Source organism: Sinohyriopsis cumingii, chromosome 6 (assembly GCF_028554795.1).
Source record: "Sinohyriopsis cumingii isolate HCF-2022 chromosome 6, ASM2855479v2, whole genome shotgun sequence".
In the NCBI taxonomy this organism is placed as follows: Eukaryota; Metazoa; Mollusca; class Bivalvia; order Unionida; family Unionidae; genus Sinohyriopsis; species Sinohyriopsis cumingii.
The window spans coordinates 33460515-33604693 of NC_142966.1; the positions used below are offsets into that span (position 1 = coordinate 33460515).

Consider the following 144179-nt stretch of genomic DNA (forward strand, 5'->3'; position numbering starts at 1 on the left):
GTGGAGCCAAGAGGACATCGAACGTTACGGAGATTGTCATCGTCATGCCACGGTGATGGCTCACAATTTCTCCGGATACGATGGACAGTTTCTTCTCAGATACTATACGGAACATGGCACCGAACGTCCTAAAGTGACTTTGAACGGAGCCAAAATCATTTTCATGCAAGTGGGACAAGTACAGTTTAAAGATTCGATGAGCTATTTGGCCATGCCTTTGAGTCGAATGCCTAAAACGTTTGGAATGACAGAAATGGCTAAAGGGTACTTTCCACACTTTTTCAATACGGAAGCCAATCAACATGCCGTTCTACCCCATTTGCCTGAGGCTCACTATTACGACCCCGACAACATGCGTACCGAACAACGAGAAGCTTTCTACGCTTGGTACCAGGCTCATGCCTCTGACCCCTTCGACTTTCAGGAAGAAATGCTAAAGTATTGTCGTTCCGACGTGGACATTTTACGGCGTTGCTGTGGAAAATTTCGAGAACTGTTCATGGAACACGGAGGGGTCGATCCTTTGAAAGAAGCTTGCACCATTGCCAAAGCGTGTTCCTTAGTGTACCGCCAACGATTCATGCTTGAAAACACCGTGGCTGTCATCAGTCCTCAAACGACCCACTATGTCAAGCGTCAATACTCGGTCAAAGCCCTACGTTGGTTACATTACTTGTGCGACAAGGAAGACAAGTGGATTCAGCATGCCCGCAACGGAGGGGGCGAAAAGACCATCGGAACGTATTCGGTCGATGGCTGGGACTTAGAAAACCCCAAGATCGTGTACGAGTTTAACGGTTGCTTATTTCACGGATGTCCCGTTTGTTATCCTGACCGTGGCACTAAAAATCAGTTTTTGCAACGAACCATGGAAGACTTGTACCAGGACACTTGTCAGCGACGCCTAAAGTTAGAACAGCAAGGATACCAAGTGGTGGAAATGTGGGAACACGAGTACGATCACCGTATGAAAACCGATCCCGAGTTTAAACGCATCGTGGAAAGTTACCAGTTCATGGACCCGCTGAACCCGAGGGATAGTTTGTACGGAGGAAGGACCAATGCCACCTGTTTGCTGTACCAAGCCGACGAAGAGAACGGAGAAGAAATCAAATACTTGGACGTGTGTTCGCTGTATCCCTACGTGTGCAAATATTGTCGCTTTCCTGTAGGGCACCCGCAATTGTTCACGGAACACATCGACCTGGTCAACATTCGACAATACGAAGGCTTGATCAAGTGTAAAGTTTTGCCTCCCACGAACCTATACCATCCCGTCTTACCTCACCATTGTCAAGGCAAACTGATGTTTCCCTTGTGCCGTACTTGTGCCGAAACGTGCAACCAAGACCAGCCTTGTCATCACAGCCAGGAAGAACGGGCCTTGACGGGAACCTGGGTCAGCGTAGAATTGTTCAAAGCTATGGACATGGGATACCAACTGTTAGAAGTGTACGAAATTTGCCACTTTCCCAAGACACAACAATACCACAAGGGTGACCCCACTCAGAAAGGCATTTTCGCAGACTACGTGGATGCCTTTTTGAAACTGAAGCAAGAAGCCAGTGGCTATCCTTCCTGGTGTCACACTCCCGAAGACCAAATACAATTCAAAGAGAAATACTACGAACAAGAAGGCATCACTTTAGACCACATCGAGAAAAACGAAGGCAGGCGATCGTTTGCCAAAGTGATGTTAAATTGCTTGTGGGGTAAAATGGCACAACGCCCGTGTTTACCCAAGACGGAATATTTGACAGAACCTTCCCGCTACTTTCAGATGATTCACGACAAAACCAAATTCATGAAACACGTGGACGTCGTTCGCGAGGATTTGATCTTAGTCAATTACGAAGAAGATCTGAACTTTGTACAAGACGACCCCTTTGGAAATGTCATCATTGCGGCTTACGTGACAGCCCATGCTCGCTTAAAATTGTACGAAGCTTTAGAACTGTTAGAAGAACGCGTCCTGTACTTTGACACGGACAGTTGCATTTACATCCATCACCCGATTCAACATCACCCTGACATCGAAGGAGACCGTTTAGGAGCCTGGACAGACGAGCATCCCGACGACAAGATTCTAAGTTTCGTCAGTGGCGGCCCCAAAAATTACGGCTACGAATACCGGGACAAACAAGGAGAAGTGCACACGACGTGCAAAGTGAAAGGACTGACTCTGAATTATCGTACCAGTCGAGTGGTCAACTTTGGGGTATTGAAAGAAGCCTTGCAATCGGGAGAGGATGGAAACTTTAAAGTGACCACCTATCAACCGAACAAGATTGTACGTTTACCCACTCACCACATCGTCAGTCGACCCTTGGAAAAAGTCTATCAAATTGTATACCAGAAGCGAGTGCGACTTCCCAATCACTTTACGTTGCCGTACGGTCACGTCGGTATTGGTCTGTATATAAAAAGGAACCCTAGGCAAGATCGATAGTTCATTGTGACTACCAAGACCGAGCGAACAAGATGAATACTTTGAAAGAGACATCGTTCCAGTTTGGGGATTGTAAAAAAGTTGTATCTTCCTCTAGTGTGACTAATATTGGATGGATAAGACCCAGGCATTGCGACGGAAAATGTCCGGAAGGAAACTGCGATTGTCCATGTGGTTACCATTGTAATTGCGTAACGGAGTTTGCAGACGAGTGCGATTGTGAGCCTTGCGATGGATACGAAGCTGTACGTTGTGACCTGAGCGATGCCGTAAAGCATCATGGGAACTTTAGTGCCCCTACCCCTATCATGGAAAGTGATGCTGTGCGTGTCAAACCTGTCGGATGCGAAAGTGATGCCGCTCGTCCTCCTGGACATTTTACTGGGTTTCGTTTTAAAGGGGAATGTTCACCTTCACGTCTACCCCCTTACGGATGTCATCCAGCCTTGAGCAAACTCCTACCCATGTCACTCAACCCTCATCGAAACGAACCTGTGAAAAACGAATATTCGTTTCCTGTGCGTTTGTCGGAATACTGCGACTTTGAAAATCGTCTTCAATCGTTCAAAGGAAAATGGCCAAAGTATCTGGGAGGACCGACCCCCGAAGAATTAGCCAGAGCCGGATTTTTCTACTTGGGCGAAGGAGATAAAGTCAGGTGCTTCAGTTGCGATGTGACACTTCACCACTGGGAACCGCAAGATTCGGCCTACGTAGAACATGCTCGATGGTCACCGAATTGTCATTACTTACCCTTAGTGGGACCGAGACATTGAAGTAACTTCTTACCATAATAATCTGTTCATGGATACTTTACAAGAGAACATTCGTGCTTTGCCTGTGGAGTTGAGAGAACGCATTTACCAAGAGCTGGTCAAAATACAAGTGAAACGTAAAGAACAATTGCATCCGTTACGTCACCGGTGTTTGAACCACTGGTACCTGAAGGCTATACAAGGATTGATTCAATTGAAAGTGTTCCATCGGACAGACATTGATCAACGATCCTCTAGTTTTAAAAAGGATTGGTTTGGTATGGACGATTCTACCTACATCATTGTAAACGTACTGCATCGAATTCCAGAGGAAGAGTTAACGAATTACCAACATCTTGAACACAATGTCAACTTAGTGAAAGAGGAAACTTCTGAACGAATTGTAATGTGTAGATTAGTGACTCAACGATTTAAATTTGACACTGAAGTGAAACCATGTTTGTGCAAAGAGTACATTTCTTGTGTCAGACCAAAGAGGATTTAGTATGACCTATTCATGGATACTTTGCTAGAGAACATTCGTGCTTTGCCTGTGGAGTTGAGAGAACGCATTTACCGAGAGCTGGTGAAAATACAAGTCAAACGTAAAGAACAATTGCATCCGTTACGTCACCAGATCTTTAACCACTGGTACCTGAATGGTATAAGAGAACTGATTCGTCAGAAATTCTTTCAGTGGTCAGACCTTGTTCAACACTTTGAGTTAGTGAATGATCGAAATGTTCATTATTTTGGTTACTTCGAGATTCACCTACAGCAATACATTGAGGAAGACAAGTTAAAGGATTATCAACATATTTTACGTGGAATCTACTTAGAGGAAGAGGAAACTTCTAAACGAACTCTGAAGTTTCGGTTACAGTATGCAAGATTTAGATTCCCTACTGGAGAACGAAGATCTCTGGCTAGAAAGTACGTGTATTGTTTCCGAAACAAAGAGACTATAAAAACAGGCTGCCATGCCACGACTTATGTCACATGTCATCCAACAGATTCCGTGGAAGGAACTCAATGACCATATTCAAACCGTGGATCATTACCATCGATTATTACAAGAACTGTATCCATTCAATTTGGGACGACAAGTGGTGTGTGTCTTAGTGACTTGTTTTTTGGGATTTCGTTTACCAGCCGATTCTTTGTGGACTCTTTACGATCAGTACTTACCACCTCCATGGCCTTAAATGGTCACGAAAAACTCCTTTTGCTCAAAGCCTTGCGTTTTCATCTGGATACTTCTCGACCTCTACGGGAAAAAAAGATTCGTCAACTTTTAGCTACCCAAGACGTGTATGACGATGTGTGTGTAGCTTGTGACTTACATCCCCATTGGACAGATGTCCGTGCCTGGAAAGAATGGGATTTTGAGGCTTGGACCCAAGAAGTGGCCCAGTATGCACGAGAGTTGTTCAAGGAAAAAAGTTACTTTTCAACCCGTGTTAGTGACGGTGCCAGAAGAACCCGTCACCCAGGACAGGACTGTCGTGGACAGACCTGAAAGACCCTTTCGGGAGGACACTTGTGTGACCTTACCCCCTGTTGAACTGGTTAGAACATTACCCAAAAGATGTGATTGTTGTACAGACACTTGTGTTTATTCCACGTTCATCGTTATCATGTGCCTTTTATCCTTGTACTTAAGCCTTTGGCTTTTATGTATTTTTGTCTTTCGTATTCATGTTTGATAAAAAAACATTCAATAAACGTGTTCTGAAAAAGTATATAAACTCTTGTCTTGTTCGTTTTCGTGTCACAAGTGACATTTCTCACACCATGGCTACCTCTGCTGTCTCTGCTCCCTCTTCCTCTACTGTCAAAGTCATCGACGAACACTTAGATCGTGCCAGTTGGGAGGCTTTGTATCTTCGCCATCCCTTTAACATGCTCATTGCTGGACCTAGCGGTTCAGGCAAAACCGAATTCGTCAAACGTTTGATCGAACATACACATCATTTGATCGATCGGCCACCTCAACGGATCGTGTGGTGTTACAAAGAGTGGCAATCGGCGTACAGCCTCTTGCGAGAAAGTCAAGGCGATTCCATCGTGTTTGTGGAAGGCATTCCTAAAGAAGACGACGGCATCGTCTCTGACTCCCGTCAAACCCATTTGGTCATTTTCGACGACATGTTAGGAGAAGACGAAGAAGAAATTAAATTGTGGTTCACGCGCAAAGGGCATCACCGTAATGCCAGTGTCATTTACATCACCCAAAATTTGTTTCAACAAAGTAAAGCCCATCGCACCATCAGTCTCAATGCGCATTACGTGGTCTTGTTTAAAAGCCCTCGAGATAAATCGCAAGTGCAAGTCTTAGCCAAACAGTTAGGAACGCCTTGGCTGACTCAGGCGTACGACGATGCCACTCAAGCGCCACACGCCTATTTACTCGTCGATTTGAAACCTACAACCCCCGAGGATTTGCGATTTCGTACCCACTTGTTTCACCACTGGTGCCAAGACGGAGGGCCTGTCCTGTACACGTCTCCGTCCTCGACTTCATTTCACTCCCCATCAAAAAATCTATAAAAACCTCAGACCCTTTTTCGTCTGTCTCACACAGTGTGAACATGACGTCCCTTCAGTCGCATCTTCCCGTCAAATTGATTCGTGCCTTGTATGGCATCAGTCGAGAAAAAGATCCACAAACACGAGCCCGTGTCTTAGAAGCTAGTCTCAAAGAAGTCTTACGATGGTTCACGGTGACGGCACGTCAATTACTCCAAGGAATCATTCAGATTCCTCATCAAACCCAACGCTTTTTCGATCGAAACAAAGTCGCTTTGGTCCAACTGGCCGATCCCCGCATCGACACTCAAACCAAAAAACAAATCATTTTGAAACCTGGAGGGAGCGGTACTCTAGGAGGGGTCATCATTCGCTCACTCTTAAGATGGGATCCTAATGCCCCCAAAGTTATCCCCAAGACAAAAGTCCAACGAAGCCCCAAGAAGAAAAAGAAAAAGACCAGGTCCCCAAGAAGAATAACTTCTCCAGTGGCAGGACCCTCCTCTTACCAGACACCACCCCGGAAAAAGAAAAGAAGCCCCCAGAAAAAGAAACAGAGAAAAAGTCCCCAGAAAAAGAAAAGTCCACAGAAGAAAACTAGTCGCAAGAGAGGCACTTCGGCCAGGACGCAACCTTACACTCGCAAACCACGACCTGCCACGGCAGTGACTGCGTCTCCGGCATCCTCACGTTCATCCACTTCTCCGTTGATGACACCCAGAACTGAAGAGTACTTGGAGACGTTGATCACACCAAGAACATCTCCGTTGATGACCCCCAAAAGAACTTCCCCAGTGGCAGGACCCTCCAATTTAGTGGCAGTGGCTGCTGCTCACAAAGTACCTTCTCCCAAAATCAAAGTCCAAGAAAGATCGGGCATGTTACAAAGTTTACTGGATTTGTCCAAGCAAGAACTGGCTCGATTTAGTCCGTTGCGTACCCCTGCACGACGTGTCATGCCTGTCCTCAAACTGATAAAACGTAAAGACAATCAGTGGCGACGCGTTCCAGTATAAAAAGAGCCTGTGACCAAGTCGGGGTATCAGTGAACTTGTAAAAAAGATGTCACCTCCAAGAAGCCACAAAAGAAAGAGACAAAGGCAGACGCGTCATCCGACAAAGCGCTTAGCCAAGCATCGACATTACCCTAAGAAAAGACACAGTCGTTCCAAGAAAAAGAGGCGTCAACAAAGGGGAGGATTCCTTGGCGATTTTGGGAAAAACATTGTCACCTTTATGACAAAGCGATAGTCCCAAAAAAAAGATAAAAGGGTGTGCGTTAAGTCATCGACGTTAGTGTCTGTTCGGTGAATGTCCCGGAACCCACAAGCAAAAATGTCACCCTCCAGAAAACCCCAAGGAAAGAAAAGGAAAGGACTGCCACCACGTTTAGCTAAACATGGGGACATGTTATCTGTCCTGTCCAAAGCTTCTTCGCCCCTACGAAAAAAACTCATTCAAACGGCCTCCAAAGAGGTCATCGATACCGTGTGCGAATGTTGTTTTAACGTTTTGAAAGGCACGATCCCTTTGTCCAAACACCAGAAACAATGCTTAGGAAAACATCGTCACGTTCTTCGCCAAATGGTTCGAAAGAAAATTCCCATTCGTCAAAAAAGAAGATGTTGGTCCAACGTGGAGGCATTTTACCTCTCTTGTTAGGCCCCATACTGAAAGGAGTCTTGGGAACCATGTTGGGAGGACTGGTGGGAGCAAGATAAAAAGGCCCTCGGAAGTCCCAAGATCTCAGAATCGACCCCTGACAACCCCATGGAAGGACGAAAACTAGCTTTAGTGCCTTACAAACGATGGATGGAATACCATCGGTGGCAAGAACAACGCACCCCGCATTTACCTCCCAATCCCAATTTGAGCGAGATGTCCCAGTTACAACACGAATTGCAATCCTTGATGGATCGCCAAGATTTGTCCGAAACAGAAAAATCGCAAAAGTACGGTCAACTCTTGCAAAGACTGCAACTCTTTCACCAGAAAGCTTTAGACGAAACAGCTTTACCCACTCTGAAAGATTTTAAGACCTTGATGAAAAGTCCAGCACCATCATCATCATTACCCCCACCACCACCACTACCATCCCCAAGAGTCACCAGAGATGCTACCCCACAAAGACCTGAGGAAGAAGAGATGCGCGAAGTGTTTCAAACACCGTCAACAGCTCCCATTTCGAGTAAGATTGCAGCATCCTTGTTGACCCCGTCCCCCACACCCCAACGAGAAGAAATGAAAGCTTGGGTTAAAAAGATGATGTCCACGCCTCCTTCGACAGAAGTGAAAAAGAAAGAAGGGAAACCAGAAGCGAAAAAAGAAAAGAAAACCAAAGCCATTCCATTGCCACCTCCACCTCCATCACCACTACCTTCGACTTCTACCCCCGTAGCCCATCGGACACGTAAATCCGTTTCCAAACCACCCTTTCGTCCCACCCAAAGTAGCATCACCGAAGAGTGGGTGACTTATTAACACACAAAAAAATGGAAAAAGTCTTAGCCAGCATTTACTACGATCCCTCGCATCCTGCAGGTTACGCAGGAGTTCAAAAATTGTATCGTGCTGCCAAAACTCGACTGAAAAGTCTCCGTTTACCTCAAGTGCAACGATGGTTACAAGAACAAGCTACCTACACTTTACACAAACCCATTCGACGCAAGTTTGCCAGAAGTCGCACCCGAGTGGAAGGCATCGATCATCAATGGCAAGCCGATTTAGCCGATGTCTCTCATTTGGCCAGCTACAATCGTGGCTACAAATATTTGTTTTGTGTCATCGACGTCTTTTCCAAATTTGCCTGGGTCGTGCCCTTGACTTCCAAATCCAGCAGCGAGTTAGTGCGAGCCCTGCAACGAGTGTTGAAACAAAGTGGCCGTCACCCTCTTCGATGGCAAACGGACAAAGGCACCGAATTTCTGAACCAAGCTTTCCAAAAAGAATTAAAGAAACGTGACATTCATTTTTTTACCACCGAGAATCCCGAAACCAAAGCCAGCATCGTGGAGCGTTTTCAACGCACTTTGAAAGAACGCATGTGAAAATATTTTACGCATCACCACACTCTGAAGTACATCGACATCTTACCGCACCTGGTGCAAGCGTACAACCAATCTTACCGTCGAAGCATCGGACGTGCCCCGCAAGACGTGACTCCCGACAATGAAGTGTTGGTGTTTGAGCGTCTGTTCGGTACGTCCCCGACGAGGGCTGTCCCCAAGAAAAGTGGAGAGTTGACCGTAGGAGATTGGGTGCGCATTGGCAAAACCAAACGCACTTTCGACAAAGGTTACTTACCTAACTGGACAACCGAATTGTTTCGCGTCACTGGACGAGTGCATGGCCGTCATCCTGCCGTCTATAAATTGGAAGACATGAACGGAGAAGTACTCAAAGGAACGTTTTATTTGCCCGAGTTACAACGTGTCACCAAAAAAGAAGACGACGTGTACGACATCGAAAGCATTCTCGAACGCAGAACCCGTAAAGTGGGCAAATGACGTGTCAAAGAAGTCAAAGTACGTTGGAAAGGATATCCACCCAGTTTCGATTCTTGGATCGACGCTTCGCAAGTCATCGACTATAAAAAGAAGTGACCATCATGCCCTTTCACACAGCAGACGCAGCTACGTCGACCACTCCTCCTTCACCCAGTTCTTCTGTGCAAGATTTACAAAAACAACCCTTGTGGGTGTGGTGTGGAGAACGTGTGCCTAAAACGCAAATCGTCTTTTTCTGCCAAATCTTCGTGGTGTATTGTGTCATCGGGGCAGCCATCGCCAATTTGAGTTTGCAACAAGGAGACAAACAATTGTGGACCAAAAGCAGTTGCATTGGTTACCTGCTTCCCAATCCCTCCCTGAAATTCTCCTCGAACGGGAACGTTGTGTCCAGTGCCAGTGCCAGTCACCACTCCATCAACCACAACCAGAACCCCATTTTGGGCGGAGACACACCTCTGACGTCCAGTAATATCCCCTCGGACAGCCACAGAACTCTGGAATTATGAGTCACCAAAACCAATTTTACTTGACCTTACCCAGTGACAGTTCCATGGAGGTGTTTCCCAATAACACGTTGTGCTGTTACACGGCTAAATTACCTCAGGCCATCCCCTTAGATCACGAAGCCCATTGGGAAGTGGCTTTAGTAGAAATGATTCACCCTACACAAATCCAAAACATCACCGAAAAACAAAACTTTTTTGAGGTCGAAATCCTGAACGAACAATTACAAAAGACCATAAATGAAATCGGCGGGTTTTCAGGGATCACAACACAAGCCAGCAATCCAGCCTTCAAAATCTACACCTTGAAAATTCCACCAGGGTTTTATTTTAGTGGCCAACATTTGGTGGACACTATTGCGGACAGGTTCGAGTTAGCCTTTGGCAAAGCCCTGAACAAAGTAAATAAACGTGTCATCCTGGAGTACCATAAAGTGGCTCGTCGCTTACTGATGAAATTTCAGGACACCCAAATATTGTCCCTCAGGTTCAATGGCAGTATGTTTGAAATTTTGGGTGGACATCCAACAATGGTCGCAAACAATTGGAGCCCCAAGATCAACAGTAATATGGATTTTTACAGAGCTTTTGGAAACCCGGTAGAACTGAACCAAGGACTGAATTTAATGTTCGTGTACTCCGATGTGGTGGAGTACAACGTGGTGGGACACACCTATGTGCCATTACTGCGTGTCATTCCTTTCAAAGTGGATTCTACTACGAACACTGACGAGGAAGGTGGAAACACTTACCACGTCCACCGCGAATTTGTACATCCTCATTATTTACCCGTCAGCAAGTCGTATTTGGACACGGTCAACATTACTATAAAAGGAGATTTGGGACAAAATATTCCATTCACCAAAGGAAAAGTCACGGTGAAACTCCATTTTCGAAAACGGTTCTCTCACGACTCGTAAGCAAGTCATGTATCCAGTGTACCAAGGGGTGGCTCGACAGCGAGGACACGGTTTAGGAGACATGTTGAAATCGGCCTTTCGTTCGGTGGTCCTGGTGTTGAAACCGATGGTGACACGCGGATTGCACGCCTTGAAAGATGCGGCACTGACGCAAGGCAAAGAATTTCTCCAAAATGTCATCATCGACAAACAAAACCCTAAAGAAGCCTTCATGAGGGCAGGCAAAAATGTCTTGCTGCAAACGGGCAAAGACATTTTGGGCCGACGAGACACACCTATAAATGCCCTGCACGCTACCGAATCAGGCATTCAGCAAGGACAAGGCAGAAAGAGACGACGACGAAGAAAACACCCTTTCACCAGACTTCAAGCTAGAAAGGCCAAGAAAAGAAGAACCGTTCGAGACTTAGACGTTTTCGATTATTGAGAAAGAACAGAACAAAAAATGATGCACCGAGAGTCTTGCGCTTGTTCCAAGACGGAACTGGATATGTTTGCCATGCCCCCCACCATGATGACCATGCAAGAATCCCAGTGGGTGGAATTTCATCCCGTCTCCTCATTGACCGATTCCGCTCCCATCGAGTTTGAAATCAAAGGACAGCCCGAAGATTACATCGATCTGAATAGCAGTTATTTGTACTTGAAAGTCAAAGTAACCGAAGTGGACGGTGACCCTCTCATTGATACGTCCAGAGTAGCTCCCGTCAACAATTTCATGCATTCCTTGTTCAGTGGAGTGGACTTGTATTTAAATAACAAACTTGTCAGCAGCAGCATGGATACTTACCCTTACCGAGCGTACCTGGAAAATCTCTTGACGTACGGAAAAGAAGCCAAAAACACTCATCTGGATGCTTGCGTAGTATGGAAGCCTGACGCATTAGGTGCAAAGTTCGACAGCAATACAATTGATGGGGATACTCAAAATTTATCGGGATTCATAGAACGAAGAAAGAAAATTGCACTAAGTCGTAGTTTAGAACTGATGGATCGTTTACATTTGGACATGTGGTTGCAAGAAAAGTATTTGCTGAACGGAGTGGATGTCCGCTTGAGACTGAATCGCAGCAGTGCCGCTTTCCATCTGTTGTCTAATACTAACGATTACAAAACTGTCATCCAAGAAGCCAGACTCTACGTGCGACGTGTGGAAGTGTTACCTAAAGTAGGTAACGACATCAGTCAGACGTTGAGCAGAACGACCGCCAAGTATCCGATCCGACGAGTGGAAGTGAAAACCTTCACCATTCCTAGGGGACAGCGATCTATGATCGAAGATCATCTGTTCCAAGGACAGCTACCCAAACGTTTGATCCTTGGTATCGTGGAGAATACAGCCTTCAACGGAGCTGTCGATAAAAATCCTTTCAACTTTCGACACTTTGGCGTGTCCAAGATCGAAGTCAGTCGCGATGGCAAGACCTTGTGTACCCGACCTTTCGAGCCTAACTTTACCCAGAACAATTACTTGAGATCGTACTTGTCCCTGTACGAAGCCACGGGACAGTTAGGAACCAACACCAGTCACGGTATTACGTACGAGGATTATGACGGAGGCTATGCTTTGTGGGCTTTCGATTTCACTCCAGACCAAGGCAGCGACGAGGGACATTTCCACCCTATAAAATCCGGCCAGATTCGTGTGGAAATTCAGTTTGCAAACCGAGACCCTGATGTAACGGTGAACGTCCTCCTGTATGCAGAATTCGATAATACCATAGAAATCAACAGTTTGAGAGAAGTCATTCTAGATTACTAGAAGCCATGGAAGACTGTTATCCCTCTTTACCTAGTGGAGAAACTTTGGACATGAAATGTGAGGAGACCATGGAAGGAGAATCTCAAGACAAAGACGAAGAAGTTGTCATAATGAAATCGAGATGGCCAGAACAAGAAGCCCATTTAGTCTCCTGTTTTGCCAAACACTTGATCGACAAAATGACGGAATTGATCAAGAAAAATTGTTATGGATGTCAAAACGATCATCCCAGTCAAATTCAACACGATAAATGCCTGATGTTGAGTCAAGAAGAAAAATTGGACGAGTATCTGGACGAAGCTTGGAGTCTCATCTCGAACAAAGACGTGTTGCACCAGTGGTATAAAGACTTGCGTGAACATTCTTGTCCACCATTAACCACTCAAGAGATCCATCGTATCGAAGCTCTCCTGAATCAGAGTGAGGAAACAGAACGAATAACCGTTTATTCGTCAGACATTTTCAAGCAAAAAGTCAGGATCGAATTGACGACTTATTATTACCTGTGAAGAAGAAAAAAACACAAATCAATGGATACCTGGGAACTTTATTACCTTTTGAACCACAGTTCGTATACGGCTTCTTGGAATCCTGTCGTCTGTGCTAAAGATGAACTCCCTCATCGCAAACCTAAAGACCATCAAGCTTACGTGATCAACACGGACGACAGTCATCTCCCAGGAACCCACTGGGTAGCCGTCTACTTTCCTCAAGAAGGATGTGTGGAATATTTCGATTCGTACGGATTGCCCCCTTTGGAAGACGATATCATCGACTTTATGAGAAGAAATGCTCAAACCACCCGATTCAATAATGTGAAATTACAAGGCACAGATTCCTTGGTGTGTGGACAGTACTGTGTGTATTTTCTGCATCATCGCAGCCTGGGCTATTCCTTAGAACATTTAGTGACTCATTTCGATCCTCGTTCTTCTGCTAGAAACGATGTGAAAGTAGATCGATGGTTTTGTGACCATTATGCTTATCTTTTGTCTCAAGCTAGGAAACGTAGTGTCCATCAATGGCCTAATGATTTCCAACAGTGGAAATCACAATTTCATTCACAACGTTGTCAGCCTTGTTTAAAGTAGATTGTCCATTGAGAAAAAAATGTTAGTGATTTGAAAAAATTGTTTGATGTTATAGTGTTGGATTTTTGTTAAAAATGTTAGAGTTGTTGTTTAGTGTTAAGTGATTTTTGAATAAAAAATGTTGTGTTTTGAAAAAATGCTTTTGTCTTTTGTTTAGCTATAAGAATGTTGAATTGATGCTCTTTCATTTCTTACTATCCCTCTCATGACAATCACTGAACGTTGCGAATCGAAAATCGTGTGGGGATGTTTTCCTTCACGTCCGCGCTTTCACTATAATAACCGGGGTTGTTTCCAGTCTAGCCATCCATTGTCGACTCATCCTCCTGAGAAGATGTGCTCCAAACTAGCTAAGCTCAACGAAGCCTACGTGAATTTGCATAGGGTCAGACACAGTCTGATACCGAAGCCAGAAGAAATAGAGAATGTGAGAATGTTAAAAATCACTGAAGACCTGATAGAAGAGCTCTTCAGAGAAGAAGTGAACAGGGAAAAAGAAGAATGGACGGAGAAGTACAGACTTCAGAGACAGCAGCAACAGCAGCAACAACAGCAACAGCAGCAACAACCTGAAGCTGACAGAGGCTTTGTCGATTGTCGTATCGACACCAAAGAGTTCTTCTTCTCTTTCCGAAGAAGCAGACCTATCGCCAGAAAGTCTATCCTCAGAGGACATCGCATTCTTAGAAACTAAAAAAGAATGCCATAGCAAACAAAAAAAACAGCCCTTTTCAGGGCTACCCCAATACTCTAGAAAAGAAGTAACGATCGATTTGCCAATGTGTGTAGGTAGAGTAGTGTGAAAATAAACACTAACTCTTTTTAAAAATGTGAGGGTATGTGTTGGTGTGTTTGTGTTTGTAAGAGCTCAAGTAAGTTGGTGTGGATAGTAGATTAAAATGATATCTTTTCTTAGTGTTTGAGGTGTATATTTGGAGTGAGATTGAATTGCTTTGTGTATGTGGATAGTCTATTGAAGTGATTTATAAAAAAATTTTAAAATAGTGATGGGTAGCATAAAAAGTGAGTGAGTGTTTCTTTTAGGTCCGCGCGTTGTTGTTTTTTTTGGTCATGATCTAGGTTTTTAACAACTGCCATACACTTGAAAAAGAAAGGGCTAAGTTTAAAGTTAAACAGCAGAAAATTGGATCCCCTACAACATACCCAGAATTCTTGATGAACACAAACCCCAATATTAATCTAACATTCAAAAATATCATAAGTTTTATACACGAATCCAATCTACTCAAAAAAATCTAAGAAAGTAAATCAAAGACCAGTTAAAAATATAACAAATCACTGTTTGGGAATTATGACGGCCGGCTCGGTCTCGTGGGTTCACAGACTGACACAGCCGTTCATAGCCCGAATAATAAAAACCAGTTAAGGACGAATATTACAAAATCACTGTTTGGGAATTATGACGGCCTGCTAGGTCTCGTAGGTTCACAAACTGACACAGCCGTTCATACCCCGAATAATAAAAACCAATTAAGGCCACAAAAAATTAAAATAGGAAAATAGGAATTAATTAAAACAGGACTCCATAATAACATACAAACAACCATAAAACAAGTTTTCATTCCAAACCAATAAGATAGGGAATCAAAATAAATAAGGAATTCATGAATTAAAAAAAAAAAAGAAAACGAAAAAAAAAAAAAAAAAAAAAAAAAAAATACTCCTAACCGTCTCCTTGTCTCTTAAACAACATCTGGCTGAACTTTTAAATCAAGCTTCCACAGCTATTTCTACTAACATACTCAGCCAAATCCAGGCAATGTTGGCAGACGACACTGAAGAATTTGAAACTTCCACGCTGGCAGCGGCCCTGGAAGTATCATCATCCAGCGGCGATGAAGCTGATGAACCTGCACCACCTAAACAGAGTGGAAAAAAGGAAGGCTCTGTCTACCGGAATATCGGACTGGGAAAGGCAATTGATGATATCAAAAAAGCGGGCCACTTCGTCAATGCCACAAGACCGGGTGTCCTAATGTGACGTCATCGCTGCCGACCAATCGTGGCGGGAGTCACATACTGCTTGGTTTGACACCTGGGGCATTTCAATCCAACTAAGAAACACGAGTGTGTGGTGTGACTATTCCCACTCATGTCTATTAGCCTTTCAGTCAGGTTGTTAAGGACTAGTTAGTCCTACACCTGAGTGGCTAAATTAAAAAGTACTCTTTGAGTACATAAAAGCCTGGGGGATGAGGCTCCTTTTCCTTCCCCCAGGAGTAATTAAAAATCACGCAGTGCGTGAATAAAAAAGTGGTACATGTTCAAAAGAACGAAAACCACTATAATCCAACTAACTAACTAACTAAGGTAAGATGAATTTTATGTTATTAGGGGGATGTTTTCCTTCACGTCCGCGCTTTCATTATAAATTGAAACTCGTTCGGCAGTCCAGCTACCCTTGTTGATTGATCAACACCAAAAAATGAACACGAGACTTGAGAAACTGTTGGAGCTTCATGTGCATCTGGAATATGCCAGGCGCATATTAAATGAACTGGCCGCGGAAGCCATTGTCGAGGAGGGAAGGATAAGAGAGGAGGAAAGAAGAAACAAAGAAGAGGAGGAGAGAAGATATAAAGAAGAAGAAGAAAGAAGATATAAAGAGGAAAGAAGAAACAAAGAAGAGAAGGAGGAAAAGGAGAGAAGAAATTTCAAAATCCCAGAGAGCGAAAATTGGGATTCTGAAGCGACATATCCTGTCTCTGCTCTCTCCCCCCAAAAGGTAAAAAGTAACTGGGGGATAAGATGTGTATGTGGCGCCAGGCCTGGAAGGTGCCACCATTAACCAGGTGTCCATGAAGTTCCAAACAAAACAGCCCTTTTCAGGGCTACCCAATACTCTAGAAAAGAAATAACGATCGATTTGCCAATGTGTGTAGGTAGAGTAGTGTGAAAATAAACACTAACTCTTTATTAATAGTGGGAGTGTATGTGATTGTGTGTTTGTGTTTGTAAATGATGAAGTAAGTTTGTGTGAATAGTAGATTATGGGTTTATTTATTGATTTTTAGCGTATGTGGAGAGTATAGTTTGGGTTATATTATATGAAATGAGAAAAGTGGGGATGTTTTCCTTAACGTTCGCGCGTTGTTGGGTCATGATCTAGGTAAGATCCATTTTATGTTTTTTAGGGGGATGTTTTCCATCACGTCCGCGCTTTCACTATAATAACCCACCACGTTCGTCGTTCGAACCATTCTACGGAATAATAAAAACGAAGATGGTGGTTGCAAGTGACTTGTTCAACAATTTGGTACATATATACAACTGGATAATAGATGGTATCTATGTAGTGGAGAGACTGGAAAAAGAATGGAAGATAGCAGAGTACCTGGACTACGCTAAATGTCTAAACATAGCCAAAGAAGCGATAGCAGGAATGATTGAAGAGGAGGAAAAAAGATTGAGAGGTATGATAAATCCCACCTATGTCAGAGTGGGAAGCCTAAAGGAAGCACTTGACAATGCAAGCAAAGTCAGGTGCTTTCTTGAAAAAATGTCACATGGGACAGAGTGCTCTTATGTGGAGAGAGGCCAGGAAAGACTGAGGAAAGGAGAGGAGTTGATGAGAAAAGTGATGGAGGTAGAAGTCAAGAAGATTAAAGAGAGATGGTATAAAGAAAGAAAAGAAGAAGAAAATAGAAAAAAAGGGATGAATTTGAAAAACTGAACACAAACTGGATGAAAATCCAAGAGAAGTTCAGGGCCATGGGCCACCCGGACTGGCTGCCGGAAACAGAAAAGAAAATGAAGAAAGGAATGATGGACAAAATAAGAGGATGGTGGAAGAAGTTAAGAAGTTAAAAAGAAGAAGAAAAAACCCAAAGGCCCTTTTCAGGGCCAGCCATATTTCTCGAAAAGAGATAGTCTTTGAATTGCCTACCCCTATTTTTATTTTATTTTTTATTTTTTTTTTAAAAAAAATAGAGACCCTCCCTGTTTCAATTTTACATAGACCCTATACAGTCCCAAGGGTTTTTGGCCATGTTAAATATACATAGACCCTATACAGTCCCATAGGTTTTTGGCCATGTTAATTCCCATAGACCCTATATGTTCCCACGATTTTTCTCCATGTTAAATTTACATAGACCCTATATGTTCCCAAGGGTATTTGTAATGATAAGTCCCATTGACCCTATAAGATCCCCATATACTACTAATGCTGTACTAAATTTTGGTCGCGTAAAATAGTCGGACATCTCATAGTTTGGAAAGGAATGCACAGCTGTGATTAGTGTGAAAGATAAAAACCATGAAAGCAGGTGATGTTATCAGAAGTGTGGAAGAAACGACGGGAGATATGACTGTCTATGCAATTGTGCCCAAAGGTGAGATTACTTTACCAAAAAAGGAATCAGCATATAACAGCATGGGCTGTATTGATATTGGCAGTGATTGCTATGACTGTACTCTCTTATATTCTCATACTGTTATTGTGTCTATACTTCACTTGGCCTGCACACATTTGCATCGAAGAGATAGGTATGAAGCTAAGATAATACAGAGTGGAATTCCTCTTTTATATTCAACGTAGATACTACCCTGGTAATGGCAGATAGGAAGCGTTATGTCAAATGTAGGTTTCCACAACAGATACGACCCTTGCCCTACAGTTTGATGTTTCAGACTGTAAATGGCCAGCAGTACATTAGACTAATGCAAGATTATCAGATAAAGGTGTGTTATAATTGTCTTAATCCGGGACATGTTATGAAAGATTGCCCATATTTCGAGTGCCTTAAGTGTGGGGTATAGGGCCATGTAGCTAAGAAATGCAAACGGCAACGATGTGACAATTGTAGAGATTTTCCTTTGATTTATTCTTGTGAAAAATGTGACACATGTCACAAAGAAACCCACTCATGTACATGTTACAGAGAGGACATTGAGGAACATAACACGGCCTGGAATATGGATATTAAATAATAATGAACTTTGTGAGCAAGAATATGTACGGAGGGTGAAATATATTCTTGCTGAGGGAGATGCTGACGAAATGCATTTAAGTGAACCATTAATTTGGCGGGATAATGTAAAATACAAAATTAAAACATTCTCGCAGGTACACTGTGGAAGAAGGAAATATTACACGAACTGCAAAAGAAATGAAAATCCTTCGACAAAAATGTTGCCAATAAAGCATTAAATAAGATTACAAAACATGAAGAACTCAAACAACAGTTAAGTGACTACGAAGCCGAATTTTGTCGAGATGCTATATCAATGGCGAAATGGGCTATTAAAATCGATCAACATTCCAAGTACTTTCTCAATCTTTAAAAGTATCGATAAAAGAAAAATGTAATCAATGAATTGATTGATGAAAATTGCAACGATTCACCTTTAACTTTCGTAAACTGTTCTGTACCTGATGAGGATAAAGAAATGTGTGATGCCATTATACCAATCGATAAAATATATGCATCTATAAAATGAATGGCTAAAAATGAAAGCCCCAGCCCAGAGGAACTGTTATTAGAGTGGTATTGTATATTTTATGATTTTATATATGATATTCTGTTGCAAGGAGGGTTGAAATGAATTAGTTCCTTATATGGGTACATACAGTATAAACACTATAGAGCCATGCTGACGGGACGGATGTAAATTCTAATAATGGGTAACTCGTGTGAACGTATTAAATAGCACTTAGGTATTTAGAGGGTGTAGTTACCGATTTGACGGGTTAGAACACTTTGATGAATGGAAAAGCAGCTTAAGATTTACATTTACATCAGTAAGTCAGCTTTGATATTTTTATTCTGTCCGTCAATTACACATCTGAATAAAGCATCACAAAGCTAGTAATTGTTTATCTCTACGTAAATCCAAGATCCTGATTGTCTGTGCAAGTGCAAACTTGCTGTCTATTTATTAACGAACGACGTACAGTTTAATATCATAGATACTTTTTCTGTAACTCCAATGATCTATTCAATTCTGATTACTAAAAACTGACATCCTCAAGTGAAATCACCAGAGCTGCACAATATTCCTCACTCTATGTGAGAATAAACAATTCTTCCTCTAAACTAGACTCGGTAATTTCTTAATACAGGCGATCAAATGGACAAAATTCGGATTGTTAGTCTTTGTTAAAACGTTGTATTAAGGACCTTATCCGATCTCGCTGTATACCTTGACCTGGATGCAGATCGGCATTACGTATTAAGGTTGCTTCAGAAATACATGAAAATAATTTGACATAAATGGGGAAATATCCCTTCTTGTGCATATTTATTTTGATGATTTGGATAAACTTCAGTCTATTTATTTGATGCTTCTTTGTGTGGCTTCGAGAGAAGAATGATTGAAGTATTTTGTATTTATCGCCTTTTCATTCCAATTCATGTTCCAATTTCATGTTCCAATTATCAGGTTCCAATTATAGGAAGATAACGGCATCTTCAGTAATTATTTTCTTTGTAAGTAAATTAATGGAGCATGATGCATTTAAAACACATTTTAGATTAGATTATGTGAAGTGCCATGGAAGCTATGTTCGATTCAAATAGATGAAACAGTGTTATCATACAGTTAGTTTTGAATTTCTCCATGAATGAGATATAAAATGGTTTCTAAAATATCAAACAGCAAGATCGTTTAAATGGATACTATCTCATTGTATAATATTGATAGTTTAGCTTTCTTTGGAGATAGTAGTTAGGATGCAACTGAAAGAAAAAAGTGAATTAATATATTCATTAATATAATGATTGTTAAAGTCTAAGCTTAAGACTGTATTTTAAGAGAATATTGCGTTATTCTCAATTTATATTTTATCAGCTGCAGAAAATAGTGTATTATTACTTCACTAGATAAGTGTTACCCATGTCAGGCACAGCTTGCTGCTTAGTTCACGGTAAAGTTAATACGTCAATAAAACGCTTTATGACACGTAGGTTAAGGTGGCTACATAGCTCAGTTGGTTAGAGCATCAGTCTCGTAAACTGGAAGTCGAGACCTAGAATCCCTCTGGATCCATTGTTTTAGGCGTTTGAAGGATCAAATCATCTTAATTTAGGGAGATTCTCGAGGGTTTGCCGAATCCACACATTAAATAACGGCACGAATCTCGTCTTGTAAACTGTGTGAATCAGGAAAGGAAACGGAATCCACTGAAATGCCGACTATCCGATGACGCACCTTGACTTGCAACCTTGAACGAACTTAATTGTATGTTATTTAATGCTGTTTCTGTTTAATGTCATTCAAAACACTGCCGAGTAAACATATTCTCTTTTTATTGAATTACCTTTCCTTAACATCTAAGAAATGAACGCGAATCAACTATCAGAACTAAATTGTCAATGTTGAAATTAACAAAATACAGGGAAGAAGTATAGTTTACCTAAGTTAAGAAATAATATTTTTTAGAAAGATACGAACAAACTTTCGCTGTCAGCTGGTTCATCGGAATTCAAGGAGCCTTTTATGATCAATACGAATCCTGGTAAAGATTCAATCATGGTTCACATTCAAACCAAGACCGTGTCCCGGATGTAACTTTAGAGAACTGATTTTCTCCGATAAAACATTAGATCACCTGCATGTAAATCATTTGATCGACCGTCTATACGGAAATAGCTATTTCGATTTGTTTTCACAAATGATCTGGTTATCCTTAAAGTCATTAGTAGATTGTGTCTGACGGAGTACATGTCTTTGGGTTTGAAGCTACCGTTGAAGCACCACAAAGTCCTTGGCATAGTTTATCCGGGATATTCGCTCAATTTCATAATATTGAGACACCATGAAAAATATATTCAAATAACGGTATTTAAGGCAATGTGTGTCAAGATATTATCTGGATTTTCTAGCAAAGATAATTGGTTATTCCGGTGGGGGTTTTAAGGGATTGGTAGAATCATGGCAATACCTAACTATCGAAAACAAGAATAAGCAGAGATATGATCAAACCATAACGAAAATAATTCCAACTGAAACATATACTTATTAGATTAGGCACAAAATAACAATAAAACATTATGACATTAACTCCGTCGTTTGCTCAACTCAATGCATTTTACCTTGAATACATTCAAGAATATTAAAATGAGACCAATCGTTTCTTCCCAAAGGAATGTTTGCGCAAGCTGTGAGTTGTATATTTAATTCATTATGGAGGAAAGGATTTATCTGTACATATTAAATGTGAGTTATCAAGGCAAAGTAAGAAAGGATACGAATGAGTCTGGATACATAATCTATAAATAATACAGCCATGCAGACGGGTGTAAATTCTAATTATGGGTAACTTCTATTAACTTAAAACTACTCAGGTATTGTGGGGGTAATTGCGGAGTTAGTTAGTACAGTTCACGAACGAAGAAGCTAACTTAAAGTTATATTTAAACAGATTATAACTTGCACATAAAACCCTATGCCAGTGGTTTGAACTTTCGGGATGGGTTCACTATAATAATACTGCACAAGCATCACTTGGGTATATTTTACTGCATGTCAGCCATATGTGCGGGCGTCATAACCTACGTACGTCATAGAGGTAACACGTTCGAACATATTTGAAACCTTTGGATGGCTTGGTAATGTCCTGAATAATGACTTTTAAAGGAAGATCATTATTTTCTGTACATTTCTTGTGTGCTTTTCTTCAGCAGCTTCCATTTACCGTATCTGAGATTTTTAGCACATTTCTAGCATAATGTCTCCATGTCATTCTTTTATCGTAATGCATTAAGTAATCTTATGCTCATTTGTTTCTGCGTTAACTTTACATTGTCAGAATCGTGCAGTATTGTACAATATTGCACTAGCGCTCAACTTCATTTTGAACTCACGTGTGCCCACTATGTTATTAATAGCTACTTTGTAAACTAATCATGTACACTCTCGTAGTCGACGCTTTTCTGAATGAGCTAAACGATATGTTTCGTGGAGTGCCACATATCAGATGATTTATCACATTCCGGGTTTACTTTTTTTTTTGATACAATGTTTCGGATTTAGGCTAGCGATATACGCCTGAAGGGTCCTTACAAATAACATGCAAGTGATAAAGCATAAACGGTCTTCCTTAGGCGGTAATAAGAATGGCACAAAAATACACTTACAGTTTTACATCCTGAGTTTCCTCAAAATGTACTTTCTTAGTTCTGTAAATCCGAATTACGTAAGCCATGTCATGGGTTCTCAAACTTGATTACACATTGCGAAATTGTATTGTAATTTCGACTATATTCCAAGTGCAATTACATACTCCTTACTGCACTCAAAATAAAATAAACATTAAACTCCATAGCGTCTGTTTGATAATTGCAATTGAAAGACTTCATATTTTCCCCACATTATGATTTCAAACATTCAATGAAGGAACAGAAACACACTTGCATAAGTGAACACGCTTCTCCCCTGCTACTTGAATCCAATGTATTTCATGTAGAATCGGCACAGATAAATCCAGTCCATAATCACAAATTTCGAAGAATCGACAAAGATACAAAAATCTATTCATTTCCAGATCAAATGGAAATATTGTTGCAATGCGCATTCATTCTCAGTATGGCTCCAGATTTCAATTTTAAAAAGACCATAACGCCATTTTGAATTGAAAGTTGTGTCTTGCGCGTGACTAAATTCAAATTTATCTGGACGGAGTTATGTGGGCATTAATAATGTTGTTGCTGTGTAATGATGAATCTGCGGTTGTGTCTTTATTTTTTAAATACGGAATACATTCAGTTACTTTGTTTCTCGTAGTGTAGTTTTGTTTATATAGAGAAACCTTAGGTAAAATAAGAAAATGTGCATAGGAGAAAAAAGTTGCCGCATTTGTATGGGAAAATGTGGACTCCTGTTGTCGGATGGATATGCTGCGCTCCCATGGTCATGCAGTATTCCATCCGAAAACTCGTTTATATCTTCCCATACAAATGCAGTAACCTATAAATATCGATGAATTTGATGTATCAGTTAACGTGATGTGTTAAATATAACATGGTTTTTAAAAGTGTTGGTCTAAAGCAGTTTGATATACCAGTATTATTGATATATAAAACTGTAATCCGCCCATTGTGCAATAATACGTGTATATTAGTATTCTTGGAACTGTATCCCGTCGGTTCAATTCCTTTAGATCAATGATGAATTTTCACTCATTAATTATTTTTGACGTATGAAAATAACGATAAAAAGTAATAGTAATCCCAATTTTCTAAACGAATTTTACGTTACACAGTTTCATCACAATCCTTTCTGCTTTCCGTTCGCACCTATTCTCTCATGCATGAGGACAAAAGAAACGGAAATCTGGAGTGATAGATAAAACGAGTTCGGGCTGTATGATAACCTTGAAACAACTTCCACCAAGTGTCCAACAAGAACAATTCATCGTAGCGGTATGTGTGCACTTTTCTTGGGATCTATCTACATTGTTTATATAATCAATATTACAAAGCTGCAAATGCCTGTCCACACTACAAGGTAAATGGATTGGTTACGGGGCACACATAGTGTAATGCATGTAATACTTTGTTGTTGTTGTTGTTTCCTAAACCTATCATAAGGTTCTAAAATCGATTATTGCTAATAAAATATGAAAATGTCCATAACCCGCCCCTCTCTGTCTTTTTCTCTCTCTCTCTCTCTCTCTCTCTCTCTCTCTCTCTGGTGACCATCGAGGCAAAATACGGGCGAAAATCCATGAAATGGCGAGCATAGAGGGTTTAAACTTGCATCATACCACGATGCGTCTGGACCTATGAAGATTGATGGTAAACGGTAAGTCAAGCCGATCAAAACAGAGAGAGAGAGAGAAGGATCATGTTATTGTCGGTAGTAACGTTAATTAAAGCAGAATAGTGATTTAAATCAACTGGAAATATATCAAATATATTTTAATTTACCTCTTATCATTTCTTCATCTCGCTTAGTTTTTTCCACTCTGAGTTCCATGCGCCTGTAGGTAAATGGATGAGCGTTCAGTGTTAAATTATATATGTGCTTGCAGTGCTCTTATTTCTGTATTAAAACCATCTTTTATGTATAAATCATGAGTCATATTGATTTAATCAGTATCAGTACAAAAAACTCAACTTATCACTATATTATGAAAAAGGGTTTCCCTCATAATTTAAGAGAATGTGCCACTCCTAACGGTGTATATAAGTTTACATTCTTGGGGAGGCTGAAGGAGAGGTAACGGGAGCGACAGTAAGAAAAGACAGATAACGAATTGATTTTGCGCAGGCTTGCTCTCAATTTATGCGCATTACTTGTGTCGTACATTTAGAATCAGAACAAGGCTCTCGTCCTTTCACACCGGAAACGTGTGAACCATCTAGCCTACTCATCCATTAGGAATTTATGAATTTGCATGTTCAGCAGCTTCCCTCCAAGTCTAAAATCTGTTGATCGTTTGGATGCAAGGAAAATATATTTTATGGGCTTTTGCACTTTGCTCGTAAAGCGCAATCGTTATTAAAATAGTATAGTTATAGTACAGAAATAGATAAAATTAATCTCAATATATTTTTCAGTGGAAATTAATTTCAATATTATTTAATGAAAAGTTACTTTTAATACAATTTAGAGAAAATTTTAATTTTAATACTTTTGCTACAAAATTCTGTCCTAATAAATATGCAAAGGTGATAGTGAATCACCACAAAAATACACAGAACAATATTTTTGCAGACTCACTCGGCAGGAATGTGAGTTCATTCGTTCGGTCATTACATATCTGCCCGTAGTCATTCTTGAGTTCAAAAGGCGAAGGTGTGTATTTCTATGTGATATAAATAAAATATGTGTATAGTATGTAAGCTGCATCATTGATATTCCACTCGTTGTATAACATTTTCATTAAAAAGAAAGCGGAAAGCCTCGTTTTATTTTAATGAAAAATGTATCATCTCGTGCTATATATATATATATATATATATATATATATATATATATATATATATATATGTATATGTATGAATGTATATATATATTATTGTCCTTCTTTCTATTTCGTTCTTTCTTTCATTCTTTGTTGCCAAACGGCTTTTTGCAAATGCAAAACTTGTGGGGGCATTATTTTTTAATATACTCAATTTTTCTTCTTCAAACTTTCTTTTAAAGTTGCTCATCCCAATATTTTTTTTAACCTTTTCTTATTCCCGTCCTAGGATGGGTAACTATCCTATTTTCATAGATATTTTCATTCAAAATGTATATTCATTGGACTGTTTTAACTTATTATTAACATAATTGATTTCCTTTCACGTTTGACAACTCTAGTTTTATATTTTTGTGCAGTATTCGACAGCATATGGCCCCTAGTGATAATACCATCGGTATACATAAGCCGATGTCAACCGGTTGTTTTGAAATAGCATGGCAATGTTTTGGATTTGTTCCGTTTGAGTGAAGTTTTGAAAACAATGGAAAGTTTGCCTTTTCTGTCTATTATAAATAAATATAATGTATGGTTTCCGTTGTGCTTATTTGAAAGTATATGGCCTAAATAGATGATTAAATCATACAAATCATACACAGAATTTGGAAGTTCTGAAATTTCAAATGTCTTATTGTTTAATAAGTCATTATTTAACACAAGTGTTCTGAAATTATAATTGGCTCAGTCGCTGAATGACTTTGCTGAATCGCTTTCAAATAGTTTGTTCTGGCAGAATGATAGTATCTACTTTGTGCGGTTATGTTATGTGTGAATACAAGCATTGGAATAGTCTTTTTAGATCAGATTCCCAAGAATGCACTCTGCTGAAAGCGACATAATAGTTATAGGTAAGGGTCAGTCTCCACCCATTCCACCACAGCCACAGGCACCCCATGCCTATTATTCAATCATAGAAAGTATAAATAATCTCACGTAATGTTAGGCTGAATTTTGCTGATTTCTTTTTGCACGCTAGGATTCACACAAATAATTCCCTCATTATATCGATACGTCTAACGTGCCGGTCATGGCATTCTTGTTTCATTTTCATTTTTAATGTTCTCCTATCCACACGAGTTTATTGGTATAAGATAGTATGTGTTGCTGCTGACCGTCTGTGCTAAAGGAGTTGGTATATTAATAGATGTAATTTGAAATTGTCAGTGGATTATCATATTGACAGATGTAATTTGAAATTGTCAGTGGCTTAGCATATTGACGGATGGAATTTGATGTTATCAGTGTATTAAGCATAATTGCAGCTGCAGTTTGAAATTATCATTTGATTAGCATGTTGACAGATGAAATTTGAAATTATCAGTGGATTAGCATATTGACAGATGCAACTTGAACCTTACAGCGGATTAGTTTGGCTGCTATTTATTTTGCGAAACACCACACATGAAAGGAGATTGGTTGGAGTCATTTAAACTGGCAAGTGAACCATGACTTCATTATCTTGCGATGATAAATGTTATGTATATTCATTTTGTACCGTGTTCTTGACGTCTGTATGTAATTGAGAATTGGAGTTTGGAAGTACCTGGCTAATGTAATTTTCTCTACGTTTACTTCGAACCGAGTTCAGAACCTTGGTTTCTCCCTTGAAAAGTGCATTGTCTATCTAATTGTCTACCTAATTGTCTAACTAATTGTCTAATTGTCTACCTAATTGTGGACATGTTTATAATTTAATAAATAAGCTATTTACTGATATTTGAGTTCGAGGTGTAGATTTAGAATATTCCATAAGCAGACTTCTGACCCTAATCCTGGTTATTATATTGTGCCTTAGATTTTTATATTAGATTCTGATAAACAAAAATAACTTATACCTTCTTCAACTTCAGTCTCTAGATTTATTTACTGGTGTGTTCAGATAGAATGTGAGAGGAATCATTTATTGAAAAATAATTCGTGGGAATTACAGACTGCTCATTGAAAATTTAGTCTAAATCACTTTTTTGAGGTTATTGTGATATATCAAGACTGTTGGAACATCGCTTCATCCTTAGACTATTGGTATATCAGCACATTAAAGACTGGCTTTTCATTTAGAACACTCTCTACGTTTGGACTTGTGATACAACTTTTAGTAGCATTTGTGATTTAATTCACAATATTGCACGTTCCGCTTGCATGTTGACCTTTTAATTTATAAAATAAATTTGTATGTTTATTTTATTAAACATGTTGACTTAGCTTGTTTCTGTTACTTAGTTTAAGACCATAGGGTTGTAAAAAAAGTGGCTGCTCAGCATTAATTCAATGCCTATATCAATATAGTTTATCGGACAAATCAGGTAACACTTACTCCCTGTGATTGCTGATTAAGATTGCTGAATTAAAGGCGACGCTATGACACGTGATTGTTAATTGCAGGTGATATTTAAGATAGGTCACTGTTGACAAGCTGCTAACCATAACTATGAGAACAGAAACGCTGTACAAAAGGATATAATCTAGAGAGCCTAACGGTAAAAGGGAATTAAAAAGATAGTAGACAAAAAAGAAATTTTAAAAAACATAAAACTTTTCTACAGCCAATTATACACATCGCAAAACATTGTACAATTGCGGAATATTTTCAAGATATCAACTGTGAGATGATTTCAACAGAACATAAAAACTTATGTGATTATTTCATCTCACATTAGGAAGTAAAGAAAAGCATTCAAACATTCACCAAAGGGAAACCTCCAGGTGGAGATGAACTCACCCTGGACTTCTACATGAAATTCTGATGTGAGTTGTCGCCAATATTATAATGGTTATATAACAATATTCTGCTTCGAAATGATACTATAACCGAAAGTATGAGGGAGGGAATTATAATATTAATATATAAGGGAAAGGGAGACAGGGAAGATTTAAAAAAACTGGAGGCCCATCTCCCTCCTAAATATGGACTACAAAATCTTAAGTAAAGACTTAGCAGAAAGGATGAAAAGGGTAATGGGAACCATTATAAATGTCAACCAAACCTGTGGTGCAAAAGGTAGAGACATACAGAATAATATTCTGAACATTATAACAATTATAGACTACATAAACGAAACAGGGCAAAAAGGTGCCATGGTACTTTTTGATCAAGAAAAAGCCTTCGACAGATTAGAACACAACTTTATACAGAAGTGCTAGATAAGTTTGTTTTTGGAAACACCTTCCAGAAATGGACTAAATTCCTGTATAATAAAATAACCTCAAGGATACAGGTAAACGGAGCCATGACAGATACATTTGATATTGAAAGATCAGTGAGGCAAGGCTGCTCACTATCTATGCTATTATATGTAATAGCAATTGAAACCCTAAGCATAAGCATAAAGCTGAATAAAAACATTGAAGGTATTAAAGTTCCAAATATAAAAGAAGAGGTAAAAATGTTACAACACGCAGATGGTGGCACCAGCTTCATAAACACCTGATAAAAGAATTTGGAAAGTTTGGGAAAGCATCAGGATCTCAAATTAACCATGAGAAAACCGAAATCCTTAAGACAGGTAACCGGCGGGGAAATCACTCTGGATTACCCCAAACTAAAAGCCCTAGGGGTTATTTTGGACAAGGCAAAGAAAAGGAAAACTGTAAATAAATTAAAGAAGAAATCAGAAAAATGTGAAAATCTAGGCTCTAACGCCACTATGCCTCATGGAACGAGCCCAAGTGGCCAAAAACTATATGTACACCCATATAAATTACTTTCTCAAATCGACTGAGATTAGTAAGAACACGATAAATAAAATTGATAATAGGATAATAGATTATATCTGGGATTTTAAGACACACTATGTCAATAAAGAAACTCTATATATTGCCAGAGAAAGGGGGGGGGGGGTAGCCATAACTAGTCCGATACTTTTAAAATGTTCGAATATTCTAAATAGGTTAAAAAAATAGATGCAGAGCCAAAGGTACCGTGGGAAGGGATTTACATCTACTGGTTTGGGTTTAGTTTAAGAAACAGACCAGATACATACAAAAACAACAAATTAATTAAAAAATTGGAAGTACCACTTAAATTTGTGATGTGATGTGATGTGATTTTGATTTTTAAAGTAGCTTTAACAATTTTTCAGTCATATCGCTACGATGTCTGCAATGTGGCAGTTTATAGTGATATCTAGCACTGGGGAATCATGCCGCAGACATGTAACATGATGTCCCACCCAGTCACATTATCCTGACACCGGGCCGACCAGTCCTAACACTAACCTCTTAATGCTGAGCGCCAAGCGAGGCAGCTGTTAGTACCATTTTTGTAAGTCTTTGGTATGACTCGGCCGGGGATCGAACCCACCACGGAAATTTAAAAGCATAAAAGATTTGTTAAATAAATATAGATATAAAAAAGAATTATGGGAGCTAGATGCCAAACTATCATATAAATGGATAAGAGAAGAGATCACAATGAAGATTAAAAGCAAAATTGAAGAAGAAAAGGTCACTGGGTGAAACTAGGGTCCCTAAAAATTCAAAGCCTTTGCTTCAAATACATGCACAATGCGTGGTTGACAGGAGAGGTAGCAGTGGTCAGAGTATCGCCAAAATGTCCACTGTGTAAAATGGTCCTTTTAGCAAACTAAAGGAAATAGGTTAAAAATCATACAAGAAATATGCAAAAACGATAGATATAAGAAAGAAAACATTTTGTTTCTTGATGGAAACTTTACTAAAAATACCCTTTATATGATACCAAGCTGCACCGTAGCAACAATGAGAGCATGTGGACAAATTATAAAAATAGGGAGACAATAAAAGAAGGAAAACGAGGTGAAGCTATGATTATATCCCGTCGGAATAATGCCTTAAAAGGACAGAGCCGAGCCTCCTAAAGGTTTCTTGCCCCTTTGAGAGTCCTTTTTTTTCCTTTTTCTTTCAAATAACATCTCTTTCTCTCTCTGCACCACTTAGTAGCACAACAATAAAACGTCACTATACATATTAACTACATGGGAAAGTACAAGACCAGGAAATCCTGGGGCTATACCACATGGCGCTATGCGAAGTGGAAAGGTTCAGGAAAGAGTCTTGGAAATACCCCATGTATTACATAAGCAGACCAAACGCATATACAAAAAAGCAAACACTATTATCCAAATTTCTATGTCTCTCTATCTAAAAACCCACACAGATCCAACTGTATGGGGAACTAGCCCACGCTGTAAGCGGCAAGTAACAAAACTCTTTAGATTTTCTGGACAATATTAAATAAAAAAGGGAGGTCTAGATCGATCCAGGTAAAACACAGTTAAATAAAAAGAGTGTGGATCCTGACTCGAATACAACCTACCCAACTGCTTGCAATACGTGATAACGATGAAACAACACACATGAACACGAATTTAAAACAATAGGATGTGTTTTTCTTTAAAAATAGTGCACCGTTTCATCGGCAAAATTCCAAAACAGAAGCAAAAAAACTAATTTAAAAAAAAAAAGAGAAAAAGGGAGAAAAAAAATGGGCAAAATTTGAAATAGAAGGCTATCCCAAAAAATATACCATATAGCATACACACAATAAAGCATCATACACGGTAGCATACACAGGATGTAGGAGACCTCCAGCCAAGGTCAACTAGAAAATCAGAGATGAAATTTAGAAGACGGTGAATGAAACTGATTCGGGAAATCTAACCTGTAGAAAACACTAGGGCTAAGGAACAAATACCCCGACAAAATTACTCCAAAACAAATTTTGTCCGGAATCCTTTTCTAAAGAATACAAACAACATATCAGGGGGTTAACACACATACATAAAACAACTTTATTATTTGGTTAAGTGGAGGCGGGCATCTGTCTGCCCCCCCCCCCCAAAAAAAAAAAAGTACAAAAGAATTTCAATTATCCTGACCGACTAAGATCAGGAGTGATGCTATTTCCGTAGCAGTTTAAGATATTTTTTAAATAATCCGTATTCTTATTAGAAACAACATAACTTTAATTATCTATAAACGTCTTCCGAGGTTTCCAAATCAATATCTTTCTTTTAAAGCCATTCTTAACCTTTAATAAAAATAATCAGCTTGGTAAACCATTAAAATGTGCCAATGATTTCTAAAAGTGGGAAGGGGGCATTTGAAAAGATGGTGCTATATTGGTTGATTGGTCTTTCCTGTGAAAATTAAAAATTTCTGTGTAAAACGGTTTCTAAACTTAATATTATTATTAGTCTAAGTTTAATTGGTAATTAAGTATATTAATAACGAAACAACGTGTTCAGTCCAATGTTATGCTCAGATTGATTCACCTTTGCTTAACTTCCAAAAATACTTATCATTACCAAAATTGCATCCAAAATGTTCCTTGGATCTTCTGAACAACTTAGAATATAAGAATATTATATAGATTTATACTACAGCACAATGCCCACACAACGAATGAGTAACACAAATGCTCCCCCTTCTCAACTTTAAAAGCAAAATGAAATCAAGAATACGCAAGAATTAAAAACAGATTGCCAGCTACTGTTGCTGCAACTACTACTACTACTACTTACTACTACTACTACTGCTACTACTACTTCTACTACTACTACTACTACTACTACTACTACTATTACTATTGGTAGTGCTGGAAGATGCTGCAGGAAATATCCCCGATTCCCCAATCATGGTTTAGTGTGTGTGTGTGTGTGTGTGTGTGTGTGTGTGTGTTTGTGTGTGTGTGTATGTGCTTAACAAATATCGATCGTTTCGATTCAATTCTTATAATTATCGATTATTAGTTAATCTGAAATATTTATATGCTGTTTTTTGCAAAGTGTACATTTTGCTTCTAAAACACGGTGATGTGAAGGATGGTATTCCAGTATCATGTAAAAAAGTATAGTATTATTAACATTAATGAGATGTGAATTTTTTAAATAAAAGTGTAAAGTGTACATGGCTCTTTGTGGCAAAACTCTCTCATCTGCGAACACATTTGCTTCATTTGTAAATTTATCTCAACCAGTTAAATCCATCTGAAGCTATCAATACCTGCGGTTTGTGTGTTCTCATTCATCTGCTGTTTCTCCTTTGCAGGTTGAAGATACGAGTACTCATTCTAATTTAGGTTCCCGGTCATCAAACCAAAGATTAAAGATTAATTAAAAAAAATAAACCTCATCATTACCCGATATCATTACTATTGATCTTAAAATTACCAGATATAGGATTATATTCTTTTTTTATAATTCCGCCATCTTAAGCCCGAGATAAACATTTTTGCATAATGAATTTGTCGAAATATTAGCCGAAAACTCTTAATAAAACAAATGAGCCCTCGATAATCGAGATTGGTGCATATGGCAGTTGGTCACCAAAAGTCCCAACTATATATTAAAAACCATAGTCTGAACTCAAACGGTATATTACGTTGACCCCAAAACAGTAGATAACATTGTTTATTAAACACAGCGAATAGCATTATTGCAACCTGTATTGGTCTATCGTTCCTTTATTTCCTCATAATACATCGTTACCAATCGTGCGTCTGGTAAAAAAAAAAAAAACGTTTTGGCTCAATAAGAAACTTTCTGTCCATTTATAAAAATAAAAAAATAAAAGAGTGGAATAAAATAGTATTTGAATTGTATTTTGCAAAAAAGGAGACAGCTGTTCGGTGGACCTTTCGAGCTGTGGGGAACTATTGTCCTGATATCAGCTCTTTCATATCGGTTGTTTAGACTGCAGACAATTTGTGTGTCTTTGTATTCAATATGGAATTAAAATCAGAATTGGGACTTGGAACCTTGACCTAACTATTATGAGCTGTTCGACTATTCCACTTTTTGAATAAATGTGTTAGTACAAATAAAACGTTCGTTATGTTCAATTAAAAGAAAGGCTCCAGTGGGAGTCGAACCCACGACCTTCAGTTTACAAGACTGGCGCTCTAACCAACTGAGCTATGGAGCCGCATTTGTTTAACACATGTGAAAAATAAATTTTAAAGTGATTTCCAGATTCCCCAATAGCAAAATTACAAACCGTGTTTGCTTGGGATCTCGTTTGTCTATTCATCTCTTATTATATTCAGTCTTGCATTGACCAAAAAGTGTGTTGTTTAATCAACACTTGCATCAATCTTAAAAAGGCAAATACCGTCATTTAACATATCTACATAAGAAACAACAATAAAGGATAATGCAAAACAAACACAATAAGAACCAGGAAACAAACAGCTGCAATCGGTGTAAAGATGCAACTGTGCATGCTAGTGAATTTAAGAGTGCATGAGTTCGAGGTGCTAGGAGATTAACCCGGATACTTTGTTCTTGCAACATGACTTGGATCATAGGTTATATTAATAGTAAACCTATTCGAACTCTATGGCATTTTGTTCGTTCATGTGTCTATTTGTTTCTTGTTAGATCTTTTCTGCAGAATGATATTTTTTCTTGAAACGTTATTTAACCATGATTCTGTTCGAAGCGCCATCGTTTCAATTTATATAAGAAGCACTCGGAGAAATAGAAGAACCTTCCTTCAACACTATCGTTATTAATGACAATGAAAACTAGTCTGCGATGATATTTGCTGTTTGAACGTGTGGAACGGCTCAGCCGTTTGGCAGCGGAACCGTTAAACAAAACGGCTAGGATTCAACGGCAGACGTGTAGCTGTTTCAATTATTAACAAAGATCAGCTGTTAGAGTTCAAAGATCAGCTGTTAGAGTTCAAAATAAGCTGATAGATACACTACTTGTTGGTGCTAAGAATCATCTCGAGCGACCAACCAAATGAAACTGACAGAATGAAGAAAGAAAGAAAAAACAAACAGCCATGGTAGTTTGCGATTCGAACACATGCATTTGTACATACAGCGCAAATTAATAAATTTAAAGATCTAATCTGCAAGCTCCACATAAGTGAATAAGTCAGAGTATACGCGCATTTTCCCACAAACAGAAAAATATGTTATATCTGATTCGAGACACGAGACATATTTTGTACAGTCAAGTGTACTAGGTGTATATTATGAAGTCTAGCAATATTACCACGTCTACAAAATAACATCTGTTTTCTCTGTGTGTGTGTGTGCGTGTGTGTGTGTGTGTGTGTGAGAGAGAGAGAGAGAGAGAGAGAGAGAGAGAGAGAGAGAATGGGGTGAATAGGTAATGTTAAGGGCTAGGAAACAAAACATTGAGTTCTTTGCTTTCTGATTTCCTTTGAACATTAAATGCGATTTAAGCCCGGATTTGAGACTGTTTGGTCTCAGATGTACGGCAAACCGGTATGAACTGCAAACAGACAGATGGGTCTTTGCAAAAAGTAGGATAAGATGGGTATTTGGAATAAAGAGTGGTCTCGATACAAAAATAATGGCTCCGTTTAGCAAACAAAATATAAAAAATCAAACTTTTACCCTTATGCTCATGCGCGAGTCAAATAGCCAATGAAAACCGATGTTTCTAACACAAGTAGGCAGTATGTTATTGAAAGATCGCCGGGGATATGGTGTCTTCGAGTCTATTCAGAAATAGCTTTCAAAATGTGTTTCCTACTCGAGCTTCAGACGAAAATGGCAAAAAGCTCCAGCGGTTAATTTGTTAAAGAAAACCATCCAGTGCAAGGACTTTGAAATTTTTAAAATACAAGAGTAAAAATGTTTTGCATTCTACTTTAAGCAGATCCTTCTTGAAATTAAAATTGACAAGAAAGAAAAAAAAAGCTAAGTAAAACCTACTCTGTGCTTTAATTTTCCTTTTGTCTAAACGCATGCAGTATACGACATTGATAGCGATCATGGAACGCAACCAACATGCTCTACCTTCATAGTCACGATTGCCGATGCAGACCATGACGATGGCATCGTAAGACGATACTTACTGCTAGTGCTGACAGTGAAACTTGTTTAGAAATAAAACTTTTCAGAACTGCTCAGATATTTTTAGCTAAATAGCAGCAACGTTTTCCAGAGCGACTTCATCGTTTTTTACAGAGTTGGCACTTTTATACAGTAACTGCACACGCTAAACCAAGACTGGACTCGACTTAAACTGGAAAAAAGCCTTCATAGCAGCAGTGTCCACTGGCAAAATCATATAAATATCTTCTGGTCAGATGTCCATGAAGGATTTACTAACAAGCGAAAATGATGTTTATGTAATCAGAGTAAACAAAGTCTATTTCGACCTGATATCATTAAGGTGAGATAGCCACGACAGGTTATAATTCATCATAAACTCCAACGGCGTGATACAGCTAGAATGTAGAAACGAAGGATTCTTGGTGAATGAAGAGATCATATTTTTCCTCAAATAAAAGTGTTGAATCAATATAAAATTTGTAATTTTTCGAATATTTTTTTTATTTTTTATTTTACCGTTTCTCCTGAACAGTAGGAAAAGCCTGTGTAACAGATGTTCTAATTTGTACATTTTGACTTCATTTATAGATAATATTAGGCATTGTGGTTAACCTTGTAATACCTTTATACATTAATTCTTTGTTATATCGCGATACGGGGTAACATGTTGTATTCACAACATGTTGTGTCGTCTATTATTGCAAGTACATTGATACGCTCCATTCTTATGGATTTCTTGTTACATTCTTCTTTAAAAGGCATTAGTGTTCAAAGTCTATGAATCTATTCATTTATGTCTTTTTTATCTATCAATATAGTTATTCATATAAATATGCACCGTTGAAAAGTATTTTAAATCATTGCTTGGATTACAGATTTTAGTATCTGCTGCGGCGAGAATAATCTATATTACATCAATTTAGGACGAACACAGATTGAATGGCAGTGATTGGCCGATTTTAAGAGCTCATTATTACAAAATAATTAGAGCCTCTACCTACAAACAACGTTGTGGCTCCATAGCTCAGTTGGTTAGAGCGCCAGTCTAGTAAACTGGAGGTCGAGGGTTCGAATCCCACTGGAGCCTGTGACTTATTTTTTCACAAACTCAGAGCTTTAATGAAATAGATCATTTTGGATCGCTGATTTCGGGCTTCGAGTGATCTGACATCTCTGGTTCTTACTGGCAGTTATGTATTAATATTGAAGGCACATCAGCACAAATGAAGCTATCAATCGAAGGCGAAGTCCATTTTAAAGTTTACCGTTTATGAAGTCTCTCTTTTATGTTTACGTACCGAGTATGGTCATTGAATCGTGCATTTTAGCTATATGATCTTAATGCGCAAAACAGAAACATACTATTGTAATTAATTTAAGTGATACGAGTACCTTGATTACATTATTGTAACTACAGATTGGTAGAAACATTTAAGTAACTCCAGCTAAGCTAAACAAACAATGTTGGTTTAGTTTCAAAAGCTAATGTAATCTAAAATAGCAAGATGAATATTTGAATTGACCAGTTAGACATGTAACTGTAATGTTGTGTAACTCATAACATCAATGACTAGTGTAGGTTGAATTAGGTTAATTATCCATCTATGGACGAGAATAAGAAATGAAAAAAAATTACAAAAAATAGAGGAGCGTATGTAAATGAATGTTTTAGCATACAAATACAAAAAATATTTACAAAAATTAGGAAGCCGCGCTCGAGTTTCGAACTCGCGAGAAAGAAAGAAAAAAAGAAAGAAAGGCAAATCGTGGTACTTATATTATATGATATATGACCACAGTGATGTGAAGATATGTATTTGTGTACTTTACTGTACATTTACGATGTAGTTTGAAATAGTCTTGAAATGGTTTGATTTTCTTGCGTTGTGTTTAAGTCTGAAAAATTGGCATAAAATAATTAATTGTTCTAGTGTCATTTTATTAATGATCTATTTATACTGTAACTCTTAACGGTTATTAATAATTTCAAGGTAAACTTTCCTCTTTGCTTATTTGAATTAAAACGGCCCCAATACACGGTACAGTGACCAAAATGGGTACACACACATCAAAGGTCCTAGAGTTTGAAAACAACTCTTGTTTTTTTAGCGTTATTGTTCAAACAGTACAAACGACAGACCACGGTGGCATGGTCTCACTTGCTAAATGACCTTGCATGGTGATTTTTTATAGCAAAATTATAGTACATATCAATGAGCGCCCTCACATTGGCAAGGGGCTTGGCCTGAACCCTCTCCCTCGATTTCATTTCTAAACATATGTTGGCTTACATGTGTACAACTTTATAAGCTGATCACGATATGTTATTCTCCACCCCGAAAACAATTCGGCAGGCGCGCCTGTATGTATTAGAGTCGAATGTACTCATTTGTAACCGTGCGGGCCATGGTACTATATACACGGTTCATCGCCCAAAATCGGTACACATACCTTAACATATCCTGAAGGTCCAGCAACCTTTTAAGCTTGTCTAACTCCTTCTAGCTTGTTCAGTTGTTCTAATATTATAAACGAAAGACCACGGTGATATTTGCTTACTCGTAAAATGACTTACAGAATCGTTTCCGTTTCTTTTTCTCTGGCTTAAAGACAGCAAATGCGATGAGAATTTTATGTATGTGTGAATGGAACCGCATTAAGAGTATAACTGAGTGCCATTCATCAAATATGCACCATTCTGATAGTGTCCTTTTCATGAATAGGTGATATTTCGAGTTTATATCCACTTATCCCACTTCCATTTCTCCGCACATCGTCACCATTATTCAAAGGTCAAGTAAAGTCTCGTTATTGGTCTATTTGATTGCATTACTTAAGTTCATACCTTCACGACAACACTAGTGTGGAATCGCTGATTTTAGCCATAAATTTATTCTCGAAAATCACAATTTTTATTGGTGGTTTGAACTGAAACATTGTTTATACATATTATCAGGATCAGGGTCAGCAAATAGTTTCGTATCTCTGAGTAAATGTACATGACAGCATAGTGAATATACTTGAACATTTTAACGATACCTAAGATAAGGAGATTAACAATGGAACGATAGTGAGTTAGTTCCGTGATCTTAAGCACGTATCAATTAATGGACATTATTCAGTATTGTCGCAATGTACTACGAACATTAGTCGTTTTTATATATGTATCGAGGAATGGTTTCCCGTTCTTTTAAAGAATAAGTAGCTTGTTTGCACTTTTAGGGAAAAAAATAGGCGGTATCATTGAAAGAAGATCCATAATATGTAGAACGTTAATTCGTTCGCAACACCACGGAATGCAGTAAAATTATAATACCGTTGCTGAAGACCTCTTACACCTAACAGTACGGTACTTCCTTTTGGAAGGAAAATCCCGCTCTCGAAACAATGTAAATTAGGTGGTAAAATAACGGTTGGAAAAGTCGTACGATTTGACAATTACATCATACTCATTTCATACTGCATTTTCTGCGATCTTTTCACAGTAGCAGTTCTAGCGCAGAATGTAAACATTTTATCCGTTGTGTTGGTCTAAACTGTGAATTCTTTACTTGCAGAAATGGAGTTCAATACTGGCGACGTTACAAAGTAGTACGTTGAAGACGTCACAATAGATCGGTAACGTCACAGTGATGCTCATTTGGACTGCCTTGCATTGTCTGCTTGTTTATACCTCATGTTAAATTGGATTTCAATCTGTGATCATCGATATAAGGTGGAATTCAATCGTAGTCCACGTGTTTCGATGTAGTAGGGTCTAGAATGTCATGGGTTCGAACCAGCCTTCTGGCAGTGGACTATTTTGAAGGAGTATGAACCGCATGGAGCATGAGGAGGGCCGTATGAATAAACCCTGATCCGCCCCATATTTGCAATAGTTCTTATTATTTGGTGCATGGACATGACAAATTACCGAAAATTCACTATTAAATTCTTTACACTCCTTCAGTAATTACAAAAATCAAATAGTTTCTTAATTATACTTGACTTTTAATTATGGATTCAGTCTAACACATTTTAAATTTTTTGCTACTGTGAGCAAAGGAGGCTATGCGAAAAATTGACAGCCTATCAGGGATAAAAAATTCCATGATACCTTGAGTTTTGAATGCAAATGTTTATATTTATTGTTTCATAACTATGTCTACATAGTTCAGCTGGACATAACGCCAGTTTAGTAAACTGGAGGTCGACAGCTCAAATCCCACAATAATCTTTCTTTTGAAGGTTCAATTTCTGTTATCATCTTGCAGTTATCTCCAGTAAACTGCCGTGCAGGATGTTTGAATATCAAGACCGACTGTGCGAGTCCCATTAGGTCCTACACGTATTTTATGATGTGTTTGAATCCCTTAAATCTCCCTTTCTGAAAACTTGAATACTTTAGTCCGAAGATCGAAGTTTCGAACCTTAAACGATCCTTTAATTAAGAGACTGGAAGGTTCCAATCCTGCTGGAATCATGCGATTTGCATTTTATACAGCCTTTGAGTGGTAGGTCTAGGTTTTATTTTGTCTGGAGAAAGCGCTTGTGTGATTAAGAAGGAAGAGACCATTATAAGCTAACATGCGTCTGCGTGCATGAATAGCGCAAACAATGAGGAAACTGGAATAATAACCGAAGAACATACGTTCTTTGCATAATATTGTTTTGTCGTTTTCCATCGGCAAAGCATCATAAAAGATACGACCGGTCTGCCTATTAAAGCACGGGTATTTAATTTAGAAAAGCTATATCGACCAGTCATGAAAAATAATAAAACCCGACACAATTAAATAACAAGCAACTTCTTCCAATCTTTCTTAATTGACTTATTAAGAACCATTTACTGTCAACAAGTTACATTAAAAGCGGGTCTTCTTTAAAGACAAAATGCCTTTTGGATTTGCGTATTGTCAGCCCTGATTTATATTGCCGCGTTTTGTGTATCGACCTTGTGTCATTTCAGGTTGATATGCTCATGGCCACGGGATATTTCAGGATACTTATATCAACATACTATGATATTTCAGGACACTTATATCAACATACTATGATATTTCAGGACACTTATATCAACATACTATGATATTTCAGGACACTTATATCAACATACTATGGACTATAGGAGCTAAAATGCAATACGAAGTTTAAAGTGAATTTCGGTTTTATGTTTTTTGTTTGCATTTGTAAATGCAAAAGTGATGTTAGAATGGTAAAAACAGAGTGATCATATTTCCTGGAGAAAATGATGATATGACGGAAATTTTCTGATGAAATATACTTTGTTTTTTGTTTTATTCTTATTATAAGATATGTATTTAGACTTATCAGTCTGGCAAAATACGAGCAGTCATTCAGTTTTGATATGTCGAATTTACGTCCCATATGTAACATTTAATCTCTTTGATTATTTATCGGATGCCAATTCGTTAAGTTCCCAATAGTGTAGATACAGCATGCCAACCATCTCCCAAGCTTCAATGACAAAACACTGTCAAATTATGATGGAAAAATACGAAAATGCAATTGAATGGCATTAATTTTCACCATGGCCACAACACTGTCAAATTATGATGGAAATATACGAAAATGCAATAAAGTGGTAGTCTCAAATCACCAGACTGGTAGAAAACGAACTTCATATAGAAATCTCCTCGAAACCAATCGACAAACAACAGTATCTCCTCCCAACCAGCTGTCATTCAAAACACTGCATTACTAACATCCCACAAGCTTTCTACAGTCACTGTAATGTTAGTGTATATGGGACCTCACATTAATTATGTTAGCTATTTACACAAAATTATATCGCTGCCTGAAGATTTTTTTAAAATATGTATCAAACATTGAAACCTTAGCACATAGTCTTTCGCATTAATTCACTAGAACGTTGATTGAATTATATCTACGACCACAGACTGAAATCCAATCAACAATGAGGTACAAATATCCAGACTATGTAAGGCGGTTTCGTTTCCTATCGCTGTGACATTATCTCTAAAGTGTGATATTCCAATTTATGAAAGAAGAAAAGTGTTAAAAAATGCTCATCGATACGTAAATAATACATAGAAAAATCTCACTTCGTAGCGATTTAATAATGCTGTATAATTCGCTCATGTATAAGATCGTGGATAAACTCGCTATCGCTCATTAATTCCTTTATTATTTAGGCATCTTAATTGGTCCAAGATATTCACTTTGCTGACTTCACTATGCTGGCTTGTGTAACCACTAGAAAATATATAAATAATTCCTGACCCAGACCATGAAATGATTAGGTGACACAATTTAAATTCAGACAACTATTTCAAAATTTAGATTTTCTACAATAATGGTATGATTAAAAAACCTGCACTTCCATATAGAGGAGATATTTGCGTATTGCACTGTCTGTGTGATCTATTTAAACTATTTCAAAACATCCATTAAATGTCCAAGAAAATACGCGAACATTCAGTTCATATTGGTCGTGAGTTGAAACAATAGTGTTATTGGAGGCATGTGGTGAATAACCTCAACTTTACAGCTACTTATCTAACGGATCTAGTTATAAAATTAGTGTTTTGGACTTCAACATTTTTTGGAAAGTAAACATTAATTGTTTGTTTTAGTAGCAGTTGATGAAATACTTTTACCTATCTGTGGCTACAATAATGTCATGTAGGTACTCTGATGAGCTACAATTATTACGATATCTACTTTCTGTTCTACCATTTTCAAGTCATATGTCTAAAACACACGGTTTAATGAACATAAACTAGTATGGACCTAAACTTTAAACACAGACTACGGACAGATATCAAACATCGACCTCAAGGAGTCCAATATTGATTGAACTTTGCTTTCGTTGCCACGATGTATCCGTTGTTGTGGTGAGGTGCCGTTAAAAGTTAATACGTGCATATCGATGATGAAATATGACTCAAACAGGTCGGAACATTCGACTGCTGAAATCAGAGATCCAGAGGGAACGATTACTTACAAGATAAGAGACGGAAAAAGATGAGAAGGCTCCAGTGGGATTCGAACCCTCGACCTCCAGTTTACTAGACTGGCGCTCTAACCAACTGAGCTATGGAGCCGATACAATACCTAACATGGAGAGGTTCAAATTATTTCAGGATAAATCATCTCTTCACTCTGGCCAGTCACTAACTTTCAAGCTGTGCCCATTTTAATTTCATAAATCGATCTATAACATATTGTTCCTAACCAGCAGGCAGTAATACATGTATTTCTAACAATAATCTAAAGTACTCCCCAGTAGTACTAATGTCTGTCAATAACTGTGTTGATATATAATGAATAAACGAATCTATTTAAAGACTTCGAAAACTAATATTTTTAAGTTTTCTTTTTTTAAAATTGGGCTGTAGAGATACATTGATAAGTATGGGCAGCATCTACATGTTTGTGTTACTACTACACATTACACCCTATGGTGAAGACAAGTTAATGTCATCAATTATCGCGACTTACCAATACATGAATGGATCAAGGTATTTCAATGTTATTAGGTCTTGTGTAATATGTACATATTAAGTACACGTGTACAAATTAGAACATCTACTAGACAGTCTGTTTCCACAGATCAAGAGAAACAGCAAAGAACGTATCTGGAAGTTAAATTAAATTTGGCATTACTAATATTGTTTGTATTGCCTCCTCCTCCCCCCCCCCACAGATTAAAAAAATGAAAAACGCAAATGAGATTAAAGATGCACAGAACTTAGTTCATTCATTAATTGAATTTTCAACCTGATTATGACCGGGGGTGAGGGTGGGGGGCCAACACCATTATTGTTTGTGCGTTTAATTCCAAACGAAAGTATTTTGTCTAAAAGACGACTTTGCTCGCCATCATTTCCAGTTCCTGGAAAAGTCCATTGTCAGCGAGGTGATGGATGCACCACTACACGTTGATGTACTTGAAAGACAAAACTACCCCGTCTGCTTCCGATATTTACAATGTCGAATCAGGCAAAGAAATAGAATGACAACTACAAATTTACCTTTCACGTGGTTTTGATAAGCGGTGTAAATTATATGTCCACGTGTGCAAAGGGATATAACTCTAAAATCTCAATCTGAAGGTGAGTTACGGAATTATCCGAATAGGATAAACCACGTCACTCTGTTGACTGAGAAAATAGACTCGCCCATAGCGTACGCGATATGGCGACTTGTAAGTATGGAAAGTCGTCAAGCATGTAATGCGTAGACGATCCCAGTGTTAGAGCAACTCTAGTCAAAGTCAGGTTAGAAATTATAAATCAGTGAATGAATTGACTAAGTTATGTGCACTTTTTATCAAAATAAAGGTTTTCGTTATTGAAATCGATATCAGGGTACAAACAAGTGGGAATTATGCAAAAACTTTACCACACATCTGTTGATGTAAAGTTATGATCACTTCGACGATGATTTGTTTTCTTGATTACAGCTGGATCATTTCCGCAGCGTTTTGTATCAGAATTAACATAACTTAGCTAACTCATCTTAGTAACATTAGGTCAAAAATAAACTTAGTTACTTTGATAACAGACCGAATATATTCACAGAACTTGCTTTGAGAGATTTGTTCTGTGCACTTTCACATTCAAGAAGACCAAAAGTCATTTTATTGTTATATTTAGATATTTCAAATTAATTAAGTCCTCATACTAACAAGTTTTTAAATAAAAAAATTAGAATATATGTCTTGTTTCTTAGTAAAAAAAAATGTTTAATTCTTAAAACTAATTAGTGTGAGCTGTTGATTCGAAATTATACGTGTGATGGTTCCAATTAGGGACATATCTGGTCAGTCGGAATCTTGAGAAAGGTCACATTTAATCTACATTAAAGGCTAAAGTCTAAACCATGTGTCTTAAAGTAAGGTAAACTGCAGGTCGTGTGCTCGATTCCCACTGGAGACTTTTTTAATCGCAAATCACAGAGCACGGTTTTGTACTAATACATTGTTCCAGAAAGTAGAGCAGTCCAATCGCCCATGATAGGAAACTCAAGGTTCTAAGTTCCTCTAATGATTATACTCCATTTGTGGAAACACAAACACAAACACACACACACACACACACACACACACTATCTGCTTGCTATATGTAAAGGAAAGTAACTCGTGGTCTAAAAGGATTTATTTTCTAAAGACAAATTTGTTATGAATACTAAAGTTATCCTTAAGTCGCATCGTGCATGGAAAATTATTCAATGTGGTGTTCATTGAGGTTGCCGTTGTGTCAGGATAGCGATATGACTATAATACGTAATGGAACATATTGAACGCAATGCAAGTAAAATAGGTAATGGGAATCAACGTAATTTCATATTAAAACCGTTTCGTTACCATTTCATTTACATATGATTTCTGGTGATAAATTTTCATGAAAACATAAAAATGACTACTTATATTAAATAACAGTGCAAATTTCCTCAAAGGCCGACCTGCTACGCAAGGGAAATCATTATACGTAGTGGAGATTTAAAATTTCAAGGAATTGCCTGGTTATTAGGTTTTATGTAATATGTACATATTAAGTACACGTGTACTAATTAGAACATCTACTAGACAGTCTGTTTCCACAGCTGACGAGAAACAGCAAAGAACGTATCTGGAAGTTAAAATAAATTTGACATTACTAATATCTGAATATACCTCTACGCTTGGATGTAACCCCCTTGTATATATATATATATATATATATATATATATATATATATATATATATATATATACAATTTCATTGTCACATTATTGGAAGGTGACAGAACGGTTACATTAAGAAGTGGTTGATAAAAAGCGTCAGAAAAAGTACTCTTCAATGGAATGCGTGGTAAGTTGAATGTTTAAGTATCTATTATAAGGGAATATTACATTATCCTCAAGTGTTATATTACCAGGGGCAGAACATGGATTAAGTGTTGAATAAAGATAATGGTTACCTATAACACACACAGGTTGCTGCTTATCTAATGATCTTTTAACAGCATAGTTGATAAAGTTTAGGCACAGACGGCTCCATAGCTCAGCTGGTTAGAGCGCCAGTCTCGTAAACTGGAGGCCGAGAGTTCGATTCCCTCTGGAGCCAATACTTTTATTACTTTCTGTGATTAAATCTGGCTCATTTACATGAATATGTAATGGTTAGAAATGCCTTGGGTGCAGGATGATGGTTCGATCTAAAACTAATCATTTGATTGAATTTTTTTATATAAAGACATAAAGGTTTATAAGAGGATTTATTTTTCGATTTGTATAACTTTGTAGAAACTGTCAGTTACCGAAGCAAACACGAGACACAAACTTCATTACAAGCTTTGTGATTCGGGCGCTAACATTTTCAGAAAAGACCTCATTAACTCTTTTAATTGCTATCGCATAAAATCCTTTTTTGAGGTCTCAGAAATGGTATGGTACCATCTTCGCTAGGCTGGAGACTTTGCTCCATCAGCTTCGTTCTACATCAACCATCGATATATTTAGCACGCTGAAAGTATTTCGAACAAGCACTTCTTGGAGTCCCCTTAAGCTAAATTAACTATTCGACACCACATTGCCTGAGCTGTTGTTGTATTGAATGGGGGGGGGGGGGGCTATTTGGACGATATCATCGTGCATTGATACCTATTTAAAAGTTCTTTGACCTGTTTATCATCGAGAAATTTACGTCCGATTTGTGCTGTTTTTGAACGGCAGCTGTTATGCTTATTTACATTCTCACAATCGGGTCGGTTCCGTTCAGATGCACAGCCAGACAGCGGAGCAGTATATACCATTTCAGTTACCTTAATGTGCAAAGGGATGATGTGGAACAAAGTAGATCGATGATTCTTGGACATGATATGGCATGTTTCCTTTTAGTAACTTCATTACTTTATTGGATCGTATATATATATATGATTATAATCTATTTTTGGACACACACACACACACACACACACACTGTCTGCTTGCTATAAGTGAAGGAAAGTAACTCGTGGTCTGAAAGGACTTATTTTCTACACACAAATATGACAAACGTGTTATGAACACTAAAGTTATCCTTAAACCGCATCGTACAGTTAGCTATTCAGTGTGGTGTTCACTGAGGGTGCCGTTGCGTCAGAATAGCGGTATGACTAAAATATGTTATGGAAACAAATGAACGCAATGTAAGTAAAATACGTAATGGAAATCAAAGAAATTTCATATTAAAACCGTTTCGTCACCATTTGAGCTATATATGACTTATGGTGATTCATTTTCATGAAAACATAAAAATGACTACCTTTTTAAATAATAGTGCAAATTTCCCTTAAGACCGACCTGCTACGCAAGGTAAATCATTATACGTAGTGGAGATTTCAGATTTCAAGGTATTGCCATGTTATTAGGTCTTATATAATATATACATATTAAGTACACGTGTAGTAATTAGTACATATACTAGACAGTCTGTTTCCACAGCTGACGAGAAACAGCAAAGAACGTATCTGGAAGTTAAAATAAATTTGGCATTACTAATATCTGATTATACCTCTACGTTTGTATGTAAACCCACACACACACACACACAATTTCATTGTCCCATTATTGGGAGCTGAACAAACGGTTACATTAAGAAGTGGTTGTTAAAAGCCGTCATAAAAGGTACTCGTCAATGGAATAAGTGATAAGTTGAATGTTTACGTATCTATTAAAAGGTAATATTACATTATCCTCAAGTGTTATATTGCCAGGGGCAGAACGTAGATTAAGGGTTGAATAAAGATAATGGTTACCTATAACACACATAGGTTGCTGTTTAGCTAATGATGTTATTTTAATAGCATAGTTGATCAACTTTAAGTACAGTCGGCTCCATAGCTCAGATGGTTAGAGCGCCGGTCTCGTAAACTGGAGGCCGAGAGTTCGATTCCCTCTGGAGCCAATACTTTTATTACTTTCTGTGACTAAATATTGCTCATTTACATGAATCTTTCGGAGTTAGAAATGTCTTGGGTGCAAAGTTCGTTACAAGCTTTGTGATTCGGGAGCTAACAGTTTCAGAAAAGACCCCATTATCTCTTTTAATTGCTTTCCCATAAAAGCCTTTACTGAGGTCTCATATATGGCATGGCACCATCTTTTCTAGGCTGGAGACTATGCTCCATTAGCTTCGTTTTACATCAACCATCGCTATATTTAGCAAGCTGAAAGCGTTTTGAACTAGCACCTCTTGGAGTCCCCTTAAGCTAAATTAACTATTTGACACCACATTACCTGAGCGGTTGTTGTATTGCATGGGGGGGGGGGGGGCGCTATTTGGATGATATCATCGTGCATTAATTCCTATCTAAAAGTTCTTTGACGTGTTTACATTCGAGAAATTTACATTCAATATGTGCTATTGTGAACGGCATCTGTTATGCTTATTTTCACTCTCCGAAATGAAATGTAATAAGGGATAGGATTGGATCGGTTCCCTTCAGATGCACAGTCCGACAGCGGAGCAGTATGTACGATTTCAGTTAACTTAATGTGCAAAGGGATGATGTGGCAGGACGTAGATCGACGATTCTTGGACACGATATGGCATGTTTCCTTTAAGCATCTTCATTGGATCGTATATAATATATATAAAATATGAAAATAAAATGGCATTTAAAGTGTTGGTATAAAGAAATTTCATATATCAGTACTACTGGTATATCAAATTGTGATCCGCCCATGGCGTAATAATATGCATATGTAAACAATATCACGAGCGTCGGCAGTTGATTCTAGATCAATGATCGATTTCTAAACATGAATCTTTAGTGACGTATGAAAATAACGATAACAAGGATTAATAATTCCCGTTTTCTAAATGAATTAATATGGTACACAGTATTCACAATCCTTTCTGTTTTCTGTTTCCCTTCCGTCTCTTGCTTACAGGGCGACCTATGCAGAAAACCTTGAAATGGAAATTACAACAAGTAACCTACAATAATATGGGTTCGTCGTAACGATATCTGTGCACTAACCTTGTGATCTATTTACAGTGTGTGTCAATGATACAAAGTTGCAAACCATGTCGACATTATGCGGTAAATGTTTCGGATACGTGGTACATACATTGTGATGTTTTTAACGCTGTGTTGTTGCCGTTGTTTCTTAAACATGCTACAATGTTCTAAAAATCCATTATATTTAAATAATATGAAAATGTCCAAAGGTCTCTCTCTGTCTCTCTCTCTCTCTCTCTAGTCGCTCAGCATTACGAGGTTAGTGTTACAACTGGTCGGCCTGGTGTCAGGATAATGTGGTGTCTGGGTGGGAAATCATGCAACATGTCTGTGGTATGATGCCCCAGTGATAGACATCACTATAAACTGCCACACTGTAGGTATCGTAGCGATATTACTGACTTTTTTTAAAACTACGTTAAAAATCCTAAGCACAATCTCTCTGTCTCTCTGTCTCTCTCTCTCTCTCTCTCTCTCTCTCTCTCTGTACCCTTGTAGCAAAATACGGGTAAAATCTATGAAAAGACGAGCGTAGAGGATTTTCGTTTGTGTCATCCCACGGTGTCTCTGAACTTATGAATGATGGTAAAGGTTAAGTCAACCCGACCAAAAGATAAGAGTGAGAGAAAAAGTTTTAAAGTCAAACCGACCAGAGAGAGAGAGAGAGAGAGAGAGAGAGAGAGAGAGAGAGTTTATTTTCGGTGGTACTGTTACTAAAGCAGAATAATGACTTACATCAATTTTAAATATATAAATATATTAAAATGTTTTAATTACCTATTCTTGGTTCGTCATTTCGCTTCGTTTCTATTCCACATTCAATTCCATAAGCCGGAACGTAAATGGCTAACCTGTCATGTGAATGGCGTAGCTAATCATGTATTTGTAGTGCCCTTCATTTATCATTAACATCATCCTCCATGTTTAAATCATAAGTGTGCATTATATTCATTTATTCAATGTGATTGAAAATAGAAACTGAAAACGAAAACAATCAAGTTATCAAGATGATTGTGAATAGTCACAAAAAGGCACATAACAACATTTTAAAGCGTGCACACTCGGTTATGCGAGGAGTTCATTTGACTCGGTCAATACACAGCTGCCTGTAGTAAATCTTAACTCCGTTCAAAGGGCAAGTATATGTACTTGTATGAGATATAAATAAAATTTATTTGTATATTTATATATAGAACTTATGTATAGTATGCATGCTGTATCAATCATATACCAATCGTTGCATATATATATATATATATATATATATATATATATATATATATATATATATATATATATATATATATATATATAGTTGTTGTTTTGTTTGCAACCGAACTAAAATACATTAACAGTGCATTTTGTATGTGACCAATTAAACATCTTGTTGTAAATCTGGGGATTACTAACCGCTAACATCAGTGAATACAATTCGACAATGGCATGAAGACATGCGGGTGTACTTCCTTGTACGTTTACAATGTGTTTCGAAATAGCTTGGAACTGTTTGGGACGTCTTCATGCCTTCACCTGATATAAACATACTGGTTATTAAAGTTTCATTTTATTAGGTACTTATTACCAAAGATCATAATTTAATATTGGTACTCAAACCATTCTACCGACCTAGTATCTATCCGTTCATATCAGTAAGAGACAAAAACAATGTATCGTTTATGTTGTATGTTGGGCTCATTTGAAATCACGTTACCCTGATGGAGGGCGTCATAGCCTACATGGCTACACACACCTTCAAGGTTCTAGGACACACGGTACTAACTGAATGAAAAAATGGGAATCAGCCTGGAAATGGATGAACTTAAAATAGAGTATATATGGATTGGGATGACCAAGATTCGTCAAAAATGCAAGTTATGTTGATGGAAAAATAATCTTTTGAAAGCTTGTTTAAGTTGTAACTGAAAAAAAGACGCCGTTTTATTGACGGAATTTCAGTCCTTTAATAGTCTTGAGCTTGGAACATCATAGCTCAAATTAGCAGCTGAGTCTTTAGTGCATAAATGAAAGCAAATGTTTCCAACACATGCATGTCCAGAAAATGCAATGGCTCATATCATTTTCTCTTCACAGAAGCTGTCATCTAGGTTTTATCTATATTACCTAAGTCATTGAAATTTTAACGTCATGGTGTTTTCAAAAGTTTATTATGGGAACTGAATTTTTACCTTGATTCCTTTAAAGTTTGAATAACTCTTTATTTTGTAAGTCCTTCCTTATTACAGATATTGTAAAATTATTTAAACGAAATATCACGGTGATATTGGCTCACGTTCTAAGTTACATGATTTAATCTTTTAAATTAGTTTGTTCTAGCAGAATGATAGTATATATTGCGGAGTATTTACTTTATGAGGTTATGTGTGTGCAGATACATGTGTTCAAAGAGTTTTGTTAGATGCCATTCCTAAGGATTCGTTATGTTGAAAGCGATATTACAAAAATATATGCTGGTTCGAGTAAATCTCCACCAATTCCATTCCAACTTCCCAGTACTCCACGTCCATTATTATCACACATTGCGTTGCCGAAATAGCTTGATTTGGATGAATGGCTTAATTTCACACAGACATTATAAGACAAGTATTCCCAAAATATGGGAACGTGTCTTCAGTCATACCAATATTCTTTAAACTACAATTTGGAAGTGGTAGTCTGAAGTGAATCATTGTACTTAGATCTGCTCAAGGTTAAGACCGGCCCTTATTTATATACTTTTTAGTGGGTATGCATATCAGCACAACAAATATACATAAACGAGCAAGTCAATTGTAAAACATCATTTAGTATATTCGCTAGGTAGTTTGGAATAACTATCTTCACTTTCTAAGTCTTGAGAAACATTTTTTCACTCTTGTGCCCTTTAATGCAAGGGACATTAAACATTTTGGCACATTGCATTCACTTGGAGGTAATATATAGGGTGAACCAAACGTAAACGTTAAATTACACTGTAAAATGACGTCACGATGATATGAAACCTAAAATCCCGTAGGTACCACGGCATGTTCAAAGTTTGCTACCGGTATAGAAGGACATACACCTTGATGTGTTCCATATTTGAGATGGTCACTAACAGAATGTTTACAGAAAAGGCATGGAACCAAAAATTCAGTTTTGCATTCTTTAATGTCAAGAAGTTATTACAAAAGTCCTGTAATTTTTTCAGTAAATTTGCTTTCTGTGCATGATAAGTATGTGTGATTTGGGTTAATAAATAAAACATTTTCAAGTGTAACGTTCAGAGGTCACGTGGATCACAATTCAAGGAAGAAAATAATTGTTTCTGCACATAAAATCATAGTTCAGTTGTATAATTCGATCAAACGTCAAGGTGATTGACACCAATTGGTCAGCTGCCACCCATTGGTCAATAATCCAAACAGTCACCCATGCCATATTAATGTCTGAATTGATGACTACTAAAAGCGGGATGGGAGTGTAATGTGCCGTTCATGGTCTTCTTGTTTCATTTTCATTTTTAATGTTCTCCTATCCACACGAGTGTATTGGTAAAAGATAGTTTGTGTTGCAGTTGACCGTCTGTGCTAAAGTAGTTTGTGTATTTACAGATGGAATTTGAAATTATCAGTGGATTAGCATATCGACAGATGTAATTTGAAATTATCAGTGGATTAGCATATTGACAGATTGGTTTTGAAATTATCAGTGGATTAGCATATTGACAAATGGATTTTGAAATTATCAGTGGATTAGCATATTGACAGATGGATTTTGAAATTATCAGTGGATTAGCATATTGACAGATGGATTTTGAAATTATCAGTGGATTAGCATATTGACAGATACTTTTTATGATATTATCAGTGGATTAGCATAGTTATATATAAGATAGTTCCATTAGGTTTGCAGATTTCCATTTCTCGTCAGGCCGGTCACTGTCATATGAAACATTATTTTTAATTAGGTTAATAATATAATAATAACTAATAAAATATTTATCATCATTTTGAGATAAAGACAAATAAATTTTTTTTTATATACTAACTTCTGACATTTCCGCTGCTCATAATGATTTCCCTTGCGTAGCAGGTCGGTATTTGAGGAAGTTTGTACTATTATTTAAAATAAGTAGTCATTTTTATGTTTTCATGCCAAGTTATCACCGTAAATCATATTTATTTCAAACAGTGACGAAAATGTTTTAATATGCAATTTTGTTAATTTCCATTGCGTATTTTACTTACATTGCGTTCCATTTTTTCCATTACTTATTTTAGTCAGTCAGCTCAAGGATTACCACATTGAACAAGTGGAAATGAATGTTGAGCAAGATCGTCTTTTACACAAAAACTTCCTTTTGGAATGAAACGCACATATGATAACAGTGTTAGCCTCCCACCCACCCCCGGCCATAATCAGGCTCAAAATACAAATCAATGAATGAGCTAAGTTGTGTGCATCTTTTATCTCATTTATGTTTTTCCTTTTATAAATCTGTGTTGGGGGATACAAACAAACGTAGAAGTATATTCAGACATTAGTAATGCCAAATTTACTTCACTCTTATCATATGCATGTATGTTGTGGGTTGTATTGTAGGGGTGGGGGTGTGGGCTTGGGAGGGGTCTTTGCTTTTTGTTGTTGATCTTGATTTGAGATTTTTGAAAATACCATTCGACCTTCGACTCTGTGTTACACCAAACTCAACCTCCTCTACATCACCATTATCGATTGAATATCAGTTACTTCATTCACTCTTCCTACTTCAACCTCGACCTCATCTTCCTCCCCTTTTCTAATTATCCTTGCCTCGCTCTTATATTCACTCTCATTATCAACATTGTCGGTATACTTTTTACATGGACACTGAAATTGGTCCGTACGACAGCAGTGACAAAATGAACAAGTACAATGTCGCGAACATTTGTCCCATATTTCAAGGGTTTGTTTATCGTCAATCACAGAGTCAAGAACAAGGCTGAGTGTTAATGGATCTAAATAGTTTCGACAAAGAGTTTCCGAATATGCATAAAGAAACTACTCCGTCATTTCCGATTGCACGGAGATATAATGCATGAAAACGGATTGATATCCAATGCAATTCTCTATCGATTTACTAGTTTGGCTTAAAAATGTTATTACCAAGATTATCACACGTATGCATAAAGGGCAAAAGGACAGGAAACACATCAAAAAGGAGAAACACAGGAAAGAGTTCTTGAAGAAGGTGACAAGTATGCGTATAATAAAATGAATTGGATGGAAGAAGGATACTGGAGAATGAATACTGTTTGGTGTGGTGCGTTACGATCAATTTTATGTGTGGTTCTAATGGAACAAAATTTAAACTTATATTTGTGAATCTTCTTGTGTTAATAAATAATGAATTTTCATTTCCTTTTGTAGCAAAATATTTGTTTCTGACGTGTAAAGTTCATTGCCAAATAAAAGTACATTAGAAGTCTTTGCATAGAAAAGAGCCAGCTTTTACGGGAAATAGTTAATAATTTAATGATTGTTGATAAATCAATCAAGAAATATTATGTTTTTTACCTTATTATTTAATCTTGTTTGATGTTATCCCTTCATAAAATTGATACAAACTTTATTTGTTTTAATTGAATGCCCTTGCCTAAATCGCCAGATGTGGCCACATATAACTATGTTCTCTCATACTTTCATTTATTTCTGTAGTCATCTAAGCGCTTTCCTTATTTCACGCACACTCAAACAAACGAAATTCATTCCTGTCTCTCTCAAATCACATTCAAAACATTAATACATTTTGGTTTAAAGAAAAAATGGGTTTCTTTTGTATTAAAATTAAAGGCTAGTCTCCGTGATAAAGTGACTGTGCATCTAGTTGTAATAAAATAAAACGTAGTTTCCTGTTTCCTGACATAATCTCAATAAAACAAAAACAATTCTCAAAATCGAGAACTAAATTTGATTCCAAGGGTTGAAGGGTTTAACTGAATGGAAGTGTTTGGTAGATATAATAAACTTTTCAAATAAATTCAGAGTAATTTTAAAAAATACAGAATATGAGACGAGGGGCAACTCTTAAATTGCTACAAACGCACATTTTTCTTCAAATGAAAGAAGCAACACAAAAGGCGTCTATTATTCAGAAATCAATATTGATAGACTAGTTGAATTTCCTCGCCATTTTGTGTCTCAGTGAATACTTTATAAGAGGCATAATGCAAACTTTCAGCCTTACCCATATGCTCAAATTAGTAATCTACCTGCATGCACTTGGCTGCCTTGATGATCTAAATTTCAGGATGTACACTGTGTTCGGGAATTGAAAGACTGGTTGATGGTGTATGAGTTGACGAAGATAATTGTTTTCAAATGAAGTTTTCAAAACGAATCATTTTGAGCTAATTAGTAGTGATTTTGCATTGGTACACGTATTTTACCAAAATAAGAGGTTGACAGCATACGTTGGGACAGTCTAGTATTATGATCCTTATAACAGCATTTTTGTCCGGGAACATTAATGCGGATTTTGTGTAATAAACTATCCATCACGGATTAACTCACAAGCGATTTTCCTGCAGTCACTGTAATGTTAGTGTCAATGGGACCTCACGTTACTTACGTCAATGGGACACCACGTTACTTACGTCAATGGGACCTCACGTTACTTACGTCAATGGGACATCACTTTACTTACGTCAATGGGACATCACTTTTCTTACGTCAATGGGACATCACGTTACTTAAGTCAGCTATTTACACATGTGCTCTCACGGACCCCACAGTTCACACTTTCAAATAATATCGCTGCCTGACTTTTTTTTAAATCAGACATTGAAACCTTAGCACATAGTCTTTCGCATTAATTCACTAAAACGTTGAATGGATTATATCTATGATCACAGAATGAAATCCAATCACCAATGATGTACAAATATCCAGACTATGTAAGGCGGTTTAGATGCGTGGCGCTGTAACATTATCTGTATAGTGTGATATTTCAATTCAAGAAAGAACAAAAGTGTTTTAAAATGTTCATCGATACGTAAATAATACAATGAAAAATCTCACTTCATCGCGACTTACTTAATAATGCTGTATAATTCGCTCATGTCTAAGATCGTGGAATGAACTCGCTATCGCTCATTAACTCCTTTATTATCTTAGGCATCTTCACTGGTCCAACATATTCACTTTGCTGACTTCACTATGCTGGCTTTTATGTCCACTAGAAAATATATAAATAATTCCTGACCCTGACCCTGAAATGATTAAGCGACAAACTTTCAATTCAGAGAACTAATTCAAAATTTAGATTTTCAACAATAAAGCTAAGAATAAAACATGCGCTTCCATATACAGGAAATATTTGTGTATTTCACTGTCTGTGTGAACTATTTAAATTATTATAAAACATCCATTAAATGTCCGAGAAATTACGCGACCATTCATCTCATATTGGTCGTGTATTGAAACAATAGTGTCATTGGAGCCTTGTGGCGAGTAACCTCATCTTTACACCTACTTATCTTACGGATCTATTTCAAACATATTGGTTTGGACTTCGACATCTTTTGGAAAGTAAACATTAATTGTTTGTTTTAGTAGCAGTTGATAAAATATTTATACCTATTTGTGATTACAATAATGTAATGTAGGTATTCCGATAAGCTACAATTCATTACGATATATACTTTCTATTCTACCATTTTGAAGCCATTTGGCTGAAAGACACGAGGTTTAATAACAAAAATTAGTAAGTTCGTAAACTTTAAATAGTGACTACGGACAGATATCAAACATCTACCTCAAAGAATCCAATGATGATATAACTTTGCTTTCGTTTGCCATGATGTATCCTCTATTGTGCGTTAAAAGTTAATACGTGCATATCAGTGATGAAATATGACCCAAACAGGTCGGAACACTGGATTGCTGAAATCAGAGATCCGAAGGGAACGATTACTAACAAGCTAAGAGACGGAAAAAGTATAAAAAAAAATTAGAAAGACTCCAGTGGGATTCGAACCCTCGACCTCCAGTTTACTAGACTGGCGCTCTAACCAACTGAGCTATGGAGCCGATACCTTAGCGCACTTGGAGAGCTTCAAATTATTCCATAATAATATCCTATTGCATCATCGCTTCACTTTGGCCAATCACTAACTTTCATGTTGTGCCCATTTTAATTTCATAAATCAATCTATAACATATTGCTCCTAACCAGCAGACAGTAATATATGTATTTCTAACAATAATCTAAAGTACTCCTCAATAGTACTAATGTCTGTCAATAACTGTGTTGATATATAATGAATAAACGAATATAATTAAAGACTTCGATAACTACAGTTTGCAAAGTTGTTTTTTATTTACTTTTCTAATTGGGCTCTAGCGATACATTGATAAGTATGGACAGCATCTACACATTACACCATATGATGAGTACAACGTAATGTCATCACATTATCGCAACTTACAAAATACGTGAATGGTATTGCCAGGTTATTAGGTCTTATGCAATATATACATATTAAGTACACCTGTACAAATTAGTACATCTGCTAGACAGTCTGTTTTCACAGCTCAAGAGAAACAGCAAGCAAAGTATCTGAAAGCTAAAAACAATTAGCATTACTAATATCTGAATATACCTCTACGTTTATATCGCCGCCCCCACCCCCCCGATTTAAAAATCAAAAAACGCAAATCAGACGAAAGATGCACAGAACTTTGTTCATTCATTGGTTTGTATTTTATACCTGATTATGACCATCATTATCATTTGTGTGTTTCATTCCAAACGGAAGTATTTGTGTAAAAGACGACATTGATCGTCATCATTTCCAGTTGCTGGAAAAGTCCATAATCAGCGAGGTGGTGGATGCACCACTACACGTTGATGTACTTATAAGACAAAACTACTTCGTCTGCATCCGATATTTACAATGTCGAATCAGGCAAAGAAAAAGAATTACAACTACAAGTTTACCTTTCACGTGGATTTAAGAAGTGGTGTGAATTTAATGTACACGTGTGCAAAGGGATATAACTCTAAACTCTTAATCTGAAGGTAAATTGCGGAATTATCCGAATAGGATGAAATACGTCATTCTGTTGACTGAGAAAATAGACTGGCCCATAGCGTACGCAATATGGCGACTTGTTAGTATGGAAAGTCATCAAGCATGAAATACGTAGACGATGCCAGTGTTAGAGCAAGTCTGGTCAAAGTCAGGTTAGAAATTATAAATCAGTGAATGAATTGACTAAGATATATGCACTTTTTATCAAATTAAACGTTTTCGTTATTGAAATCGATAGTAGGGTACGAGCAAACGGGGATTTACGCAAAAACTTTACGACAAATTTGTTGATGTAAAGTTATGATCATTTCGATGATTTTGTTTCTTGATCACAGCCACATCACTTCCGTAGCGTTTTGATTCAGAATTAGCATAGCTCATCTTACTAACATTAGGTCAACAATAAACTTATTTACTTTGATAACAGACCAAATATACTCAAAGATCTTGCTCTGAGAGACTTTTTTCTGTTCTCTTTCACATTCAAGGATTCCAATAGTCTAACTTGTAACATTTTATTGTTATATTTTGGTATTTCAAATTAACAGTCTTCAAATGAGCAAGTTCGAAAAAAAAAGACGTATGTGTTGTTACTTAGAGAAAAAATGTTTAATTCTTTAAACTAATTACTGTGAGCTATTGATTCGAAATTCTACGTGTGATGGTTCCAGTTAGGGACTTATCTGGTCTTTCGGAATCTTGAGAAAGGTCACCTTTGATCTAAATTAATGGCTTAAATCTCTCAACCATGTGTCTTAAAGTAAGGTAAACTGCAGTTCGTGGGTTCGACTCCCACTGGGGCCTCTTTTTAAAAAGTGCAAATCACAGAACACCTTCTTTTTACTAACATAGAGCAGTAGAATCCCCTATGAGAGGAAGCTCAAGGTTCCAAGTTCCTCTAATGATTATAATCTATTTTTGGACACACACACACAAACACACACACACACACACACTGTCTGCTTGCTATAAGTGAAGGAAAGTAACTCGTGGTCTAAAAGGACTTATTTTCTACACACAAATATGACAAACGTGTTATGAACACTAAAGTTATCCTTAAACCGCATCGTACAGTTAGCTATTCAATGTGGTGTTCACTGAGGGTGCCGTTGCGTCAGAATAGCGGTATGACTAAAATATGTAATGGAAACAAATGAACGCAATGTAAGTAAAATACGTAATGGAAATCAAAGAAATTTCATATTAAAACCGTTTCGTCACCATTTGAGCTATATATGACTTATGGTGATTCATTTTCATGAAAACATAAATATGACTACTTTTTTAAATAATAGTGCAAATTTCCCTTAAGACCGACCTGCTACGCAAGGTAAATCATTATACGTAGTGGAGATTTCAGATTTCAAGGTATTGCCATGTTATTAGGTCTTATATAATATATACATATTAAGTACACGTGTAGTAATTAGTACATATACTAGACAGTCTGTTTCCACTGCTGACGAGAAACAGCAAAGAACGTATCTGGAAGTTAAAATAAATTTGGCATTACTAATATCTGATTATACCTCTACGTTTGTATGTAAACCCCCCCCCCACCACACACACACACACACACACACACACACACACAATTTCATTGTCCCATTATTGGGAGCTGAACAAACGGTTACATTAAGAAGTGGTTGTTAAAAGCCGTCATAAAAGGTACTCGTCAATGGAATAAGTGATAAGTTGAATGTTTACGTATCTATTAAAAGGTAATATTACATTATCTTTAAGTGTTATATTGCCAGGGGCAGAACGTAGATTAAGTGTTGAATAAAGATAATGGTTACCTATAACACACATAGGTTGCTGTTTAGCTAATGATGTTATTTTAATAGCATAGTTGATCAACTTTAGGTACAGTCGGCTCCTTAGCTCAGATGGTTAGAGCGCCAGTCTCGTAAACTGGAGGCCGAGAGTTCGATTCCCTATGGAGCCAATACTTTTTATTACTTTCTGTGACTAAATATTGCTCATTTACATGAATCTTTCGGAGTTAGAAATGTCTTGGGTGCAAAGTTCGTTACAAGCTTTGTGATTCGGGAGCTAACAGTTTCAGAAAAGACCCCATTATCTCTTGTAATTGCTTTCCCATAAAAGCCTTTACTGAGGTCTCATATATGGTATGGCACCATCTTTTCTAGGCTGGAGACTATGCTCCATTAGCTTCGTTTTACATCAACCATCGCTATATTTAGCAAGCTGAAAGCGTTTTGAACTAGCACCTCTTGGAGTCCCCTTAAGCTAAATTAACTATTTGACACCACATTACCTGAGCGGTTGTTGTATTGCATCGGGGGGTGGGGGTGGGGGGCTATTTGGATGGTATCATCGTGCATTGATTCCTATCTAAACGTTCTTTGACGTGTTTACATTCGAGAAATTTACATTCAATATGTGCTATTGTGAACGGCATCTGTTATGCTTATTTTCACTCTCCGAAATGAAATGTAATAAGGGATAGGATCGGATCGGTTCCGTTCAGATGCACAGTCAGACAGCGGAGCAGTATGTACGATTTCAGTTACCTTAATGTGCAAAGGGATGATGTGGAAGGACGTAGATCGACGATTCTTGGACACGATATGGCATGTTTCCTTTAAGCAACTTCATTGGATCGTATATAATATATATAAAATATGAAAATAAAATGGCATTTAAAGTGTTGGTATAAAGAAATATCATATATCAGTACTATTGGTATATCCAATTGTGATCCGCCCATGGCGTAATAATATGCATATGTAAACAATATCACGAGCGTCGGCAGTTGATTCTAGATCAATGATCGATTTCTAAACATGAATCTTTAGTGACGTATGAAAATAACGATAACAAGGATTAATAATTCCCGTTTTCTAAATAAATTAATATGGTACACAGTCTTCACAATCCTTTCTGTTTTCTGTTTCCCTTCCGTCTCTTGCTTACAGGGCGACCTATGCAGAAAACCTTGAAATGGAAATTACAACAAGTAACCTACAATAATATGGGTTCGTCGTAACGATATCTGTGCACTAACCTTGTGATCTATTTACAGTGTGTGTCAATGATACAAAGTTGCAAACCATGTCGACATTATGCGGTGAATGTTTCGGATACGTGGTACATACATTGTGATGTTTTTAACGCTGTGTTGTTGCCGTTGTTTCTTAAACATGCTACAATGTTCTAAAAATCCATTATATTTAAATAATATGAAAATGTCCAAAGGTCTCTCTCTGTCTCTCTCTCTCTCTCTCTAGTCGCTCAGCATTACGAGGTTAGTGTTACAACTGGTCGGCCTGGTGTCAGGATAATGTGGTGTCTGGGTGGGAAATCATGCAACATGTCTGTGGTATGATGTCCCAGTGATAGACATCACTATAAACTGCCACACTGTAGGTATCGTAGCGATATTACTGACTTTTTTTAAAACTACGTTAAAAATCCTAAGCACAATCTCTCTGTCTCTCTGTCTCTCTCTCTCTCTCTCTCTCTCTCTGTACCCTTGTAGCAAAATACGGGTAAAATCTATGAAAAGACGAGCGTAGAGGATTTTCGTTTGTGTCATCCCACGGTGTCTCTGAACTTATGAATGATGGTAAAGGTTAAGTCAACCCGACCAAAAGATAAGAGTGAGAGAAAAAGTTTTAAAGTCAAACCGACCAGAGAGAGAGAGAGAGAGAGAGAGAGAGAGAGAGAGTTTATTTTCGGTGGTACTGTTACTAAAGCAGAATAATGACTTACATCAATTTTAAATATATTAAAATGTTTTAATTACCTATTCTTGGTTCGTCATTTCGCTTCGTTTCTATTCCACATTCAATTCCATAAGCCGGAACGTAAATGGCTAACCTGTCATGTGAATGGCGTAGCTAATCATGTATTTGTAGTGCCCTTCATTTATCATTAACATCATCCTCCATGTTTAAATCATAAGTGTGCATTATATTCATTTATTCAATGTGATTGAAAATAGAAACTGAAAACGAAAACAATCAAGTTATCAAGATGATTGTGAATAGTCACAAAAAGGCACATAACAACATTTTAAAGCGTGCACACTCGGTTATGCGAGGAGTTATTTGACTCGGTCAATACACAGCTGCCTGTAGTAAATCTTAACTCCGTTCAAAGGGCAAGTATATGTACTTGTATGAGATATAAATAAAATTTATTTGTATATTTATATATATAACTTTTGTATAGTATGCATGCTGTATCAATAATATACTAATCGTTGCTTATATATATATATATATATATATATATATATATATATATATATATATATATATATATATATATATATATATATATATATATTGTTGTTGTTTGTTTCCAACCGCACTAAAATACATTAACAGTGCATTTTGTATGAGACCAATTAAACATCTTGTTGTAAATCTGGGGATTACTAACCGCTAACATCAATGAATACAATTCCACAATGGCATGAAGACATGCTGGTGTACTTCCTTGTACGTTTACAATGTGTTTCGAAATAGCTTGGAACTGTTTGGGACGTCTTCATGCCTTCACCTGATATAAACATATTGGTTATTAAAGTTTCATTTTATTAGCTACTTACTACCAAAGACCATAATTTAATATTGGTACTCAAACCATTCTACACACCTACTATCTATCCGTTCATATCAGTAAAAGACAAAAACAATGTATCGTTTATGTTGTATGTTGGGCTCATTTGAAATCACGTTACCCTGATGGAGGGCGTCATAGCCTACATGGCTACACACACCTTCAAGGTTCTAGGACACACGGTACTAACTGAATGAAAAAATGGGAATCAGCCTGGAAATGGATGAACATAAAATAGAGTATATATGGATTGGGATGACCAAGATTCGTCAAAAATGCAAGTTATGTTGATGGAAAAATAATCTTTTGAAAGCTTGTTTAAGTTGTAACTGAAAAAAAAGACGCCGTTTTATTGATGGAATTTCAGTCCTTTAACAGTCTTGAGCTTGGAACATCATAGCTCAAATTAGCAGCTGAGTCTTTAGTGCATAAATGAAAGCAAATGTTTCCAACACATGCATGTCCAGAAAATGCAATGGCTCATATCATTTTCTCTTCACAGAAGCTGTCATCTAGGTTTTATCTATATTACCTAAGTCATTGAAATTTTAACGTCATGGTGTTTTCAAAAGTTTATTATGGGAACTGAATTTTTACCTTGATTCCTTTAAAGTTTGAATAACTCTTTATTTTGTAAGTCCTTCCTTCTTACAGATATTGTAAAATTATTTAAACGAAATATCACGGTGATATTGGCTCACGTTCTAAGTTACATGATTTAATCTTTTAAATTAGTTTGTTCTAGCAGAATGATAGTATATATTGCGGAGTATTTACTTTATGAGGTTATGTGTGTGCAGATACATGTGTTCAAAGAGTTTTGTTAGATGCCATTCCTAAGAATACGTTATGTTGAAAGCAATATTACAAAAATATATGCTGGTTCGAGTAAATCTCCACCAATTCCAGTCCAACTTCCCAGTACGCCACGCCCATTATTATCACGCACTGTGTTGCCGAAATAGCTTGATTTGGATGAATGGCTTAATTTCACACAGACATTATAAGATAAGTATTCCCAAAATATGGGAACGTGTCTTCAGTCATAACAATATTCTTTAAACTATAATTTTGAAGTGGTAGTCTGAAGTGAATCATTGTACTTAGATCTGCTCAAGGTTAAGACCGGCCCTTATTTATATACTTTTTAGTGGGTATGCATATCAGCATAACAAATACACATAAACGAGCAAGTCAATTGTTTAACATCATTTAGTATATTCGCTAGGTAGTTTGGAATAACTATCTTCACTTTCTAAGTCTTGAGAAACATTTTTTTTTCACTCTTGTGCCCTTTAATGCAAGGGACATTAAACATTTTGGCACATTGCATTCACTTTGAGGTAATATATAGGGTGAACCAAACGTAAACGTTAAATTACACTGTAAAATGACGTCACGATGATATGAAACCTAAAATCCCGTAGGTACCACGGCATGTTCAAAGTTTGCTACCGGTATAGAAGGACATACACCTTGATGTGTTCCATATTTGAGATGGTCACTAACAGAATGTTTACAGAAAAGGCATGGAACCAAAAATTCAGTTTTGCATTCTTTAATGTCATGAAGTTATTACAAAAGTCCTGTAATTTTTTCAGTAAACTTGCTTTCTGTGCATGATAAGTATGTGTGATTTGGGTTAATAAATAAAACATTTTCAAGTGTAACGTTCAGAGGTCACGTGGATCACAATTCAAGGAAGAAAACAATTGTTTCTGCACATAAAATCATAGTTCAGTTGTGTAATTCGATCAAACGTCAAGGTGATTGACACCAAATGGTCAGCTGCCACCCATTGGTCAATAATCCAAACAGTCACCCATGCCATATTAATGTCTGAATTGATGACTACTAAAAGCGGGATGGGAGTGTAATGTGCCGTTCATGGTTTTCTTGTTTCATTTTCATTTTTAATGTTCTCCTATCCACACGAGTGTATTGGTAAAAGATAGTATGTGTTGCAGTTGACCGTCTGTGCTAAAGGAGTTGGTGTATTTACAGATGGAATTTGAAATTATCAGTGGATTAGCATATTGACAAATGTAATTTGAAATTATCAGTGCATTAGCATATTGACAGATGGAATTTGAAATTATCAGTGGATTAGCATATCTACAGATGTAATTTGAAATTATCAGTGGATTAGCATATTGACAGATTGGTTTTGAAATTATCAGTGGATTAGCATATTGACAAATGGATTTTGAAATTATCAGTGGATTAGCATATTGACAGATACTTTTTATGATATTATCAGTGGATTAGCATAGTTATATATAAGATAGTTCCATTAGGTTTGCAGATTTCCATTTCTCGTCAGGCCGGTCACTGTCATATGAAACATTATTTTCAATTAGGTTAATAATATAATAATAACTAACAAAATATTTATCATCATTTTGAGATAAAGACAAATAAAATTTTTTTTATATACTAACTTATGAAATTTCCACTGCTCATAATGATTTCCCTTGCGTAGCAGGTCGGTATTTGAGGAAGTTTGCACTATTATTTAAAATAAGTAGTCATTTTTATGTTTCCATGCCAAGTTATCACCATAAATCATATTTATTTCAAATAGTGACGAAACTGTTTTAATATGCAATTTTGTTAATTTCCATTGCGTATTTTACTTGCATTGCGTTCCATTTTTTCCATTACTTATTTTAGTCAGTCCGCTCAAGGAACACCACATTGAACAAGTGGAAATGAATGTTGAGCAAGATCGTCTTTTACACAAAAACTTCCTTTTGGAATGAAACGCACATATGATAACAGTGTTAGCCTCCCACCCACCCCCGGCCATAATCAGGCTCAAAATACAAATCAATGAATGAGCTAAGTTGTGTGCATCTTTTATCTCATTTATGTTTTTCCTTTTATAAATCTGTGTTGGGGGATACAAACAAACGTAGAAGTATATTCAGACATTAGTAATGCCAAATTTACTTCACTCTTATCATATGCATGTATGTTGTGGGTTGTATTGTTAGGGTGGGGGTGTGGGGTCGGGAGGGGTCTTTGCTTTTTGTTGTTGATCTTGATTTGAGATTTTTGAAAATACCATTCGACCTTCGACTCTGTGTTACACCAAACGCAACCTCCTCTACATCATCATTATCGATTGAATATCAGTTACTTCATTCACTCTTCCTACTTCAACCTCGACCTCATCTTCCTCCCCTTTTCTAATTATCCTTGCCTCGCTCTTATATTCACTCTCATTATCAACATTGTCGGTATACTTTTTACATGGACACTGACATTGGTCCATACGACAGCAGTGACAAAATGAACAAGTACAATGTCGCGAACATTTGTCCCATATTTTAAGGGTTTGTTTATCGTCAATCACAGAGTCAAGAACAAGGCTGAGTGTTAATGGATCTAAATAGTTTCGACAAAGAGTTTCCGAATGTGCATAAAGAAACTACTCCGTCATTTCCGATTGCACGGAGATATAATGCATGAAAACGGATGGATATCCAATGCAATTCTCTATCGATTTACTAGTTTGGCTTAAAAATGTTATTACCAAGATTATCACATGTATGCATAAAGGGCAAAAGGACAGGAAACACATCAAAAAGGAGAAACACAGGAAAGAGTTCTTGAAGAAGGTGACAAGTATGCGTATAATAAAATGAATTGGATGGAAGAAGGATACTAGAGAATGAATACTGTTTGGTGTGGTGCGTTACGATCAATTTTATGTGTGGTTCTAATGGAACAAAATTTAAACTTATATTTGTGAATCTTCTTGTGTTAATAAATAATGAATTTTCATTTCCTTTTGTAGCAAAATATTTGTTTCTGACGTGTAAAGTTCGTTGCCAAATAAAAGTACATTAGAAGTCTTTGCATAGAAAAGAGCCAGCTTTTACGGGAAATAGTTAATAATTTAATGATTGTTGATAAATCAATCAAGAAATATTATGTTTTTTACCTTATTATTTAATCTTGTTTTATGTTATCCCTTCATAAAATTGATACAAACTTTATTTGTTTTAATTGAATGCCCTTGCTTAAATCGCCAGATGTGGCCACATATAACTATGTTCTCTCATAATTTCATTTTATTTCTGTAGTCATCTAAGCGCTTTCCTTATTTCACGCACACTCAAACAAACAAAATTCATTCCTGTCTCTCTCAAATCACATTCAAAACATTAATACATTTTGGTTTAAAGAAAAAATGGGTTTCTTTTGTATTAAAATTAAAGGCTAGTCTCCGTGATAAAGTGACTGTGCATCTAGTTGTAATAAAATAAAACGTAGTTTCCTGTTTCCTGACATAATCTCAACAAACCAAAAACAATTCTCAAAATCGAGAACTAAATTTGATTCCAAGGGTTGAAGGGTTTAACTGAATGGAAGTGTTTGGTAGATATAATAAACTTTTGAAATAAATTCAGAGTAATTTTAAAAATACAGAATATGAGACGAGGGGCAACTCTTAAATTGCTACAAACGCAAATTTTTCTTCAAATGAAAAAAGCAACACAAAAAGCCTCTATTATTCAGAAATCAATATTGATAGACTAGTTGAATTTCCTCGCCATTTTGTGTCTCAGTCAACACTTTATCAGAGGCATAATGCAAACTTTCAGCCTTACCCATACGCTCAAATTAGTAATCTACCTGCATGCTCATGGCTGCTCCGATGATCTAAATTTCAGGATGTACACTGTGTTCGGGAATTGAAAGACTGGTTGATAGTGTTAGAGTTGACGAAGATAATTGTTTTCAAATGCAGTTTTCAAAACGAATCATTTTGAGCTAATTAGTAGTGATTTTGCATTGGTACACGTATTTTACCAAAATAAGAGGTTGACAGAATACGTTGGGAGAACCTAGTATTATGATATTTATAACAGCATTTTTGTCCGGGAACATTAATTCGGATTTTGTGTAATAAGCTATCCATCACGGATTAACTCACAAGCGATTTTCCTGCAGTCACTGTAATGTTAGTGTCAATGGGACCTCACGTTACTTACGTCAATGGGACACCACGTTACTTACGTCAATGGGACCTCACGTTACTTACGTCAATGGGACATCACGTTACTTACGTTAATGGGACATCACTTTACTTACGTCAATGGGACATCACGTTACTTAAGTCAGCTATTTACACAGGTGCTCTCACGGACCTCACAGTTCACACTTTCAAATAATATTGCAGCCTTACTTTTTTTTAAAATCAGATATTGAAACCTTAGCACATAGTCTTTCGCATTAATTCACTAGAACGTTGACTGGATTATATCTATGATGACAGACTGAAATCCAATCACCAATGATGTACAAATATCCAGACTATGTAAGGCGGTTTAGATGTGTGTCGCTGTGACATTATCTGTAAAGTGCGATCTTTCAATTCAAGAAAGAACAAAAGTGTTTTAAAATGTTCATCGATACGTAAATAATACAATGAAAAATCTCACTTCATCGCGACTTACTTAATAATGCTGTATAATTCGCTCATGTCTAAGATCGTGGAATAAACTCGCTATCGCTCATTAACTCCTTTATTATCTTTGTCATCTTCATTGGTCCAACCTATTCACTTTGCTGACTTCACTATGCTGGCTTTTGTAACCACTAGAAAATATATAAATAATTCATGACACTGACCTTGAAATGATTAAGCGACAAAATTTCAATTCAGAGAACTAATTCAAAATTTAGATTTTCAACAATAAAGCTATGAATAAAACCTGCGCTTCCATATAGAGGAAATATTTGTGTATTTCACTGTCTGTGTGAACTATTTAAACTATTTCAAAACATCCATTAAATGTCCGAGAAATTACGCGACCATTCATCTCATATTAGTCGTGTATTGAAACAAGTAACTTCATCTTTACACCTACTTATCTAACGGATCTATTTCAAACATATTGGTTTTGACTTCGACATCTTTTGGAAAGTAAACATGTTTTTTTTTAGTAGCAGTTGATAAAATATTTATACCTATTTGTGATTACAATAATGTAATGTAGGTATTCCGATAGACTACAATTAATTACGATATATACTTTCTATTCTACCATTTTGAAGCCATTTGGCTAAAAGACACGAGGTTTAAAAACAAAAATTAATAAGCTCGTAAACTTTAAATAGTGACTACGGACAGATATCAAACATCTACCTCAAAGATACCAATGATGATATAACTTTGCTTTCGTTTGCCATGATGTATCCTCTATTGTGCGTTAAAATTTAATATCAATGATTAAATATGACCCAAACAGGTCGGAACACTGGATTGCTGAAATCAGAGATCCGAAGAAAACGATTACTAACAAGCTAAGAGACGGAAAAAGTATATATATATAAAAAAATCAGAAGGCTCCAGTGGGATTCGAACCCTCGACCTCCAGTTTACTAGACTGGCGCTCTAACCAACTGAGCTATGGAGCCGATACCTATGCGCACGTGGAGAGCTTCAAATTATTCCATAATAATGTTGCATTGCATCATCGCTTCACTTTGGCCAATCACTAACTTTCATGTTGTTCCCATTTTAATCTCATAAATCGATCTATAACATATCGCTCCTAACCAGCAGACAGTAATATATGTATTTCTAACAATAATCTAAAGTACTCCCCTATGATATTAATGTCTGTCAATAACTGTGTTGATATATAATGAATAAACGAATATAATTAAAGACTTCGAAAACTACAGTTTTTAAAGTTGTTTCTTTTTGTTTTCTAATTGGGCTGAAGCGATACATTGATAAGTATGGACAGCATCTACACATTACGCCATATGGTGAATACAACGTAATGACATCACATTATCGCAACTTACCAATACATGAATGGATCAAGGTATTGCCAGGTTATTAGGTCTTATGCAATATATACATATTAAGTACACGTGTACAAATTAGTACATCTACTAGACAGTCTGTTTTCACAGCTCAAGAGAAACAGCAAGGAAAGTATCTGAAAGCTTAAACCAATTAGCATTACTAATGTCTGAATATACCTCTATGTTTGTTTGTATCCCCCCCGCCACAGATTTAAAAAACGAAAAACGCAAATGAGACAAAAGATGCACAGAACTTAGTTCATTCATTGGTTTGTATTTTACACCTAATTATGAATGGGGTGGGGAGAGATAACACCATCATCATTTGTGTGTTTCATTCCAAACGGAAGTATTTTGTGTAAAAGACGACATTGATTGTCATCATTTTCATTTGCTGGAAAAGTCCATTGTCAGAGAGGTGGTGGATGCACCACTACACGTTGATGTACTTATAAGACAAAACTACTTCGTCTGCATCCGATATTTACAATGTCGAATCAGGCAAAGAAAAAGAATTATAACTACAAGTTTACCTTTCACGTGGATTTAAGAAGTGGTGTGAATTTAATGTCCACGTGTGCAAAGGGATATAACTCTAAACTCTTAATCTGAAGGTAAATTACGGAATTATCCGAATAGGATGAAATATGTCATTCTGTTGACTGAGAAAACAGACTCGCCCATAGCGTACGCAATATTGCGCCGTGTTAGTATGGAAAGTCATCAAGCAAGAAATACGTAGACGATGCCAGTATTAGAGCAACTCTGGTCAAAGTCAGTTAGAAATTATAAATCAGTGAATGAATTGACTAAGTTATGTGCACTTTTTATCAAATTAAACGTTTTCGTTATTGAAATCGATGGTAAGGTAAGAACAAATGGGGATTTACGCAAAAACTTTACCGCAAATTTGTTGATGTAAAGTTATGATCATTTCGATGATTTTGTTTCTTGATCACAGCCACATCACTTCCGTAGCGTTTTGATTCAGAATTAACATAGTTCATCTTACTAACATTAGGTCAACAATAAACTTATTTACTTTGATAACAGACCAAATATACTCAAAGATCTTGCTCTGAGAGACTTTTTTCTGTTCTCTTTCACATTCAAGGAGGCCAAAAATCTAACTTGTAACATTTTATTGTTATATTTTGGTATTTCAAATTAACAGTCTTCAAATGAGCAAGTTCGAAAAAAAAGATGTATGTGTTGTTACTTAGAGAAAAAATGTTTAATTCTTTAAACTAATTACTGTGAGCTATTGATTCGAAATTCTACGTGTGATGGTTCCAGTTAGGGACTTATCTGGTCTTTCGGAATCTTGAGAAAGGTCACCTTTGATCTAAATTAATGGCTTAAATCTCTCAACCATGTGTCTTAAAGTAAGCTAAACTGCAGTTCGTGGGTTCGACTCCCACTGGGGCCTCTTTTTAAAAAGTGCAAATCACAGAACACCTGCTTTTTACTAACACTTTATCCAAGAAAGTAGAGCAGTAGAATCCCCTATGAGAGGAAGCTCAAGGTTCCAAGTTCCTCTAATGATTATAATCTATTTTTGGACACACACACACACACACACACACACACACTGCCTACTTGCTATAAGTGAAGGAAAGTAACTCGTGGTCTGAAAGGACTTATTTTCTACACACAAATATGACAAACGTGTTATGAACGCTAAAGTTATCCTTAAACCGCATCGTACAGTTAGCTATTCAATGTGGTGTTCACTGAGGGTGCCGTTGCGTCAGAATAGCGGTATGACTAAAATATGTAATGGAAACAAATGAACGCAATGTAAGTAAAATACGTAATGGAAATCAAAGAAATTTCATATTAAAACCGTTTCGTCACCATTTGAGCTATATATGACTTATGGTGATTCATTTTCATGAAAACATGAAAATGACTACTTTTTTAAATAATAGTGCAAATTTCCCTTAAGACCGACCTGCTACGCAAGGTAAATCATTATACGTAGTGGAGATTTCAGATTTCAAGGTATTGCCATGTTATTAGGTCTTATATAATATATACATATTAAGTACACGTGTAGTAATTAGTACATATACTAGACAGTCTGTTTCCACAGCTGACGAGAAACAGCAAAGAACGTATCTGGAAGTTAAAATAAATTTGGCATTACTAATATCTGATTATACCTCTACGTTTGTATGTAACCCCCCCCCCCCCACACACACACACAATTTCATTGTCCCATTATTGGGAGCTGAACAAACGGTTACATTAAGAAGTGGTTGTTAAAAGCCGTCATAAAAGGTACTCGTCAATGGAATAAGTGATAAGTTGAATGTTTACGTATCTATTAAAAGGTAATATTACATTATCCTCAAGTGTTATATTGCCAGGGGCAGAACGTAGATTAAGTGTTGAATAAAGATAATGGTTACCTATAACACACATAGGTTGCTGTTTAGCTAATGATGTTATTTTAATAGCATAGTTGATCAACTTTAGGTACAGTCGGCTCCATAGCTCAGATGGTTAGAGCGCCAGTCTCGTAAACTGGAGGCCGAGAGTTCGATTCCCTCTGGAGCCAATACTTTTATTACTTTCTGTGACTAAATATTGCTCATTTACATGAATCTGTCGGAGTTAGAAATGTCTTGGGTGCAAAGTTCGTTACAAGCTTTGTGATTCGGGAGCTAACAGTTTCAGAAAAGACCCCATTATCTCTTTTAATTGCTGTCCCATAAAAGCCTTTACTGAGGTCTCATATATGGTATGGCACCATCTTTTCTAGGCTGGAGACTATGCTCCATTAGCTTCGTTTTACATCAACCATCGCTATATTTAGCAAGCTGAAAGCGTTTTGAACTAGCACCTCTTGGAGTCCCCTTAAGCTAAATTAACTATTTGACACCACATTACCTGAGCGGTTGTTGTATTGCATGGGGGGGGGGGGGGGCTATTTGGATGATATCATCGTGCATTGATTCCTATCTAAAAGTTCTTTGACGTGTTTACATTCGAGAAATTTACATTCAATATGTACTATTGTGAACGGCATCTGTTATGCTCATTTTCACTCTCCGAAATGAAATGTAATAAGGGATAGGATCGGATCGGTTCCGTTCAGATGCACAGTCAGACAGCGGAGCAGTATGTACGATTTCAGTTACCTTAATGTGCAAAGGGATGATGTGGAAGGACGTAGATCGACGATTCTTGGACACGATAGGGCATGTTTCCTTTAAGCAACTTCATTGGATCGTATATAATATATATAAAATATGAAAATAAAATGGCATTTAAAGTGTTGGTATAAAGAAATTTCATATATCAGTACTATTGGTATATCAAATTGTGATCCGCCCATGGCGTAATAATATGCATATGCAAAGAATATCACGAGCGTCGGCAGTTGATTCTAGATCAATGATCGATTTCTAAACATTAATCTTTAGTGACGTATGAAAATAACGATAACAAGGATAATAATTCCCGTTTTCTAAATGAATTAATATGGTACACAGTCTTCACAATCCTTTCTGTTTTCTGTTTCCCTTCCGTCTCTTGCTTACAGGGCGACCTATGCAGAAAACCTTGAAATGGAAATTACAACAAGTAACCTACAATAATATGGGTTCGTCGTGACTATATCTGTGCACTAACCTTGTGATCTATTTACAGTGTGTGTCAATGATACAAAGTTGCAAACCATGTCGACATTATGCGGTAAATGTTTCGGATATGTGGTACATACATTGTGATGTTTTTAACGCTGTGTTGTTGCCGTTGTTTCTTAAACATGCTACAATGTTCTAAAAATCCATTATATTTAAATAATATGAAAATGTCCAAAGGTCTCTCTCTGTCTCTCTCTCTCTCTCTCTCTCTCTCTCTCTCTTTCTCTCGTACCACTCAGGTGACCTAGTGGTTAGAGTATGGGCCTCGAAAGCAGGAGGTCGTGCGTTTAAACCACGGCCGAGGCATACCAGAGACTTACAAAAATGATACTAACATTTGTTTCGCTAGTCGCTCAGCATTACGAGGTTAGTGTTACAACTGGTCGGCCTGGTGTCAGGATAATGTGGTGTCTGGGTGGGAAATCATGTAACATGTCTGTGGTATGATGCCCCAGTGATAGACATCACTATAAACTGCCACACTGTAGGTATCGTAGCGATATTACTGACTTTTTTTAAAACTACGTTAAAAATCCTAAGCACAATCTCTCTCTCTCTCTCTCTCTCTCTCTCTCTCTCTCTCTCTCTGTACCCTTGTAGCAAAATACGGGGTAAAATCTATGAAAAGACAAGCGTAGAGGATTTTCGTTTGTGTCATCCCACGGTGTCTCTGAACTTATGAATGATGGTAAAGGTTAAGTCAACCCGACCAAAAGATAAGAGTGAGAGAAAAAGTTTTAAAGTCAAACCGACCAGAGAGAGAGAGAGAGAGAGTTTATTTTCGGTGGTACTGTTACTAATGCAGAATAGTGACTTACATCAATTTTAAATATATAAATATATTAAAATGTTTTAATTACCTATTCTTGGTTCGTCATTTCGCTTCTTTTCTATTCCACATTCAATTCCATAAGCCGGAACGTAAATGGCTAACCTGTCATGTGAATGGCGTAGCTAATCATGTATTTATAGTGCCCTTCATTTATCATTAACATCATCCTCCATGTTTAAATCATAAGTGTGCATTATATTCATTTATTCAATGTGATTGAAAATAGAAACTGAAAATGAAAACAATCAAGGTATCAAGATGATTGTGAATAGTCACAAAAAGGCACATAACAACATTTTAAAGCGTTCACACTCGGTTATGCGAGGAATTCATTTGACTCGGTCAATACACAGCTGCCTGTAGTAAATCTTAACTCCGTTCAAAGGGCAAGTATATGTACTTGTATGAGATATAATTAAAATTTATTTGTATATTTATATATAGAACTTATGTATAGTATGTATGCTGTATCAATCATATTCCAATCGTTGCGTACATATATATATATATATATATATATATATATATATATATATATATATATATATATATATATATATATATATATATATTGTTGTTATTTGTTTCCAACCGAACTAAAATACATTAACAGTGCATTTTGTGTGACCAATTAAACATCTTGTTGTAAATCTGGGGATTACTAACCGCTAACATCAATGAATACAATTCCACAATGGCATGAAGACATGCTGGTGTACTTCCTTGTACGTTTACAATGTGTTTCGAAATAGCTTTTAACTGTTTGGGACGTCTTCATGCCTTCACCTGATATAAACATATTGGTTATTAAAGTTTCATTTTATTAGGCACTTATTACCAAAGACCATAATTTAATATTGGTACTCAAACCATTCTACACACCTACTATCTATCAGTCCATATCAGTAAGAGACAAAAACAATGTATCGTTTATGTTGTATGTTGGGCTTATTTGAAATCACGTTACCCTGATGGAGGGCGTCATAGCCTACATGGCTACACACACCTTCAAGATTCTAGGACACACGGTACTAATTGAATGAAAGAATGGGAATCAGCCTGGAAATGGATGAACATAAAATAGAGTATATATGGATTGGGATGACCAAGATTCGTCAAAAATGCAAGTTATTTTGATGGAAAAATAATCTTTTGAAAGCTTGTTCAAGTTGTAACTAAAAAAAAGACGCATTTTATTGGTGGAATTTCAGCCCTTTAACAGTCTTGAGCTTGGAACATCATAGCTCAAATTAGCAGTTGAGTCTTTAGTGCATAAATGAAATCAAATGTTTCCAACACATGCATGTCCAGAAAATGCAATGGCTCATATCATTTTCTCTTCACAGAAGCTGTCATCTAGGTTTTATCTATATTACCTAAGTCATTGAAATTTTAACGTCATGGTGTTTTCAAAAGTTTATTATGGGAACTGAATTTTTACCTTGATTCCTTTAAAGTTTGAATAACTCTTTATTTTGTAAGTCCTTCCTTATTACAGATATTGTAAAATTATTTAAACGAAATATCACGGTGATATTGGCTCACGTTCTAAGTTACATGATTTAATCTTTTAAATTAGTTTGTTCTAGCAGAATGATAGTATATATTGCGGAGTATTTACTTTATGAGGTTATGTGTGTGCAGATACATGTGTTCAAAGAGTTTTGTTAGATGCCATTCCTAAGGATTCGTTATGTTGAAAGCGATATTACAAAAATATATGCTGGTTCGAGTAAATCTCCACCAATTCCATTCCAACTTCCCAGTACGCCACGCCCATTATTATCACGCACTGTGTTGCCGAAATAGCTTGATTTGGATGAATGGCTTAATTTCACACAGACATTATAAGATAAGTATTCCCAAAATATGGGAACGTGTCTTCAGTCATAACAATATTCTTTAAACTATAATTTTGAAGTGGTAGTCTGAAGTGAATCATTGTACTTAGATCTGCTCAAGGTTAAGACCGGCCCTTATTTATATACTTTTTAGTGAGTATGCATATCAGCATAACAAATATACATAAACGAGCAAGTCAATTGTTTAACATCATTTAGTATATTCGCTAGGTAGTTTGGAAAAACTATCTTCACTTTCTAAGTCTTGAGAAGCATTTTTTTCACTCTTGTTCCTTTTAATGCAAGCGACATTAAACATTTTGGCACATTGCATTCACTTGGAGGTAATATATAGGGTGAACCAAACGTAAACGTTAAATTACACTGTAAAATGACGTCACGATGATATGAAACCTAAAATCCCGTAGGTACCACGGCATGTTCAAAGTTTGCTACCGGTATAGAAGGACATACACCTTGATGTGTTCCATATTTGAGATGGTCACTAACAGAATGTTTACGGAAAAGGCATGGAACCAAAAATTCAGTTTTGCATTCCTTAATGTCATGAAGTTATTACAAAAGTCCTGTATTTTTTTTCTCTTAATTTGCTTTCTGTGCATGATAAGTGTATGTGATTTGGGTTAATAAATAAAACATTTTCAAGTGTAACGTTCAGAGGTCACGTGGATCACAATTCAAGGAAGAAAATAATTGTTTCTGCACATAAAATCATAGTTCAGTTGTGTAATTCGATCAAACGTCAAGGTGATTGACACCAAATGGTCAGCTGCCACCCATTGGTCAATAATCCAAACAGTCACCCATGCCATATTAATGTCTGAATTGATGACTACTGAAAGCGGGATGGTAGTGTAATGTGCCGTTCATGGTTTTCTTGTTTCATTTTCATTTTTAATGTTCTCCTATCCACACGAGTGTATTGGTAAAAGATAGTATGTGTTGCAGTTGACCGTCTGTGCTAAAGGAGTTGGTGTATTTACAGATGGAATTTGAAATTATCAATGGATTAGCATATTGACAAATGTAATTTGAAATTATGATTGGATTAGCATATTGACAGATGGAATTTGAAATTATCAGTGGATTAGCATATCGACAGATGTAATTTGAAATTATCAGTGGATTAGCATATTGACAGATTGGTTTTGAAATTATCAGTGGATTAGCATATTGACAGATGGATTTTGAAATTATCAGTGGATTAGCATATTGACAGATACTTTTTATGATATTTTCAGTGGATTAGCATAGTTATATATAAGATAGTTCCATTAGGTTTGCAGATTTCCATTTCTCGTCAGGCCGGTCACTGTCATATGAAACATTATTTTCAATTAGGTTAATAATATAATAATAACTAATAAAATATTTATCATCATTTTGAGATAAAGACAAATAAATTTTTTTTTATATACTAACTTATGAAATTTCCACTGCTCATAATGATTTCCCTTGCGTAGCAGGTCGGTATTTGAGGAAGTTTGCACTATTATTTAAAATAAGTAGTCATTTTTATGTTTTCATGCCAAGTTATCACCATAAATCATATTTATTTCAAATAGTGACGAAACTGTTTTAATATGCAATTTTGTTAATTTCCATTGCGTATTTTACTTGCATTGCGTTCCATTTTTTCCATTACTTATTTTAGTCAGTCCGCTCAAGGAACACCAATTGAACAAGTGGAAATGAATGTTGAGTAAGATCGTCTTTTACACAAAAACTTCCTTTTGGAATGAAACGCACATATGATAACAGTGTTAGCCTCCCACCCACCCCCGGCCATAATCAGGCTCAAAATACAAATCAATGAATGAGCTAAGTTGTGTGCATCTTTTATCTCATTTATGTTTTTCCTTTTATAAATTTGTGTTGGGGGATACAAACAAACGTAGAAGTATATTCAGACATTAGTAATGCCAAATTTACTTCACTCTTATCATATGCATGTATGTTGTGGGTTGTATTGTTAGGGTGGGGGTGTGGGGTCGGGAGGGGTCTTTGCTTTTTGTTGTTGATCTTGATTTGAGATTTTTGAAAATACCATTCGACCTTCGACTCTGTGTTATACCAAACGCAACCTCCTCTACATCATCATTATCGATTGAATATCAGTTACTTCATTCACTCTTCCTACTTCAACCTCGACCTCATCTTCCTCCCCTTTTCTAATTATCCTTGCCTCGCTCTTATATTCACTCTCATTATCAACATTGTCGGTATACTTTTTACATGGACACTGACATTGGTCCATACGACAGCAGTGACAAAATGAACAAGTACAATGTCGCGAACATTTGTCCCATATTTCAAGGGTTTGTTTATCGTCAATCACAGAGTCAAGAACAAGGCTGAGTGGTAATGGATCTAAATAGTTTCGACAAAGAGTTTCCGAATGTGCATAAAGAAACTACTCCGTCATTTCCGATTGCACGGAGATATAATGCATGAAAACGGATGGATATCCAATGCAATTCTCTATCGATTTACTAGTTTGGCTTAAAAATGTTATTACCAAGATTATCACACGTATGCATAAAGGGCAAAAGGACAGGAAACACATCAAAAACGAGAAACACAGGAAAGAGTTCTTGAAGAAGGTGACAAGTATGCGTATAATAAAATGAATTGGATGGAAGAAGGATACTAGAGAATGAATACTGTTTGGTGTGGTGCGTTACGATCAATTTTATGTGTGGTTTTAATGGAACAAAATTTAAACTTATATTTGTGAATCTTCTTGTGTTAATAAATAATGAATTTTCATTTCCTTTTGTAGCAAAATATTTGTTTCTGACGTGTAAAGTTCGTTGCCAAATAAAAGTACATTAGAAGTCTTTGCATAGAAAAGAGCCAGCTTTTACGGGAAATAGTTAATAATTTAATGATTGTTGATAAATCAATCAAGAAATATTATGTTTTTTACCTTATTATTTAATCTTGTTTGATGTTATCCCTTCATAAAATTGATACAAACTTTATTTGTTTTAATGGAATGCCCTTGCTTAAATCGCCAGATGTGGCCACATATAACTATGTTCTCTCATAATTTCATTTTATTTCTGTAGTCATCTAAGCGCTTTCCTTATTTCACGCACACTCAAACAAACAAAATTCATTCCTGTCTCTCTCAAATCACATTCAAAACATTAATACATTTTGGTTTAAAGAAAAAATGGGTTTCTTTTGTATTAAAATTAAAGGCTAGTCTCCGTGATAAAGTGACTGTGCATCTAGTTGTAATAAAATAAAACGTAGTTTTTTGTTTCCTGACATAATCTCAATAAACCAAAAACAATTCTCAAAATCGAGAACTATATTTGATTCCAATGGTTGAAGGGTTTAACTGAATGGAAGTGTTTGGTAGATATAATAAACTTTTCAAATAAATTCAGAGTAATTTTAAAAATACAGAATATGAGACGAGGGGCAACTCTTAAATTGCTACAAACGCAAATTTTTCTTCAAATGAAAAAAGCAACACAAAAAGCCTCTATTATTCAGAAATCAATATTGATAGACTAGTTGAATTTCCTCGCCATTTTGTGTCTCAGTCAACACTTTATAAGAGGCATAATGCAAACTTTCAGCCTTACCCATATGCTCAAATTAGTAATCTACCTGCATGCTCATGGCTGCTCCGATGATCTAAATTTCAGGATGTACACTGTGTTCGGGAATTGAAAGACTGGTTGATAGTGTTAGAGTTGACGAAGATAATTGTTTTCAAATGCAGTTTTCAAAACGAATCATTTTGAGCTAATTAGTAGTGATTTTGCATTGTTACACGTATTTTACCAAAATAAGAGGTTGACAGCATACGTTGGGATAACCTAGTATTATGATCTTTATAACAGTATTTTTGTCCGGGAACATTAATTCGGATTTTGTGTAATAAGCTATCCATCAAGGATTAACTCACAAGCGATTTTCCTGCAGTCACTGTAATGTTAGTGTCAATGGGACCTCGCGTTACTTACGTCAATGGGACACCACGTTACTTACGTCAATGGGACCTCACGTTACGTACGTCAATGGGACATCACGTTACTTACGTCAATGGGACATCACTTTACTTACGTCAATGGGACATCACGTTACTTAAGTCAGCTATTTACACAGGTGCTCTCACGGACCTCACAGTTCACACTTTCAAATAATATTGCAGCCTGACTTTTTTTAAAAATCAGATATTGAAACCTTAGCACATAGTCTTTCGCATTAATTCACTAGAACGTTGACTGGATTATATCTATGATGACAGACTGAAATCCAATCACCAATGATGTACAAATATCCAGACTATGTAAGGCGGTTTAGATGTGTGTCGCTGTGACATTATCTGTAAAGTGCGATCTTTCAATTCAAGAAAGAACAAAAGTGTTTTAAAATGTTCATCGATACGTAAATAATACAATGAAAAATCTCACTTCATCGCGACTTACTTAATAATGCTGTATAATTCGCTCATGTCTAAGATCGTGGAATAAACTCGCTATCGCTCATTAACTCCTTTATTATCTTTGTCATCTTCATTGGTCCAACCTATTCACTTTGCTGACTTCACTATGCTGGCATTTGTAACCACTAGAACATATATAAATAATTCATGACACTGACCTTGAAATGATTAAGCGACAAAATTTCAATTCAGAGAACTAATTCAAAATTTAGATTTTCAACAATAAAGCTATGAATAAAACATGCGCTTCCATATAGAGGAAATATTTGTGTATTTCACTGTCTGTGTGAACTATTTAAACTATTATAAAACATCCATTAAATGTCCGAGAAATTACGCGACCATTCATCTCATATTAGTCGTGTATTGAAACAAGTAACTTCATCTTTACACCTACTTATCTAACGGATCTATTTCAAACATATTGGTTTGGACTTCGACATCTTTTGGAAAGTGAACATTGTTTTTTTTTAGTAGCAGTTGATAAAATATTTATACCTATTTGTGATTACAATAATGTAATGTAGGTATTCCGATAAGCTACAATTAATTACGATATATACTTTCTATTCTACCATTTTGAAGCCATTTGGCTAAAAGACACGAGGTTTAAAAACAAAAATTAGTAAGTTCGTAAACTTTAAATAGTGACTACGGACAGATATCAAACATCGACCTTAAAGAATCCAATGATGATATAACTTTGCTTTCGTTTGCCATGATGTATCCTCTATTGTGCGTTAAAATTTAATATCAATGATGAAATATGACCCAAACAGGTCGGAACACTGGATTGCTGAAATCAGAGATCCGAAGAAAACGATTACTAACAAGCTAAGAGACGGAAAAAGTATATATAAAAAAAATCAGAAGGCTCCAGTGGGATTCGAACCCTCGACCTCCAGTTTACTAGACTGGCGCTCTAACCAACTGAGCTATGGAGCCGATACCTATGCGCACGTGGAGAGCTTCAAATTATTCCATAATAATGTCCTATTGCATCATCGCTTCACTTTGGCCAATCACTAACTTTCATGTTGTTCCCATTTTAATCTCATAAATCGATCTATAACATATCGCTCCTAACCAGCAGACAGTAATATATGTATTTCTAACAATAATCTAAAGTACTCCCCTATAATACTAATGTCTGTCAATAACTGTGTTGATATATAATGAATAAACGAATATAATTAAAGACTTCGAAAACTACAGTTTTTAAAGTTGTTTCTTTTTGTTTTCTAATTGGGCTGAAGCGATACATTGATAAGTATGGACAGCATCTACACATTACGCCATATGGTGAATACAACGTAATGACATCACATTATCGCAACTTACCAATACATGAATGGATCAAGGTATTGCCAGGTTATTAGGTCTTATGCAATATATACATATTAAGTACACGTGTACAAATTAGTACATCTACTAGACAGTCTGTTTTCACAGCTCAAGAGAAACAGCAAGGAAAGTATCTGAAAGCTTAAACCAATTAGCATTACTAATGTCTGAATATACCTCTATGTTTGTTTGTATCCCCCCCCCCCCGCCACAGATTTAAAAAACGAAAAACGCAAATGAGACAAAAGATGCACAGAACTTAGTTCATTCATTGGTTTGTATTTTACACCTGATTATGAATGGGGTGGGGGGAGATAACACCATTATCATTTGTGTGTTTCTTTCCAAACGGAAATATTTTGTGTAAAAGACGACATTGATTGTCATCATTTTCATTTGCTGGAAAAGTCCATTGTCAGAGAGGTGGTGGATGCACCACTACACGTTGATGTACTTATAAGACAAAACTACTTCGTCTGCATCCGATATTTACAATGTCGAATCAGGCAAAGAAAAAGAATTACAACTACAAGTTTACCTTTCACGTGGATTTAAGAAGTGGTGTGAATTTAATGTACACGTGTGCAAAGGGATATAACTCTAAACTCTTAATCTGAAGGTAAATTGCGGAATTATCCGAATAGGATGAAATACGTCATTCTGTTGACTGAGAAAACAGACTCGCCCATAGCGTACGCAATATTGCGCCGTGTTAGTATGGAAAGTCATCAAGCATGAAATACGTAGACGATGCCAGTGTTAGATCAACTCTGGTCAAAGTCAGGTTAGAAATTATAAATCAGTGAATGAATTGACTAAGTTATGTGCACTTTCTATCAAATTAAACGTTTTCGTTATTGAAATCGATGGTAAGGTAAGAACAAATGGGGATTTACGCAAAAACTTTACCGCAAATTTGTTGATGTAAAGTTATGATCATTTCGATGATTTTGTTTCTTGATCACAGCCACATCACTTCCGTAGCGTTTTGATTCAGAATTAACATAGCTCATCTTACTAACATTAGGTCAACAATAAACTTATTTACTTTGATAACAGACCAAATATACTCAAAGATCTTGCTCTGAGAGACTTTTTTCTGTTCTCTTTCACATTCAAGGAGGCCAAAAATCTAACTTGTAACATTTTATTGTTATATTTTGGTATTTCAAATTAACAGTCTTCAAATGAGCAAGTTCGAAAAAAAAAAGACGTATGTGTTGTTACTTAGAGAAAAAATGTTTAATTCTTTAAACTAATTACTGTGAGCTATTGATTCGAAATTCTACGTGTGATGGTTCCAGTTAGGGACTTATCTGGTCTTTCGGAATCTTGAGAAAGGTCACCTTTGATCTAAATTAATGGCTTAAATCTCTCAACCATGTGTCTTAAAGTAAGCTAAACTGCAGTTCGTGGGTTCGACTCCCACTGGGGCCTCTTTTTAAAAAGTGCAAATCACAGAACACCTGCTTTTTACTAACACTTTATCCAAGAAAGTAGAGCAGTAGAATCCCCTATGAGAGGAAGCTCAAGGTTCCAAGTTCCTCTAATGATTATAATCTATTTTTGGACACACACACACACACACACACTGTCTGCTTGCTATAAGTGAAGGAAAGTAACTCGTGGTCTGAAAGGACTTATTTTCTACACACAAATATGACAAACGTGTTATGAACACTAAAGTTATCCTTAAACCGCATCGTACAGTTAGCTATTCAATATGGTGTTCACTGAGGGTGCCGTTGCGTCAGAATAGCGGTATGACTAAAATATGTAATGGAAACAAATGAACGCAATGTAAGTAAAATACGTAATGGAAATCAAAGAAATTTCATATTAAAACCGTTTCGTCACCATTTGAGCTATATATGACTTATGGTGATTCATTTTCATGAAAACATAAAATTGACTACTTTTTTAAATAATAGTGCAAATTTCCCTTAAGACCGACCTGCTACGCAAGGTAAATCATTATACGTAGTGGAGATTTCAGATTTCAAGGTATTGCCATGTTATTAGGTCTTATATAATATATACATATTAAGTACACGTGTAGTAATTAGTACATATACTAGACAGTCTGTTTCCACTGCTGACGAGAAACAGCAAAGAACGTATCTGGAAGTTAAAATAAATTTGGCATTACTAATATCTGATTATACCTCTACGTTTGTATGTAACCCGCCCCCCCCAACACACACACACACACACACACACACACACAATTTCATTGTCCCATTATTGGGAGCTGAACAAACGGTTACATTAAGAAGTGGTTGTTAAAAGCCGTCATAAAAGGTACTCGTCAATGGAATAAGTGATAAGTTGAATGTTTACGTATCTATTAAAAGGTAATATTACATTATCCTCAAGTGTTATATTGCCAGGGGCAGAACGTAGATTAAGTGTTGAATAAAGATAATGGTTACCTATAACACACATAGGTTGCTGTTTAGCTAATGATGTTATTTTAATAGCATAGTTGATCAACTTTAGGTACAGTCGGCTCCATAGCTCAGATGGTTAGAGCGCCAGTCTCGTAAACTGGAGGCCGAGAGTTCGATTCCCTCTGGAGCCAATACTTTTATTACTTTCTGTGACTAAATATTGCTCATTTACATGAATCTGTCGGAGTTAGAAATGTCTTGGGTGCAAAGTTCGTTACAAGCTTTGTGATTCGGGAGCTAACAGTTTCAGAAAAGACCCCATTATCTCTTTTAATTGCTGTCCCATAAAAGCCTTTACTGAGGTCTCATATATGGTATGGCACCATCTTTTCTAGGCTGGAGACTATGCTCCATTAGCTTCGTTTTACATCAACCATCGCTATATTTAGCAAGCTGAAAGCGTTTTGAACTAGCACCTCTTGGAGTCCCCTTAAGCTAAATTAACTATTTGACACCACATTACCTGAGCGGTTGTTGTATTGCATGGGGGGGGGGGGGGGGGGCTATTTGGATGATATCATCGTGCATTGATTCCTATCTAAAAGTTCTTTGACGTGTTTACATTCGAGAAATTTACATTCAATATGTACTATTGTGAACGGCATCTGTTATGCTCATTTTCACTCTCCGAAATGAAATGTAATAAGGGATAGGATCGGATCGGTTCCGTTCAGATGCACAGTCAGACAGCGGAGCAGTATGTACGATTTCAGTTACCTTAATGTGCAAAGGGATGATGTGGAAGGACGTAGATCGACGATTCTTGGACACGATAGGGCATGTTTCCTTTAAGCAACTTCATTGGATCGTATATAATATATATAAAATATGAAAATAAAATGGCATTTAAAGTGTTGGTATCAAGAAATTTCATATATCAATACTATTGGTATATCAAATTGTGATCCGCCCATGGCTCAATAATACGCATATTTAAACATTCTCGCGAGCGTCTGCATTTGATTCTAGATCAGTGATCATTTTCCACACATTTGTCATTAGTGACGTATGAAAATATCGATAAAAGTGTTAATAATCCCCGTTATCTAAATGAATTAAATATGGTACACATTTTCATCACAAACCTGTCTGCTTTCTGTTTACCTTTCTGTCTCGTGCATAAAGGACAAACTAAACAGAAATGTGGGTTAACGAATTCAGGCTGGATTAAGACCTTGAAATAGAAATTACACCAAGTAACCTACAAGAATATGGGTTCGTCGCAACGATATGTGTGCACTTTCCTTGGGAAGTATCTACTGTGTTTGCAATGATGCAAAGTTGCAAACCATGTCGACATTATACGGTAAATGTTTCGGTTACATGGTACATATATTGTGATGTATTTAACGTTTTGTCGTTGTCGTTGTTTCTTAAACATACTATAATGTTCTAAAAATTGGTTATTATTAAATAATATGAAAAGGTCCAGAGGTCTCTCTCTCTCTCTCTCTCTCTCTCTCTCTCTCTCACGTACCGCTCAGGTGTTTTGTGGTTAGAGCGTCCGCCTCGGAAGCATGAGATCGTTGATTTGTACCCCGGCCGAGTCATACCAAAGACTTACAAAAATGGTACTGACATCTGTCTCGCTAGTTGCTCAGCATTAAGAGGTTAGCGTTAGGATTGGTCTGACTGGTGTCAGGAAAATGTGACTGGGTGTGACATCGTGCTACATGTCTGTGATATACATCACTATAAAATTCTACACTGCAAACATCGTAGCGGTATGACCGACAAATTGTTAAAACTACGTTAAAAATCCTAATCACAAACACAACACCAACTCTCTCTCTCTCTCTCTCTCTCTCTGTACCACGATGTCCCTGAACTTATGAATCATGGTAAAGGGTAAGTCCATACGCTGGAACGTGAATGGATAAGCGTTCATGTGAATGGCGTAGCTAACCATGTGTTTACAGTGCTCTACAGATATCATTAACACCATTTTTCATGGTTAAATCATAAGTTTGCATTATATTGATTTATTCAACGTGAATGAAAATATAAACTGAAAAAGAAAAACAACCAAGTTATCAATATGCAAAGGTGATTGCGAATAACCACAAAAGGAAGAGAACTACATTTTGAAGCGGACACACTCGGGTATGTGAGGAGTTCATTCACTCGGTCAATAAACAGCTGCCCGTAGTAAATCTTAACTCCGTTCAAAGGGCAAGTATATGTACTTGTATATGATGTAAATATGATTTATTTGCATATTTATATATAAAACTTATGCATAGTATGCTTGCTGTATCACTCGTCGCATCAATTTTTCATTAAAAATAAACTAGGTAAGCCTCGTTTCCTTTACTGAAAAATGTATACATCTCGTGGTATATCATTGATTCAACGTACACACACACACACACACACACACACACACACACACAAGGAAAAACACAAATGAGATAAAAGATGCACAGAACTTATTTCAGTCACTGATTTGTATTTTCAACCTGATTATGACCGGGGAATGGGAGGTTGGAGGGGCTAACACCACTATCATCTGTGCGTTTTATTCAAAACGGAAGTTTTTGGTGTAAACCAGTCATTTCCAGTTCCTGGAAAAGTCCATATGCAGCGAAGGGGTGGATGCATAACTACACATGAATGTACTTAAAAAGACAAAACTACCTCGTTTGCTTACGATCTTTATAATGTCGAATCAGGCAAAGAGAAAGAAAGACAACTACAAATTTACCTTTCACGTGGATTTAAGAAGCTGTGTGAATTATATGTACACGTGTGCAATGGGATATAACTCTAAACTCAATCTTATGGTAAGTTACGGAATTATCCGAATAGGATGAACTACGTCACTCTGTTGACCGAGAAAATAGATTCGCCCATATTGCATGCAATATGGCACCGTGTTAGTATGGAAAGTCATTAAGAATGATTTCTTGATTACAGCTGGATCACTTCCGTAACGTTTTGGATCAGAATTAATATAACTTAGCTAACTCATCTTACTAACATTAGGTCAAAAATAAACTCTGTGTGTGTGTGTGAGGGGGAACATAGAAACGTAGAGGTATATTCAGACATTAGTAATGCCAAATTTATTTTAACTCACAGATACGTTCTTTGCTGTTTCTCTTGAGCTGTGGAAAAATATTGTATAGTAGATGTACTAATTTGTATACGTGTGCTTAATATGTATATATTACATAAAAACTAATACCATGGAATTACCTTGATCCATTAATTTATAGGAAAACCCGATCATGTGATGACATTACGTTGTATTTACCATATGGTGTAATGTGTCGTAGTAACACAACATGTAGATGATGTCCATACTTATCAGTGTATCGCTACAGTCCAATAAAAAAAAAAAAAAAAAAAAAAAAAATTTAGATTTCGAAGTCTTTCAATGTATTTGTTTATTCATTATATATCAACACAGTTATTGACAGACATTAGTACTATTGTGGAGTACTTTAAATTATTGTTAGAAATACATGTATTACTGCCTGCTGGGTAGGAACAATATGTTATAGATCGATTTATGAAATTAAAATGGGCACAGCTTGAAAGTAAGTGACTGGCCAGAGTGAAGGGATGATGCAATAGTACATTATTATGATCAATTTGAACCACTCCGTAAGACATATTGCATCGGCTCCATAGCTCAGTTGGTTAGAGCGCCAGTCTAGTAAACTGGAGGTCGAGGGTTCGAATCCCACTGGAGCTTCTCATTTGTTTTTACTTTTTTCATTCTCTTAGTAATCTTTCCTTTTGGATCTCCGATTTCGGCAGCCGAGTGTTCCGACCTGTTATGGTCATATTTCGTCATTGATATGAACGTATTACCTGGTAGAATAGAAAGTATATATCGTAAATAATTGTAGCTTATCAGAGTACCTGCATTACATTATTGTAACCACAAACTGGTAAAAGTATTTTATCAACTGCTACTAAAACAAACAATTAATGCTTAGTTTCCAAAACCTGTCGAAGTCCAAAACACTAATTTTTTTAAAACTAAATCCGTCAGATACGTAGTTGTAAAGCTGAGTTTAAGTAGTTGTACAGTTGAGGTTATTCACCACATGCCTCCAATAACACTATTGTTTCAATACACGACCAATCTGAACTGAATGGTCGCGTATTTTCTTGGACATTTAATGGATGTTTTGAAACAGTTTAAATAGTTCACACAGACAGTGCAATACACAAATATCTCCTCTATATGGAAGCGCAGGTTTTATTCATAGCTTTATTGTTGAAAATCTAAATTTTGAATTAGTTCTCTGAATTGAAAGTTTGTCCCCATATCATTTCAGGGTCAGGGTCAGGAATTATTTATATATTTTCTGGTGGGTAAACAAGCCAGCATAGTGAAGTCAGCAAAGTGATTATGTTGGGCCAATTAAGATACCTAAGATAATAAAGGAATTAATGAGCGATATCGAGTTTGTTCCACGATCTTAGACATGAGCGAATTATAAAGCATTATTAAGTAAATTAAATTCCCGAACACACTGTACATCCTGCAGTTTGAATCACCGGGGAGCCATGATCATGCAGGTAGATTACTAATTTAATGATATGGGTAAGGCTGAAATTTGCATTATGCCTCTTATAAAGTGTTGACTGAGACACAAAATGGCGCTGAAATTCAACTAGTCTATCAATATTGATTCCTGAAAAAGAGAAGTTTTTTATGCTGCTTTTTTCAGTTTGAAGAAATATGTGCTTTTGTAACAATTTAAGATTTACTGTTGTGTCTCATATGCTATATTTTAAAAAATTACTATGAATTCATTGGAAAACTTTATATCTACCAAAACGTTCATACAGTTAAAGTCTTCAACCCTTGGAATCAAATTTAGTTTTCTGTTTTGAGATTTGTTTTTGGTTATTGAGATTATCTTAGAAAACTACATATTTTTGTATTATAACTTGATGCACAAGCATATTATCACGGAGACCAGCCTTAAATTTTAAGATAAAAGAAACCCATTATTTTCTTTAAACCAACATACATTAATGTTTTGAAGGTGATTTGAGAGACAGAGAGTGAATTTTGTTTGTTTGGGTGTACATCAAATAAAGAAAGCGCTTATATGACCAGAGAAATAAAACGAAATTAAGAGAAAAGATACATATGTGTGCCAAATCTGGCGATTGAAGCAAGGGTATTTAATTAAACAAATAAAGGTTGTATCAGTTTTGTGAAAGGATAACATCAAACAAGATTAAATAATAAGGTAAAAAAACATAACCTTTCTGAATTGATTTATCAACAAGTATTAAGTTATTAACTAGTTACTCTAAAAGCTGGCTCTTTTCTATGTTGCAAAGACTTCTAAACTGCTTTTATTTGGCAACGAACTTTACACGTCAGAAAAAATATTTTGCTATAAAAGGAAATTAAAATGGATTATTAACATAAGAAGATTTACAAACATAAGATTACATTTTGCTCCATTAAAACCACAAATAAAATTGACCGTACCGGACTACACCAAACAATGTTCATCCTCTCGTATCCCTCTGCCATCCCACTCACATTTTGTATACGTATACAGGTTAGCTGTATTGACCTTTTTTCAAGAACTCATTCCTGTGTTTCCCGTTAACTAATTTTTTATGTGCATAATGAACATGCATGGTACAATACAATAGACAAACAAAACACTTATTTAAAAATAAAACGAAGGAAACTATCCTTGCATTGTTATCGTTTATTCCTTCATTTTTCATCATGTGAAATGTATTAAAGAAAAAAATATCCATGAACTCCGTATGTGTTGCAAATTTCGACTGGCGTATGCATCCTTACTATGGTGTGTATCGCTTATGTCAGAGAACAAAATCGCAAATGAGACGGGAATATCACCCGATTGCTTGAAGGCATCTGCCATCTATGCATGCTACGTTATAAGGTGCAAAATAGCTCAGATTGTATTGTATCAAAGTTAACTATACGACGGTATCTCGCAAATACCAATCATTCACTGTGAGTGCAAATTATATTTTTTTCGCTAGCAGGGTTACAAAAGTATTATTAAAGCAAGTTCTTGCAGTCTATACTATATTTATCTTACGTTGATCAATGAACTTTTATATCAATTATGATCACATATAGCAAACAAATAGAAGCCCGGGAGATGAATAAACACAAGCGGCAGCGAGCAATAAACTCATTGTTTAAACTTAAGGACAGGATAACAGATACAAATGTTATTTTATTACGAAGCACGCCATCCACGGAAACTGGCTTTGGAATCTTTTAAGTGTTCTGATTTTTGTTTGTTGATGAAGTCGGCCGACATAAGAAAGCCAACTTTGGTTCCTTTGGATTATTTTAAGTGTGCCGATTCCTTTTGTTTTACAAAATCAGCTGGCATAGGGAAGCCAGAATTTATTCCTTTTTACATTTATTAACGGGAATTTAACCCCACAAAATTGAATAATGGAACAGATTTGAAAGCGACACAATCTAGTGCGTCTGCACACACATCATTATAAGGCTGAACAGTAAAATTGTTTTCAATAGTTTGATCTAAATGTTCCTTATTCATAGTTTATAGCGTTTTATCTTGGACAACAAGAACCATGTACTTCGTCTTATAGGGATAAATATACGTCATTTCTGGTTGGCGTCCTCTATAGGTGTGAAATTGTAGCTAAGGGAAGTAACGGTTTTGTGTACTTTTTCTTCGAGTAATCAAATTATTTCCTCTTTACAATTAATAATTTTTTATTATTCTTTGGGTGCGAGTATCGATACTTTTAATCATGTAATGCAAATCTGATGCAAAAAGAAAAATGTTAAAGCATGGCCGGTGACCTTTAAATTAGAGAGATTTTTATTGATGTGGTTGTTTTTAATTTTCGCTGATTCGGGTTAAGGTCCAGGCATATTGTTATGCTTCCATTTTGTGAAGATTGCTTGAAGTATTTTCATTTCTCTCACCGTTTCATAACAATGGATTGGTAATGTTTTACGTTTGCGGTTTCAGTTCGCGGATTGGATGGCAGCTTCAGTTTTCGTTTACTTCATAAGCACTTTACTTCATAAACCACTTTTGCAATCTTATGCACGGTTTTAAGATTTCTGTTAAATAACGTTTAATGCTTTAATGCTTTCAAACACACACACACACACACACACACACACACACACACACACATATATATATATATATATATATATATATATATATATATATATATATATATATATATATATATATATATATAATACTTTAATTGTCACGTTTTTATGGAGCTAAATGAAAGGTTACATTAGGAAATGGTTGTTAAAAGCCGTAAGAAAATGTACTCATCAATGAATGAGTGATAAATTGAATGTTTAAGTATCTATTATAAGGGACTATTACATTATCCTCAAGTGTTATATTACCAGGGGCAGAACATTGATTAAGTGTTGAATAAAGATAATGGTTACCTATAACTCATATATCTAATGACGTTGTTTTAATAGCATAGTTGATAAAGTTAGACACAGACGGCTCCATAGCTCAGCTGGTTAGAGCGCCAGTCTCGTAAACTGGAGGTCGAGAGTTCGATTCCCTCTGGAGCCAATACTTTTGACCATTTACATGAATCTTTAAGGGTTAGAAACGCCATGGGTATAGGATGATAGTTTGAACTAAAACGAATATTTAAAATAAAAAATAAAGACCTAAAGGTTTATACGAGGATTTATTTTCCTTTTTGTATAACATTGGAGAAACTGTCAGTTACCGAATCAAACATGAGACTACGCCACAAATTTTGTTACAGTCTTTGTGGTTCGGAATCTAACAGTTTCTACGCAGAGGTGTCCCCATTTGCTCTTTTAATTGCAGTCCGAATTACATTTGACTTGTATATTTGTTGTTTTTGTCATCTCGTTCCTTGTCTGATTTTCAAAACCATGCCAAGTAAAAGTATCCTCATATTTTTGCATCATGATTTTAAGCAGTCAAGAATTTATACAATCTATAACACCATTATGTTTTCTATAATTAACTTATCATGACAACGGTTACAATGTTTATATAAGCAACATGGAAACAGAAAGAGGTATTGTTTACATAAACAAATAATTAGTATTTCTTGGCATAGTTTCTTCGGGACAATTTGTCCTCATGTTATATTTTTGAGACACTGAAAAAAAGCTTACAAGTAACCATATGTAAAAAATATTTCAGGTCACCTGCACGTAAGTCTTTTGCGTCTATGTGTTATCTGAATTTTCTTTGGCTAATATAAATAGATTATTCGTATGGGCTTATCAGTGAAATCACAGAAAAACGATGTACATAATTAACGGAAATACAATCTATGAACAACATGACCGAACCAATATGAAACAAATTGAAACCGAAAATGTATGAAAATGAAAATAAGAGGTACTAAATGGATTAGATGTTCAACAATATTAAATTATACCTAGTAAAAATAGATGATTAAATTAATGCCATATTTAGCTCATCTCAAAGAGTTAAGAGTTTAATGTTGTTTGCTGCGTTTATCATGGTAAAAACTGTCAATTGCTGAATCAGATAGCAAATCACGCCCTAAGGGCGTAATGTAAGTTAGTCTGCAACTGACAGTTTATACCACGATAAACACAGAATAAACAACGTTAAACTATTTTCATTGCAATTCTTTATAATTGTATTTTTTTTACTGTTATGTTTAAAAAATATATATATCTTATCAGTTCTAGAGCCTGTTTAAGCGTATGAAATGTTGTTGACGCGTTTGCTACGTAGCTATTTATTGAACAGGACATTCTCCATCTTCAACGTAATAGCTACGTCAATATCAAACAAAAAATTCTATCAATGGTACGCGATCGAAGTTCTGAACATTTCACCGCATGGTCTTTTTGTTGTTGTTGTTGTGGGGTTTAACGCCATTTTTCAGCACACGATAGGCTATACATGGCGGCCAGTATTATTGGTGGAGGAAGAACCTGGGAAAACCCCGGAAAGAACCACCGACCCTCGAGAAGCTACTGGCAAGCTTTCTCATATACCCACATTGGCTGAAACCGCATGGTCTTAATCTTGTAGCTAAATTCGCATCATGTGATCTGAGTAGAAGTTCAATATTCAAAGCAAAGGATGTGTTGTTTTATTTGACATACGAACGACTCTTGGATTTGATGCTGTCATGAGTTCATTGTGACTTGGCCAAATTTGTATTGTTCAGACACGTGAGTAACCAATTTTCGCGTCGTTACATTTATTTTCGTGTTAATTAACAAGTTAGGCTATCTACAGGGGTACCTAGAAATGGAATTAAAACTGTCGGTAAATGGTTGTTTTGATGAGGGCCCAACAGTCAAACAGTGCAACACATCGACATTGACATTTATGATAACTGATCCCCCATCCACCCCCACTTCGTAACTATTAAGGTCGGCGTCTTACCGTGTAGAACGGCGAATCCAATTGTTATAATGTTATCCTTTGACCCCCGCCCCCCGTCCTAAACCCTATATCCATTTACATATAGTTTTAAATTCATTTGTAACAAGCTGCAGTGAACTTGCTTGTGCCTCAAAGTTCTTGGCAGATTTTGAGTTTCAAACGCATTTTGTTTCAAATTTGGCAAAGAAAGAAGCATTTATATACAGAAAAACAGTAAAGATGTGTTATTTGGTTCTGTCAAATCAATTTATTAATTTAAAAATAAAATAAAATATAAACGCAGCGTTTTCATTTCGTTTTAAGCGCATACAGTTTGTATGCCTTCCAATTCAGTATTTATGTTTGTTACTTTGCACGTGACTCGTTATAAAAGTTAATATAAAGTAGTTCTCCGTACAATTTATACAGAAATGAACACATTTGGGTCTCATCACATGATTATCTTCTGAACAATGGAAATCTTCCCTTCATGTATCAACTGATGCAACTGCAATAACATGATATATAAATGTTTATTAACAAAATATACCTTGAGTAACACACACACATAGACACACACACACACATACACACAGACACACACAAACATTACCGCTAATATCAAGGCTATCAATCTCGACTTTAGGATATTCTCTTTCCGAGGGACGAGTACAAGGCTGTGTTTTACCATATCGAGATGGCTTTATCTCAGAGTTCCTTATCACACATAAGGAAGGTACTAGTACATTTCTGAGTGCATAGTGCATGAAAATATGAAGTAGGAAAGCAGTTAGACATGATATCAGTTTCCTTACCAATTTAGTGCATCCAAGTCAGTACAATTGGTAGATAAATATTAGATATTAGCTTTGTAATGCTTTGATAATAATTGTAAAATAATGACACACATGGATCTATCTAACATTATAAACTTATGCACTTTTGGATCTAAGAATGGCGTTATCGAAAATGAAAGTGTACAGAACGAAAATCGTGACAGAACTCTATATGTATTCTGTAGGCTTTTTTCTTTTACCTAAATGTTTGCAGTATAAGAGACAGGAGGCAAACGTTCATCCCATCCAACCTGCCCAAATTCGTACTCTACATATGTGCACAAACTTGAAAATGTATAGCCAGTTCAAGGTACCGCATTAGAATATTGTTGGGGTTGACAGAGAACAGTTAATGACATAAGGTAGATTCGGACCCGTGAACTTAATTAAAGGCTTGTTTTAGATTTGAAATTTCGATCTACAGACATAAATATTCATGTGAAAGAAAGAAAGTCAAATGATGAATGAGGTTCAAACTCCCCACCTATAAAGCGTGCAGTACACGCTAGGACTTTAACACGTGATCCGTGTATTAAATATCCCAAAGTTAACCGCAGATTGACGTGAAGACATGGAACCTTAAAAAAAGCATCCAGTTGTATTAGAAGAATCGACTCCAGTTTACTGGGCGCACCATATTTTCTTTGTTCAGTAGCAATAGAACTGATCGTCTCTTCGGCTGAATTATGGAGCTACCGTTACTGCATATATCAGATAAATGTTTAAAAAAATAAAAACTACTAACAATGTATGTTACTTTGATTATGTTTGCAGTGTCAGTAGTTAAAATGCCAGCATCAATTTTGTATAAAGTATAATTTATTCTCAGAATAAATTCATCATTATAAACCGCTCCGGTGGCCTAGCAGTTAGAGCGTCCGCCTCGGATGCGGGAGGTCGTGGGTTCGATCCCCGGCCGAGTCATACCAAAGACTTACAAAAATGGTACTAACAGCTGCCTCGCTTGGCGCTCAACATCACTATAAACTGCCACATTGCAGACATCGTAGCGATATGACTGAAAAATTGTTAAAAGGTACGTTAAAAATCAAAATCACATCACATCACATCATCTCTATAACATAGAGAATAACATGCACTATAGTCTGCCAATACAATCCCGTTTCTTTGTACCCTAATACCGATTAAAATAATGGAAAATGTTAATGTGATAAAAAGTGCATAAATCTTAGTCAATTCATTCATTGATTTATAGTTTCTAACCTGACTGTGAGTAGAGTGGCCCTCGCACCGTGATCTTCAGCGCGTTTCATGCTTAACGGATGTTTTCAATGTAACAGACGGACATGCTCCGATCCATTTTCAGTTCCTGGACAATCAACAAAGGGGTGTATCACGCTTACAGCAGCTGTACATACATAAGTCGTCTGCTTCAGATATTTACAAGGATGATCTACGTCATTATGTTTTCTGATAGAAATAAACTAGCCTATAGTGTACGCAATATGGCGCCGTGTTAGTATGGAAAGTTCGTTAATCATAAAAGGGTGATACAGATGCCATCATTAGTGCCATTCTTGTCACAGTTAGGTTATACACTATAAATTAATGTTTAATTTGACTTAGTTCTGTGCTCTTTTATTCACATTAAACTTTTCGTTATTGAAATCGGTAGAGGGGTACCAACAAAAGGGGATGTATAGTCAGACTATAGTAGTATCATTTTTTAATTTTAGTTTTTAAATTAGTTTTAGTTAGTGTGTGTTTTGAACAGTCGAGACAGGCAGTGTAATAAATTTCCTATTTTTGTACTCGTTTACTGGATATACAGATATGAGTAAACCGTGCAATACCTTTATCCATTAATTCCTTGCCAGATTGCTATAGTGGGATGACACTACGTTGTGTCGACTCGCTGTGACACAAATGTATAGATGCTTTCCATACGTAATAATGTGTCGTTACAGTCCTACGTTATAAAAGCATTATGTTTCAATGTGACTGACTGTATACCTTTATTTATCATATATCAATACAATTATCCGTAGAAATCTGTACTATGGAGAAGTATTTTCAATTACTACTTTGGCTGCATATGTTATAATTAGTTTGACAGGGCACAGTCGGTGTTATATCGATATAAGAAATGTGAAACGGGCACAGCTTGAAAACATTTGCCTGCCCGAGTTGAATATTGAACAACACGTTATAAAAATACCAAAATAAAATTTCTGTCATTTACTGTTTATCTGGCTCCATAGCTCAGTTGGTTAGAGCGCCAGTCTAGTAAACTGGAGGTCGAGGGTTCGAATCCCACTGGAGCCTACGCATATTTATTTTCACAATACGTATGCGCCGACGAGGTTAAGAATTCAAATTTTAATTTGAATTGACCCACTAAACATATAGTTGTAAAGCTGAGGTTACTCTCGACTAATAGTGATCGCAATAGTTTAAACACAGCAACAATATGGCGCGAAGATCCGTGCTCGCACTTTGGACCTTGTAATTTTAGTGAAGATTTAGAAATTAAAATAAAAATTGTCTGTTGTAGTGTCATTTAATACAACGCAATGTACAATGCAGTGAACGTAATTCACATAGTACTATGTGAAATACGTACATTGCATAGTACTATGTGAATTACGTACATTGCAATGTACGTATTTCACATAGTACAATGCAATGCACGTAATTCACATGGTACAATGCAAGTTACGTAATTCACATAGTACAATGAAATGTACGTAATTCACTTCTGTTATAAAGTATATTTTTTAAAATCATTATCTAGACTTTTCCTTAGCGTATTGTTATTATATTAACTATGTATTAACAGAAAGTCATGGCGATATTAGCTGACTCACCAAGTGTTTCTATATATGAGTATTTTTTATATTTCCCGAAAATGTCATGGCGATATTAGCTCACTCATTAAGTGTTTATATTTATGCGATGATAATTTTACTTGGTGACAATATGCAGGTGTGAATGCAACCGCTATACAAATCTTATTAAACAGCATCCCCAAGAATGGACCATGCTGAAAACTCCATTATAAAGATCATGTTCTATTTCGAGTATATCTCCACGTATAACATACCCACTTCTCAGCAATGAGTAATATTATTCAATCCGATACAGTTCAAGCAATTACACGTATTGTGCTATGGAATTGTCATGAAGTTGTTGCCCTGCGTAAGGTCATACAGACAGGACAAGGCACACGTATCGTGCTATGGAATTGTCATGAAACTATTACCTTGCATAAGGTCATACAGGCAGGACAAGACACATTGTTTCACCAAGGTTTTAGCCATACCTTTATTCATGAAAATCCAGGTTTTGAAATTGTAATCTGAATTGAAATGGTAGTCTGAATTGAAACATGGTACACCAATCTTGAAATGGTAGTCTGAATTTAAACATTGTATACCAATCTTGAAATGGTAGTCTGAACTGAAACATTGTACACCAATCTTGAAATGGTAGTCTGAATTTAAACATTGTACACCAATCTTGAAATGGTAGTCTGAATTGAAACATTGTACACCAATGTTGAAATGGTAGTCTGAATTGAATCATTATACACAAATCTTGAAATGGTAGTATGAATTTAAACATTGTACACCAATCTTGAAATGGTAGTCTGGACTGAAACATTGTAAACCAATGTTGGAATGGTAATCTTGACTGAAACATTGTACACCAATCTTAAAATGGTGCTCTGAATAAAAACATTGTACGCCAATCTTGAAATGATGGTCTGAACTGAAACCTTGTACACCAATCTTGAAACGGTAGTCAGAATTGAAACATTGTACACCAATCTTGAAATGGTAGTTTTAATCGAAACATTGTACACCAATCTTGAAATGGTAGTCTGAATTGAAACATTGTACGCCAATCTTGAAATGGTGGTCTGAACTGAAACCTTGTACGCCAATCTTGAAATGGCGGTCTGAACTGAAACCTTGTACACCAATCTTGAAACGGTAGTCTGAATTGAAACATTGTACACGAATCTTGAAATGGTATTCTGAATTGAAACATTGTACACCAATGTTAAAATTTTAGTCTTAACTGACATTGTGCACAAATCTTTCAAATAACATGGTCAATAAATATTTATCTGCGTTTTTAAAAGGTATGCTTGTAAGCAAATTAAATAGGTTTCAAATCTTAAGAGAGTTTAAAACACAGAAAATATCAAATGAGCGATGGCACGTCAGTTTCACGATCTTAGATACTAATGAATTGTTAAGCATTACTAAATACTGTCACAATGAATTTCGAATTATTTTCTTTGTTATTTACATCGCAAGGACATTTGATTCACTCTCATAATTTTCATTCTCTAGAAAATCAAATAGTCAGGGCAACTGTTTGCCTTTCGAGGGAATAATTAGGCAATAATAAACGCAAACGGTCCCAAACGGACTGAAACATAACGTAATAACCTCATTAATTCGTCAGGAGTAGCAAGGTGTGTGATACACTTATTATACCAAGATACAAGACATCATACTCTGTGCAGTAGGTTGCCTCCGTTAGGAAGGATAATACCACTGCCACATTAATGTAAATTTGGTGGTAAAATGTACAATTCCATAGTTATATCAAACTCAGTTATACAATGGATAACGTCAAGAATGTGGAGATTTTACACAGTATGTTGGAAAAGAATGCCATTAATTCTTTACAGGAGGAGACGGAGTTCAGGCTGACGACGGTGCAAGGTAATCTGGTTGGTCATTATATGCTCATTTTTTCCCCTGTTAACTTTACATTGTCAGAATCGTGCAGTATTACCCGATACTGAACCCACGCGCCAATACACCTATAACATTCACTTGTATGAAGGGACTACTTTCTATTGTAAACAAACAATGGACGCAGACGCCATCACTTTATGTTGTGGTTGTTTAAATTTGTTCTGAATGAACTAAAACAGATGCTTCGTGGACTGCCACATACCAGCTGCTTTGGCACATTCCGCGTTTATACAATAATCTAGGCTAGCTACAGTATACACAGACGCAAGAAAAGTTCATTACAAATAACATACAAGCGACAAGTCATATACTGTCTTCTTTAGCTTGTGATAAGAATGGCCAAAAAAGTATAATTACAGTTTTAGATCCTGAATTTCCTCAATATGTACTTTTTTAGTTCTGCAAATCCGAATTACGTGAGCCATGTCACAGGTTCTCAATCTTGATTACACATTTCAAAATTGTACTGTAATTTCGATGACAATTGCAATTACATCATCCTTACTGCACTCAGAATGAAATAAGCATTAAATTCCAAAGCGTCGTTTTGATAATTGCATTTGAAAGACTTCATATTTGTCCCACATCATCATTTCAAACATTCAATAACAGAAACTGAAACACATTTGCAGATGGCAACACGTTTCTCCCTAGCTTCTTCAGTCGGATGTATTTCATGTGGAATTTTCACATACAAATCCAGTCCATAATCACGAAATGTCGTAGAATCGAAAACAAAAATACCAAATTCTATTCATTTAAGATTAAATTGAAAAGTTGTTGCAATGCACATTCATTAACAACTTCCATTTTAACTAGACACGCCATTTTCTTTCGAAAGTTATATCCGCAGTAAAAATGTTGTTCTTGTGTAATGATGAATATGAGCTTGTGTATTTAGTTGGTAATACGACATACATTCATTTACATTGTTTCTTGTAGTGTATTTTGTTTATATATATATATATATATATATATATATATATATATATATATATATATATATATATATATATATATATATATATATATATATATATAATGTATAATCCAATCAGCTTCGTAGTGTATGAATGTGTGAAGACTATTGGCCAAGGTTTATATCTTGGGTCAAAACATCCTTCCGACAGTGATATATTTTGAAAGAGTATGGACTCTGAGCGGGATGAGAAGACCAGTTTAAATTAGTCTCATGTTATCTATATCCATACTTTTTGTAATTCCTTTGTACATGATTTTAATGTAAGTTGTATAATTTGTATTCATGGATGTACATTATACAGATTATCTGCAGTTTGAGTTAGCCCACGTGTTATGGACCTGTTAAGAACGCAGAATTTCATAGTATATATAAATAGATGCTTACGTATGTGTTGACAGGTACTAGAATTAATCTTAATGACGACTTCGGGTTAATTTCTAATTGACTCACACACAAAAAAGTAATTAATTAATACCCCATTAGTTGGGCTAATTAACATGAATAGGCAAATTTCTAAATTTATTGCGTAGTATGATCTATCACCTGGGGTTATGTTGTCGTAATAGAAGGTGTAAATAATGAGAGAACCAATCAGTCAGATTTGTTCCTAGTTTTAGAGTCATTCCCTTTTCTTGTGTTCATGTTATACCTCTGCAGTTATGTTGTACTTACATATTATTCGAGAGGTAAAACATTTGTTTGGACTGTTCAGGGTAGGTAGTAAGTTCTCATTCTTTGGATTATAAAATTAATCTGGAAACGTTTTGAATTATTGAATATTTTTTATTACACATGCGCAATCTTAAAGTGAACTGGATCTCAGTTTGTTTGCTTGTTTGAGGAAGATGATTATCTCTTCAAAGATGAAGAAAATTTCTTTTCCTTATTTTATCTGGGTTACGTCTGTGCCATTTGGAATGAAAACTAAAATGACTTAGCTAACTGACATAACATCAAATTGCTAGTGAGTAAACCTGTGATGGATATTTAATTACACAATATTCGAATTAATGTACCAGGATAGGAATACTGTTATAATGACCATAGTACAATATCAACTTCATTTCCTGGCATATCGTGTCCTTCTCTTAAATTTGTTGAAATGCATCTACCAAGATAAAAAATATTACAAATTAGCACTGTATTAGGTGTTTTAAAAACACAATTAAAACAAATCTTTTCATCATCTCTAAGATTATCAGTCGTTCTTAAAATTTCATGGACTAGCCCACAATAAGGATCATAACGGAAATCGTGAGCACGCAGGTAGAAAACTAATGTGGTGTTAAGTGTTCGTTTTCCGCCTGCATTCAGTTTGAAGAATTCATTTGAAAACTTTATAACATCTACCAAACCTTCCATACAGTGAAATCCCCTCAAGTGTTAAGACTACGTTCTGAGATGTCTGTTGCCTAATAATGATGTCGAAAACGTGAAAAATATGTATTTACTTTTTATAAGAGGGTGTATTTAGGAATAGTTTAAGTAATGGTTTGGGTTAAATTCGTTCATTATATATTTTTTTTATTTTTTAGTACTTTCGAGGCATATTTTTGTGGCTTCGGGTAAAGAATGCTTTAAATATTTGATCCTCTCTAGTACACTTTTATTTCCGTGGATCTGTTATTTTCTAATTTTCAGGTTTCTCGCATACAGAAATAATGATATCGTCAGTAATCGTTATTTTATAAAAATATTGCGCATGGTAAAACATTTAAGTTAAAATGGAGTACTTTGATATCAAAAGTGTACATGGATAAAAGAGATTCATGCCGATAAAACAATATTACGAGATAAATACCTTTCACCTTTTGCATTTATGACAGACTAAGAAAATCACTAAAATTAAAATAGCAAAAGGTTTTAAATTGATTGTAGCTTAGTATAGGTTATTTGTAAATGACAGCTAAAAGAGCTGCAGAGAGTGCGAGTCAACCTCAATGGCACCAGGCAGGAAAATCGATACGGTCAGCCCTCATGAAGGAAATCTTTATTTTAAAAAATAATGCTTTCTAAAAGAGCATGGGAAAATTCGCCACATTTTCATTTTTTATAGGGCGAACCCACTAATCGTTAAAATGTCATTTTTTTTTCTTTCTTCAAACTAAAGCCTTCTACAAAACCGACAAAAGAGGGTCAATAAAGCCAAATTAAAGCCTCGAGCTAAGCGGTAGTTTCTCTAATTGGTTTAGTTAATTTTTGTTGCTTTTTTGTCTTCGTCGGTTTTAGCAAATATGTGCGCGCGTTTATCCGCAGTGACACGCATTTGTGGTTGCGACCTCTCTGCTGCTCTCATCCAAAATTTGTTTGAAGGCCTATACAATATCGTAAGCGGGGGTCGTGTAAATTTATTGTTATAAATCTGTATGGGGTTGACTGCTCGTGAAAGAAGTTTTTAAATTTAATTATATCCATGTCCCCGCTACACCAAGCCTGATGAATATTTCTCAACGTATGTGTATCGACTCCATTAAATACAACTAGAATGTTACAGTTGTCTCTTATCACTTTTGGTATTTGTGTATATCGCTGAGCAATGTAAATCAGGATGTAGTATCGTCGCTGATGAAGCTACAAAAGGTCACAATCAGAAGAGGACATACCGCAATTTACAGACCAAAACTGGGTAAAGGTCCGTTTATCGATACACTGGTCATCTCGCGTGTGGTATGTCTAAATCGTTAAAATACTTAGCGCACTCTCTCATACCAAGAACACTTCCCGGATAACACGCTGCCATATCAACCTAGATAACGTCGTTACGATTGTAGCGAGTATTCCACAATCCACCGTGTCCGTATTCGACATAGCTGCGTTGCACATCTTCAAGAAATTCCAATCTTGTTGGTTTCCATGAGTTTGTCTCTTGAGCAAAATGAACAGCAACTGTCAGAACGGCAAAACCATTGCTGAGTAATTGTTCAGCATCGTTAGGGGTATATCGCTGCGCAAGAGTTTTCGTTTTTTTCATGGAGAGATTCTAAACGAGTAATGTCTCAGCTAGATCGTACAAACTGATCATAGTTTCCATCATCGGACATATAAATCAGGATCATTCTTACTTATTTTTATAATAAAATCAAACATATCTCCGCGGTAAAATCTAATGGTTCGATTTCCTGGAAATATTGGTATTGCGCTAGTCAACGCATGCCCATTATGATCAATAATTTCAATTGGATCTTCTCCTTTTTATAATGTTTCGAATAGTGTGAAATCTCTCCTGTTATTGTTTTTACTATTAACTGAATTTTATTGTTTTTTTTTCTAACTTAGCAACATCATTAAATGTACCTCTCTTATCCTTGACTGATTCAGCCCACTCACCTATTTTTACTTCGTAAATCCGTTGACTCATTTTCACGTATCGTATTTGTGAAATATCCCGTACCTCGTTCAGCTACATAATTTAGCCTTGACAATTTCATCGGCGCAAGATCACTGATGTTGGGTTTGCTTGGAACGGAGAGCGCTTTAGACCACTCGGCCACTCGGGGCCTGAGAGAGAGAGAGAGAGAGAGAGAGAGAGAGAGAACATTTTTCTGTCGTGGGACTATGACCCTGGCTATGTTACTAGTGCCTATGAATGATAAATAAGTTTTCTCTCCCTAATTAGTAGTGATTACTGAAGACATTAAAGTATTGTAGACCAAAAACTGTTAAAATATGTCGTTATCTTAGATCTGCTAATCTTATTTTTATGTTTTCACATACATGTGTTATTTTTGAGGGTATCACTAGGATGTGTCTGACAGAGTACATGAAGTCTTACCAAAAATGGTTTGATAGTGCCATTTGATTTACCTGTAGACTGCTTGTATAATTACTCCATGACAATTGGCACATCATTTTTTATTTTGGAAACACTTTAAAATTAAGTATGCAAATAATCATATTAAGATGTTTTTTTACCTCACGGCCTTGCATGTCTGTTGTGTCTATCTCTTATATATATCTATTTTATGGCAAAGGTAATGGGTTATACTTGGGGGATCCTCAAGGATTAGGAAGAATCATGGCATACCTGATCACGGAAAATAATAATAATGAGACAATGAGAGAATCAGTATGAAACGAATTGAAACCAAAAATGTAGTTAAAAGAAAATAAGCTTATTAATTGGAAAAATGCACTATAATGATAAATTATAACGAATGTATAAACGATTTTGAAATATTCGCCATATTTTGCAGATATTAACGTTTTGACTTAGGGAAGCTGCCATAAAGTTTCACCGTGACTACTTTAAAATTGTTTTAGAAAGCAATCTGTGATTTAAATTGTTAAACAATTTACGAGAAAGAGTTCAATTGTATGTAGCAGGCTAAACTGAGTTATCACGATACATGAAAGTCAAATTACAACTTTACTACAGCATTTTTCAAGCTTAATTTAAAATATTGATTGACACCTAACCTTACCTTACGATGGTTATGGCGTAATATATAATGTCAGTATGGAATTCAAATCAATGAAACTGAATGCTAACAGTAGATTGACTTTGAAGTCACGACGTTTTATCTCCTTTTCATCAATCAAGGTGCCCATTGTAAGCCACGAACATGTCGGCTGTTAAGTTGTGTTCTAATTCCTTGATTAGCTATCGGCCTATTCAAAATTATGAGGTGAGAAAATGATAATGTGAGCAAATGCACTACACAGTCAAACAAATAATTTAATCTCAGATCATTCCTCTTGAAAGACATACATTTTAGTTTAATTTATCTTGAATATGAGAATAAACTGCTTTGTTATTGTTATTAAATACATTTTTTCTTTGTAAACGGTGAAAATTCCATAATGAACCGTTTTAGTGTTAGTTCTTATATTCTCTCCATGAGCATGTTAGCTTTAAATTGCAAAGCTATAACAGTCAAATAGATCAGCGTGACTCAGGCTTACGATAAGATTCGGGCCGCAATTGTTTTTTCATTATCATTACCCAAAAATGTAGTCATTATCTGTTGTTTGTAGAATTGAATCCTCTCATTGTTTTTGGTCATGATCTTTAATTGAGATTTTAGCGTTCTTGTTAATGATTACAACCAAAGTTGTATCCTTTAAATCATTGATTTTGTTTGTCTGTGTGTTTTTTTTAACGCAGGATTGTCGTAGAATGACTACATAGAAACAACGTGAGCTATCGTTCTCCACTACCAGTGCACAAATTGTTATAAGTTGCATAGATGAAAACTGACACTGGTCTTAAATATCATTCACTGGCCACATTTGCGGTATAAAATCTGTAGATATGTAACTCATCTGATACAAATGCATGACTGACATCTGTTCTGCAGAGTTATGGGAATGTTTCCACTCTTTGTTTTTCTTCTCTGTTTCCACCCCATGTGTCATGTTTATCTAACGTTACCAAAGACGGAGGAAAATGTACCATGTTTTTGCGGATACATATATCAAAGACGACTATCCAATATTTCACCATTCAAATATATGCCTTCTTCACCCTGAATGAAATACTGAAAGTCTACATATGGCTAGTCAGTGATTAAGACTATTATTGTTACAGAGCAAACCTTGAAAATGTCTCTACGTTGGAGTTAGCGCTTGACTTAAAACGTATATGCATGCTACATTTTGACGTTTAAGGGGGAAATATGTGCATGGGAGGTAGTAGGTTCATAATATCACCCCCCATTTGCAAGGTGACGAAAGGTAATGTCTCCCTGTTACATCACAACCTGTAACTCTGTTTAGTTAGGATATCAAAACTCAAAAAGTGAATGATTATCTCAAGTGAAGGAGGCGTGTGAATGTGTGTTGCATTCATACTTTCTTGTTATGTGGCAACACATAATGAATAGTCTGTCTTTATTATTTACTCATGTCCTGATCTAATTTGTACAGATTACTTCAGCAACTCTGTACAGTGTTACATTTTAAGGAACGTCGTCGATATGTGGTAACATGCTTTACAATCTTAATGCGAGTTAAAAACAAACAATTAATAATTTCCCACGAGTTAAGTAATTCTTTCTCGTTTCTAAAATTAATTTACACGAGTATTCGATGCAAGGTACAAAGCAAGTTGTAGTTGTTAAGAGGAGTGCTAGTAGACACAAGAATGTCATACAGGGTGAATTTAACTATTTGGTTGTCCGCACATAATCCCTTAAACACCTTTGAACAAACGGACCTTCCTGCAAAGCAAAATTATGGATTTATGCATGGAACTACTCGATATAAATCTTTGTCAAACTACTCTCCAAAGTTCATTTTGATTCAACGACGCTAACTGAGGTTATTGTACCTCGGCAACAGTCGTCAGTGTAATTGTTCCTTTAATTTTGTTTTAGAAAAATATGTGGATCAAGACTGCCGGCAACATACTTTGCACATAGTCAAGTTAGAAAATGTCAGTAGTATTTAATACTCCCAGTGCACGTGTCATTAGTCTTTAATGGTCCCTTACTGCAAACAAATGACATAATTTAAGTTAGACTTCTTCCATGAAATTATTTTATCGCCATATTGGAACTACTTCGGTCAAATGACCACAACATGGCTGCGCACTATATGCGGATGTGATGTTCCTTACATTGATTGCTGGAAAGGATAAACGTAATAGAAACGTGATAGTTTGAATAAATGACTAACTCTACAACATTTGGGCATATTGATCCACCGTATGTTTCGTGTTGTGCAAAGGCCCCAGGATTTACATTTTTAACTTGTGTGGTGGAAATACACTTGTAAGCAACTTACTCAAAAGATTGGATGTTTCCCCAATTTCATCTGTTGCAGCTTTATAATCTGGGTTTTCTTGTCTCCAGTATTTTTGTTGAAAAAAGCTGATCAAACAAACAGTTCCTGTTCAACGTATTAACTTCTTGACGAACAGTAAGTAATATATAAATACACCTATTAATGCAATGCAAACAAATACTTCATTCATGGCGCGTATGTATCGATCTATTTTTCTTCATTTCCAGCCTTATATTCGAGAAGGTTCATATTCGAAATTCATGAAGTTCATGCAATATTATTTAAAGTACTAATTTCTCAAATAAATAAATGCATAAAATGAAATAAATAAATAAAGAATTAAACTAAATATTTACTATCAATTCAGCAGTGATGCATAATTACTACAAGCACAACTAATTGGTCAGAACTATGTCCCCTATAAAATGTGAGGTATTTTCATTTCAACGATATAATTAATGATTCTTCTGTATTTCTTTTGTTTGATTTTTCTGCGTTGGCTAAAATCTTAGAATACACAATACCCGGAGGGAGTTCAGACATTAAATGTATACCTCGTACTTCATAATCGATTGGCCCAAAGTAACTTCAGAAATCGTATTGTTACAAGCCAAGGGTCCTTACTTGACCGAAGGGTTGTCAAACCCTGGCCCAATTCCCGCTACAAGTCATAATTTTAACCCAACTTTCCAAAGACTTCCATACAATTTCAGTTGTAAATTAGAAAGGCCGTCGTGTCCATTCTATACCTAAATTTTATTCTAATTAATTCAAGACCACATATAAAACAACCTGTAAACATCTATCAACCTCACTTCTGCATAGTTTATCTTCATCAGGTTTCCGTACCACCAGCCGTTCACGCCTTAGAAAATATACGAGTATCCGCTAACACTGGGAACTATTTTAACTTCGCCACCTTAGGCCAGTTAATGTATGCTTTAAAGGCTTTCCAGGCACATTTCACCAGTATAACTGCAGCACATTTGCCCCCCATGGCGACATACACGGTAGCTGCCGAATCTCTTCTTATTTATTCCTTTGTGTAATTTACCGGTTTCTTACCTTAAATACTGCCACTGCAGTCACACTACCAATGTACACCACTATATTTTAATACGGACTATCTTACGACAGAGACATACATTCGGTTTTGGCCTGAATTCACTACTAGTGAACCATGTCATCATGGAAATTCACTAACACTTCACTCCGTGACGTTTGCTTCTAGCAATTGGCTAATTATTTCGAGCTAAGAATATTTCCGTTGCGCCGAATTCCAATAAACACATACATAATCACACACATCTAAGAATTCCTTAAAACGGGACGCTATAACCAAACGCGCATACTCCATATTTATTACAATATTTTATACTTAAGACTTGAATCGTCAAAATTAAAAAATAATCATTTGCTTCTACATAACATTGACGTGCTTATATAATTGTTGTCGTTTTTAAAGATTATTGTGTATGCAGTATATTGATTTTTTGTCTCTAATTAAATGTGAAACATATGTAATTTAATAATTCTATCAAACAATAAGAGATTATTTATGGTCATTTTCTTGTTCAATTAAATGTTCAAAGGCCTATTTTGTCTTTTACTGTGTCATATCTACCACTTAATTTGTCGCTATTTGGTTATATCTCTTTCCTTTATTTAAAGCAGCTATTTCATTTGAAAACCTTCGTACAAAATCGTTCAATTCCATCTTTTATAACTTTAATTTTGTTGCTTACATTAGTTTCAGATAAATGAGTCTCTTTCAAAGGAATAAACATTTTTGCCGTTCCATTAATAGTTATTTCCTTTCTGTTATCGTTAATTCGTTATTTATTTTAGTTAAAGTCTTCTTTTGCAAGTGTGAAAGTAGGTAGTGAAATAGTCAATGAAAATGCAATAGCAAAACGAAACGGACAATTTATTAGACATGTTAGAAATGCAGAAAAATACAAAGTATATAAATGAAAATAACAAATCTAATAATTTGTTACAGGTACTGTAAACCATATATGAAGGATTATACAAAACAATGGTGAAAATAATACTACAACAAGTACATGAAAGAAAGATAAGGTAAGAAACTTATGTTAAATTACAAAGTATGTCTTAGATGTATAAAATGTAAAGACTGTAAAGAAACCTTCATATCAAAATGAATCTACTTGGTATTCTCTTGCGTTTGTAAGTGTGTATTGACTAATATTTAAAGCATTTCTGACATACCAAGTGAGTGTTTGCTTATTCGTTCGTTCAATCAATCAATATATCGATCTTTTGAGACAGATAATGAGATTGAGAGGAAAGAATTGAGGTAACCTCTTTCATGGAAAAAAAAATCTTTTTTTATATATCTCTGATCATGATATCTCTTTTTTATTAGAATGATTAACATTATGTTAGTTCTATTGGTGTATTGTTTAGAGAGGATGTAACTGATGGTTATTGATGGTTCGATTGCAAAAAGCTTGAAGGTATAGATGACGATTTAGATATAGATCATGCTGTCCATCGGAATATTAAACTCTGAACAGCGGAGAAATTGCTTTCGCTGTTTAAATATTACACATGAAGACTAATGGACACAAATATAAAATTCCAAATTGCCATCTGATCGAGAAATGCACGAACAGATGAGTAACGTCGATTGATCGAACGGACGAATAAGCAAACACTCACTTGGCATGTCAGTAAGTTTTTAAATATTAGTCAATACACACTTACTAAAGCAATGTTATAATCCTCAAAAGTAATAAGGATGGTAGAAGTCAGAGTAATAATGATGGATAATAATGATGAGTAATAATGACATTCTAGATAAATGTGCATACAACTGCAGTACTGACTTACAAAAATCGTGGACAAATGTGTATAACATGATCCTACTTATTTATACAAGTTTCGGACAAGCGTATATTGCATGGTCTTGCTGACTTGTACAAGTTTTAGACAAGCGTTTATTGCATGGTCTTGCTGACTTGTACAAGTTTTAGACAAGCGTTTATTGCATGGTCTTGCTGACTTGTACAAGTTTTAGGAAAGCTCTTTCGAGACAGATAATGAGATAAAGAGGAGATAATTGAGGCAACCTCTTTCATGTAGAGAATTTTTTTTATATCTCTGATCATGATATCTCTTTTTATTAGCATGATTGACATTATGTTCTTTCTATTGGTGTGTTGTTTAAAGAAGATATAACTGATAGATTGTATGTTAGATATTGCTGGTAAGAAATAGGTTTTCTTAATTTAGTCTACGTGTTCAGTGAAAACGGGGAAAAGGATAATAGAACAACATAAAATATCAGATGAATTTATTCCTTATAAACTCAAGATACTTCGTGTCATTACATTTGTACTCGTTTTATGAGTACAAAGGAATTTACATATACTATATTTCATCCAAAAAGTCACACGCCAACCTGGTATCAATTATGTCCCCATCCTTTATTAAAATTATAATTGGAAGCTGGAGGAATAAGTCGTCAGAAATTGCATCAATGGTTTCGTATTTAAATATATAATGGACTTGAATTCCAATGCGAACTACACAGAACAATTTTTATTTCATCGTCTCCAAATAGCTAAGTTAAACATTTGTATGAGAGAGAGAGAGAGAGAGAAAGAGAAAGAGGTTAACCTATATTTGCCCTGAAGTGTGACTAAGGCAAAGGTGGCACTTTATAGCCTACCTGTAAGCTTTAACATTGAAAACCGGATACCTAGATACTGTCTAAAAACTTCCTGGTTAATTATAAAGTGTTAGGTACGATTACGGTTGACTTACACGATCCGATATTTCGTGTGTTCAATTGTGAACAAAACACGTTAATATCTTTTGTTAAACAAATTTAACAATTCGTATGTACTAACTGTACCAAGAACTTCATGTGTGATTGAAATTATTCCTGTCGGATTAGAGATATAATCATCTGCTTTCTTGTCGACAATGTATAGGATGGATCACCTGCCATTGAAAACATTTGTTGCTTTTATACTCCTTGTGCATTGCCACACCGCTAGATGTAAGTATATTTTATTTTATTAACTTAAAACATTTTATTGTGATATATTTTGATATTGGATATATAGGCTTTGATTTGCCAGTGTGTCTTGATTCTTTTATAATAGCAGCTATATATTTCATATGGCAAGCTGATCTAGTTCATAGGCTCTACATATAAATGCAACGTTAACCAATATATGGTCAAAGTGCAAACGAGTAATTTTTTCGATATATATATATATATATATATATATATATATATATATATATATATATATCTGTTGTTTTTGGGATCGGGTACAAAAGTGATTGAATATGATGTCTCATAAGCTTGAAGCCTTAATGACTTTATTTAAAGAGGGTGACACAATTAGCTAAGAATTAATCTACATTGAGGCCCTCATAAAAAGGAATTCGCAGTAACTGGAGTAAAAATGGCTATTAACACATCAGTGATAAAACATAAAAATTCTTCTGTCGAAGGGTGGTTCTCCTGGAAATAAAATATCGATGAAGGGTTCATGTATAAAGAGTGACCGCAATGGCATAAATGTAAACGTACTATGTAATCTAACGGCATGTGTTCTGCTTGACATCTTTCATTAAGTTGCAAGTTTCTCGAAATCGGCTGGACGAATTTTCTTCAGACTTTTTACTGCTTTTCGAAAGGTGCCTTACTTTGATAATGTACGAGACGCATTGAAATCAAAGTTCTCTAAGTAAGGGTTCAATTAGTATCATCTATTGATACAGCTTATTAACATTTGGATGTTTTTTCACAGCAGGTCCCCCTCCCCCCAACAACGGTGTCCTTAATTCTGCTGTTTCGTCTTCACGAAATTCTTGAGAAATTCCGTTTAGGCGGACTCTCCCAGAGATAAAATGGCAACTATGAATACTAGGTCTGATCTGAAAAAAACTGCAACTAAAGTAGTACGATTAAAATGTCACTAAAGCTGACACCATGTGAAAGATATTCTTCTAACATTAGTGAGCTTGTTGATAAAAGTGAAAGTGTTGACATTGAAATCCCACAGCTTATAACACTATTGTATGGCTTTATGAGGCGCCGTAGCGGACAAAAGCTTGTCCAATGAGAAAGTTGCAGTTGAACTTTCGATGTCGCATGTCGGGAAGCCCTTATAGTTTTATTTTCTTGATCGAGTTATTTGATTTTATATGTTGAATCATACAGTGGTGGTTTATAGTTGTATTTCCTATGTCGACGTTTTACAGTGTATAATTTGAATTGCACAGCGGTGGTTGACATTTTAATATCATATGTCGAGAATCCGTAATTCACACATTGTATGTAACTGTTTGTGAGGAAAGTTCCATTTCATATGGCGAATATTTAGATTTCATCTTTTGAATTTCACAGCGAAGATAAGCAGCCTCCTTGTTTAAAATTTATGCGGTCCGTTCGTATTAATACAAGATATCTTTATGAATTGTTAAAGTGGACATTGTGTAATGTTGCTTTTAACACCAACACATTATTTCATCATTTAAAAATAACAAATCTGAAAAGCACAATAAAATGTCAAATTACCGCTGTGTAAATCAAGAGATACAATCTAAAATCTCCACATACGAAACGAAACTTTTAGCACAATCAATGTGATTCAAAATGTTAAATTGAAACTCTCGGAATTTTACATTAAAATTTCAACAACCGCCGTGTAATTCAAAGATATAATCTAAACACTCGATATTGGACATAGAATAACAATTTCCAGAATCGAAGAGGTTAACAGCCAGCAAAAGTAGGCTGCTCCGAAAGTTCTCATGTGAGCATGGCCAAATTTTATGCTTTGCACAAAATACAAAATATTGCGCATACTTTAAATTACAATTAGGAGATATATTAGACTGACCTTAGAAATTAAATATAGTTACCACACACACACACACACACACACACACACACACGCACACACACAAATATATATATATATATATATATATATATATATATATATATATATATATATATATATATATATATATATATACTACCTTTACACTGGTAGAAAATCGTTCCAAATGTCTCCACAAAAAAATGACGCTTAATGGTGGAGCCTGAAATTTAACTACTTGATAAAGTACGTCTATCAGATGTTAAATGAACTTTTCTTTGTCTATCAAGTAGCATTTATTTTCCCCCAGAAAGGTATTTCCATGACTCATTATTATAGCATGTATTGCCTATCTGCTTCCCGAGTTTTTAAGGAAAATGAAAATTATTAAATTGAGCCTTTCCATTCTACATCCTTCCGTTTTCCCAGACTATGTACGTTGTATTGTGGAGTACTATCGTGTGCTCATTGGGCATATTCAGGAAGTTGGGTCTTATTCTGTGTGACATTATCTGCACAGCGAGTTCTGAAGGTCGCGTGATTAAATTCAATCTGGCATATAATTCTTTATTGTTTTTTTTTTGTGTGGGCGATGCCTTGTGAATTGGGGGTGGTTGGGGTAATGGGACAGAGATTGATTAACTATTGGAAACGTAGTCATTTCACTACGTGGGGAATTTGGAAGGGATTTGGGATTTGGGTAGGGATCTCGAAGTACTGTGTGACTTAGAGAATTCAACATCATGTATATTACCTTAATACCTACAACCCCGAGATGTTGAACGTGAAATAATTGTATAAAATATGTGAGTTAAATGATGTTGATCCTAAACAATTTACATCAAGCAGCAATTTATACAGATTATATTTCATGGTGGCATACCTTATGCTACTAAAGGAATTTCTGTATTTCAAGAATCGACCACCGTTTAAACTGAAGTTTGAAGAGTTCATGAAAAACTAACTGTACCTGTATATTTTGAGTTAGTCAATGACTGTCTAATTAGTTCATGTTTGTTTTCAGACAGATTATGCCATATTATCATTACAGCTTGGATACAAGACTTGTAGCGATACATGAATCCTGTCATATAGATGATAAACAAGTTTGTAATGTAGACCTTTCATAAAGGAGTAGGACATCACTAAACTAATCCTTGTGTTTGCTTCCGAAGCAGCTAAGCCGTTCCAGCATCTTTAAAGATTTGAATTAACAATTTCTACAAGTCTGTTTCTTTAACTTTTGGAAATTGATCACAGTGCAATACGGTACCTTAGAACCAATCATCTCCATCCTACTTGAGTCTATAGTGATACAAATATAATGTTCAATTTCCATAGATACCCATTGTAACATTCGTAATGTCGTAACGTTAAGTTTCTATATGAACATAATATCTAACCGACCGCCCCTCCATCCATTTTACTAATATGGCCGAACTCAGCACCCCATAGTAAATCGCCTCCTCCCCCATTACTACACAAGAATTATAACTTACATCGTCCGGACTACATTGAATGCACGGATATGAAAAAAATAAAATCAGAGAATGTTACCAAGGGCCGGAGATGGCAATTTTCTGATAAATTTTGGAGACCTTAATTTAGAGTTTCTTTATATACTTATCCATCACAATATTGTTCTGTAAAACGAATTATCAATTACTCCAGGTCAGCCCCTTCTGGACGTCCTACCAACTTTCCAGCTCACCCTACGATTTCTTCAGCGCGCCTTCTTTAGCTCACCCTACTATTTCTCAAGCTCGCCGTACAATCTCTCTAGCTCGCTCTATAATCTCTCCAGCTCAGCTTCTCAAGTTCTATGTACTATTGCTTCAGGTCGCCCAAAAATATTTATCCATTTAACCCTACTGACTCTCCAACTCGCTCTATTATTTCTTCAGATCTCCCTGCAGTCTCTCCAATTCGCTCTATTATTGTTTCAGACCTCCTTGCAACATCCAGCTTACTCTACGATCTCTCCCGCTCACCCACACGATTGCTCCAGTTCACTCTACAATCTCTGCTGTTCGCCATACAACTTTTTCAGCTAGTCCTACAATCTCTCCTGCTCACCCTGAGATCTCGTTAGCTCCCTCTACATTCTCTCGAGCTCACCTTCCACATCTCACCCAACAATCACTCTAGCTCGCCGTAAAAGCTATCCAGCTGATCATTATCGCAAGCCCTACGCTGTCTCCTGCTCACCATACGATCCATCCTGTTCGTCCTATTATCTCTTGAGCTCACCATGCGATCTATCTAGCTCGTCTTCGACAGATCTCCCCCATGATCTTCTCAACTCGCCCTAAAATATCCAGCTCACCCTACTATCTCTCTAGCTTGCCGTACAATCTATCCAGCTTATCTTATCTCTGCGTCGCCCTACAATCTCTCCAGCTCATCTTACGATCTCTCCAGTTCACCAGTTATCTCTTCAGCATGCTCTAAAATCTCTCCAGCGCACCTTACGATTGTTGTGTCTCGCCCTACAATCTTTCTCGCTCACCCTACGATCTCTCTGTCTCACCCAACAATCTCTCCAGCTCACCACTTGATCTCTGTAGTTTTCTCTACATTCTATCCAGCTCCTCTTCCTAAGCTCACCCTACGAATTCTCCAGCTTGCGCTAAACTCTCAAGCTCATCCAATGCTGTTTCTAGTTTTCAATACAATCTATCAAGTTCACCTTAAGATTATCAAGGTCAACACAGATCTCTAAAGCATGCCCAACATTGCCTCCAGCTCACCCTATGATTTATCCAGCTTGCTCTTAACTCTCCAGCCCATCCAACGCTCTTTTTAGTTTGCAATACAATATATCTAGCTCACCTTGCAATGATCCAGGTCAACAAAGACTTCCATAGCTCGCCCAACATTCTCTCCAGTTCACCCTGCGATCTCTCCAGCTCGCCTTCTCTGGCTCACCTTATGAACGCTCAATCTCATCCATACTATTGTCATAACGGGCATGGAAAGTTTGAGTGGGATACCAAGATCCAATGAAGACATTTTTGAGAGGGACGGCAAACAAAATATACACTTACTCAATAAACAAGAAATCTTTAGATATTACGTAAGACTGAATCAGAAAACGACTCCTCTCCTAAGCGTTTTAGGATGATTCACACTATTAAAAAGGAACACATGTAACTTATCACATTAAAATACGCCAGTAAATAAATAAACGTCGCATTTCGCCACCAAATTGACACGTGACAAATACAACTGTTGTGTAAAATTAACTTTTTGAATTATTTCGAAATGTAAAATGAAAACATGCTTTTAATGTCATTCAGTTGGCAGCTAACTCGAGAATTTCATTATATTCTTCAATGATGGAAATAAATGAACTTCCAGTAAATTCGAAATCAAGATCCCTAATCCCACGATTTAGTCCTAGGGTCTTAATTGGAAACAATTGAGATCCAGAGTCCCATCAACATAGCCCCTGTGTTTAACGCGATCATTACTTGTAAAGCAACACCCACCAGTATATCATACACACACCAGCTGGGCATATTTTTCTGGTATTTCATGCATTCCTTTTGTTAAGGTAATGCATTTACACAGTTGGTACACTGAACATTTGTAACAAAAATCTAGGGCAAGTTTAATTTTCTCTATTTCTTAAAAATTGAATTATATTAGCTAATAATGTCAAACATTGCGTCTGCGCATTGTTTGTATATAAACATATTAGACTTGTCTCTTACAATTTAATGGTAAACAGGATAATTCATTCTAAATGTCAGAGCCAAAGATTGTAATATGCAGAGAAAGAGAGAGAGAGAGAGAGAGATCGAGATCATTGTATCGTTGTTCTGAGTGATGGAAGAGGATAATGGTTCCATTTACACCTTACAAATGACTATATATTGGTAAAGTCCAGGTGAATTCACATGTTATATAAAAGCTTTCCAAACCATATATAATGACCTTTCCAACCATGTATATAGACTTTCCAAACCAAATATAAAGAATTTCCCAACCATATACAAAGACTTTCCAAACCGTATATAAAGACTTTCCAAATCATATATCAAGACTTTTCAAACCACATATAATGACATTCCAAACCATACATAAAGACTTTCCAAACCATATATAACACTGGACAACAAATTTTTACAAAAGTCATGTTACTGAAATAAAATTAGTCAATTCTTATCAATTTTTATGTGCTGAACACGAATATGACAGTCAAATTGCAAAATTGGCTCTAGTTTTTTTGTAATCTGCAAGAAATTAATGTTTACATAACGAAATGCATTCCAATAGTAAAAGGTCAACTGTAATAGCCTACCTATAAAAAATCAAGTCATTGACTACATCTTAGATTTCTTCGCCTGTCTCTTGTACAGCTGTTCGGGAGCATCTCTGAGGAGTGTCCAGCAGTAGTCAGCCAGCATTGTAGTGGACCATTTTCCCTGGTATCTTTGTTCCATTGTTGCGATATCTTGATGAAAACGTTCGCCGTGTTCATCACTAACAATACCACAGTTGCTAGGAAAGAAATCCAAATGGGAATGAAGGAAGTGAATCTTTAGAGACATATTGCAGCCAAGTTTCTTATACTTCATCAACGTGTCTTCTACTAGTTCCTTATAGTTTTCTGCCCTAACATTTCCGAGGAAGTTTGTAGAAACTAGGCGAAGAGCATTCCATGCTTGTTTCGCGTCACCTTCCAGCAAGTTGTTGAACCGGTCATCTTTGAAAAGCTCTCGAATCTGAGGACCCACAAAAACTCCCTCTTTAATCTTTGCTTCGCTGAGTCGAGGGAATTTTTCATGCAGGTATCGGAATGCTGGCAAAGTCCGGTCAATGGCTTTCACGAAGTTCTTCATCAAACCTAGTTTGATGTGAAGGGGTGGTAGCAAGATTTTCTGAGCCTCAACCAGAGCTGGGTGTTGGATATTCTTCTCTCCAATGGCTACATTCTGCCTGTGAGTCCATTCCTTCCTCATGTAGTGCATTTCCCTTGCTCGGCTATCCCACTCGCATAAGAAACACATGTATTTTGTATATCCTTGCTGCAGTCCCATTAAAAGGGCAACTACCTTCAAATCACCACAGAGGTGCCAGCTGTACTTGTTATACTCAATGGAATTCAGTAGCTGCCTTAAGTTATCGTATGTCTCTTTCATGTGGACAGCATACGCTACTGGAATAGATGGAAGAATGTTTCCATTGTGCAAAAGCACAGCCTTGAGACTCAGTTTCGAAGAGTCCACAAATAGTCTCCATTCTTGTGGGTCATGAGTGATTTTTAAAGCATTCATGAGGCCCTCAATATCGGAACAGAATATCAGATTACTTTCCTTTCTGAAGAAAGGCTCCAATTGCTGGTGGCGCTTTCGATATGCAGTAATTGTGACATCTTCTTCTAGAAGATTCCATTGTTGGAGTCTTGATCCTAGCAATTCTGCCTTGTTCTTTGATAAGTCCAAATCACGAATCAGGTCATTTAGTTCTTCCTGTGTTATTCTGTGTGGGGTTGATGATGCACCACAGTGAAAATCTGGATCACTGCATGCTGATGGACCAGGAGAAGAACAGGTCGACTCACCTTTGTCTTCGTCAGATGAATCAAGAGAATATTCTGCTGGAGGTTCTGGAATAGGAAGTCCCTCACCATGTGGAACTGGTCTCAATGCAGACGGAATGTTTGGGTAGACTATTTTCGACTTCTTTCGCTTCGTTATTCCGCCGGAAAGAGGAGGAACCAAGCAGAAGTAACAGTCATTTAGGTGGTTGCTTGGCTCTCTCCACACCATTGGGACTGCAAACGGCATTGATGACCTTTTGCAATTCAACCACTGTGAAAGCTGTGTTGTACATGTAGCACAGCATATATGCGGAGCCCAAGGCTTGTCTTGGTCACCAACCTTGCATCCGAAGTAAAGATGATATGCCTTCTTCACTTGAGAATTGATACTTTTCTTCTGGTTGGCAAATGTCACTTCCCCACAAATATAGCAAAAATTGTCCGCGGTATTAACACACTTTCGAGGCATTACTGTTCTTTATTGTACGTAAATGGATAAAATAATAAGTTTTATGTAACAGTAGCTTGAACTGTCTCGCACAACGTCTAAAATATTTTAAATGCTGAACCTATCTGATTGGGCTTTATATAGTACACTGCTTACGTCAGCTTCAGCAGCCGCCTGGCATTAGTATAATAGGCCTACACATGTATAGTACACTGCTGACGTCAACTTACTTCAGCAGCCGCATGGCATTAGTATTGCATTGCATCAGAAAATGATGCAATCAACTGTGGATGATGTGAGCATGATGGTATTATGCAATGTTACATCATTATTCCGGATGTTGCTGCAGTCCTACTGGAGAAATTTACACAGTGAAACATAGAAAATGAGGTATATGAATATCTTCAAAACGAGAGCCAATACAAATTTTTCACGGTTATATTCGTGTTCGGCACACCAAAATACTACAGATTAGGGCCTTTTCAAGTCAGTAATGATTTCACTGTTGACCAGTGTAATGACTTTCCAAACCATATATAAAGACATTCCAAATCATATATCAAGACTTTGCAAAACATATATAATGACATTCCAACCCATATATAAAGAGATTCCAAACCGTATATAATGACTTTCCAAACCATATATAATGACTTTCCAAACCATATATAATGACATTCCAAACCATATATAATGACATTCCAAACCATATATTACATTCTGTCAAGAAAATAAATGTCCAGTACGAACCTACAGCATTAGTTGTTTTTATGCTGATTGTTCACTGTCAGTAGTGAATGGGGACACCCTAGGGATTAGGGGACTTCCATGTTAAAAAGGGTATATCCACTCTGGGGACTATGTAAAATTTAACATAGGAGAACAGAATATCCACTCTGGGGACTATGTAATTTAACATGGGAGAAAAATAATATCCATTCTAGGGACAAGGGGAATTTAACATGGGAATAGAGTTTGGGCCTGTCTAGGGACAAAGGGAATGGAACATGGGAATACTGTGTGGGCCTATCTAGGGACAATGGGAAATGGAACAGGATCGGGACCTTATTTTAATACGGTCCTGACCTGATGGGTCTAAGGAAAGGGAACAGTCAAAAAACTTGAAACATGGAGGGGGTCTCTACTTTATTTTAAAAAAAAAAAAAAAAAAAAAACAAAAACAAAATGGGCTAGGCAATTGAAAGTCAAGAACTTTTCGAGACCTATGAGTGGCCCTGAAAAGGGCCTTTGGGTTTCTTCTTTTAATTTCTTCTGTTTCTCCACCAGCTTCTTATTTTCTTTCCTACACTTTTTCTATTCTTTTCTTTCTTTTCTTCCTCCTTTTTCTTCTTTTTCTCTTCTTTCTACTTCTCCTCTGCTTTCTTTCTTCCTCTTCTCATTTTCTTCTTCTTTTTCAATTTTTTCGTTCCATGCTCTCATCCTTATCCTTTCCTCTTCATCCTCCTTCTTCTCCTTCATTTCTTTCAACAGATCACTGATGATTTTCTTTAGTTTTCGTAAGTTGTTAATCTCCATCTTCTCTCGATGGGGACTATAAGAATAGTGAACCTCGTTTAGCCTAACTAACATTTGCTCCATCATGCCCAAATTGTCCAGGACGTCTCGCAATTTTTTCATTTTATCAAGGTGGTTCGAAGCCATCTTCTTTTTTATTCTTTGCGGAATGGTGTGAATGACGAACTTTATGGGTTCTTATAGTTAAAGTGCGGACGTGAAGGAAAACATTTCCCTAAAACATAAAATTTATATTACCTAGATCATGACCAAACAACGCGCGGACGTGAAGGAAAACATCCCCTACTTTTCTCATTTCATATTATCTACTATCCACATACGTGAAGCATCAATAAACAAACCACAAATCTACCATCCACACACGCAAAGCATTAAAATGAAACCCAAATTTTATTTCCACACAAACCAACTTAAGCTCTTACAAAACCCAGTAATCTACTATCCACACTAACGTACGTGAGCGCCTACAAACACAAACACATACACTCACACTATGAAAAAAAAGAGTCAGTGTTTATATTCACACTACTCTACATACACACATTGGCAAATCGATTACTATTTCTTTTCTAAAGGTTTCGGTAGCCCTGACAAGGGCTGTTTGTTTTTGAACTCCAGTGACGCCTGGTTAATGATGGCACCTTCCAGGCCTGGCACCACACACACATCTTCTTCCCCAGTCTCCTTTCACTTTTTTCTTGGGAGTGCAGAGGCGGGATAAGTGACTTCAGAATCCCAATCTTCTGTCTCTGGGATTCTGAAATTTCCTCTCTCCTTTTCCTCCTCTTCTTTTTCTCTTCTTTCCTACACTTTCATCCTTCCCTCTTCGACGATGGCCTCCGCGGCCAGTTCATTTAGTATGCGACTGGCATATTCCAGGTGCATCTGGAGTTCTAGAAGTTTAGCTAGTCTGGTGTTCATTCTGGTGTTGATCAATCAACAAGGGTAGCTAGACTACCGAGCGATTTTCAATTTATACTAAACGCGCGGACTTGAAGGAAAACATCCCCCTAAAACAAAATTTATATTACCTAGATCATGACCAAACAACGCGCGGACCTAAAGGAAACACTCACTCACTTTTTTACTACCCATTACTATTTTAACAATTTTCATTAAAAATAATATACTATCCACATACGCGGAGCAGCAATAAACCCCAAATCTACTATTCCTATACGTCAAACATCAAAAAACATTATCTACTATCCACACAAACGTACGAGAATGCTTACAAACACAAACACATACAATCACACCAGAAAAGAGTCAGTGTTTATATTCACACTACTCTACATACACACGTTGGCAAATCGATTGTTATTTCTTTTCCAGAGATTTGGGTAGCCCTGAAAAGGGCTGTTTTTTTTGCTTGCGTGAAGTTGAAGCTAGGGCGATCTTTTAGTTTCTAAGAATGCGACGTCCTCTGACGATAGACTTTCTGACGATAGGTCTGCTTCTTCGGAAAGAGACGAAGAAATCTTTGGTGTCGATACGACAATCGACAAAGTCTCTGTCAGGTTCAGGTTGCTGTTGTTGTTGTTGTTGTTGCTGTTGCTGCTCTCTCTGCTGTTTCTGAAGTCTGTACTTTTCTGTCCATTCTTCTTTCTCCCTGTTCATTTTTTCTCTGAAGAGCTCTTCTATCAGGTCTTCAGTGACTTTTAACATTCTCACATTCTCTATCTCTTCTGGCTTCGGTATCAGACTGTGTCTGATCCTATGCAAATTCATGTAGGCTTCGTTTAGCTTAGCTAGTTTGGAGCACATCTTCGTAGGAGGATGAGTCGACAATGGATGGTTAGACTGGAAACTCCCCCGGTTCTTAAAGTCAAAGCGCGGACGTGAAGGAAAACATCCCTACACGGTTTTCGAGCCGGAACGTAAAATGAGTGTCTTGAGAGGGATAGTAAGAAGTCAAAGAGCATGAATCAAGATTCTTATAGTCAAAGAAAAGACATATGCATTTTTTTTCAAAACACAACATTTTTATTCAGAATTAATTAACACTAACAAACAACTCTAACATTTTTAACAATAATCCAACAATATAACATCAAACATTTTTTTCTTCAAATTACAAACATTTTTTCAACTCACACATTATTTTGGACAGGGCTGACAACGTTGTGAATGAAATTGTAATTTCCACTGTTGGAAGTCATTAGGCCATTGATGGGCACTACGTTTCCTAGCTAGAGACAAAAGATAAGCATAATGGTCACAAAACCATCGGTCTACTTTCACATCGTTTCTAGAAGAAGAACGAGGATCAAACTGATTCACTAAATCTTCAAAGGGATATCCCTGACTGCGATGATGCAGAAAATACACGCAATATTGTCCACACACCAAGGAATCTGTGCCTTGTAATTTCACATTATTGAATCGGGTGATCTGAGCATTTCTTCTCATAAAGTTAATGATATCGTCTTCCAAAGGAGGCAATCCATACGAATCGAAATATTCCACACATCCTTCTTGACGAAAGTAGACGGCTACCCAGTGGGTTCCTGGGAGATGACTGTTGTCCGTGTAGATCAATTAAGCTTGATGGCCTTGAGGTTTGCGATGAGGGAGTTCATCTTTAGCACAGACGACAGGATTCCAAGAAGCCGTGTACGAACTGTGGTTCAAAAGGTAATAAAGTTCCCAGGTATCCATGTTTTGTGTTGTTTTTTTCTTCACAGGTAATGGTACGTCATCAATTCGATCCTGACATTTTGCTTGAAAATGTCTGACAAATAACCGTTTCTTCGCTTCGTCTCCTCACTCTGATTCAGGAGAGCTTCGATTCGATGGATCTCTTGAGTGGTTAATGATGGACAAGAATGTTCACGCAAGTCTTTATACCACTGGTGCAACACGACTTAGTCCGAGATGAGACTCCAAGCTTCGTCCAGATACTCGTTTAATTTTTCTTCTTGACTCAGCATTAGGCATTTATCATGTTGAATTTGACTGGGGTGATCGTTTTGACATCCATAGCAATTTTTCTTGATCAGTTTCGTAATTTTTTCGACTAAGTGTTTGGCCAAACAGGAGACTAAATGGGCTTCTTGTTCTGGCCATCTTGACTTCATCATGATAACTTCTTCGTCTTTGTCTTGGGATTCTTCTTCTTCCACGGTCTCATCACATTCCATGTCCAAAGTTTCTCCACTAGGTAAAGAGGGATAACAGTCTTCCATGGCCTCTAATAATCTAGAATGACTTCTCTTAAACTGTTGATTTCTATGGTATTGTCAAATTCTGCATACAGGAGGACGTTCACTGTGTCAGGTAGAGGATTAGTAAACTGAAGTTCCACACGAATCTGGCCGTATTTTATAGGGTGGAAATGTCCCTCGTCGCTGCCTTGGTCTGGAGTGAAATCAAACGCCCACAAACCGTAGCCTCCTGTATAATCCTCGTACGATATGCCGTGCCTGGTGCTGGTTCCTAACTGTCCGGTGGCTTCGTACAGGGACAAGTACGACCTCAAATAATTTCTGTCACCAAACTTAGGCTCAAATGGTCGGGTACACATTGTCTTGCCATCGCGACTGACTTCGATCTTGGCTACGTTGTAATGCTGAAACAGGAAAGGATTTTAGTTGTGGACTCCGTTGAAGGCTGAATTCTTGACGATACCAAGGATGAAACGCTTGGGTAACTGACCTTGGAACAGATGCTCTTCGATCATGGATCGCTGTCCAGCAGAAATGGTGAACGTTTTTACTTCCACGCGTCGTATGGATACTTGGCGGTCGTTCTGCTCAACGTTTGACTGATGTCGTTTCCCACTTTGGGTAACACTTCCACGCGTCGCACGTAGAGCCTGGCTTCATGGATGATGGTTTTGTACTCGTTAGCATGGGCCAACAAATGGAAAGCGGTACTGCTACGATTCAGTCTCAGGCGATTATCCACTCCGTTCAGTAAATACTTTACTTGTAACCGCATGTCCAAATACAAACGATCCATCAGTTCTAAACTACGTCCTTGCAGAATTTTATTTCTACGTGTGTTAAACCCCACATTGTGACGATCGTCATCTGCTGTGAGGGCTGTATCATTAAACGTATTATCACCCGCTGTGTCAGGTTTCCATACCACGCAAGCATCCAGATGAGTATTCTTGGCTTCTTTTCCGGACGTCAAGAGATTTTCCAGGTAAGCACGATACGGGTAAGTATCCATTCTGCTGCTGACCAGTTTGTTATTCAAGGACAAATCCACTTCGCTGAACAAGGAATGCATGAAATTGTTGACAGGCGCTACCCTATCATTGGCTCCAGGATTGGTGTTGTCCGTTTTGATCACTTTGACTTTCAAATACAGGTAACTGCTATTCGGATCGATGTAATCTTCGGGCTGACCTTTGATGTCAAACTCGATGGGAGCGGAATCCGTCAAAGAAGAGACGGGATGAAATGATACCCACTGGGATTCTTGCATCGTCATCATGGTGGGTGGCATGGCAAACAGATCCAGTTCCGACTTGGAACAAGCGCAAGACTCTCGGTGCAACATTTTTTCTCTGTGTCTCAATATTTTAATAATCGAAAACGTCTAAGTCTCGAACGGTTCTTCTTTTCTTTGTCTTTCTAGCTTTAGGAGTGTGAAATCTGGTGAAAGGGTGTTTTCTTCGTCGTCTCTTTCTGCCTTGTCCTTGCTGAATGCCTGACTCGGTAGCGTGTAGGGCATTTATAGGTGTTTCTCGTCGACCCAAAAGGTCTTTGCCCGTTTGCAGCAAGACATTTTTGCCTGCCCTCAAGAAAGCTTGTTTGGGGTTTTGTTTGTCGATGATGACATTTTGGAGAAATTCTTTGGCTTGTGTCAGTGCCGCATCTTTCAAGGCGTGCAATCAGCATGTCACCATCGGTTTCATATCGGAGCCACCGAACGAAAAACCGATTTTAACGTATCTCCTAAACCGTGTCCTCGCTGTCGAGCAACCACTCGGTACACTGGATACATGACTTACGAGTCGTGAGAGAACCGTTTTCGAAAATGGAGTTTCATCGTGATTTTCTCTTTGGTGAGTGGAATATTTTGTCCCAGATCTCCTTTTACAGCAATGTTGACCGTGTCCAAATAAGACTTGCTGACAGGCAAATAGTGAGGATGTACAAATTCGCGGTGAACATGATAAGTGTTTCCACCTTCCTCGTAAGTGGCCGTGGCAGAATCCACTTTGAAAGGAATGACACGCAGTAACGGCACGGAGGTGTGTCCCACCACGTTATACTCCACCACATCGGAGTACACAAACATAAAAATTCAGTCCTTGGTTCAGTTCTACCGGGGAACGAAATAACTTGCTAAAAGACTCGTTGTCGTAAATGATTGGTAATTCGTTTTTCTTGATCATGGCCATTCTCATGTCCATGTCTCCGCCCAACATGTCAAACAATTCAGGACAAAATAAAATGGACACGATTTTACCCCCGTCAAATTCATCAGGAAGCGACGAGCTGCTTTGTGGTACTCCATGGTGACACTTTTTTTGACACTTTCCAAAGCTTTCAGAAACACGACATTAAATCTGGAGGTAATGGTGCTGACCAAATGTTGACCACTAAAATAATAGCCTGAGGGAATGAACAAGTGGTAGGACCACTCTTGAGTTTTGTCATCATAGGTTTTGTGATCATATTTGACATGGGTATTCAAGTACTTTAGCATTGGCTCGTCATGAACTTCCACCGTAAAAAAAAAATTGATTAGGAAGGACATTGAGGATTTGGGTCGGGTGAATGATTTCCACTAAAGCCACTTGCCAATGGGCTTCGTGATCTAATGGGATGGCCTGAGGTAATTTGGCCGTGTAACAGCACAACGTGTTCTTGGGAAACACCTCCATGGAACTGTCACTGGGTAAGGTTAAGTAAAATTGGTTGTTATTGCTCAAAATCCCAGAGTTCTGTGGCTGTCCTAAGGGTTACTGGACGTCAGAGGTGTGTCTCCGCCAAAAATGGGGTTATTGTTGTTACTGGAGTGGTGACTGGTACTGACACTGGACACAAGGTTCCCGTTGTTCCCGTTCAAGGTTAATTTCAGGGAGGGATTAGGAAGCTGGTAACCGATGCAACTGCTCAATAAAATTGTCCACAATAGTTTGTCTCCTTGTTGCAAACTCAAATTGGCAATGGCTGCTCCGATGACACAATGCACCACGAAGATTTGGCAGAGAAAGACGATTTGCGTTTTAGGCACACGCTCTCCACACCACACCCACAAGGGTTGTTTCTGTAAATCTTGCAGAGAAGAACTGGGTGAAGGAGTGGTTGACGTAGCTGCGTCTGTGTGAAAGGGCATGATGGTCACTTCTTTTTATAGTCGATGACTTGCAAAGCGTCGATCCAAGAATCGAAACTGGGTGGATATCCTTTCCAACGTACTTTGACTTTTTTGACACGTCGTTTGCCCACTTTACGGGTTCTGCGTTCGAGAATGTTTTCGATGTCGTACACGTCGTCTTCTTTTTTGGCGACACGTTGTAACACCAGTAAATAAAACGTTACTTTGAGCACTTCTCCGTTCATGTCTTCCAATTTATAGACGGCAGGATGACGGCCATGCACTCGTCCAGTGACACGAAACAATTCGGTGGTCCAGTTAGGTAAGTGTCCTTTGTAAAAGTGCGTTTGGTTTTGCCAATGCGCAACCAATCTCCAATGGCCAACACTCCACTTTTCTTGGGGACAGCCCTCGTCGGGGACGTACCAAACAGACGCTCAAACACCAGCACTTCGTTGTCGGGAGTCACTTGTTGCGGGGCACGAACAATGCTTCGATGGTAAGATTGGTTGTACACTTGCACCAGGTGCGGTAAGATGTCGATGTACTTCAGAGTGTGGTGATGCGTAAAATATTTCCACATGCGTTCTTTCAAAGTGCGTTGAAAACGTTCCACGATGCTGGCTTTGGTTTCAGGATTCTCGGTGGTAAAAATATGAATGTCACGTTTCTTTAATTCTTTTTGGAAAGCTTGGTTCAGAAATTCGGTACCCTTGTCCGTTTGCCATCGACGAGGGTGACGACCGCTTTGTTTCAACACCCGTTGCATGGCTCGCACTAACTCGCTGCTCGATTTGGAAGTCAAGGGCACGACCCAGGAAAATTTGGAAAAGACGTCGATGACACAAAACAAATATTTGTAGCCACGATTGTAGCTGGCCAAATGAGAGACATCGGCTAAATCGGCTTGCCATTGATGATCGATGCCTTCCACTCGGGTGCGACTTCTGGAAAACGTGCGTCGAATGGGCTTGTGTAAAGTGTAAGTAGCTTGTTCTTGTAACCATCGTTGCACTTGAGGCAAACAGAGACTTTTCAGTCGCGTTTTGGCAGCACGATACAATTTTTGAACTCCTGCGTAACCTGGAGGATGGGAGGGATCGTAGTAAATGCTGCCTAACACCTTCTCCATTGTGTTGGTTTGTTAATAAGGCACCCACTCTTCGAGGATGCTACTTTGGGTGGGACGAAAAGGTGGTTTGGAAACGGATTTACGTGTCCGATGGGCTACTGGAGTAGAAGTCAAAGGTAGTGGTGGTGGTGGAGGTGGCAATGGAATGGCTTTGGTCTTCTTTTCTTTTTTCACTTCTGGTTTCCCTTCTTTCTTTTTCTCTCCTGTCGAAGGAGGAGTGGACATCATCTTTTTAACCCAAGCTTTCATTTCTTCTCGTTGGGGTGTGGGAGACGGGGTCAACAAGGATGCTGCAATCTTACTAGGCATGGGAGCTGCTGACGGTGTTTGAAACACTTCACGGATCTCTTCTTCCTCACGTCTTCGTGGGGTAGCATCTCTGGTGACCCCTGGGGATGGTAGTAGTGGTGGTGGTGGCGGTAGTGATGATGGTGCTGAACTTTTCATCATGTCTTAAAATCTTTCAGAGTGGGTAGATCTGTTTCGTCTAATGCTTTCTGGTGAAAGAGTTGCAGTCGTTGCAAGAGTTGACCGTACTTTTGCGATTTTTCTGTTTCGGACAAATCTTGGCGATCCTTCAAGGACTGCAATTCGTGTTGTAACTGGGACATTTCACTCAAATGGGGATTGGGAGGTAAATGCGGGGTGCGTTGTTCTTGCCAACGATGGTATTCCATCCATCTTTTGTAAGGCACTAAAGCTAGTTTTCGTCCTTCCATGGGATGTCAGGGGTCGATTCTGAGATCTTGGGACTTCAGAGGGCCTTTTTATCTTGCTCCCACCATTCCTCCCAACATGGTTCCCAAGACTCCTTTCAGTAAGGGGCCTAGCAAGAGGGGTAAAATTCCTCCACGTTGCACCAACATCTTCTTCTTTTGACGAATGGGAATTTTCTTTTGAACCATTTGGCGCAGAACGTGACGATGTTTGCCTAAGCATTGTTTCTGGTGTTTGGACAAAGGGATCGTGCCTTTCAACACGTTCAAACAACATTCGCACACGGTATCGATGACCTCTTTGGAGGCTGATTGAATGAGATTTTTTCGTAAGGGTGGAGAAACTTTGGACAGGACAGATAACATGTCTCCATGTTTGACTAAACGAGGAGGCAGTCCTTTCCTTTTCTTTCCTTGGGTTTTAGAAGAGGGCTGTTTTCTGGAGGGTGAAATCTTTGTGTCTTCAGCACCAAAAACACTGATACCCCTACTTAGTCACAGACCTTTTTTATACTGGAACGCGTCGCCACTGATTGTCTTTACGTCGTATCAATTTGAGGACAGGCATGACACGTCGTGCAGGGGTACGCAACGGACTAAATCGAGCCAGGTCTTGCTTGGACAAATCCAGTAAATGTTGTAACATACCTGATCTCTCTTGGACTTTGATTTTGGGAGCAGGTACTTTGTGAGCCGCGTCCACTGCTGCTAAACTGGAGGGTCCTGCCACTGGAGAAGTTCTTGGGGTCATCAACGGAGACGTTCTTGGTATGATCAACGTCTACAAGTACTTTTCAGTTCTTGGTGTTATCAATGGAAAAGTGACTGAACCTGAGGCTACCGGAGACGCGGTCACCGTCGTGACAGGTCGTGGTTTGCGAGTGTAAGCTTGCGTCTTGGTTGAAGTGCCTTTCTTGTGACTAGTTTTCTTCTGTGGACTTTTCTTTTTCTGGGGTTTTTTCTTTTTCCGGGATGGTGTCTGGTAATAGGAGGGTCCCGCCACTGGAGAAGTTCTTGGAGACACGTTTCTCCTTGGGGACCTGGTCTTGCCACCGTGGCTCTTTTTCTTCTTCTTTGAGTTTCGTTTGACTTCTTTTTCTTGGGAAGAACTTTGGGAGCATTAGGATCCCCATTTTAAGGGAGAGCGAATGATGACCCCTCCTAGAGTACCGCTCCCTCCAGGTTTCAAAATGATTTGTTTTTTGGTTTGAGTGTCGATGCGGGGATCGGCCAGTTGGGTCAAAGCGACTTTGTTTCGATCAAAAAAGCGTTTGGTTTGACGAGGAATCGGAATGATCCCTTGGAGTTATTGACGTGCTCTCACCGTGAACCATCGTAAGACTTCTTTGAGACTAGCTTCTAAGACACGAGCTCGTATTTGTGGATTTTTTTCTCGTCTGATGCCATACAAGGCACGACTCAATTTGACGAGAAGATGTGTTTGAAGGGAGGTCATGTTCACACTGTGTGAGACATACGAAAAGTGTCTGAGGCCTTTTTATATTTTTTTTGGAGTGAAATTAAGTCGAGGACGGAGACGTGTACAGGGGAGGCCTTCCGTCTTGGCACCAGTGGTGAAACAAGTGGATACGAAATCGAAAATCCTCGGAGGTCGTAGGTTTCAAATCGACGAGTAAATAGGCGTGTGGAGTTTGGGTGGAATCGTCGTACACCTGAGTCAGCCAAGACGTTCCTAACTGTTTGGCTAAGACTTGCACTTGCGATTTATCTCGAGGGCTTTTAAACAAGACCACGTAATGCGCATTTAGACTGATGGTGCGATGGGCTTTGCTTTGTTGAAACAAATTTTGAGTGATGTAAATGACACTGGCATTACGATGATGCCCTTTGCGCGTAAACCACAGTTTAATTTCTTCTTCGTCTTCTCCTAACATGTCGTCAAAAATGACCAAATGGGTTTGACGGGTGTCAGAGACGATGCCATCGTCTTCTTTAGGAATGCCTTCCACAAACACGATGGAATCGCCTTGACTTTCTCGCAAGAGACTGTACGCCGATTGCCACTCTTTGTAACACCACACGATGCGTTGGGGTGGACGATCGATCAAACGATGTTTATGTTCGATCAAACGTTTGACGAATTCGGTTTTGCCTGAACCGCTAGGTCCAGCAATGAGCATGTTAAAGGGATGGCGAAGATACAAAGCCTCCCAACTGGCACGATCTAAGTGTTCATCGATGACTTCGACAGTAGAGGAAGAGGAAGCAGAGACAGCAGAGGTAGCCATAGTGTGAGGAATGTCACTTGTGACACGAAAACAAACAAGACAAGAGTTTATATACTTTTTTCAGGACACGTTTATTGAATGTTTCAAACATGAATACGATAGACAAAAATACATAAAAGCCAAAGGCTTAAGTACAACGATAAAAAGCACATCGAAATTATCAACGTGGAATAGAAACATGTGTCTGTACAACCTATTTTGGGTAAGGTTCTGACCAGTTCTATAGGGGGTAAGGTCACACAAGTGTGCTCCCGAAAGGGTCTTTCAGGCATGTCCACGACAGTCCTGTCCTGGGTGACGGTTTCTTCTGGCACCGTCACTAACACAGGTTGAAAAGTGACTTTTTTCCTTGAACAACTCTCGTGCATACTGGGCCACTTCTTGGGTCCAAGCCTCAAAATCCCATTCTTTCCAGGTACGGACATCTGTCCAATGGGGGTGTAAGTCACAAGCTACACACACATCGCCATACACTTCTTGGGTAGCTAAAAGTTGACGAATCTTTTTTTCCCGTAGAGGTCGAGAAGTATCCAGATGAAACCGCAAGGCTTTGAGCAAAAGAAGTGTTTCGTGATCATTTAAGGTCATTGGGGTGGTAAGTACTGATGGTAAAGAGTCCACAAGGAATCGGCTGGTAAACGAAATCCTAGAAAACAAGTCACTAAAATACACACCACTTGTCGACCAAAATTCAATGGATACAGTTCTTGTAATAATCGATGGTAATGATCCACGGTTAGAATATGGTCATTGAGTTCCTTCCACGTAATCTGTTCAATTGTATGTGACATAACTCGTGGCATGGCAGCCTGTTTTTATAGTCTCTTTGTTTCGGAAATACTACACGTACTTTCTAGAGAGATCTTCGTTCTCCAGTGGGGAATACAAATCTTGCTAACTGTAACCGAAACGTCAGAGTTTGTTTAGAAGTTTCCTCTTCCGCTAAGTAGATTCCACGTAAAATATGTTGGTAATCCTTTAACTTGTTTTCCTCAATGCGTTGCTCTAGGTGAATCTCGAAGTAACCAAACTTATGAACACGTGGATCATCGGGGGCCTGGAAGTATTGAACAAGGTCTGACCACTGAAACAATTTCTGACGAATCAGTTCTCTTATACCATTCAGGTACCAGTGGTTAAAGATCTGCGTTCTCTCAACTCCACAGGCAAAGCACGAATGTTCTCTTGTAAAGTATCCATAAACAGGTCATACTAAATCCTCTTTTGTTTGACACAAGAAATGTACTGTTTGCACAGACATAGTTTTAATTCATTGTCGAATCTAAATCGTTTAGTCACTAATTTACACATTACAATTCGTTCAGAAATTTCCTCTTTCACTAAGTCGAAATTGCGTAAAAGATGTTGATAATTCGTTAACTCTTCCTCTGAAATTCGATGCAGTACGTTTACAATGTAGTAGATAGAATTATCAATACCAAACCTATTCTTTTTAAAACCAGGGGGTCGTTGATCAATGTCTGTCACTTTCAACTCAATCATTCCTTGTATAGCATTCAGGTACCAGTGGTTCAAACACCGGTGACGTAACGGATGCAATTGTTCTTTACGTTTGACTTGTATTTTGACCAGCTCTCGGTAAATCCTTTCTCTCAACTCCACAGGCAAAGCACGAATTTTCTCTTGTAAAGTATCCATAAACAGGTTATGGTAAGTTACTTCAATGTCTCGGTTCCACTAAGGGTAAGTAATGACAATTCGGTGACCTTCGAGCATTTTCTACGTAGGCCGAATCTTGTGGTTCCCAGTGGTGATGTGACACACCGCAACTGAAGCACTTGACTTTATCCCCTTCGCCCAAGTAGAACAATCCGGCTCTGGCTAATTCTTCGGGGGTTGGTCCTCCCAGATACTTAGGCCATTTTCCTTTGAACGATTGAAGACGATTTTCAAAGTCGCAGTATTCCGACGAACGCACGGGAAACAAATATTCGTCTTTCACAGGTTCGCTTCGATGAGGGTTGGGTGACATGGACAGGAGTTTGCTCAGGGCTGGATGACATCCGTAGAGGGGTAGACGTGAAGGTTGACATCCACCTTTAAAATGAAACCCAGTAAAGTGTCCAAGAGAACGAGCGGCATCACTTTCGCATCCCTCAGGTTTGGCACGCACAGCATCACTTTCCATGATAGGGGTAGTAAAAACAAAGTTCCCATGATGCTTTATGGCATCGCTAAGGCCACAGCGTACAGCATGGTTCCCATCGCAAGGCTCACAATCGCATTCTACTTCAGAAGCCCCACACTTAAAGTGTGCCTGTCTGAACGTGTTTTGTGTTTCTCTGACTTTTTCCAAGGGTCGACTGACGATGTGGTGAGTGGGTAAACGTACAATCTTGTTGGGTTGATAGGTGGTCACTTTAAAGAGTTCATCTTTCCCAGAATGCAAGGCTTCTTTCAATACCCCAAAGTTAACCACTCGACTGGTACGATAATTCAGAGTCAGTCCTTTCACTTTACACTTCGTGTGCACTTCTCCTTGTTTGTCCCGGTATTCGTAGCCGTAATTTTTAGGGCCGCAACTGACAAAACTTAGAATCTTGTCGTCGGGGTGCTCGTCTGTCCAGGCTCCTAAACGGTCTCCTTCGAGGTCAGGGTGCTGTTGACTCGGGTGATTTTTGTAGATGCAACTGTCTGTGTCAAAGTACAGGACGCGTTCCCCTAACAGTTCTAAAGCTTCGTACAATTTTAAGCGAGCATGAGCTGTCACGTAAGCCGCAATGATGACATTTCCAAAGGGGTCGTCTTGTACAAAGTCCAGATCTTCTTCGTAATTGACCAAGATCAAATTCGTGCCAACGACGTCCACGTGTTTCATGAATTTGGTTTTGTCGTGAATCATCGGTAAGTAGCGGGAAGGTTATGTCAAATATTCCGTCTTGAGTAAACACGGGCGTTGTGCAATTTTACCCCACAAGCAATTTAAGATCACTTTGGCAAACGATCGCCTGCCTTCGTTTTTCTCGATGTGATCTAAAGTGATGCCTTCTTGTACCCAGTATTTCTCTTTGAATGTCTTTTGGTTTTCGGGAGTGTGACACCAGGAAGGATAGCCACTAGCTTCTTGCTTCAGTTTCAAAAAGGCATTCACGTAGTCTGCGAAAATGCCTTTCTGCGTGGGGTCACCCTTGTGGTATTGTTGTGTCTTGGGAAAGTGACAAATTTCGTACACTTCTAACAGTTGGTATCCCATGTCCAGAGCTTTGAACAATTCTACGCTGACCCACGTCCCCGTCAAGGCGCGTTCTTCCTGGGTGTGCTGACAAGGCTGGTCTAGGTTGCACGTTTCGGCACAAGTACGGCACAAGGGAAACATCAGTTTGCCTTGACAATGGTGAGGTAACACGGGATGGTACAAGTCCGTGGGAGGCAAAACTTTGCACTTGATCAAACTTTCGTATTGTCGGATGTTTTTCAGGTCGATGTGTTCCGTCAACAATTGTGGGTGCCCTGCAGGAAAGGGACAATATTTGCATACGTAGGGATACAGCGAACACACGTCCAAGTATTTCATTTCTTCTCCTTTTTCTTCGTCGGCTTGGTACAGCAAACAGGTGGCATTGGTCCTTCCTCCGTACAAACTATCCCTTGGGTTCAGGTGGCCATGAACTGGTAACTTTCCACGAGGCGTTTAAATTCGGGATCGGTTTTCAAACGGTGATCGTATTCGTGTTCCCACATTTCCACCACTTGGTATCCTTCCTGTTCTAACTTTAGGCGTCGCTGACAAGTGGCCTGGTAAAAGTCTTCCATGGTTCGTTGTAAAAACTGATTTTTAGTGCCACGGTCAGGGTAACAGACGGGGCATCCGTGAAATAAGCAACCGTTAAACTCGTACACGATCTTGGGGTTTTCTAAGTCCCAGCCATCGACCGAATGCGTTTCGATGGTCTTTTCGCCCCCTCCGTTGCGGGCATGCTGAATCCATTTGTCTTCCTTGTCACACAAGTAATGTAACCAGCGGAGGGCTTTGACCGAGTATTGACGTTTGACATAGTTGGTCGTTTGAGGACTGATGACAGCCACGGTGTTTTCAGGCATGAATAGTTGCCGGTACACTAAGGAACACCTTTTGGCAATGGTGCAAGCTTCTTTCAAAGGATCGACCCCTCCGTGTTCTATGAACAGTTCTCAAACTTTTCCACAGCAACTTCGTAAAATGTCCACGTCGGAACGACAATACTTTAGCATTTCTTCCTGAAAGTCGAAAGGGTCCGAGGCGAAAGCTTCTCGTTGTTCGGTACGCATGTTGTCGGTGAGCCTCAGTTAAATGGGGTAGGACGGCGTGTTGATTGGCTTCCGAATGGAAAAAGTGAGGAAAATACCCTTTAGCCATTTCTGTTATTCCAAATGTTTTAGGCATTCGGCTCAAAGGCATGGCCAAGTAGCTCATCGAATCTTTAAACTGTACTTGTCCCACTTGCATGAAAATGATTTTGGCTCCGTTCAAAGTGACTTTAGGACGCTCGGTGCCATGTTCCGTATAGTATCTGAGAAGAAACTGTCCATCGTATCCGGAGAAATTGTGAGCCATCACCGTGGCATGACGATGACAATCTCCGTAACGTTCGATGTCCTCTTGGCTCCACATCTTGTCGATGGGGTCTAAGACCCATCGGGAGAAATCGGCTAGCGTGTTCGGTCCTCGAAACATTTTTTCACGCCCTCCAGGAATCTTGCTGCAATGAGGGCAATGGCTGAAGATAGGTTCTTGAATGCACTTTTCGTACGCTCGATGAGCCACGCAGAAATTAGGAATGTGAATACCGGTCTCTTGCATACATTTGAAATCGAAAAAGATGAAATTGTCTTTCTTCTTGTGACCGTCCTCTTTGTCTGGTTGGGGTTGGTATTTTTGCACGTAACATTGGTGTTCCAAGTCCACGATGTGGTGACAAATGTGACATTTTTTCTTTCCTGAACATATGTGTGCCTTGGCACTATTGGTACGTATGCCTTGTGCACATGTAGGGCACAATCTCAGCAGTTGACAAGCACATTTCTGCTGTGAATCTTGCGTGTTCAGATGTTGTTGGTAACAGGCAGGGATGACAAACGTGCGCAGACAAGCATGACAATGCACTGGTTCTTGTCCTTCTTTCAGACAGGGTGGAGAGGCCAAACATCCTGAGCATTTCGATCCACAATGCTTGTGTTGCTCTCGATTGTTATAGCCATGGTCACATTTCTCACACTAATATTTGTATCCTAGGAATCCGGTGTTACTGGAAATGGTATCGAAATGTTCATCGTGATGATAGAGGTGAATGTATTTTCCATCCTTAAAGTCTTGGCCTCAAAACAACAGAGGTCCGCGCACTTATTGAGGTTGCACTTTCAAGATGTATTGTGGAGCTAGGCATCTTGCAATTTTTGCTTCTCAGGAATGCCACAGGGGGAGTCTTTGGACAGGCCTGTTTGTTGTAACAGAAGTTCTGATTTATTTCGTTGTTTGGCTCGGTTCGATTTTGGAATGTTCTCCCAGTCTGTTTTCCATTCTACCGTGTCGTTCTTGTTGGCATAGGTTCGTCCCACCACGATAGTCCTGTCTAAACACATCTGGTCTTGAGGGTTGTTAATTCGGACGAGACTTGTTTTGGTGTTACGAAGGCCGTCCAACAATAAGTCCTTTTTGCGGCCAGTCCCTTGAGGAGGAGAGACGTGGGTCATGTCCAGTGTGGCTTTTCCATCGGTGATGTCAAACTGGTCATTGGATTGTTGTACATGTTGAATCTTGTCCATGACTTTGGAAGTGGTCAATTCTGCAGGGGTGCTAAACTCGATCAAAACAGGGGATTTCAAACCGTCGTGTTGTATGGAAAGTCTCAAGCCATTGTCTTCTTTGGGTTGACATTGTTGCTTGAGTGTGGTGAGTAAAGAATCCCACACCCCGGTGATGAACCCTTCTGCTTTCTCTAAGGGTACGTCGGCCTTGAAATCTTTAAACTTCACCGTGTATTTGTAAGTCGTGGTTCTAAATTTTCTAGAGGAGCGCTTTTCTGTCTCTCGCATGGAATAGTATTTTTCAGGGTTAACTAAGGGTGGTGAACTTTGTTTAGAGGGTTCGGATGCTGGTTCACTCATGTCCTCTTCAAAATCGCTGGCATGATTTTGTGCCAAGACTTCAGCTCTGGTACGAGGCGATGGATCATGTTTCTGCCTCTTACTTTCTTCTTTCTTCTCAAATGAATTGGATCGTTTCATCTTGATAGCAAAAAGTCAAACGACTAAAATTTAAACACCATGGACTAATTTATAGTCATGGCAGACCAGCTTATATAAAGGGTATGTGTCTAGTCCTTTCACTATTCATTTCACTCTCTAACCGAGCACAACAATGGAAGAGGCTACCCAGATCGAACGTTTCATCAGAGCGTTACGAGGGGTCATTAGAAAATTTTCTTCAGACCAGCCGACGGACTACTCTCCTTTCTTTCGAGATAAAAGTGAAGATACTTGCTATATCTGTCAGAAGAAAGGGCATTGGTCTTCAGAGTGTCCAGACCGTCAAAAAAGAAAAAAAGGGGTTAGAAAAGACAAAAGTCAAGATACCTGTTATTATTGTCAAGAAAAAGGACATTGGTCTCCAGATTGCCCTAAGAAACAAAGGGAGCAAGAAGAGAGGGATTCTGGAAAGGAAGAAGAAGAGGAAGAAAGTAGACAGGTGAAGAAAAAGATAAAGGAGAAGAAAAGAAGAAGGGAAGAAAGTGAGGATGAAGAGGACGAAAAGACTGTGACGGTAAAGAAATTGAAAAAACAGAGAGAGTAAACAAAGAAACAGAAGAAGTCTATGAACATTTTAAAGTGCTATGTTGTGAATTGTGAATTGGATTGTAAATATTGATAAAAGAATAAATTAATTATATAAGGTTAGTGTCTTTGGGTTTTGATTTGAAAATAAGAACGTACACTCACACACTCATAAACAAGTACTATGGGGGGAAAATGTTTTCTTCTTTTTTTTTTTTTTTTGTTTTTGAATCGATGTTGGCAATTGAAAGTCTATCTCTTTTCGAGAGACGTGGGTGGCCCTGAAAAGGGCCATTTTTGGTGTAGGGGTGAGTTCAAGCAATCAACTTTAACTGTCTTAAGCCTTTGCCACGACCAAGGCCTACTTCTGGACTGCGTACTGTTGATGATGATGATGATTTGGTTGAAATCACTAAGGGTGGCACGGTAGGCTTATTCACAGGGTTGCGGGTTTATCTCGGGAAGGTCGTATTCTCTTCGGTCGTAATAAAGAAGTCTGATACATTTGTTTCAGACTTCTTAACTCCGCTAAAATGTCCAACAGTACCGTAGCCGTTTGATTTTCACCCTCTTGTTTCTTTGCTGCTACTTCTTGTTGTTGTTGTTTTTTTCTTACCTCTTCTTCTTGATGTTGTTGCTATAGGAGAAAAGCTTGTTCCGCTTCCTTCTGTTGTTGTATAAATTTCTCCAGTTCTTCTTTCTGTCTCTGTCTAAAATTATGCACGTGCGGTAATGAAGGAGGCGAAGGTTCCGGAACAAATTCTTCCGAGGTAAGAAAATCCACAAAGTCCCAATTCACCTCTTCTGAAAGTAAGTCCGGGTTTCCTTGGGCGGTCTCCACTGCTGGTGCACCCCAACTGATCGTTTTCTGAGTTTCCGTCATGTTGAAAAACTGTCACATGGCTTGACTACACACAGGCGCTAGCGAATCTATATAGGCCACGTGACGTCACAGACTGCTCTCTTCCGATTGGACGTGGGTGGCTGAATTTTGTAACGTGTGTTTGGATTGGTCAATGAACTCAATCCGTTTCAATCCTTCCTCTACCTATAAATAAGCGCAGTTCACTGCATTGATTCACCTGTTCTCGGCGCCTCAACATGTGGACCGACGTTCAATCTTCTACGCTTGTGTCTTGGATGATGTTCAGGATGGACATATCGATGTATGTCCGATCCAAGTGGACAGTTGTCCATAGGACCGACACCAGCCTATGGATACGTAGGATTTACGTGGAGAGGCAAGGATGCCTCAAAAGAGTTTTAGTCTATGGACCTACCATTAGACGAAGCCTTAGACGAAGAAGATGTCGCAGATGCCCTTTATATTAAGGGCATATTAACATAAACCCAAAGGCCCTTTTCAGGGCCATTCATAGGTCTAGAAAAGATCTTGACTTTCAATTGCCTAGCCCATTTTTTAACATTTTTTAATTTTTTTTTATTTAAAATAAAAATAGAGACCCCCTCCCTGTTTTAATTTTTTTTGCCTGTTCCCATTCCATAGACCCATCAGGTCGGGACTGTATTAAAATAGGGTCCCGACCCTATTCCATTTCCCCTTGTCCCTAGATAGGCCCACACAGTATTCCCATGTTCCATTCCCCTTGTCCTTAGACAGGCCCAAACTCTATTCCCATGTTAAATTCCCCTTGTCCCTAGAATGGATATTTTTTTTCTCCCATGTTAAATTACATAGTCCCCAGAGTGGATATACCCTTTTTAACATGGAAGTCCCCTAGTCCCTAGGGTGTCCCCATTCACTACTACTGTCACATCATAATATATAAGTATATTGACCTCATATTTATCACATGGTTGGAATATTTTATAGTCGACGCTAGATAAATCATGTTGACTATTTTGGAAAATGTTTCCCTGACTAGCAGGTCTATCATTTCTCTAACAGTAGTATGATGGTTAGTCAGTTAAACTAGTACAGCTACTTTATAAGATCATTCACTTATGTCGCAGTGTAGTGATGCAATGTTCTTAAAGTAGACAAAGTATGTAACCTGTTGTTATACATACTGACTTTGCAATCAACTTATTTACATAATACTTTTCCTTTAACAGAGGCCGATTTCTTTCTTGATTAACATTCTTTTATTACATACCTAATTAATTATAATTCTCAGTACAGATATCCATGTTTCCATTTGTTATCCCTATTATGTCAATTTCGTACACCCAGCCTATAACTGTGTATAGCGATAAATAAAATACATTGAGCCATATTATAACGCAGCCACCTATATTCGTTTATTAAATTTGTGTTTTGCATCGACTCATTCAAAGTTCTACGAAAGTACGACTCGGTCAAGATATACAATCTATATGATCTAAACAATTATTTATTATTGAAACAACTTTTACAATGCATCAAATCATATTATTGTAATTAAGAATAATGATTAGCGTATTTATATAAACCAGAGCATATCTATCTCATTATATGGTGAAATTATTGGTTTCACCGTGGCAGCTTGGAATGTCGTGTGCGGTTACTACTTATAGAATACAATCCGAATTGCTAATTTCGTGAGCAAATATCTCGAGTAGTTCTTCGTAACCAGCCATAACTTACATATGCTTGTACTCCTGTGTCTTTAGTTAATTATTCCTTCTAAGTGGTGTCGTCTTTAATTCTTCATAACCAGCCATAAATTATATACGCTTGTACTCCTGTTATTCCTTTCAAGTGTTATCGTGTTTAATTCTTCATAACCAGCCATAAATTTCATACGCTTGTACTCCTGTGTCTTTAGTTATCTATTCCTTCCAATCGATGTTATCTTTAATTCATTATGTGATCTCTATGGGAAATGTTTGGTTCATCTGTGAAAACACGTACATTGTGAGTTAGCTTCCGGAATCAGATCACAATTTATTTTTCTGTATAGTCTCTATATTTATTTCTCAGTACTGAACTTTACTCGTGTCCAAATGATAATAAATCATAACTTATTCTACAGTACCTTCAAAGATGAACTTACGGGGAAGATCTTGGTATATGTTATCCTGCATTTCCTGAGAAGCTGGATATAAACAAAGCACATTACATTGGGCCACATATTTAACTTCCGGATCGTCATCAAATCCTCATTACTCACTGTGCACTGTCTTCGGAATACACACAGACTACCACACCATTATGGTCATATTCTAAACAATAAACACTTACCTTTACATCAATACCAAGAATGCCTCAATGTAACTCTTCTATCACCACCAAAAGGGAGACGGGGAAAATGTTCTACACAAAGACTTGGACTACATTCGTGGGTACTGAAGCGGAACAACTTGTTCGATCGCTTTCAAGTTTTGTTCCTAGACTGAACATAGCTTAACAGAAACGTACGATCCAAACTTAATGCCAAAGCTCTCGTTTCAGACTAGTTAAGGGAAATACTAAATGAAATAAACTACCTAGTGGATTTCCCCACCATTGTAATATTACACATCCTCTAAGAAATTAATGCAGATAACAGTCAACACATAAGGTGGCAAAGTTTGGGTTTAGCACATGGAGTCTGACCATAATATATTAGCAATATTATGTAATATCAGGAAGAATTTGTTGAAAAAGTTCCAAACAACCTGTAAAAAGAGTACTTCGTATTTTCTTTATTAACTGATTTCTATATTATAGCTGTTGCATTGTATATCAACCCAACCAGTTTAGATTGGCAGTTCACCCGGGTTGTCAATCTTGCACCCAGGTGCATATTAAGACGTGAATGATAACACAATACATAAGATTTGCAAAGGAGAAATACGTTTGAACTTAATTAAAATTTATATTAAAGATAATGAGTATTTTCGTGAAACTATGTTTTTGTTTTGTTAATGATAAGAAACAACCTAATACTGTCAAGTTTGATGTATACTTTATTTCCACTCAACCTTTAAACTTTAACGTCCTTTTTTAATACAATATCCTTCTTGTTGAATATTAACTGACTTCGTAATAGCCATTCTGTTGGATATTTGACAATTTTCCAATGAAACGTTGAACCCCTTGTGATGTTGTCCTGGCTCCACTTCCGAAACCCATATAACTATGCATTCACATACTCACCAAAACAGTACTACAGAATTCTGAAGAGTTGACGTTAAACTATATTTACTTCCCCTTAGACATTAGTTGTTGTTGTTGTTGTTGTAGGTTTAACGCCATTTTTCAGCACACGATAGGCTATACATGGCGGCCAGTATTAATGGTGGCGGAAGAACCCGGGAAAACCCCAGAAAGAACCACCGACCCTCGAGAAGCTACTGGCAAGCTTTCTCACATACCCACATTGGTTGAATCTTAGACTCGAACCGCCGCAGACAGAGGTGAGATGGCAGTGATCCGTAACGAAGAGCGCTTTAGACCACTCGGCCACTCGGGGCCCCCCTTAGAAATTAGTCCAAACCACTTACGGAGGTGCACAAATATTTACAGTTCTTACAGTCGATAAATTACTGTTCTTTACAGTCGATAAATTAAAGTCAGTTTAGGTCAATGTCATTAATTTTGGACAGAATGTTTGACAATGAATTTTCAAATGAATCTGACGTGGAAAATTAACCAAAAAAGACAAAGAGGAAGCTGCTAGAGTCAGTTACCTTATATTGTATATTGAAAGAAGGAAAAATCCAAATACAGAACAATTGTTTAGAGAAGTCTTGTTGAAATTCAAGGCCTGGTCAGAAATGTTCTAGGGAATTAATATCTCACCTGCTCTATTGTGACAAATTTCTGAAATTGTCCCACGGTTAATTTAATTATTAAGTTCATGAATGTTGCCTGATATTTACTATTCATTAATTAGGGTGGAGGAAACAGGTACGCCATAAAGCCGCAGTAGCTAGTCCTTATCTCGACTTGCCGCAATCATGGATCGTAAACATTCAGACAGATACAAACATTTCGCAGAACTTATCTCATTATCTAGCCTTCTACGTTCACATTTTAGCGCGTTTTCATCAAATAAATCTCGAGCACTATTTAAATTTGTCGACTCGGGTATATACTCTACGCACTCTGGGCTTTTGGTCAAACCAAGCATCCTCCAATCTATGGAAAGCCGGTAGGGCTTGGAACTTATTTGGCTCATTTCGTTTACAATTATATTAGGAGTATGTAGTGAAAACTTGGATTACAAAACAAACAGCTATTAAAATTCGTAATTGCATGTAACCCTATCTACACCTTGGCATATCTATCAGATATTTCTGTGTTTCGAGTCTGATAATTTCATTAGATGCGGCGGCAAGCCACCGCAGCCAATCAATATTAAGTTGTTCAAATTTGAACATTTGTTTTACGTGATCGAAACAAGGGGAACACACAGCTTGAATTGGCTGATAAATAAGCAACTTTCCACTGCCTGTTCGAGTTTGCCTAAATACATTTCACTCAACTACACCTGTAACTGCTTCGCTCGTTTACAAAGTCATACTTCTGATTTTACATTTACAAAGTATCCCCTTTACGTCAATTGCCACTACCGTTTTCGGCCGATGTGCAATGCTTTACGCTATTGGTTGCTTGGCATTACATTCTAAAGGAGGCAACATATGATTTCCAATAGATGTCGCTGGGACAATTCAATCCTGAACTTTGCAGTTAGTGTAAAGTTAATGATATATTTATGAAAGTAATGTTCCAAGCGTTAGTCAAAATAAAAGAATGACGTTAAGTACACTTCAGTATTTTCCCAAATTATCTGTACAGTACACAAAAAGATAATAAAATCGCACTCAAAATGGAATCAACTCATACTGTTGAAACAGTAATATACAGCACATTTCAAAGTTCTTTGACACACAATATAGTTTGGACTGTCTAGTTACTCTAGGACGATACCATTTTTAAACTTGTTAGTGACAGCAGTTTGTCTCAGTATTATACACGAACGAAAAAATGTACACCTTTACCGATGCAGAAGTTTCAAGAACATTGTTGATACCAGCAGTTTACTGTTCCACGTCTGGTCAGGTTTATCTTTGTTGTGTTAAAAATTGTCACTTTGAAAAATGATTCAAGAAAACAATTACTTGTATTTTTCCCAGTAATATTTATTAGATATATCAAAATTGTTGACATACCTCATATACAAAATGTCCTTTCTGTTGTTTTTATTCTTGATTATATTTATTATTGTTATTGTCGTTGTTTTCGTTGATGAGGTAGTATTGCGTGCATAATTTACTGTTATAATATGTCTATCTTTATATTACATATCAACCGAATCAATATGCCTGTAGAATTCTACTTTTTTCCTGCATAAAGACAAACAGTATGTTTAGTAAAGTGTCTTAATTGGATATTGCGTGCAGTTGTCAGCGAACATGTTGTTTTATAGTTATGTTCATCATTTATTTCTAGATGCAGTGATTGTTATGCTTAAAAAAGTTGATTTATTAGCTGTTGCTCGTCGTACATGCTGTGAAATATTTTCCTGTGTGAGACCAACTTGCATTTGTCCGTGCTCGTTAGTTTATCGACAATTATTATCAAATACGCTACGAAAAACAAATCGGCAAATGTATCAGAGAGCTATATCAAACATCACTTGCTAATATTCAAACACGTTCTCGAAACTTTTTTCACCGGAGAAATATAATACAAATTTACGTAAAAGAAATAAAGAACTCTTTTATATTTGATTTCTTTAACGCCGAGGACTACAATACACTCTTTCCTGACAGCCTCATACATGTCGATACTTCATTTTATTGCCCACAAGAGCATGCAAATAAAATTTTAAAAACCATGGATCGAATGATAAATGACAGATTTCTCTGTTATCTTCATTAAAAGAAACTACTATGAGACTTTGAAACTTTTTTTGATAAACATCTCGTAAACAAACATAAAAACTAACAAATATAGTAAACATCGTATTCACTTGGGGACAGCTTATAATAATACTTGGAACTATTGCATAATGGGCTAAATACACAACTTATGCCTACGAGGTTACGGGTCTGGCTTTATATCCTACGATTCGGATGGTGGCATGTTGTCAGTCACCATCTGAGGAATTAACAATATTGTCTTATGTCTCCTGGTCCTGCGCATTCGCACAACTGCCCATTTTTCTGGCCATACACCTTCGCAAAACTGCCTATTCTCCCTGCTCTCAACTTATTATTCTTTCGAATATTCGGGTGGCGCCCTATCCCACCCGGAAAGCTTCCTTTGGAGCTTTTGTTCCAATATCTAGTCCTAATTTCCAGAACATTTTTCCTGTCTATTTGTTAGTAGTGCACAATTTGCTGTCGGAGTACCGTGATGTTTCTTTAGTCACGTCAAGATCTGTATTGATTATTCCAAAATGAATTTACCAGGATAATGTCGGTCTGAGTGAAAAACCGGCCCAAAATTTGACTATCTTAGTACTGACTGGATACCGATGATCTGTTGGAAAACTATCTCGGGCAGTAGCACTGACATGTTATAATGTCGGGTTTTCCGGCCTCTAAGCCCAAGCCGCCAGGTGACATCTCTGGCTGATTGCAAAATATACAGAGTTTCTCACCACCGCGGCAGACCACTCCGGTGGTCTAGTGGTTAGGGCGTTCATCTAGGATGCGGAAGGTCGTGGGTTCCATACCCGGCCGAGCAATACCAAACGAATAAATAGTTTCGAACCCCCAGTCAGCAAGGCCGGCGGTCTAGGTGTACAAA

At 37.3% G+C, this 144179-nt stretch overlaps 14 non-coding genes across 14 annotated transcripts; 9 read left to right on the forward strand and 5 right to left on the reverse strand.

Moving 5' to 3' along the window:
* Nucleotides 1-33278: 33278 nt before the first annotated feature.
* Nucleotides 33279-33352, reverse strand: Trnat-ugu (transfer RNA threonine (anticodon UGU)). The gene has a single exon. It is a non-coding gene; the product is annotated as a tRNA-Thr (tRNA).
* Nucleotides 33353-36259: 2907 nt separating this feature from the next.
* On the forward strand, nucleotides 36260-36333 carry Trnat-agu (transfer RNA threonine (anticodon AGU)). Its single transcript has one exon. It is a non-coding gene; the product is annotated as a tRNA-Thr (tRNA).
* Nucleotides 36334-42239: 5906 nt separating this feature from the next.
* On the reverse strand, nucleotides 42240-42313 carry Trnat-agu (transfer RNA threonine (anticodon AGU)). Its single transcript has one exon. It is a non-coding gene; the product is annotated as a tRNA-Thr (tRNA).
* A 2932-nt stretch (nucleotides 42314-45245) lies between these two features.
* On the forward strand, nucleotides 45246-45319 carry Trnat-cgu (transfer RNA threonine (anticodon CGU)). Its single transcript has one exon. It is a non-coding gene; the product is annotated as a tRNA-Thr (tRNA).
* A 1747-nt stretch (nucleotides 45320-47066) lies between these two features.
* Trnat-cgu (transfer RNA threonine (anticodon CGU)) lies at nucleotides 47067-47140 on the forward strand. The gene has a single exon. It is a non-coding gene; the product is annotated as a tRNA-Thr (tRNA).
* A 9035-nt stretch (nucleotides 47141-56175) lies between these two features.
* On the reverse strand, nucleotides 56176-56249 carry Trnat-agu (transfer RNA threonine (anticodon AGU)). Its single transcript has one exon. It is a non-coding gene; the product is annotated as a tRNA-Thr (tRNA).
* A 2878-nt stretch (nucleotides 56250-59127) lies between these two features.
* Nucleotides 59128-59201, forward strand: Trnat-cgu (transfer RNA threonine (anticodon CGU)). Its single transcript has one exon. It is a non-coding gene; the product is annotated as a tRNA-Thr (tRNA).
* Nucleotides 59202-68204: 9003 nt separating this feature from the next.
* Trnat-agu (transfer RNA threonine (anticodon AGU)) lies at nucleotides 68205-68278 on the reverse strand. The gene has a single exon. It is a non-coding gene; the product is annotated as a tRNA-Thr (tRNA).
* Nucleotides 68279-71166: 2888 nt separating this feature from the next.
* Nucleotides 71167-71240, forward strand: Trnat-cgu (transfer RNA threonine (anticodon CGU)). The gene has a single exon. It is a non-coding gene; the product is annotated as a tRNA-Thr (tRNA).
* Nucleotides 71241-80360: 9120 nt separating this feature from the next.
* On the reverse strand, nucleotides 80361-80434 carry Trnat-agu (transfer RNA threonine (anticodon AGU)). The gene has a single exon. It is a non-coding gene; the product is annotated as a tRNA-Thr (tRNA).
* Nucleotides 80435-83340: 2906 nt separating this feature from the next.
* On the forward strand, nucleotides 83341-83414 carry Trnat-cgu (transfer RNA threonine (anticodon CGU)). The gene has a single exon. It is a non-coding gene; the product is annotated as a tRNA-Thr (tRNA).
* Nucleotides 83415-86909: 3495 nt separating this feature from the next.
* Trnat-agu (transfer RNA threonine (anticodon AGU)) lies at nucleotides 86910-86983 on the forward strand. Its single transcript has one exon. It is a non-coding gene; the product is annotated as a tRNA-Thr (tRNA).
* A 3788-nt stretch (nucleotides 86984-90771) lies between these two features.
* Trnat-cgu (transfer RNA threonine (anticodon CGU)) lies at nucleotides 90772-90845 on the forward strand. The gene has a single exon. It is a non-coding gene; the product is annotated as a tRNA-Thr (tRNA).
* A 4869-nt stretch (nucleotides 90846-95714) lies between these two features.
* Trnat-agu (transfer RNA threonine (anticodon AGU)) lies at nucleotides 95715-95788 on the forward strand. The gene has a single exon. It is a non-coding gene; the product is annotated as a tRNA-Thr (tRNA).
* The last annotated feature ends 48391 nt before the right edge of the window (nucleotides 95789-144179 follow it).